Source organism: Camelus bactrianus, chromosome 32 (assembly GCF_048773025.1).
Source record: "Camelus bactrianus isolate YW-2024 breed Bactrian camel chromosome 32, ASM4877302v1, whole genome shotgun sequence".
Taxonomy (NCBI): Eukaryota; Metazoa; Chordata; class Mammalia; order Artiodactyla; family Camelidae; genus Camelus; species Camelus bactrianus.
Window position 1 is genome coordinate 22,416,276 of NC_133570.1, and position 133,602 is coordinate 22,549,877.

At 56.8% G+C, this 133,602-nt stretch overlaps 11 protein-coding genes, 1 long non-coding RNA gene and 1 gene segment (V, D, J or C); 6 read left to right on the plus strand and 7 right to left on the minus strand.

Moving 5' to 3' along the window:
- Positions 1–1,273: 1,273 nt before the first annotated feature.
- On the minus strand, positions 1,274–22,986 carry SLC2A11 (solute carrier family 2 member 11). Of its 18 annotated transcripts, none has more exons than XM_074356244.1 (15): positions 19,252–19,795; positions 18,716–18,773; positions 17,626–17,657; positions 17,407–17,531; positions 15,817–15,915; positions 13,173–13,333; positions 10,587–10,711; positions 9,529–9,658; positions 8,858–9,006; positions 5,969–6,156; positions 5,717–5,827; positions 5,254–5,355; positions 5,100–5,175; positions 4,719–4,846; positions 3,501–4,490 (listed from the first exon to the last, which is right to left on the minus strand). In XM_074356244.1, the coding sequence occupies exons 2-15, from the start codon at positions 18,748–18,750 to the stop codon at positions 4,290–4,292; spliced, it is 1,662 nt and encodes a 553-aa protein (XP_074212345.1). In that variant the 5' UTR covers positions 18,751–18,773; positions 19,252–19,795; the 3' UTR covers positions 3,501–4,289. The 18 variants fall into 18 exon arrangements, with proteins under 18 accessions (XP_074212344.1, XP_074212345.1, XP_074212350.1 ...); XM_074356249.1 differs by having other exon boundaries at positions 17,626–17,740; positions 19,252–19,794; XM_074356247.1 differs by having other exon boundaries at positions 17,626–17,740; positions 18,414–18,773; positions 19,252–19,794.
- On the plus strand, positions 20,061–29,883 carry DERL3 (derlin 3). 13 transcript variants are annotated; one of them, XM_074356260.1, is made up of 9 exons: positions 20,208–20,266; positions 27,247–27,303; positions 27,762–27,859; positions 27,974–28,039; positions 28,118–28,191; positions 28,285–28,378; positions 28,828–29,023; positions 29,313–29,552; positions 29,654–29,883. In XM_074356260.1, exons 1-9 carry the CDS (start codon positions 20,223–20,225, stop codon positions 29,733–29,735), a joined length of 951 nt encoding a protein of 316 aa, XP_074212361.1. In that variant the 5' UTR covers positions 20,208–20,222; the 3' UTR covers positions 29,736–29,883. The 13 variants fall into 13 exon arrangements, with proteins under 13 accessions (XP_074212369.1, XP_074212368.1, XP_074212372.1 ...); XM_074356263.1 differs by having other exon boundaries at positions 29,462–29,552; XM_074356261.1 differs by having other exon boundaries at positions 27,977–28,039.
- Positions 29,884–31,872: 1,989 nt separating this feature from the next.
- On the minus strand, positions 31,873–51,241 carry SMARCB1 (SWI/SNF related BAF chromatin remodeling complex subunit B1). Of its 2 annotated transcripts, none has more exons than XM_074356259.1 (9): positions 50,931–51,241; positions 47,752–47,863; positions 45,960–46,089; positions 42,820–42,957; positions 41,147–41,274; positions 37,322–37,488; positions 36,522–36,712; positions 32,482–32,613; positions 31,873–32,219 (listed from the first exon to the last, which is right to left on the minus strand). In XM_074356259.1, exons 1-9 carry the CDS (start codon positions 51,021–51,023, stop codon positions 32,180–32,182), a joined length of 1,131 nt encoding a protein of 376 aa, XP_074212360.1. In that variant the 5' UTR covers positions 51,024–51,241; the 3' UTR covers positions 31,873–32,179. The 2 variants fall into 2 exon arrangements, with proteins under 2 accessions (XP_074212360.1, XP_074212359.1); XM_074356258.1 differs by having other exon boundaries at positions 47,725–47,863.
- Positions 51,242–52,246: 1,005 nt separating this feature from the next.
- On the minus strand, positions 52,247–61,721 carry MMP11 (matrix metallopeptidase 11). The gene is made up of 8 exons (XM_074356257.1): positions 61,564–61,721; positions 56,871–57,100; positions 55,817–55,960; positions 55,602–55,735; positions 55,218–55,459; positions 54,887–55,103; positions 53,911–54,168; positions 52,247–53,066 (listed from the first exon to the last, which is right to left on the minus strand). Exons 1-8 carry the CDS (start codon positions 61,672–61,674, stop codon positions 52,933–52,935), a joined length of 1,470 nt encoding a protein of 489 aa, XP_074212358.1. The 5' UTR covers positions 61,675–61,721; the 3' UTR covers positions 52,247–52,932.
- A 2,743-nt stretch (positions 61,722–64,464) lies between these two features.
- On the plus strand, positions 64,465–66,368 carry CHCHD10 (coiled-coil-helix-coiled-coil-helix domain containing 10). Its single transcript, XM_074356096.1, has 4 exons — positions 64,465–64,625; positions 64,868–65,099; positions 65,928–66,075; positions 66,175–66,368. The coding sequence occupies exons 1-4, from the start codon at positions 64,585–64,587 to the stop codon at positions 66,192–66,194; spliced, it is 441 nt and encodes a 146-aa protein (XP_074212197.1). The 5' UTR covers positions 64,465–64,584; the 3' UTR covers positions 66,195–66,368.
- Positions 66,369–66,478: 110 nt separating this feature from the next.
- C32H22orf15 (chromosome 32 C22orf15 homolog) lies at positions 66,479–68,917 on the minus strand. Its single transcript, XM_045517048.2, has 5 exons — positions 68,590–68,917; positions 67,917–68,003; positions 67,687–67,824; positions 67,379–67,453; positions 66,479–67,296 (listed from the first exon to the last, which is right to left on the minus strand). The coding sequence occupies exons 1-5, from the start codon at positions 68,612–68,614 to the stop codon at positions 67,013–67,015; spliced, it is 609 nt and encodes a 202-aa protein (XP_045373004.2). The 5' UTR covers positions 68,615–68,917; the 3' UTR covers positions 66,479–67,012.
- A 3,149-nt stretch (positions 68,918–72,066) lies between these two features.
- VPREB3 (V-set pre-B cell surrogate light chain 3) lies at positions 72,067–73,403 on the plus strand. The gene is made up of 2 exons (XM_010955459.3): positions 72,067–72,220; positions 72,957–73,403. The coding sequence occupies exons 1-2, from the start codon at positions 72,172–72,174 to the stop codon at positions 73,271–73,273; spliced, it is 366 nt and encodes a 121-aa protein (XP_010953761.1). The 5' UTR covers positions 72,067–72,171; the 3' UTR covers positions 73,274–73,403.
- A 156-nt stretch (positions 73,404–73,559) lies between these two features.
- On the plus strand, positions 73,560–82,411 carry ZNF70 (zinc finger protein 70). Its single transcript, XM_074356000.1, has 2 exons — positions 73,560–74,684; positions 77,400–82,411. Exon 2 carries the CDS (start codon positions 77,463–77,465, stop codon positions 78,807–78,809), a length of 1,347 nt encoding a protein of 448 aa, XP_074212101.1. The 5' UTR covers positions 73,560–74,684; positions 77,400–77,462; the 3' UTR covers positions 78,810–82,411.
- A 7,895-nt stretch (positions 82,412–90,306) lies between these two features.
- LOC105069363 (immunoglobulin lambda constant 7-like) lies at positions 90,307–94,845 on the minus strand. The segment is given in 3 exon segments: positions 90,307–90,752; positions 92,074–92,096; positions 94,252–94,845. Coding segments are annotated over 3 exon segments (522 nt in total).
- Positions 94,846–99,443: 4,598 nt separating this feature from the next.
- On the minus strand, positions 99,444–100,373 carry LOC123616976 (immunoglobulin iota chain). The gene is made up of 2 exons (XM_045517042.2): positions 100,079–100,373; positions 99,444–99,989 (listed from the first exon to the last, which is right to left on the minus strand). Exons 1-2 carry the CDS (start codon positions 100,122–100,124, stop codon positions 99,586–99,588), a joined length of 450 nt encoding a protein of 149 aa, XP_045372998.2. The 5' UTR covers positions 100,125–100,373; the 3' UTR covers positions 99,444–99,585.
- Positions 100,374–105,485: 5,112 nt separating this feature from the next.
- On the plus strand, positions 105,486–125,740 carry TOP3B (DNA topoisomerase III beta). Of its 3 annotated transcripts, XM_074356304.1 has the most exons (19): positions 105,496–105,640; positions 106,269–106,433; positions 111,979–112,155; positions 112,964–113,095; positions 114,154–114,260; positions 114,738–114,812; positions 115,983–116,179; positions 116,642–116,798; positions 117,696–117,809; positions 119,387–119,477; positions 120,779–120,933; positions 121,022–121,127; positions 121,789–121,935; positions 122,051–122,224; positions 123,121–123,249; positions 123,338–123,487; positions 123,826–123,926; positions 124,485–124,686; positions 125,198–125,740. In XM_074356304.1, the coding sequence occupies exons 3-19, from the start codon at positions 112,086–112,088 to the stop codon at positions 125,674–125,676; spliced, it is 2,586 nt and encodes an 861-aa protein (XP_074212405.1). In that variant the 5' UTR covers positions 105,496–105,640; positions 106,269–106,433; positions 111,979–112,085; the 3' UTR covers positions 125,677–125,740. The 3 variants fall into 3 exon arrangements, with proteins under 3 accessions (XP_074212404.1, XP_074212405.1, XP_074212406.1); XM_074356303.1 differs by lacking the exon at positions 106,269–106,433 and having other exon boundaries at positions 105,486–105,640; XM_074356305.1 differs by lacking the exons at positions 105,496–105,640; positions 106,269–106,433; positions 111,979–112,155; positions 112,964–113,095; positions 114,154–114,260 and adding an exon at positions 115,435–115,517 and having other exon boundaries at positions 114,757–114,812.
- Positions 125,741–127,032: 1,292 nt separating this feature from the next.
- Positions 127,033–127,813, minus strand: LOC141575799 (uncharacterized). Its single transcript, XR_012503650.1, has 2 exons — positions 127,629–127,813; positions 127,033–127,405 (listed from the first exon to the last, which is right to left on the minus strand). It is a non-coding gene; the product is annotated as an uncharacterized LOC141575799 (long non-coding RNA).
- Positions 127,814–127,822: 9 nt separating this feature from the next.
- The window catches only part of PPM1F (protein phosphatase, Mg2+/Mn2+ dependent 1F), a 19,296-nt gene continuing 13,516 nt past the window's right edge, over positions 127,823–133,602 (plus strand). Inside the window, exons 1-2 of one of the 2 annotated variants that reach the window (XM_074356306.1) lie at positions 127,823–127,940; positions 131,560–131,805. In XM_074356306.1, the coding sequence (XP_074212407.1) occupies positions 131,609–131,805 (197 nt within the window). In that variant the 5' untranslated portion in view covers positions 127,823–127,940; positions 131,560–131,608. The remainder of the gene's footprint in view (positions 127,941–131,559; positions 131,806–133,602) is intronic. The other variant, XM_074356307.1, reaches the window with a different exon arrangement.

The following is a 133,602-nucleotide window of genomic DNA, read 5'->3' on the forward strand; positions in this document are numbered from 1 at the left end:
GGCCATCGGTCCCTGGGTGGTCCACCCTCCCACCGGCTCCCGCGGCCCCTCCACCAGCCTCATGTCCCTCAGCATCCCTCCCTGGTCACACACGGTCCATTGCTCCCAGCAAGAACCCAGCCGGCCCTGCACTCCCACTGTCCCTCCCCACCAGTCCCGGGTCCCTGGTTCACTGAACGTGGTAAAGGTTGCAGCAAAGACAACCCCTCCTCACCCATGCCCAGTCACAGCAGAAGATCATCAACCCTGCTGGTGACCCCCCAACCCCACCCATCCAGCTGTACTCGAAGTACTGGAGTTTAAAAGGGGTGTCTGCCAGGAGACCACCGAGCTGCAAAGGCAGGGCTAAGTTTTGGTGAAGAGCTAGCAGTCACGGCCAGCTCTCCCTCACCAGGCGAGACACAGTTCAGACAGGGCGATCTGGGCTGAGTCTCTTAAAGTCTGGGCCTCAGCTGCACAATTTCAAGATAGAGGAATCCCTTTCCCATAGACTTGCATGAAGATTTAATGAGATTAGGGACAAGTCAAAGTGCCTACCGATAGTTGGTGCTCAGTAAATGCTATCCAGTCTTACCTCATTGTCACCAAGTGTCCTGGAGCAGGAAATGGACTACCAGGCCTGACTCTAATGGTGGGCAGTGGACAATGTGGGGGACGATGCTTCCTTCCCCTTTTTGGTGACTAGGTCCCATCCCCCCCATCCCTCCCTGGATCCCACCAAAGCCAAGGCCAGGCTGCGAGGGACCCCCCAGGGTACTGGCTGCACCACCTTCCTACTCTCTGTGTCCACCCTGCCCTTGGCTCTCAGTCTTCCTGTGGGCCAACACGAGCCAGATAAGGCCAAGTGGACACAAAGGTGGCGTCTGCCCCTGGAATGTCACTCCACTTCCAGGGCCACGGGGAGGGGCTCAGCCCCCAGTGTCCTTGTCCCTCTCTGGGTGTTTGGTTCTCCCCAACCTTCAGGGATTCCCTGCTGCCTGCAAGGCAAGTTCTTTATGCTACAACAATGGTCAATTTTTTTTTGACCTAGATGTCAAGGTAACTCAATGGGAAAAAGACGGGCTCTTTGACAAATGGTACCAGACAATTGGACCTCCGTTAAAAATAAGTAAATAAAACTCCACTCTTATCTCCCACCACTCACAATTAACACCAACTGATCATCCACATAAATGTAAAAGCTTCTGGAATGTCTGGAAGGAAATCTTTGCAGTGCTGGGACAGGTAAAGATGTCTTAGGACACAAAATGCATAAAAAATCAAAACAACAAAGTGAGCTTTATCAAATTACAAATTTCTGCTCTTTCCAAGACACTGTTAAGAACATAAAACATACAGATTGTCAGAAAACACTTGAAATACATATATCCGGCATAGTACTGGCCTCCAGAATGTATAAAAAATGCCTATGACTCAAAAAAATAAGACAAATGACCCAATAAAAAATGGTAGACACTAGGAGACAAAACTAGATGGCTATAGATCTGGTGATGACTTTTTAGATTTAACACCAAGGGCAAGATCCATGAAAGAAAGAACTGATAAGTTGAACTTCTTTAAAATCAAAAACGTCTGCTCTGTGGAAGACACAGTCAAGAGAAAGAGAAGACAAGACACAGACTGGGAGAAAACAATTTGCAAAATATGAATCTGATCAAAGATTGTTATCCAAAATATACAAAGAACTCTTAAAACTCAACAATAAGAAAACAGACAACTTGATTTTTAAAATGGGCCAAAGATTTTTAACAGACACGCATCAGAGAAGATACACAGATGGCAAATAAGCATATGAAAAGATGCTCCACATTGTATGTCATCAGGGAAATGCAAGTTAAAACAATGAGATACAACTACACACCTATTAGAATGGCCAAAATCCAAAACACTGACAACATCAAATGCTGGTGAGGATGTGGAGAAACAGGAACTCTCATGATTGCTCGTGGGAATGCAAAATAGTGCAGCCACTTTGGAAGACAGTTCAGCAGTTTCCTACAAAACTAAATGCACTCTTACCTTATGACCCAGTAATCATGCTCCTTGGTATTTATCCAAAGGAGGTGAAAATGTATGTCCTCACAAAACGCATAGCATATTTATTCATAATTGCCAAAACCACCAAGATGTCCTTCAGTAGGTGAATAAATAAACTTTGGTATATCCAGACAATGGAATTTTACTCACTGTAAAAAGAAATGAACTATTAAGTGATGAAAACACATGGAAGAAATGTTAAGTGCATATTACTAAGTAAAAGCAGCCAGCCTGAAAAGGGAACATACTGTATGATTCCAACTATATGATGTTCCAGAAAAAGCAAAATTGTAGGGACAGTAAAAAGTTCAGTGGTCCCAAGGGTTGGGGTTGGGGGGCGAATCAGGAAACAGCTGACCCAGAGAACAGAGAGGATTTTTAGGGCAGGGAAAATACTCAGTGTGATACTATAATGTGGATACATGTCATTGTACTTTTGTCCAAAACCACAGAACATACAACAACAGGAGTGAACCCTGATGTAAACCATGGACTTTGGGTAATAATGACATGTCAATGTAGGGTCATGGATTGTAATGTCCCTACTCTGGTAGGGGTTGTTGATAACAGGGGAGGCTATGCATGGGTGGGGGCAGGGGACACACGGGAAATCTCTGTACTTTCCTCTCAATTTTGCTGTGAAATTAAAACTGCTCTTAGCGGGGAGGGTATTGCTCAAATGGTAGAGTGCATGCTAAGCACTCATGCTACCATGAGGTCCTGTTTTTGTTTTCTTTTATTTGTTTGTTTGTTTAGTAGAGGGACTAGGGACTGAACCCAAGACCTCGTGCATGCTAAGCAGGTGCTCTACCACTGAGCTGTGCCCTCCCTGCATGCATGAGGTCCTGGATTCAATCCCCAGTACTTTCTCTAAGAATAAATAAATAACTAAACCTAATTACCTCCCCCTACAAAAAAAACTGCTCTTAAAAAAAAACCTTTTCAAAAAAATAGTGGACAAAAGCTTCGAACAGATTCTTCACAAAAGAAGATATGTGGATGGTCATATTACCACACGAAAGGATGCTCAACATTATCAGCCATCAGGGAAATACCCCAATTAAAGCAGGAGATGCCACTGCACACTCAGCAATATGTCGAACTTTTTTTGTTTGTTTGTGTTGTCTTATTTTTGTTTGGAGGGGGGAGGTAATTAGGTTTTTTTTTTAATGGAGGTACCAGGGATTGAACCCAGGACTTTATGCATGCTAAGCACGTGCTCTACCACTGAGCTATATCCTTCCTCCGACACTCAGCAAAATGTCCAAATGAAAAAGACTGACAGTGCTGAGTGCTGATGGGGATTTAGAGCATCTGGAACACTCATCCATTGCTAGTGGGAATGTAAAACTTTTCCAAGGTATGATCACTTTGGAAAAGTTTCTTCTAAGTTAAACATCCATTCATTATTAAACTCAGTAATTCATTTACTCAAAAGAAATGAAAGTGTACGTCTACACAACTTGTAGGGGAATGTTCATAGCAGTTTTATTCATAATGGCCAACAATCAGAAGCAGCCCAAATGTCCACCAACAGGGAAATGGGTTAACAAATTATGGTATATCCATATGGCAGAATACTACTCAACCACATAAAGGAACATTTGCTAATACACGCAGCAACATGCATGACTCTCAAAACCTTTATCAGGAGCAAAGCCAGACAGAAATGCACACATATGGTGTGGAATCATATCACATTCTGAACCTACAATGATAGAAAGTAGGTCCACACACGGTTGCCTGGGGCCTGGGGTGGGGTGGGATACTGATTGCAAAGGGGCACAAGGGGACTGTAGGGACAATGTGAATGTTCTACCTTGACTACGGTGATAGCTCCTGGGTATGGACACCTGTCAAACTCATCAAATAAATGTACGGTTGGTTACTCTGGATATATTTTATTATATGTAAACTACACCTCAATCAAGTTGATTTTTAAAAATCAATTCCTCGGAAAATCTTTCCCTGACCACGCCCCTCTCCAACAACCCCTGGTCTATACACTCTTTGCAACCTGTATTTTCTTCCACTGCATATCTCCAAGTTGGCCATGATGTTGTTTATTGGTTTCCTGTCAATGGCCTCTAGACAAGTCCCAGACCCCATCTCTCTAGGTCACCCCGAGGGCTCAGCACCCCGCCTGCACAGAGCAGGTGCTCAGTGAGCACTCAGGAAACAAGGGGATGCCGGAGCTGGTGAGTGGAGGCCAGAGAGAGGAGCAGCTGGTTGGGCCCAGCCACACCCTCGGGCTAGAGCTCTGTGGACTGGACGACCTCCGGGCCCCTCCACATGGGGCTCTGGCTCCACCCGGGGAAGTTGAGTCTGTACAATTCCTCAGAGATCTCCAGGAAGGTCTTGCCTTTGGTCTCCGGGAGGAAGAAGAAAGTATAGACGGCCGCACAGACACAGACACAGAGGAAAGGCACGTAGAGGAAGTGGGACAGGCCCTCCTGTGGGTTCAGAGAGACCCGAGACCTGGTGCGGCCCATTCAGCCCCAGGCAGGTCCGGATGAGGGACCTGACCCTCTCCGTTCAGATAAGCCCCATCCCTTCTGGTCTCAGACTCCCTGGATGGAGCCCCTCCCCTTCCTCCCTCATGGGACCACCCCTCCCACCTCCCCACACCACCCTACCCTTTCTCAAGCTGACAGGGCCAGGGGATGGGAGGGGGCACCTACCATGATGAAGGGGAATCCCAGCCCGACCAGGAAGAGCATGGTCCACATGAGCACTCCGCAAACCATGTAGGCAGCAGGCCTGGCCGTCTGGTCAAAGAGCTCGGTGGCCAGGATCCCGGTCACTCCGGCTGGAAGGAGGAGTGGGGATGGGGACAGAGGCCTGCCAGCTAGGGCTTCCAGGCCTGCCTTCCCACCACCTGGCCCCAGACAGGAAAGTGGGGCCTCTCGGGGGCGCTCCTCCTGCGCCCGTTCTCTCCCCAAAGCCTGTAAAGTTGAGTGGGGCAGGGGCGCAAGCTGGTGCATTCACACCCGCCCAGCCTTCGCCCAGACAGCCTGCGCCTTCCGCAAGGCCCAAAGCCTGGAGCCCTTGGGCCCACTCACCGGGGCCGATGCCAAAGCTGAGGATGAAGGCGAAGATGCAGGACATGGCCAGGTAGGGCATCCAGGGGAAGGAGCTCTGCGGCAGAGGAGGGGCGCTGAGGGGAGATGGGGGGCCGCACACACTGCCGCCCAGCTCACATCCCCGCCCAGGTACCTGCAGGCACAGGGCTGCCGTGAAGACGCTCCCCCAGCAGGTCATCAGGCAGTAGCCCCCCATCAGCAGCACCCGCCGGCCCACTCTCTCGATGACCACACACTGCAAAGGAAAGGAGCCCAACCTGACTGACCTGCACGGGCCACGGTCCCTGGGTCCGGGGACAGGCAGTGGGGAGGGGCCCCAAGAGGAAGCTGGGGTGGGGGTGGGTGGCCAGGAGCAGTTTACTGCTTCAGGGGATTAAGATATGAATTTTCCAGAGGACCTCGGTCACTCAACTTCAGTTTCCCCATCTCAAGATGGTGGTGTGAGTGCCCGGCAAACAGTAGGTGCTTAATACGTGCTCACTAACTCGCGGCATTTTAACGGAGTGAGCTGAAGTGGAAGTGGCTTAGCACCCCGAGGGTCCGCCGCAGGGCTAGGCGGTGGAGGTCGGGGGCGGTCGGCCCGGAGCCAGACTCACGCTGACCAGCGTCGCCAGCAGCTCGCAGCCCCCGGTCCCGATGACCGCGTACTGGACCTTCTCCGGGGGGATTCGTGCCTGGACGAACATCGCCGACGCGTAGGAGTACACCTGCGGGGGCGGGCGAAGGGCGGCTGCGCGCGGGCTCCCCCACCCTTGGCCCACAGCCCGACACCCCCCACCCCACTCCCTGCCCCCTCCTCTATCTCCCCACCCCCACCCCCTACCCCGGCCGGAGCCGGGAGGGCTCACCGCGTCGTTCCCGCACAGCTCCATGGCCCCGCCCAGCACCACCAGGCTCGCCACCTGCCTCCGCAGCGCGCGGTCCCCGAACAGCTCCCACGGGCGCCGCGCGCGCCGGCCCCCGCAGGCGGCGCGCTCCTGCTCCAGCTCCGCCAGCTCTCCGGCCAGGTCCGCGGGGCCCCGAAGCCGCTGCAGCGCTGGGGAAGGGAGCAGGGGCAGCGGAGGCTGAGTTCCCAGCCCCCGGCCCCTGGCCCCTCTGAGCCTCCCACAGTGAGCTCCCCGCGCCCACCTCCTTTCTCCTTCCAGGGACACCCTTGGTTGGATGGGGGTGCTCTTCCTGGCCCTCTCGTCTCCCAGCATCATGGACCAGAGGGGACTTTAGCAACTCGAGGTTCTGAGGGTACACCACTCAGGACACCACAATTGCGACAGACTGCCACTGGCGTCCCGGTTCTCCACCCCTCCCTGCATCCGTATCTCTTGCTATGGGATTTGGCAATTACTGTCACTAAGGGGGCATGTACACACCTGCCCCGTGGCGCCGTGCTCTGCCTCATGACTCTCTCACCAGGCGTCCTGCCTGTTCGAGCCCAAGCCTTCAGAGTCCTGGATCTTTCTACTTGCTCTTCTGTCATTACTGTAAAAACCTGCGGCAGGGCTAGCCCTCTGGTCCCAGGAAGAAGCAGAAATGGCCCAGCTGGGACATTCCTAAGTCAGCCTATGCCCCGCTGACCCACATAAGCAGAGCCTCCAGCCGGACCCACCCTTCATCAGCCACCCTCGAGAACTCGCAGAGGCTTGAGCTAAGTAATGGCTTCCCTGCTCTGCCCCTGAGATGTGATCGTTAGGCAGCAAGAGAAAACTGGTACCCAGAGTAGGTGCCACCTTAACTCGGGCCTGCGATACACGGTGTTGGTTCCCAGACTAGGCAGAGAATGGGGAGGAGGCTGGAAGAATGATGCTCCTGTGTGCAGGGCAGTAACGGGGAAGAGAAAAAACAGACCTAATGAACTTCTGGACCTGGGAAGAGATCCTGAGTGTCAAAAGCATGAGCTGGCTGCTTTTAGCTAAGTAGTCTAAACTGACTGTAATGCAATCCTAAGCTCAAAAAGACCCTCAGAGGAAACACAATTTAATTAAATATAACTTCTTCCAGAACTTTCTAGGTTAGTTAAAGAAAAAAGAAAAAACAAACCTGTTTCTCATCTCTAGCTTCTCCAACTAGCAAGAGTCCTAAATTAAGTTACAGCGTGAGAACCAAGATTAAATCCAGAACACTGCCAGTAAGCCCCGGACTAAGGGTAAAGACTAAACCAAGGGTAGGGCTTAACGCAGCGCCTCACAGACCCTCATGGCTGGAAAGAGGGGCATCACAGAGGCTTAAGAGTCTTGGTCCAGAGCAGCCCAGCATACTCCCAAATTCCAGTAATTAAGAGAGAAGCATGTCTCAAAAAGAATTATGGATGTGGCTCTTGGCACATAAACCAAATGTTCAGAAAATTCACATCATTTTGGAGAAAGCTGTATTGACAAAAAGCTCTGCCAGTTGAAAAGACACTGAGGTGGTTTGAAATGTGAAGACCAGCTTTCTATATGTACATTTTCCAGTGCCCTCTTCAGGGGTCAAGGAAGGTGATGGAAAATGAAGGATGTCTCCAACGGCAGGACCAAGAAGCTGCGGGAACCAGGACCTGGGAAGGGCCTCCCAGGGGGTGGAGCCAGGGCTTAATGGAGGGTAACTCCCCACCCCAAGGCAGTTTGCCCAGGGGCGCTCAGCATTGCTGTGGGCAGAGGACTGCTCTCTACCTCTTTGCCACCCTTTTTTGGAGAAAAAGGTTCATTCTGGTTACACCAGCCCACTCTCACCAGTGTCTGCTAAGTGTGGGAGGGGCAGAAGACTTGGGTTTTTATTTCCTAGGTCTCTGGATCAAGAAAAGGGACATACAGATTTGACATGATCTTAAGATCCTAGATTACAAGCCCGAGGCCATGATTGCTTGAGACTTTGGGGGCGGGGTTGTTTCCAGGATGACATAAGCATGTTCTGCACAGGGAGGGACATGAATAATAGCAATGGTCACCATGGCAAGCTGGGAAGAATACATTAGTGGGCCCTGGTCTTCACCCCTCCCTAAACCTATACCACTTGCCATGCGAGTGGAGATGCCATGGATTTTCCCATCTCTGGACTTCGGGGTCAATGATGTGACTCTGGCCCCTCACGCTCAACAGTGGGCATGAGGGGCCAAAGGTTTGGAAAGTGCTTGTGCGGCTGGGTTTGCCTTCTCACACCTCTGCCACCATCATAACAACATTCCTGCGCTGGTCCAACGGTACCAAGAGTGGGAGGAGGGGCATGTGCAGCAGAGCTGAACTCCTCCAGCCCAGACCAGCTTCAACTGGCCGACTCCTAGCTGACCCCTGGCACCGTAAGCCAGCCCAGCCAAGATGGGCAGGGACGGGCAGCCAGCCCAGGCAGTACATGAGCTGCAGATGCAGGCAGTGATTGCTGTTTTCAGCCAGAGATTTGGGGGTGCTCCTCGGGCATCACCACTGGAACCACAGCTGACAGAGGACCTCAGCCCAGCCAGCACTGCGCCCTTGAGGCCTTGCTTGGTGTTTCACCCTCTCGCACGTCTGGCTTGGGGGGTGCTTTCTCTGCTCCACCCTGGGTTCCCAGATGGCAGACGCTGAGTCTGTTCCAGCCCAGTGCCCTGGCATTTAGGACAGCCCCTTGATAAATAGTTTCGAAGGGGTGCATAGATGATGAAACTAAGGCACAAAAAGAGGGATAGTTTTGTCCTGAATAAATGAAACCTGAGACCTGAGGACCCACATGCTCTGGCCAGATGTACACCATGGCCAAGGGTGGTCTGGGGCCCGAGGTCAGGGACTCACCTGCCAGGCAAGCCTTGGAGTCTCCACGGTCAATGAGGAGGTAGCGCGGGCTCTCGGGGAGCAGGGGAAGGGAGGCCAGCTGGAGGACCCCAGGCACCAGGCAGCTGGCCAGCAGCAGGGGCCAGGCCTGCGGGCCACCCAGGAGCTCCCTGGGGAGACAGAGGAGAGGCTGAGCCAGACGCCTCCTTGCTGGAGTCCTGCTCCCTACTGCCTGCCCCACTGAGGACAGAGGGTCTGTGTTACTCTGTGCCTCCTCCTAACGGCTCTGGGCCTGGACCCCCCCAGGTGGGGACATGAGAGAGGGCAGGGGCGTGGGCCTACCTCATCCCTCGCAGCTACTCTCCCCAGGGCTCTTCCCAGGGCTCCAGGCTCTGCCCTCACCCCTCTTTCCCGGGATGCTCCCTTTAAAAGCCGAAACCTGCACCCTCTCCTCTGTCCAGACCCATTCTTTGCTCCGCGATCTGGAGAGGCTGGAAGAGGCAGATGCACACGAAGTGCGGCTGACCGATAAGTGTTCTGTGTACCAGCCAGAGGCCCGTGGACGGGGCTTCAATGCCTGAGTACAAGGAAGCAACGCCTTAATCTCCTTGGGAGGTGGGAGAAAAATTTAGGCAAGGAAGGGCTTTTCCTGGACCCCTCTAACCTCTCAGTGCCCGGCGAGGGGCACTTACCTGAGTCCGACCACTTGACCCATCACGATTCCCAGGGCGGTGAAGATGGCTGAGGTCATGGCCACAGCTCCTCGGAGCTCCTTGGGAGCACTCTCCCCCAGGTACATGGGCTGGACGTTCATGCTTACACCTGGACGCATGTGCAACAGATGGTCAGCCACAGGCCTGCTTCTCCCGGCACCTCCTCAGTGCCACCTGCCCCTCCCCTATGGGATCCCAGCATGAGTGCTACTCCCTCAGTCCCTACACTTGGAAGGGTTCCTCTCCAGCTGCTGGAGGGCCAGCAGGATGCCAGTCCACCCCCAGGACTTCTGAGAGAGAAGTCCTCAGATCGGCTCCCACCCCACAGTTCCAGCATTTTCTAGCCCCGGTCACGGTCAGTGGAAGGAATGTGGGGGGCTCTGAGGGAGTGGATGCTCCCCAGCTGTCCCGGCTCTCACCTCTCACCTCAACTATCCCTGGAGGGTCCCCCCTCATCCCAGCTTCCCCAGGGAGGCTTCTGGCACCCAGGCAGCCAGTGGGAAAACAGCTGGACAGTACCTCCCACCGCCCACCCCAGATGCTGACACCTAGCAAGAAAGTGGGAGGCCATTGTATTGGGGCGTCTTCCAGCTGGGAACACGGCAGGCGGGGTGTGCGGCTCCATCCCCTCCCTGGCCTGGGGTCCGGAAACAACCCTCAACAAGGTCCTGCCTCTCTCCAAGCACCGGGTGGGGGCAGCCAGGAGGAAGGTGGGTAAGCTGATGGCCCCAGACTCTTGGAGGTACCCCTGTTCTTCCTACAAACACTTAGGGAGGGATCCCTTCTGTGCTCGGACTCCAGGCACAAAGATAAAGTCTGACCCGGTCCCCTTTCCCTGGAGTGTGGGCTGTACCCACTTTAAGTGTCTATTAAAATGCACCATATTTAATCATTCTGCAAAAAAAAAAAAAAAAAAGGTGGGCACGGATGGAAAAGAAATCAATGAACAAAGAGGATAAAGGAAGGAATGAAGGGAGTAGAGGGAACGCATGAAGAAGAGGAACAGGGAGGCAGGAGGAGACACCCCCGCCCAGTACCTGCGCTGACTCCCACCAGCAGCCTTCCCAGCATGACCATCTCAAAGGACCCGGCCCTGCGGCTGAAGCCAAACAGGGTCGCTGCGGCCACCACAAAGATGTTATTCACCAGCAGGGACTTCTTCCTTGGGGAAGCCGAACACAAGGAGAGAGGCTTGGTTCAGTCCCAAGGGGACCCTGGGGATCGGGGGGCCCTGATCAGACCTGTGTGTGCGCAGGGACGGCATCAGTAGTTTAAGCCACATGGACAGAAATGACACTGGCCACTGTACTTAGGGTCACTCGTGGGATGCCCCGAGGGGCATACTCCTTCCTGATGGGACAGATGGCAAATCAAGGAGGGGGCGCAGGGAACAGCAGCTGTGGGCTCCAGACACTGGGCTTGGAGGTGCTGTCCGGCAGGCCACTCAGGAGAGCTCACAGTAGATCATACGGCTGGCTGTAGCCACAGGGAACCGAGCCAGAGCAGGACACGGCCCTGCCCCCATCAACAGATGAGCCAACGCTCAGACCACCTGTGTCTGGAGGACGGCGGATGACAGTTGACCGTAACAAACGCGATCCGGCGGTAACTCCCACGGTGCCTAATAAGCCATATATGGCTTCTTCACTGGTATAAATTAACAAAGGACTTTGATTGTGGCTATTTCTCTGGCGAATGCATTTTGCTGGATTTCAGGACACAGACAACACCAGAAACATGTAGCTTCCACGGGCAAGTCAGTACTGCACCGATACCAACCTCCCTAAGGGGATGCCTGCTCTCCAGCTCAGGGCCACCCCCATCTGCTCCACCAGGAGCCACCCATCCCTCAGGCATCCCTCTGGCCCACTACTTTGATACTTTATGCTGAAAGGACACTCGATGCCTCGGTAACGTGCCACTGGAGGCAGCCTGTTCCACCCTGAGTGTTGTGATCCCACACTTCCACCGGGTGATTTGCAAACCTGGAAGTTTTGATGGAGTATTCTCTAGGGGGTCTAAACCTACTGTGGGATGCTCTGCTCCTCGACCGTCTAGACCTGGGAGACTAAGGTGCTCCAAGTGCCCAGGTGGCTGCCTCCAAGGAGAATTACAGTGCAAGACCAAAGTTTCTGAGCAAAGCCACCACTTCAGCGAGTTACTCTCCTCTTAATCAGAAACAACTCCTGGCTTCTCACTAGGCCCAGGAGGAGAATCCACACCAGAATTGGGTGTTTGGCTGTTGTTTTAGCCAACTGAGTCCTGATTTTCTGTCACTAGAAGTTGAGACATCCTAACAGATACTCCTGTTAAATACACCAGCGTGATACCTGTGCAATTCTGCATCCAACAAAGGAGGTTCCATCAGTGAAAGAGGAAGGACAGGTGCCCATGGAACTCAGTGTTGCGTTAGGAACCCCATCATCCAGAAGCAGATGGCCTCCAGGTGTGACATCAGTCACTGCTCCCACTCAAGCATGAAGACTGGGGTCACCCCAATGGGCAAAGAGCCTCAGTCAGTGGACATGCTGACCCAAGACAAGAGCAGAAAACCAGAGGATGGAAGTCACCAGCGACAGCATGACCAGTCCAACACCAAGGAGCAGCTCCTCTACCTGTGTTTCCATGCTTTGGGTCATATGCTTTAAACAAAAGTCACCGTGAGTTTCCTCTTCCTCGATTAGTTTTTTCCCTACTCTTTCTCCTTTTTCCCTCCTCCCAGGTGTCTTGAGGGCAGTTAAATTTACCATTAAATGTGTAGATTGCAGAATATCAAGAGGTTCGCCGCAGGGCGGGCAGAGTGGTCATCACTCAGAATCCCTGAGCTTGGGAAGAACACGTGTTGTGTTGGCCCTGGCGGCTGTGCCCTGAGTGATCTCAGGAAGAGGGAAATGCACATCCGGCAGGTGGCCGAGTAACATTAGGAGGGGCACGTAGGGAACCAAATACATGGGAGAAAGGTGTCCACACATGCTGGGTAGCCAGCCGAGGGGTGGCCCATGGGAGCCGTTAGTTTTTCCGCCCCGCTTCCCTTCGCCCCTGCTGGGTCACAGCTGCAGGCAAGTGACCCAAGGTGGTTCCAGAGCAACCCGTCTTCCTGGATTCCGAGCTCAGTGAAGATGCTGGCGGCGGGATGTGGTTGGAGTCGATGCCCTGAAGGCGGCCTCCCAGGAGGAAAGGCCATGCTGGGGCAGGCAGTTGGGATCCTCGCAGCACCTTGGACCTGCCCCTCTCAGGCCTGCTTTCCAGTACTTCCTTCCCTCCCGTGAGCAGCCCAGCATCCTTTGCATTACCCCAATTTTTCACACAATTGGTCAGGGTCTGCCTGTCCTGTTTGGGACCCCAGAACTGTGTCAGTTGGCTTCCAACAGGGAAATCGAGGAGGAAACGCTTGTTCCCAGTAAGACCACACGTGTTGGCAGCCATGGATCCAGAAAGCAGGGGTCCTCCCTCCCACACAGCGTGGGACTCTTCCCTCTGCCACCTCCACGAGGAGACATGACACTGCAGGCAGGGCAGGAGGCTGGGTGGGGACCTGCCGGGCACCCTGCCCGCATCCCTCAGCTTGCAGCCTGGGGTGGCATCATTAACGGGCTTTCCAGGGGTACACGGGAGGCACTTACCTTCCAAGTGTGATGGCCAGGGGCCCAGCAAGCAATGCTCCAAGGAGGCCCCCCAGCGGGTACAGAGACACGATGAGGGACCACACCAGCAGGACCAGGTGGTCAGGCAGTGGCCGGCCGGTGCGCATCTGCCACGTCTCATTGGTGAATTCCTGAATGTACTGGGGACAGAGAGGCCAGTCACCCCTGGGTTAGGGGTCCCCATGAAAGGCCTTCTCCCCCCAGGCCCTGCCTCTGTGCAGGAGGCAGTCTCCTGAGCAACCCTACTCCCCATGGTGGGACTGAACTCGCCCGAGCACCTGGCACATGAAAGCACCATGCCCGTGTCTTTCAAACACAGTGTCTCCTGGAGCTTAGCACTGGTCAGTCTCTATTTGCCCCTCTGAGTCCACTCTCAGCCCCATCCCCCTGCTTTTGGCCTGGGCCACATCAGAGGAGGCAGGAGGGCTGTGTGTCCCCAGGGCACCCTTCCTGGGAGGTTGCCTCAGGCCATCTACAAAGCCTGACCAAACATCACTGCTCCACTCAAAGAGGTGAAAACCACATGGCCTTATCCATCTGGTTTCAATGACTGCTCCTTCCATGTGTCCCTTGGGGGGTAGAGGTGGCACACTAAATCTGCATGACCGCACTCCCACTGGCCTGTGTGTCCTCGACATCCCACACATCCTTTGAAAATAGTCCTTTGTGGTATCTAAACCAAGTGACTTTTCTGGAGTGTGCAGCATGTTTCCTGGGTACCCCAATGGTGACAAGCCCTGGGAAGTGTTCTGTTAGATACACGTTCTCTGTTCATTGTTAAGACTGGGAATCAGGCCCACAACTTGCCCTCAGCCACAGGTCAGGGCTGCAGCCACATGGTCTGGACACCCAGAGCCCCATCCCCCAGAGCTGCTGCTCCAGGTCAGTGAACAGAGGCTACGTGGTTAGGGATGGCTGCACTCAGGAAGACCCAGATACCCTTCCCTTGGTCAGAGATGAATGTCAGTGTCAGCCCTCTCCTGCCCGGGCCAGCCCCTCTCCTTCCCAGGCCAACTCCGGGTATTAGCTGTTAGCCTGGTACCCGCCAGGTCCCTCTGGGGGAAGGACCTGTCCGGGGAGCTGGGACCAGAGCCAGCCTCCCCTGACCCTGGCTGCAAATCCTCAAGGGTGACTATTCAAGGGGTTAAAGAGAGCCTGTGAGGCCAAGAAAGTCCCATTTTTAGGGGCTCGTGGTGGTCCAGGGGATTCCGCTGCTGACAGATCCCTCTCAGTTTGCACTGTCAGTGTGCACTGAGGTGGACACTCACACTCTTACTGATTAAACAAATGAACAAATGCAGCGAGCCCAGACCTCCCTTTCTAAACCCTCCATTTCATCCTTTCTTCAAGGGACCGGGCTGCTATAGTTGTTTCTGCCCAGGATGTGCACCCATCCCCAGCTTCCACCATGTGCTAACATACCTCCCTTGGAGGGAGGTTCTTTCCCACTGTCAATCACAGCCCCTATGCAGTTGGTCACCTGACCCAGACCTGGCCAATAGGAGTGCTTCACTTTCCTGACCACGTGATTGGCCAAATGGGCATGTGATCCAAACGAGCCAATCAGAGCCTTCCCCAGCCTTTGTGCTGGAACTACCAGGGAGGACTTTTGTCTGGGGCTTCCCAGTCTAGGACAGTCTGAGTCTGGTGACAGCTGCTATTCTGTCCTGGGTGAAGGATGAGGCCCCACAGGATCAGGTGAGCCCCATTTCTGTCCTGGGGCCTGGTTCCTGCAGCCCCACTTCCTTCCCAGCTGTGTGACAGGACACTTGCCCCTTCTTACTTAGGTGAGTTAGAGGTGGCTTCCATCACTGGGGCTGAGAGAGCCATCCTTCCCACAGGGACTCACTGAACATCGGCACAGGCCAGGCCAGCAACAGGTGCTGGGGAGGGAGTGGGGACTCCAGCTGGGGGTTGCGGAAGAAAGGCTTCAGGAAGGTGATGGCCCCTTGAGGGGCTCCTGCAGGTGGGACAGAGAGGGCTTCCCAGCAGAAGAAGCCTTCAAGAAAGGGCTGGACGTATTTGAGGAACTGCATTTAACCTGCTTTGGTAGCAAAGTTGGGGGAATGAAGGTGGGAGATAGGTGGACAGGTTCTAATCCCAGGAGGCCTTGGACTTCAGGTGGATGAGTCTGTCCTAGTCCTTTAGGCACTGGGGAACCACAGAATGTTTCTGGGTAGGGGAGTGACTTGATCAAACTTGAGAAGATCTGGAAGGGGAGAAGCTGAAGGCAGGGTGGCCAGTGAGGAGCCTGAGCCAGAGATCCAGGCAGGAGAGATGGGGTCTGAACTGGGATCGTGGAAGAGATGAGAGGAGAAATGGCTAGAAGGCAGAAGTAGTTAGGAAGGACTTGGTATCAGAGAGAGGGAGGGCAGAGTCAGGGTGGACCCCCAGTAACTGGGAGATGGTGGAATCATCTGCTGATATCAGGGACCCAGGAGGATGTGTGAGTTTCAGGGGAGGTTGCAGAGTTGGGTTTGAACCCGCAGGACCTGTGGGACATCCCAGTAGAGGTGGATGCGTGGGAGAAAGCGCCACCAAGTGGATGCTGGCCTGAAGATCAGCTGTTGGCCCTTACTCAGCACCCACTGGGATGGTGACGGTGGGCACGGAGGGTACATACCAAGGTCGGGGCATTGATGATGGAGAGGTTGTAGCCAAACTGGAAAGTCCCACCAATGCCAGCTGCACAGATGGTCAAGAGTAGGACCCAGCCCTGAAACTGAGGAGAGAGGAGAGGACACAGAGTGACCAACGACAGCCTCCACCTCCCTCCCGGGGTTGGAACTAACCAATCACAGCATTGCAATCTGTCTGAACCAGGCAGTGATGTCTCCACTTTGCAGATGAAGAAACCGAGGCAGAGGGGAGAGGAGTTGCCTGGATCACACGGCTGGCAGGTGGCAGAGGCACCCCAGCCTTCTGCTCTGAGTCCAGGATCCCGCTGCCCCCTCACCCCGACCCCACCCCTGGCAGCATTGTCCGGAGATGGGCAGCCGTTCCCGGCCCTCCTTGATGGGCTGGCCCCGGGCATGCTTGCTATGGCTTGGGGGACAACGCTCCAAGCTGGAGTCCCAGGGGAGTGAAGCTGTGCCTTTAGCAGGACAGGAGCCCCTGAGCCCCAATAACTCGCTTCAGCGAAACTGTCTCCAACAGAGTGGCTGGGCCTCTGGCTCTGCCCTCCTAGCTTGTTCTGCAGCGAGGCTAAGAAATGGGGCCACACAGAGCTACACATGTGGGGACTTGGGGGCATATGGACGAGCAGAGATCAGCCTGGCTCCTGGGCTTTGTCTTTTTGGAATCACTTTCTCGCTGGCCCTGGGGATGATAATGTCCCTCCAGGCTGGGGGACAGCCAAGGTATGCATGCACCACACACACCTGGTACAAACATGGGCAGCTTTTCATCCCCCTGCGACACCCTTAGAGCTGGAGGGAGAACACCCCAAGGTACACTGCCATGAGGACTCAGCACCCCGATACCCCGTCATTAGGTTGGCATTTTTTTTAGGGATTCACAATCTTATTTCTGGGGAAGGTATAGCTCAAGTGGTAGAGCACATCCTTAGCATGCGTGAGGTCCTGGGTTCAGTCCCCAGTACCTCCATTAAAATAAACAGAAAACAAACTAATGGTCACAATCTTATTTCTATTTTTTCTCTTATACTTTTCTTTAAAAATTCAGTATGTGCTGAAAGCTGAAAGCTCTCCGCTCTCCCAAAGAGCAGTTCCCAGCAATGAACTGCTTCCCTCAGATATTCTCCTAGATAGTCGCCAAGTGGTTAACCATACAAAAATAAAATCGCTGATCTTTCCCCAGTAAATTGATACCACCATTTTCTTGTTCTGGCAAAGGGTCCCCCAAAGATGAAGTCCTGGTTCATGTTTATATTTTTTAAAAAATACTTAAAATACACATTTCATGGCACAAGGATGTTTGGCTAAGGCCTTTCTGAAGAATTTCCAGGACCTCAGAGCTACTTACTGATCCATCAAATACTAAGTGCCCGTCCCAGCCAGGAACTGAGCTGGGGGGTAGACACAGCTGGAAAAGACAGATCTGCTTCCAGAACATAGTGAGAAACTGGACTGGGAGTCGGGGTGGGCAGGGGGGTGGAGGAAGAGGCGTTGAGGGCAGGATCCTGCCAAAGGGTCTGCAGGCTGGTCCATGACTGGCACCCTGGCTGCTCACAGTCCCTACAAGGTCTAAGTACCTTCCTTCCAAGCCTGAAGCCATAGGGGGAAGGCAGGTCAGAATCCAGGAGTCCCTTCTCACTGGAGTCACGTGGACACTCCATGCGGGCTGCGTGGAGGGCAGAGTTCCACTGAGACAGCAGATCTGCAGGAAGCCACAAGTCACGCAGTGCCTGATGTGAACTGAGCCCATGTGGCCAAGGTGCTGGCAGGTCTCCAGGACAGCATAAATCACCTACTTCCGTGAGACTGAGGTTGTCTCCTCCTGTGACTGGTCATGGAAAGTGTTCAGACATAAGCTGTGCTGGTGATTCAGCCTCCCTACCATGGGCAATAAACCTGCAGTTCTAGGTGCTGGGGATAAAGCGATGAACAAAAGATGAAATCCGTGACGTCATGGAACTTCCCTTCCAGTGGGGGAAGATAGGCAGCAGCGAAATGAACAAGGAAGATATATGTCGGGGGGGTGGGGGGCGCGACAGAGACAAAGCAGGGAGAGGTGAGAGGGAGAGTCTGGAGAGGGTGGTCAGGGAGTAAGCACTGAGAAGGGGCCATCGCACGAAGACTTGAAGGAGGTGAGGGAATGCGCCATGCAGGCATCTGAAGGAAATCCGTGCAGGCTGGCGGGAGAACCCAGAGATGGGGAGATGCGCGGGTCTGGGCGAGCTCTTCCGGCTGCCCCACATCCTAGGTGACGCTGGACGTCAGGGAGCCTGGTGAAGGCGATGAAAGTTGGGGAGAGGAGTGAAGGTGGGAAACAGACCCAGGACAGGATGAGGCGGGGAGGACCGCAGTGCCCAAGGGCTGCTGCCCCTGAGGGCGTGCCCAGACCGCACGAGGACCTGAGGGCCCAGGCATCGCGAGGGACGCTAGCCTGGGACGCGGCCGTTCCGCCAGTCCTGCACGCTGATACCCCACGCAACCTTGCACTCGCCCCAGCCCATCCCTGAGCGTGAACCCCTGCTCAAGCTCGTCTGGGCCCGGCACCTAGCTCCATTGTGCAAACAAGCACCAGATACTTCCGTACCCTGGACGCTTTCGTTGAGCCCTCCAGAGTGCACTCAAGCCCGCAATCCCTCATCTGAGAAGCCGGGGCCGGCGGAATTCAAACCTTCGCCAAGCGCGGATCGGAGGGTAAGGGGAGGCGCATGCGCGGTGGGGCGATAGCGAGGCGTAAACCCGTCTCGAGGCGGAGGCGGACGCACGCGCAGTGGGTGTTGAGGGCGGTTTGACGAGATGAAGGTTCGCGCACGGCGCGTGGTGCCCAGAGCGTGCGGCCGAGACGCCTGCGCAGGGTGGGGCGGTGGGGGGGTCCCGCGAGCCCGTCACCTGGGTCCGAGGCTGTAACTGCGGCTCCTGTTCATCCTCCGTCCCTTCCTATCCTCAGCTGTGAAGGTGAAAGGCCACTGACTCCTTACTCGGCCGAGCCTGGGGCCTATTTCTGCAGACCGGGAGTTCTGGCCCCAGGTCACCCCGGCCATCCCCCAGCATCCACACCCGCAGGTCTCGGCCGGTAGCTCTAATCACCGCGCTCCAGCCTTGCCTGAAATCCCGGCCCTGGCCCCTCGTCCCCACGTCCCCTCCCCCGCTGCCGCCTCAGAGTGACTCCCTGCTGGTCCCTCCTGCGCCCCGCCCCTCGAACCCCCTACCAGCCCTTCGGCCCGGCCTCCTCTCCCACTCATCTGGCGCCCTTGCCCGCCACCAGGGCCAAGGAGGCCCCTGTCGCCGGGAGGACCCCGTCCCCGAGCACTCTGAGGGCAGAGCCCTTGATTCTGCACAGACATCCCCACTCTCCTCCAGTCCAGGTGTCTCCACCCTTTCCCTGGAGGAGGAACAGTATTAAGAGAGACGAAAGGCAGACCCACCAGTCCCTGGAGTGCTCTCATCTGTCCGTCCTGGCAGAGCCCGTGACTTGGAAAGCAGACAGGAGAACCGGTCTCGGATTGCAGCCGTGGAATCCGTTGCGCGAGAGGGCGGCCCGGCCTATGTGCCAATATTAATCCGGTCCAGTGGCCCCTGTAAGGTGAGGAACCACAGGGCCCAGTGGGCCAGATTAATCTTTTATTTCTCAGGGCTTCCCAGGTCCTGCGTGGAATCCAGGAGTTGGACTAAGGCCAGATGGAAACCAGACTTGCCAAAGATGTTATTTGTGGTCATAGAAACAGATCTGACAGTGACCCTAGGAAGTCACCTGAGCAAAGACTATGGTAGGAGTACATCAGAATGGATACTGCAGTGTCTCTATTGCTCCTGCTTAGTTTTTGCTTTATTTTTGCTGATCTGAACTTTTCAAAGTTTCTTCAAAACACCATGCACTTTTAAGGGAAAATGCAATAAAATATTAGCAGTTGCTAACTTCATGCTTTTCTGCATCTACTGAGATCATGTGATAATACCCGGCTGCCCCACCCCCACCCCACCTTGGTTCTCCCTGAAATGCCGCCTGAACTCTTCGCTGGAGTCTGACCCCCAGTGTGTGGGCTCCCCGGCCATTAATTATTATCCTGAAACAAGGAAGCTTGAGGTTTCTCCTTGGCAAGCATTAGCTGGGAGCTTAACCTTGAGTATGTGAAAGTTAAGGTCGTGAGGGTTTGTAGCTGCCAAGGGGCTGATGGCTAATCCTCTCAACAAACCACACGTGGGTGGCTTCAGGCTCCTTCGCAGAGGAGTCCCTGAGACTCCACGAGGGGCGGGGGCCTACAGCTCTGGTGGGAGTCTGGCCAGGCTGTCAGATCTCTGAGTCCGGTACAGACCCTGCGGGATGGGGCAGCTTGACCAGTTCGCTCCGCTGGAGTCGAGGTAGCGTGAAAAGAACGCCCCTGACTCCTCCTCCCGGATGGGGCTTCCCGCGTGGATTCACACTCACTCTCGGTTTTCCCGGTGAGAAGGTGGAGGTGAGGGCAGGGGAGGTGGGGTGCCGGCCCCACGCCCACTAGCTCTCAAGACCTCCCAGCTGGTGGCCAATGTGGGCGTGACGCCCCTCCATCGCTGTGGGAGCCACGCCCCGCGCTCGGTCCTACACTCTGGGGGCTCTCTGTAGACCGGGAAACTGAGGCCCAGAAAGGGCGGGGAGCGGAAGGTGGGGGACCAGCCCCTGGTACTCAGCAGGAGGCAGGGAGCAGCTTGGCTCGCACCTAAAGGAATAGATACAGCAAAGCTGGCTGGAGGGCTCCACCGGGTCCACACCCCACCGAGCCGCCGTTGCTCCTAGCCGCAAAGAAGCGGCTGGGCCGCCTGGCCGACCCGGGTCTGCCCCAGAAGATGCCTCTGCCGTTACCCGGGCCCACGGATGCCCCCCTCCAGGGATTTGGCCTCCAGACCCACGGGGGATCCATTCAGGCCGCCCCCGCCAGTTTCCAATGATCCGCCCGCGCCGCCGAGACCGGCTGCGGCCGCGAGGGGGCGACAAAGCCCAGGCCTGCGGGAGTTGGGTTGGCGGTCGCTGGACCTCCCGGGGCTGCGCGGTGGCAGGGAAACAGAGGCCCACGTCAGGGGCCCCGCCAGGTGCCAGGCACCCCTGGGCGCCGAGTCCTGGCTGAGCCCAGGCATCCCCTGTTCCACGCACCCCAAGTAATTTTGCTTCCTTTATCCTGCGCACCCAGCCTGCGCGCGGCCAGTTAGGCCATGGCTTTGGGCGGGAGCTGGGAGGCCTGGCATCCAGCCCCTTGCCTCTGCGTCGCTTTGTGCCTCTCCTCTCTGTTCCATGACGGGTGGGACAGAGGTCTGAGCAGTTGCCTAACCCCTAGAGCCAGGGCTCTCCAACAGGGCTCAGCAGGCCTCCATCACTATGAGTGGTGGGTGGGGCCCCACCGCAGATGATCGGGATTCGTGCCTGCCCGGATCAGAGGGCTAAGCTGCTCTGGCCCCACTGCCTCCTCTCTGAGCTCTCAGTTCCCTCGTCTGTCAGCTGTGGTTTTCAGGAAGGACTGCGGGATTGGGGGCAGCCCCCTCCTCCTTGAGGCCTTCCCTGTTCCTCCCACTTGGACTGGCATCTCTACCCAATGCTGGGAGCCTCCAGAGGGCGCACTGGGTGGAGCTCAGGATGCCAGCTGACCTTGGGCACCAGGCTGCCAGGGTGGGCACTGAGTTACCACCAAGCACAGCAGGTCAGCCACAGGACTGGCTGCAGCTGATGCCAATGGGGTCCCTGCAGTTCCAACAATTACTTTCCATCTCCCAGCCTCCGTCTGCTCACCTGTAGAATGGGGACATCATAACAACTGTCCCTGCACTGGACATCCTGTGGACAGGAACCCAGCCCTCTCTTGATCTCCAGACAGACCTTGCCCATGGGGGCTGAACCTTGGGGTGCTTCAGCCCAGCTGGACAGTCCCAGCCTGGGCAGGGGTATGGAGGGCAAGGCCCAGGAGCAGCTCCTGCAGGCTCTGCGCCAAATCTTCCTTCGCTTCCCTTCTCAGAGCTGGCTCCCACCCCAGTTCTGGGTCATTTCCAACATAATGATTCAAAAGAAAGAAAAAATCCCAAGGAACAACCAGCTAAACTGCCCCTCCTGGCCACCCTTTGATATTTGAGGACTGAACAGTCGGGCTGATTGCAGATAGGGGCTTTGAATCCATCTTAATTAGAAGGAAAGAATGTCCTCGTGGTTGGCTGTTCTAAAAATACAGCTGTGCCCACATCTGGAGGGGAAGGGTGGGAGGCAGGGGGTGGGGATGGCGGTTAGACCAGACTCTGAAGCTCTGACGCCTGCATTTTTTGGTCGGGGGGGAGCCCCCTGCCAGCAGGGCCCATGGAGTGGGGAAGGGGAGCATCACAGTGGCTGGTCCCCTGGGACTGGGCCACCTAGTGCAGGTTTGGGGTGGAGCTGAACAGGCAGCTCACCTCCTCCCCACACCCCAGCCCCAGTTTCCCCAGCAGTGCAGAGCGCCTGGTTAACGCACGCTGGTTCCTTCACCAGCTGCTGCCTGACCTGGGCACAGGGGGCCATTTAACTGCAAGCTTGTGACCAGGGAGGGAATTTTTTTCTGAATTTGATATTGAGGGCTATTTGTTAGTTTTTGTGAACTTGTCACTTGTTTTGTTGGTGTCCTCATTCTAAGCAGAGATTCAGTTTCCTACCTAATCTTGCATTTGTAACTGCGTTTGTTTTCTTAAAGAGGCCCCAATACCTCATGCAAGTCAAGGGCATCTGAGGCTGGGAGACCGGCTAGAGCAAAATGTGGGGGCAGGGCTTGTGGTGGTATCTCCAGGGCAACAAGGGTTCCTGTGGCTGGGTGAGCACCTGGCCTGGGGCTCACCCTTCCGGATGTGTGTGAGCAGGGCCTGGGCTGCTTGGCAGAGGTGTCGGTGGTGCAGGCCAGGTGGGACATGGGTAAACCCTGGGCCTTTCCGAGCCTGTCTGTCTGCCTGCTTGGGGTGCTGAGTCACTACTTCTAACCAAGGGTTCCAGGTCCCCGCCAGGCCACAGACCAGAGCTGCCTGCTGATCTGGCCGGCAGGTGACAAGTAGGAAGACCATAAGACAGTGTGCCTCAGGTCCCACCCCCGACCCAGGACCACACAGACCAGATCCCACGTGCATCCCCAGGCATTCAGACCCGCACGGGGCCGCGTAGTCTCCTCACTGTGTCTCCAGGCTCCTGTCTCCGTGAGCTTGTGTCCCCGGCCCTGCCATTTGGCTGACTTTGTCAATCAGGTAATCTTCCAAACACAGCCGCACAGCCACACTGAGCCCAAAAATAGCTGAGGCAGAGGAGGGGGAGTGCCTGCCAGCTGCTCTGAGGCCCTGGGCGCCAGCTGGAGGTGGCTTTGACGTGCGGGGTAGTGGCCACAGCAGGAAGTGGGATTTGAGGAGCATTTGCTGAGGGTGGGCGGTGACAGCCAGGCGTTGAAGGTCAGGCTGGCCTGGTAGCTGGGGCTGGGGCTGGAGAGGAACCATCTCATCCAGCCACAGAGGGTCAGAGACTGAGAAACCAAGGTCCAGGTGGAGAGCCTTGTGCCCCAGCTGCTCAGCAGGAGAGCACTCAAGGGGCAGAGTCGCATGTCAGAGACATCCCAGGAGCCCAGAGGCAGCAGAGAGGTTTTACCTCCAAACCACAGCTGGAGAAGGGCCACAACGTGCATGTACGTGTATGTACGACAAGGAGCTGGGAGGGCTGGGCTGGGGACGCCAGGAGGACTTCCTGGAGGTGGTTCTGTCCCCACCGCACCCCAAACTCCGCCTGTCCCAAACCAGTGGTGGTCTCCATCCCAAACCTGGGCTTCTCCCACATCTCACCCCTCTGCCAAACGCTAAGGGCTGTGCCTTCCACATCCTTGGTCCTTTCACTCCCTTGCTGTCATGTGCCTGCTGCCATCCTCCACTCTGACCACTGCTTCTATTCCTGGCTCCTCTTCCTCCAAAGAGCTGCCATCTGATCCTAACCTTCCCACCAGGCTGAAAACTCCCGAGGCGCTCCACTGCCCTTGGGACAGAGACCACAGCCTACAGGGCCCTGCTCAGCCAGCGTCACATGGCACATGACTCCTCCCCTTGCCGCTGTCCCTCCATGCTACCTCAGGACCTTTGCATGAGCTGTTCTCCTGCAGGGCCTGGCTTATGCCTACTCATCCTCCCCACTGACTGCCTCCTCCCTCTCCATCCCACCCAGAGACCCACAAATTCCTGGAAAGTCGATTCCAATACCAGGCTCAGAGGGCCAGGCCGAGGTCTCTCCCTGTACCGCCGTGGGGTTGGCCCAACACAGCACACCTGGACAGTTTGTTGTGTGCTCCGGCCATGAGCAGCTGCTGCCCAGTGGGTTCCGGATTCAGTGCTAAAAATACCCAGGACCCAGACAGGAAGGGCCGCTGGGGACACAGCTGCTCCTGGGAAGTGCTGGCTGGAGCTGCAGCGAGGCCCACCCACCACGGCTCGGGGGTCCAGGCTCGGGGGTCCATGTGCCGGGAGGGGTTGGGCATTGAGCTCACAGCCTCTGAGAAAAGGCCCTGTGAGGGGTACCACATGTGGGTCAAAGGAAAACCAGTGCCTCCCGCAGTCACCTTGTTTCTGCTTCTTCCCGCTTGTTACCACAGACATGTGCTGCCTTTGGAATAAAATACATTTAAACACTGAGGGTGTGGGGCCCTGTCAAGAGGTAGATGAGCTCTGGTCCCTTCAGGGAGGGCTTCTTGGAGTAGGGAGCATCTCCACCACCCTCCCTCCCTCTCCTTTGAAAAGAACATCTCAGCCAGGAGGGAGGGAAATAAGTGAATGAAGGAGTCAGAGATGCATGCAGTCCTGGAAGAGAGATGCTGAGGCCTGAATAAGGGGTGGCCGTGGTGGAGGTCTGTTAGAGGGGAGGGAAGGACTGGAGAGTTCTGTGGGGCTGGGGAGAGGCAGGGCAGGGATGGCTTCAGGTTTCAGGGTTGTCACTGGTGGCTCATGAGTGTCTCTCCTGGAGTGTGAGGCCTGTGAGAAGGATGGCCGGCTGAGGGCACACAGGAGTGCCATCCTGCCTGTAGGCACTGGGAGAGACTGGACAGGGGATTCAGGGGTTCTCTGGGTGTCCCCAGACCTGAGGACTCCTGGGTTCATTGCTCTGCAGCAGACAGGGGCCCAAGGCAGTGAGGTGGATTGGAGGGCAGGCCCATCGTCACCTTGCCTGGGGACCATGGGCCCTCCTTCTGCCATAGTCCTCAAGAGAGCCCGAGAGAGAGAAGGCAGCCCAGCCAGGAGGTCTAAATAGCCATCACCAACCAGCACGCTCGCCTGCCTGTGTCACCTAGGCCCCTGGGGACACGTGGAGCCCAGGGCTTCTCTCCATATGTAAGTGTCTGGAGGCGGCTGGGGTCGGAAGAGTGGACCTGGTGCCTCCAGAGTGGCCTGTCCTGGGCCTGACACTGGACAGGAAAGCCAGGACTGGTGATGGAGGTCAGCCCCTGGCCCTGCAGTGTCTCCTGCTGGGCCTCAGCCCCGACCTGAGGATACCCCAGGGCTCTGAGAAGGGAGCTCAGCAGGAGAACTCAGCCCTGCTCCCTGGATGCCCCGCCCAGCTGGCTGCCCCCATCCTGGGCTCCAGCCTCCCAGGAATGTGCTTCTCTTCCTGAAAACCAGGCTCCTGCCTTATCAGCCCCATCAGCCCCATGGAAGGGGAGAGACAGACCCCCCCAGCACAATGACAGCCCCTCCCATTGGCCCCAGCTTGACCCTGAGCAGAGGGCCAGGCAGCGCCAGCTGCTAAGGGCCTGGGGGCAGGAAGGCCTCCCCTTCCCCACCAGACAAGAAACCCAACCCCCCTGGCTGGCTCCTTCCAGCCTGGCAAGGGCCGGCACCCACCGTGGTGTCTGAGGCTCTGGGTCTCCGCCCAGTTGGCTGCCATGCTGCCTCCTGGGTGGGATTCACTCTGCTGGGCTCACCTCACCTCAGACGTGACCTCAGCCTGCTTCACTGGAGAACAGAGGTTGTCCGAGGGGCTTCTCGGCCTGCTCCCAACACCCAGCCTCGCAGCACTTTGGTCCAGCTCCTGCTGTAGCAGGCTGACCTCTCTTCACTCCTGAACCAGGCACATATCCCTCTCAGCACTCCCAGCCTCTCCCTCCCCTCCCTCTCCCCCCGAGTGGGGCTCCTTGAGTCACTCCCCAGGGGAACCCCTAGTCTTCGTGGGATCCACCTGAGGTAAATTTCTCAGCCGGTTCTCCCCACTACAGTCTCCTCTGGGGGCTCAGGACCCTGTCTAGGGCTTCCCTCATCAGCTACACTCACATCCAAGGTTGAGTTCCCATTTGGTAAAGGCAGGTCCATCTGGGCACCTTCCTCTCCTTCATGCCTGCCATTATCCAGGGACCTTTGGTGTGGCTGCACCTCTCAGTCTCTTCCAAGGCCATGTCTCCCCAGGCTTCTCACTGCCTCGCTCCTGAAGCCCTTTCCTGGCTCTGCTGCAGCCCCGCCACCCCTGGCTGCCTAGGCCTGGCCTTGCCCCTTCTCCATCCAGCCTTGCCCCTTGGGCATCTTATGCAGGGCCAAACCTGTAAATGTCATTGGTCTGCTGAGGACTGATACCTACATTGGGACCGCCTGCCTGGCCTTTCCTCCAAAACCACATTTGGATTTTTCCAGGCGGATGTCATACGATACCCCAAACTCAGTGAGGTCAGAACAGGACTCTCCCTCTGCCTGCCTTCCCCTCAAGCATTCTCCAGCTCAGTAGAGGACACCGCCTTTCAATCACCCTGTGGCTCAGGCCTGAAAGTCACCCTTGACTCTTCTCTCAGGGCTCTGCCTAATCTGCTGGCAAACCCACATCCTGTTCCTCCTGGCCCTCCAGGCTCCACCTTGCCCACCCACATCCCTTGCATCCTCCCCCTGCTCACTGATTCCTCTGGCAGTCTACTGTCCTCACAGCAGCTGCAGGGATCTTTATAAAGTGACAGTCAAGCATCACTTCTTCACAGAGGCTTCCCAGATCACCCCATCTAGCATGGGGCCGCTACCCAACCCCCCAGCCTCCACTTGGCTGCTACCTCTGTCAGCGCACTGTTCTGCAAACTCACTCTCATTTTAACACAAACCCATGGCTCCTTTGGCTCCACCAGGAAGGATAGCATCTTTTGTTGGCTACTGTGTTTGAAGCATCCAGAACGGTGCCTAGCCCACAGTCGGTACTCAGTAAATGATTGACTGTTCATTAGAATGACTAAATGGAGTTTCTCTTTTCCACCAAAATAACAAGGCCTTTTCCATCCCGTCCACTTGCGCCAGTCGGCCTTGGCACCCTCGTCCCAGCGGGGCTGTTAAGTCCCAGTCTGGCCCCTCCTCTGGTGGCCATCGTGGGGCTCCCCCGGGGGCAGGTAGGTTCAGCGGGCCTGTTTACGCTCGGGGATTTGGACACGCAGCCGAGCTCCTCCTTTGCTGTAGGTTAGGTGGCACTGCCTCTGGTTCTCGGAGGGAAGGACAGCCCGGGCCGCCAGGCAGCCCAGGTGAGCCAACAGAGCCGTGCGGCCAAAGACCGGTTCCGCCCCGCCCGCAGGGCCCCGCCCATTCAGTCTCCCGGTGCCTCGATCCGGTTTTCTCTTCTAACCAGTAATGCCAGCCCCGCCCCTGTGTTTGCCCCGTGGGTCCTCGCTATTGGTCCTCCCCTGGCTTGCCGCGAAGCGTCTAGTTCCTCATTTGGCCATATGTTCTCCCGCGTGGCTTCCGCGGGCACCACAACAACTGCCACGTGCTCAACCATGGGGCCTGCTCATTGGCCCCGAGTCTCGACCCGCCCACGCCCCCGGCTTCCCGCTTCCTCCTCCTATTGGCTACCTGCCCCAAGACCCCGCCCTCAAGCCCTGGCGGGCTGCACCTCCGACGCGGATTAGCCGAAGGCGGGAAGGCGGGGCTTAGAGGCGGGTTAAAGAGAGCGCGGGCTATCTGGACACGCGTGTTTCACAAGGTTCAATGGCGTGGCGGGGGCTGGCGACCGAGTTCCTGCAGGTGCCAGCGGTGACGCGGACCTACACCGCGGCCTGCGTCCTCACCACCGCCGCCGTGGTGAGTGGACCCGACGGGTGGGGCGTCGCCAGGGATACAGCCCCGGGGGTTGCCGTGGTCTTGGTTGGACCCGCCCCCCGAGGGCCAGCCCCTGACGCGCCCCTGGTTCCGCAGCAGCTGGAGCTCCTCAGCCCCTTCCAACTCTACTTCAACCCGCACCTCGTGTTCCGGAAGTTCCAGGTGAGGCCACCCCGCCCCTTGCACCTGCCTGCCCCGCCCTCCCTGCCCGCCTCGCGCATGACCGCCCGCCCCTCGCAGGTTTGGAGGCTCGTTACCAACTTCCTGTTCTTCGGGCCCCTGGGATTCAGCTTCTTCTTCAACATGCTCTTCGTGTATCCTGCGCGGGCCAGGCCGGGGTGGGGAGGCGGCGGGGAGCCGGGAAACTGAGGCCCCGCCCGGTGGCACTTCCTATACAGACGCTGCAGGTTCCGCTACTGCCGCATGCTGGAGGAGGGCTCCTTCCGCGGCCGCACGGCCGACTTCGTCTTCATGTTTCTCTTCGGGGGCGTCCTTATGACCGTATCCTTCTCGGTCTCTGGAACCTCTGGGCCCGGCCGGTGCTGGCTCTGGGGCCCCTCCTTGAGCGCCGGCCCGAGACGGAGTCCTTCCCTCCAGCTTAGGATGTACTGAGCGTGCAGCGCGTGCTCAGCTGTAGATGCCAGGGCTAGATCTCCAGTGCTGTACACAACACACCTTAGGGTGGTGCGCAGAAAAGAGGGCGATGGGCCTGGGGGCCGAGCCCAGAGAGCCAGTAGCCAGGAGGAGCTGGGGTAGGGACGGGCAGTGGCGCGGGGCTGGGGTGAGGTGGAGAGGCAGGGCAGATCAGGTGGTGCCTGGAGGCCACAATGTGGCCTTGGACTGGGAAGGCCACACGCGGGCCATAGGGGAAGGGAAACCAGCAGGAGGGTTCCAGGGTTTAGAAGTCCCAGGGGCCCTGGGCAGGGCCTGAGGCCTTGACTCTGGCCCAGCTGCTGGGGCTCCTGGGCAGCCTCTTCTTCCTGGGCCAGGCCCTCACGGCCATGCTGGTGTACGTGTGGAGCCGCCGCAGCCCCCGGGTGAGGGTCAACTTCTTCGGCCTCCTCACCTTCCAGGCACCATTCCTGCCTTGGGCGCTCATGGGCTTCTCAATGCTGCTGGGCAACTCCATCCTTGTGGACCTGCTGGGTGAGCCTGCTGTCTACCCTGCCCTCCTCTGGCAGGCTGTCTGGGACCTGAGGGCCTGCTCAGCCAGAGCCCTCCCTCCACTGGCACTGGACCTCTCATCTGTGTCCCCACCCCGTCTCCCCACCCTCATGGCTCCTGTTCTTCCAGCCCCTGGAACTTCCAGCTGGCCTGTACTGTAGGTTTCACTTCTTGAGGCCTGACCTGCTGATGCTTCTGTAGGTCCTTACCTAGGTGGGGACAGGTGGGTCAGGGTTCCTGCTTTGAGGCTCCCACTCCTTCGATTTTTCAGGCCCTCCCCGCCCCTGGTCCTGCCCACTTCCGGGCCAGTCCTGGTCCCACCCTGGGCTGGCCATCTGTGCAGGACATTGGGCACTATGGAGTCCCAGAGCAGGTTCTGGATTGTGGAGGGTGGCCTCGGCAGCTGGTGGATCTCCGCAGGGATCGCTGTGGGCCACATCTACTACTTCCTGGAGGATGTTTTCCCCAACCAGCCAGGAGGCAAGAGGCTGCTGCTGACCCCCGGCTTCCTGTGAGTGCTGGGATGACGCCCTCCCTGCCTGGCCTCAGGTGGCTCCCCCACCTCATGGGGCACCCTGCTGGCTGCAGCTCAGCTTGGGCCCCTCCCGACAGGAAGCTGCTACTGGACACTCCAGAGGAGGACCCCAATTACCTGCCCCTCCCGGAGGAGCAGCCACAACCCCCGCAGCAGTGACCCCTCCCAGGGCCAGGGCCAGCCCCAGGGACCTATTTTCCCAGCCTTGGGCTGGCCTGCAGCCCCTGACCCCAGCTTGCAGCACAGCTACCTGTCATGGAGGCTGAGCCCATACCCAGGTCCCCCCGAATAAACACACTGACCTGCAGCCTCTCTGCCCATAGCACTGGCTCTCCTGCCTCGGCCGGCCACACCCTTCCACACAGGGCAGGTGCTGCTGGCCTCGACCCAGGGCCACCAAGCCTGGCTTGCCCTCTCAGAACAAGTGCAAGGGGCAGGATGAGTCAAGAACCTGCCCAAGGTTGCCCAGCAGAGCTCTGAGCTCACAGGTGGCCGACCCGGGGTTCTCTTCCCCACCCTGCTGCTGCCTCAGTGGAGCCCTGGGCAATCCCACCCACTCTGGCCACTGCTCCCTGCCAGCCAGTGAGGGGCATCAGATCTTGGTGGCGGGGCCAGGACTGGGCTGTCCGGTCACGCCGTCTGCGGGGCTCCTGCCTGTGGTGCCCACAGGCTGACGCCTCCCTGGGCCCCTCCTGCCCTTCCAGCAGCCCACAGGTGGGCCTCTGCCTCATCTGCCTGCCAAGCAGCTAAAGGACTGGGCCAAGGACCCAAGGGCCAGGTCAAAAGAGGGCCAGACCCTTTCTATGACCCCAAAGCCTTAAGTTCCACCCCAGCAGAATCCTCGGCAAATTCTGCCCCTGCCGGTTTTGGCTGCAGACCCAGAGCCTCATCAGGCCCGCAGCTCACTTTTCTCTGTAAAGTGGGCATCAGATGACCAGTCTGCAAGCTGGTTTATTCCTGGGTCGGCAGCAGTGTGAGGGCTCCTCCAACGCTGGGTGTCACATTCACAGATGACACAAATATTCACTGTGGAGTCAGACCTTAACTTCACGGGGAAACCTCTGCAGCAGCAGGTCCACAGCGGGGCAGGCTGGCGGCGTATGAAGGCCCCACTCCAGGCCGCTCCCAGGCAGGTGGCCGGCCGGCCCAGTGGGGTTGAGGCAGGCAGGGGTCACCCCACCCCACCAGCTGTGGGGCTTGGGCTGTCCTGCTTATAGACCGAACACCTCACCTCAGCAGCGGAGCCCACTGGTCTCCAAGGCCAGCTGGGCTTGGACTCTTCCTCTTTGTTCAAGGCCTTCCAGTGAAGCCCAGCTGTCCCCTTGCTGGGGCTCCAGCAAGTTCCACTCCTGGATGGAGGGCAGTGGCTGGAGTACAAACTCCTTGGGAGCTGTCATGTCTCAGGATGTGCTCACGAGAACCCCCAGCCCAGAGGGCCAGGCCCATATCACCCCATATCCTACAACTGAGAACCCTCAGCACTCTGCTCCTGCCCGACGTGGGCCTTGGGCTGGGCTCTGGGTGCTGTGGGGCCCCTGCTATGTCCTGACCCTCAGCCCTGCCAGCACTGAAGGCGGGCCAGCCTGGTGCAGGGTCTTCAGTTAGACAGCAGCTGTGCCCAGTTCACCAGGTGGTGCCTGGCCCAGTGAGGAGGCCCACCCACATGTCACCCTGGCATGTCCCATGTAGAGAGGGACCTTTCCATGTTACAGAAGAGGATGCAGAGCTGGGAGGAGGGTCAGCCCATCACCCTCTGAGCCGGCGTCAGGCTTGGCTTGCTGCTCCAGGCTCTCCGTCACTCCTCACAGCCGGCTGGGAGGGAGGAACTGGCCCGGCCGTGGCACCAGCCGGGGGTGGAGATGGGCCCAGTGTTTCACACACGTGGCTGGGGGCATGGCAAGAGTGGTGCACGCCTGTTAGACCTGAAAGAGCTGGGCACAGGCCCTCGATCCCTGCACAGAACAGGGCCTCTGCAAGGCCCAGGGAAGCAATGCTCCCAGCTAGCAGCGGCCTGGCCAGCTGCACACAGCGGAGCCCCGGGCCCTTGGGAAAACCTGTGGCTGCTCCAAGAGGTGGGGCAAGGCTGTGGGTGACAAGCAGGCGGCTCTGCCCTCTGACAGCAAGAACTTGCCCAGCACCTGTGGGTGGGAAGCTGGCATGGAGGAGGAAGACCTGCTCTGACTCAGGATGTGCAGTGGAGGAGGGCAAGGGGCCTGCCCACCAGCCGTGGCCACACGCCCAGCCACCTGCCTCGTGCCCTCCCCACTTCTTACTTTCATGCCACCACTTCAAGAAATGGAACAGGACCTGTCACCTTTTATTTAAAAACTGTTGCTCGCCCTGCCTGGGGCTCCTGTACAAAAACAAAACACAACCCAAATGAGGCCTCTTCCTGACCAGAGACGGACGGTGGGGACTGGGGCTCAGCAAACGGAATGTGTACCCGGGGGAAGGCAACCCGGGGGAGGGCGGCCCAGAGGCTCCTGCCCCGTGCTCCTCAGGACAGCCAGGCTGCCCTCCTCCTTGTCCCCTCCTTCCAGAAGATGGAGGAGAGTCGGTCCAATCTTCCAGATGCTCCGTGGGAGCCAAACGCCACCAGGTGGTTACCAGGCCGGGGCAGTGTTGGCCAGACGCCTCATCCGCCTGCAGGAGGGGAAAGGTGGTGACCCAAGGCGGCTGCCCTTCACCCAGGGTGCCGTGGGCAGAGACAGGACATGACTGTGGGACCCCAGCCCTCCCTCAGCCTGGACCTAGAAGCTGCCCTCTGTCTTGCCCACCCCTCCCAGGGTCCTGACACCTGAGTTGGTCTGTGGTCAGATCCTGACCCCATGGCTGAAACTTGCTCCCCGCAGGGCTAGGTGGGGACTCATCACCCAGGGGCCTGCCAGGAGAGGCGGGGGGGCACCTTGTGTTCCTGTCCTGATCTCGGATCTTCTTCTCCATCTCGGCGTCCGTCAGGGTCTCCAGCAGTGGGCACCACTGGTCAGCATCGCCTGTGTTCCGGATGGCAATCTCCACCGTGGGCAGGGGGTTCTCACTGTGGAAGACGGGAGGGAGGAGGTGCTGGTTCTCAGGGTAGCAGTGGAGGGGGCCCAAGAAACCACTGTCCACCCTGCCCACCAGTGGATGGGACGCTGGAGCCTGGTCTCTGCCCATCTCCTCAGAGCAGCCTCTGACAGGGCAGGAGGGATGCTCCAGTCACCAGAATCTCACAGCAGAGCCGCCTGGACCTCCCCTCCCTGGCAACAGTGCTGCCCCCATGACCCCGTGAGCTCCTCTTCAAAGCAGATGGTCACCTTGCTGCCACCGCAGCATCTCCAGTTCTGCAGACTGGGGAGGGGTCCACGGAGCGGTGTTATGGGGGCAGCCATTATCACTGGACCCTCTGGCTAAGTGGCCTTAGCGGTGGTGGGGTCAGCCTCCAAGTAGGCTAAGAAGGCTGGGGGGTGCCTGGCCAAGCTGCTGCCTCTGGACCCAGCCAGGCAGGGGAGCCTCAGCACAGGGCCCAAATCTGGGCCTCTCCCACCTGCAGCCGCCACGCTGGCCTCCTGGGCCCTCAGCTCTCCCCTCCGGCCAGGCCACCTGTCCTGTGCCCAAGGCTCGGCCCCCAGAAGGCCCCTCAGGAATCGGCCCCCTGAAGCCCTGCAGAGGCAGCTCTGAGGGAGGGCAGGCGGGGCCCAAGGAGGCATAAGACACCTGGTTCTGACCCCTCATCTGGCAAATGGGAACAATGTCACTGCTGTAAGGAAATTCAGAGAATCACTAAATATCCAACGTACATCCATGAGTTGGGGGGCCAGGGGCCCTCCAATAGCCTCCCCAAGACGGTGCCCAAGGTTGTGGGAACGTCCATCCAGGCCTGACTGCAGAGCCCCGCTCCCCACGACACAGGCAGTGCACACACGGCACCCGGGGCCCAGGCCCATCCCGGCCTTCCTCGTGCTGCTTCTCCGCCCAGAATCTTGGAGGCCGCGAGCACGGGGAGCACAGCCCGGGGTGGCCCCTACTCGCTTGCAGAAGCAGGGTTCACCTCTTGCTTCCGCAGCTTGGCCTATAGGGTCCACGCCCACAAGGCCCAGAGCCCGGGCTTGTGCGGGTGACTCAGAGGCCGGTGGCTGGGCCCCAGCCGCCCCTCCTCTGCTGCTCCCGGCAGCCGCTCTCCCCAGCCAGGCGCGGGCTAGCAATCCAGAAACCACGGAGGCCAGACTCAAACATCGTTCCTCACCTCGAGGGCTCCCAGCCGCCTTCCTCGTGCGGGCAGACAAGAAAGTCGCCAAGCCCACGCCGACGAGAACAAAACATGTTTTCCTCTTAACTTCAACAAGGCCTGGCGTGTAGGTCCTGAAGGCCCCTGTGTTTACCTCCCCGGGGCTCTGGGAAAATTCCACCCAGTGGGTCTGTTCTAAAATAAGAACGGCTCGAGCCAAGCATGGAAGGTCGAGCCTGGCCCCACGTGTGTGTGGGGGGGGACACGCAGGTGGAGAGCCACCCTGCCGACCACCCTCCCAGGGGATGCCACTTCCCTGGCCTCGAGGCCACCTGAGACCCCGACACTCCTACCACGCGCAATGTCCAGGCAGGAGAGGCCCTCCGTGGCTGAGGAGGCAGAGGGACCAGGAGGTTCAACTTGGGTGTGACCCCACTCGGTCTGACGGCCAGCTGAGAAGCACGTTGTCGGTGAGGTCAGAGACGGTGGGGGGAGGTGACCTGCCCCCCAACCAGGTGGAGGGGGACAAAACTCAATGTCACCCCTCGACGTCACCCTCCTGTTTACCATCCAGTGACTTTCGACAAGGGGCCAAGCCCACCCAATGGGAAGAACAGTCTTTCCAACAAATGGTGCTGGGACAAGACCCGGGAGCAGACAGCACTTTCCCAGGCATACACCAAAGGCACAAGCAACAAAAGAAAACAAAGATAAATGGACTTCATCAAAATTTAAAGCTTTCGTGCTTCCAAGGACACGGTCACCAAGGTGAAACACAACCCAGGAAGGGGAGGAAACATATGCACACCATGTACGTGACACCAGCCCCGTATCTAGGACACATAACGAACTCTTACAGCTCAAGAATAAAATAACAACCCAATTATAACACAAATGACTCAAACAGCCTTTTTTGCAAAGAAGATACACACATGGCCAGTAGCACATGAAACGATGTTCAACATCATTAGCCATCCGGGAAATGCAAATCAAAACCATCTGAGATGCCCCTCCACCCCGGCCAGGGTGGCGACCAGGTAACCAAGGCTGGCGAGGATGCAGAGAAAATGGAACCTCCCTCTGCTGGCGGGAACATAAAATGGCACAGCTGCTTTGAGACAAGGGTCCAGCAGTTCCTCAAAGTGCTACAGAGTTAGCACGTGACCTGGCAAGTCCACTCCCAGCTGCACACCCAGGAGAACGGAAAACAGGTGTTCCAGAAAAACCTCTATATGGCTGTTCACAGCAGCACTACTCTTAACAGCCCAGAAGCTCCAACAACCCAAATGGCCATCAACTGATGATTGGATAAATAAAACCCGGTCCATCTATGCCATGGGATGTTATTGAGCCATGAAAAGGAATGAAATTCTGACACAGGCGCCACATGGATGAACCCCCAAAACATGCTAAGCCAGCCACGGAGAACCGTAAGTTATATGATGCTGTTAAGTATCCAGAGCAGGCAGATCTACAGAGAGGGAGATTAGAGGTTGCCCAGGACAACACAACTCTGCGAACCCACAGAAAATCAGAGTCGCATGCTCTAGACATGTGAACAGTATGCTATGTGAATTCCACCTCAGCGAAGCTTTTACAGAAACAAACCAGCCAGCCCTGCCCCCGGATGACGGAGCCTGACCTCACACTCCCCGTCCTGCCCTCGCCAGCTCTCCGAGCACCCAGCCCCGGCACACACAGGCCCACGAGCCACGCGGGCTGGGGAAACACAGCGGTCCTCCTGAGGCCAAAGGAGGTACGCAGACGCCTCCAGACCCCTAGGCAGGCCATGCCCTCCCACCTGGCTGGCTGGGCTACTGAAGAAGGACATGCTCCCCCTGGTCCCCGGGGAGTGTCCCTGCCGTCAATCCCGAGGATTTGAAACCTGCACATTCAGCACGAGTCGTCCCCCTGCACGACTGGAACTGGTTAACTGGCTGCTGAGATGAGGGAGGGCCCATCTATGTCCTGACCTGCCGCCCCGGGGCCCCGCCCTGATTGGAGCTGCATGTCTCTCTGCCAACGGCCCGGAGCCTGACCAGGGCTCCTCTGGGTGGGCAGCTCAGTCCCGGGGAGTCAGAGCAGGAGGGATACTGCTTCGTGTGAGGGCACCCTCCACGTCCCAGTCAGACATGAGTTCTAACTCAGTCGGCATCTGGGGATGAGGTACTTGGGGTTGACGTCACTCCCAGGACCTCAGGGTCAACTCTGGGAAGCGAGGCCACCCCAGGCTGGTCCCAGGCTCATTGGCCTCGGCCCGCGGGTAGTGAGTGGACACACACTGTGGCACCATGAGCAGGCCTCCCTCGGATGTGGGGAGCATGCCAGCCACCACCCCCGACCAGTGCCGAGGCCTCCTCCCTGGGCCTGGATGCCCATCTGTGGACCAGGACCCTGAGTCAGCAGGGCTGCTAGAGGGTCACAGGAGGTGACAGATGTGCCGTCTCAGCCGGGACGCTGGGGACCCATGCCCTGGGGTGTCTGGTCATTCCTCTTCTCTTGCTCAGAGTCACAGGAAGCCTCAAGACAGTAGTCTCCTGGGATTTCTGGGAGAACAGCTGAGACACAACCAGACTCACGCGCTCCTTGAGGGGCGGACTCTGAGTAATGACCTCCACATGTGGATGACAGCTCATGAGCAGAGAAAACACTAACACTCTGCCCTGGTGCAGAGGTGCTTGGTGCCGCCCCTGCCGGCACACCAGAGGGACACAGGAGGAACTTGCCCAAGGTCCCACCTGAAGGCGTAGGTCTTCTGATGCCAGCTCAGCTGCCCCCGGATGCTGTACGCAATGGTGGTGACGAACTCCCCGCCCAGCCCCAGCTCCGAGCACAGCTTCAGGGCGAACTTCTCCGGTGAGTTCTCCTTCTCCGACATGTCCCACTCGAACTGGTCCACCAGCGAGATGTTTCCCACATGGATGTTCAGCTGGGCCAGGAACAGGGACACGAGTTAAGAGCCTGGGCCATGAGGAGGTGGGCTGGCTGCTCGGGAGCCAACAGGTTGGGCTGGCCCTTGAGCCTCTGGCTGCAGCTCCCCACCCACAAAATGAGGCTGAGCCCACAAACCTCCTGGGCAGCCACGAGGGTCTCTGGCTCATGGCCTAGCACAGTCACCCTCTGGGAAGGTCACCACCTGAGTCCCACCTGCCCCTATTCCCACCACCTCTTCCCCTGTGACACAGCACCTTCCCCCAGGACCCTGGCAAGTGAATGAGACAGCATGGGGCATGCAGGGCACAGCCTGCCCACAAGAAGAGTGAGGAGTGAGCCTATCCTACAGTCAGCTGGCTTCATCTCCTCTGCACCACCCGGGCTCCGTTCCGCGCTTGGCAACGCCACGGCAGCACCCCCAGAAAGCGCCCAGAACATGATAGTCAGAGAAGTCAGCCCACACCCCTCCCCAGAGAGCCACATGTGCCTGAAAGAGAGCTCTCCAGAAGCCCAGTCCCACAGCACGGATCCCAGACAGGCCTGTCGAGGCCTCCACGGGCCTTCAGCGTCCCATGACCCCTCCCCAGGCTGAGGAACCACCCACCTTGATAATGACACGCTGGTCTGACTGGTCCTCCAAGATGCTGTCCGTAGGGTAGGACTCAATCTGCTGTCTGATGGCAGAAGCGATGGCTGGGACGAAAGTCAGTGGGTTCAGATCCAGGTCGTCGCAGAGAATTTCTGAAAACATCTCAGGGGTCATCAGCTTCTCTGAAATCAGGAGAGAGACAGGGACTGCCAAAGGACTGCAGGGTCCAACCTCACCGAGCTCGACCCTGACTCAGCAACCCCTTCCTCCTCTGCCAAACCTCCTGGACAAAGCTAAAGAAGTAGACGAGGATGATGGGTCCTCCCAGACAGGGTCAGGATGGGAAGCACTGGACAGGCACCCCCTTTAGGCCCCCATTCCATACACACCTCCTCCCCCCACCCTGGGGGGTGGCCAAGACCCTAAATGTGCCCTCATCCCAGGCTCCCCGGCTCCCCAGCTCCCAGGCTTAGACAGCATAGCTCCATAAGATCTAACCAGAGACATCCAGGGAGAGGGAAACAGATTTCAGAGCTAATGTCCGTGTCCTCCCCTCTTCCGCCCCAGGCAACCAGGGAAGCCCACATGAAGACACAGGGAAGGGGGTAGAGGCAATAGCTCAGTGGTAGAGCACATGCTTAGCACGCATGAGGTTCTGGGTTCAATTCCCCATGCCTCCATTCAAAACAAACAAACAAAAAAGACACAGGGAGGTGGCCTCAGAAGGAACCAACACAACTAACACCTCGATCTCAAGACTTCCAGCCTCCAGAAGTGGGAGGAAATAAAATCTGTTCCTCAGCCCCAGCCTGTGGTGCTGTCACACAGCCTGAACTAACAGGTTCCTCCCAGACAAGCCTCTTTGAGACCAGCGTCACATGGGAGGATGGAGCAGATGCAGGTGCAAGTCCATCCACCACTACCGCACCAGTAGAGAAATCCCTCAGAGGTGACATTAGGCTGCTTGTGGTCTTTTATGGACCTTTGCTCAGTTTCTGACTCTGCACTCGACAAGGTGATAGCGTGGAGGTGTGTGTGGATCCCGGATCCTGGAAGTGTCACCACACCAGGCATGAGCTTCACGGGGACCATCTGCAGCCAGCCAGACTGCAGCAAGGTCCTGTGCGATCGGATGTTTTCTCCCACCTGCCCGTTTCTCCCAACCCAAACCTCAAAGACCATGTGCTGCTCTGGGATGAGCCACAAAGAGAAAGCCAAGAATGAATCCTCTTGTGGGCACACAGCACAATTCTGTCATCAAGAACCAGGTCTGCCGCTATTTCCTCACTAGCCCAGAAGGGCTAGGGACCAGCCCTCCTAACAGCACCACTGGGCCAGACCCAACACCCAGCCGGCCCACGATCAGTAACGCACACAGCCAGCGAGTGTTGTTTATTCTGGAGATGCAGCAGGAAGCTGAGGTGCTCAGGCCCAGCAGCCTATGAGTATATTGTGCAGAGTCTGTTTAAAATTAGCCTTTTTAGTTTGTGACAGCTGTAGATTCACATGCTGTCTTTTTTTTAACTGAAGTATATAGTCAGTTATGATGTGTCAATTTCTGGTGTATAACACAATGTCCCAGTCATGCGTATATATGTGTGTGTGTGTGTGTGTGTATATATATATAATATATATATATATATATATATTATATATATATGTATATAAAAATTCATTTTCATATTTTTTCATTAAAGGTTATTGCAAGATACTATATTCAGTTTCCTGTGCTATACAGAAGAAATGTGCTTTATCTATTTTTATATATAGTGGTTAACATTTGCAAATCTCAAACTCTTAGCATATGCTGTCTTGATCACCGCAGCTATACACCAAGCCCTGAGACTGGGAAGGCATGCCTCCCGCCTCCTTTGTCAGAATTGTTGTAGATGCTCTAGTTCCCTAGCCTTTCCACGTAAGTCTTAGAGTAATTCTTGTCTACATCTACAAAGAGTCTTGCTGGGCTTTGCATAGAAACTGCATTAAACTTGCATATCAATCAGGGAAAGCCAACACCATGGCTCCACAAACAGGGTTGTCTGTCCACTTATTTAGATCTTCTTGAATTACCTCCACCAGCACTTTGTAGTCTTCAGCATACAGATCCTACACATTTGAAAGGTTTACACCTAAATACTCCTTGTTTTAATGGAGTGATTGTAAATAGTAATGTCTTTTCACATTGGACACTTGAGTATCCAAATGCTCACTGACAGTATACAGTACTTAGAAATACAATTGATTTTTGCATGTTTATCTTGTGTCTTATGACTTTGCTGGACTCAGCTGTTAGTTCTAGTAGATTTTTTGGAGTTGAGCTCCTGGGATTGTCTACGTAGACAATCAGGCCATCTACAAACAGGGACAGTTTTATTTCTCTCTTTCTGATCTGTATGTCTTTTATGTCATTTTATTGCCTCATTACACTGGCTAGTACTTCCAGCACCATGCTGAGTAAGAGTGGTGAGAGCAGACTTCCTTGCCTTGCCCTGATCGTGGGGAAAAAGAGTTCAGTCTTTCCCAACTAAATACAATGTTAGCTATAGGATTTTGTGTAGAGGCTCTTTACCAAGCTGAAGAAGTTTCCCTCTACTCCCAATTTTCTGAGTTGAATTTTGTTAAATACTTTTTCTGCATCAGTTGGTATGATCGTGTGATTTTCCTTCTTTAATTTGTTAACATGGGTCACATGGACTGATTTTCAAATACTGAACCAGGCTTGCATTCCTGGAACAATTCTTGGGCCATGATGTGTGATTCTTTTTATATTTTGCTGAATTCTATCTGCTACTATTTTGTGAAGAATTAATATATCCTTAATTATTATCTGCAGTCTACTTTTTTTGTGCTTTAATTTTGGTATCAAGGTCATACTAGCTTTATAAAATGAATTGGGAAGTGTTCCCTCTTCTTTTCTTGTAAGACATTGTATAGAATTGGTGTTAATTCTTCTTTAAATGTTTCATACAGAGAAACTATCGGGGCCTGGAGATTTCTTTCCTGGAAAGTTTTAAATTACTACTCCTACTTCCTTAGTAGCTGTAGGGACATTAAAATTACCTATTCCACATTGGGTGAGTTGTTGTAGCTTGTGTTTTGCAAGGAACTGGTCCAAGATGTTCTGGTTAAGGACACGGGGCAGGTCACTCATGCTGCTCTACCCGTGCCCCCCTCACCTCTAATCACTCTGAAACGAGGGGTCTCATACCCTGTTAGGTTATCTGAAACTTATACTAGTACATTGGGTAACAGTGGTTAAGATTCTGGTGATTCTAAATTTTCATTCATTTAAAAATGATATTTGCTATGTTTTTCCCTGAATATAAATAATATACTTGTTGTAAAAAGCCTGAAAGATTCAGGGGAAAAAAAAAAAACAAGAGAATAAACCCAGGTGTAATCACCCATCCCAGAAGCAGACAAGGACTCTGCGCTCGGGTGGGGTCCAATGGCAGTTTTCTCACCTGCATTTGCAGAGTCTGGACTTTGGGAGGGGGAAGAGTGGGCATCTGACCCAGACTCAGAGGATGAGAAGAGGGAGGGCAGGGGTGGATGGGGCTGAGGAATGGCCAGGTGGCTGACTCCACTGGAGCCACAGCAAGGTCACAATTGAGCACTGTGGACCAGCGGCCTGCAGGCCAGGCCCAAGCCACCACGTTCACTGTGGGAGGAAGGAACCCAAGGCCCATGTGCCCAGCCCACAGGAAACAGGCAGAAGAAGGATCTGAACCCAGGGTCCACACCCTCCAAACCCACACCTCAATGCTCTGAATGTGGCGTTCCGAGCCCAGGACCCCCGACATCTGCACGATAGGATGGCTGGTCCCGGCCACCACATACCGTTCATGTTCCAGGTAAAGGCATCCCGCAGCTTCTGCCCATCAATCTCCATGTCCAGCCGGATGGGGACCAGCACCTCGGGCTGGGACGCGTTCTCGTGGATCACCGCGGGGTCGTGGTCATCGAAGCTAGAGGGAGGTGGCGGCATGTCAGCAGGGGGGCTGGGGTCCCCGCGCCCAGGACCCTACTCTCTGCACTGCTGGCCTCCACAACCTGACAGAGAGGAAGTCCACTCCTCACGGGCCCTGTCCATGCTGGGCTGAGTTGGCAGAGACAGAGCCAACGGGAGTCCTGTGGCCACAGGGGCAGAGCACCAGGCTCACAGACACACGGGGAGGGGGAGCTGCTGACTTTGGCAGCAGGATAAGACAGAGATGTTCTCTTAAGGAAGGGAAGTCTAAGCCCCAGAGCAGGCAAGACTTTCCCAAAACCAGTGGGAAACTCCTTTCCTTTTGGAGGTGTCCCCAAAAGAGGAAGGACGTGAGTAAAGGCCAAGGGTGGGAGGGTCGAGAAGGTGCTGAGGGAGCAGCCAGGCCAGTGAAGGCAGGGTGCAGACTGGGCGGGGCAACAGGTGGGGGGGGCGCTGGGGAGCTACAGGCGTCAAAGTGGCCCAGCTCTTGTCTCCAGCCTCGGCCCTGAGGAGCCCCAGGAGGGCTGTTAGCCAAGCAGCTCCTCGCTCACACGTGCAGTTTAGGAAGAGAGGAAAGAGGCGGAGTGGGGGCGCCATGGGAAACCCAAGGGCGTCTGTGGAAGATAGTGGGCTGCAAGCTGCTCTCAGAGAGCATGGGGCACAGAGGACGAACCAATAAACAAACGAGGAAAACACAGCCCATGGCAGACACGCGCCTGATGGGGAGCTGGCCAAGGGTGGCTGGATTCTGGGGACTTGGAAGGCTGAGCAAGGAGACGTTTGCTGAAACTGGCTTTGTGGTGTGAGAAGGAAGGACTCAGGGACTCTAGCCTAGGTCCCAGGATGGAGAAGCCTGCGGGCAGCATGTGCCGGAGGGGGGGACGCATTCAGGGAGAGCTTGCAAAATGCCCCCCGAGGATATCTACATCCTAAGTCTTGGAACCTGTGCCTGTGACTTTACAGAGCTAAAAAAACAAGGAGAAAGCTTTACAGATGTGATTAAGTAAAGAATCTTGAGAGATTATCCAAGTGGCCCCTAAATTACATCACAAGTGTCCTTATAAGAAAGGGAGGGAGACTTCATACACGCCGAGGAGCCCATGTGACCACAGAGGCAGAGATTACAGCGATGTAGCCATAAGCCAAGGGGTGCGGCAGCGCTGGGAGTTGGAAGAGCCCCCAGAGGGAGCAGGGCCAGGCCAACACCTTGACTCGGGCCCAGGGAAACTCCCGGTCCCCGGAACTGGGAGAGAATACACCCGTGTTATTTCAGGCCACACAGTTTGTGGTGTTCTGTTTCAGCAGCCACAGGTAACTAACACAGGAGTCAAGGGACGGCATAAGAAAGGTGCCAGGACTGCACCCAGGAACTTGACCCGAGGAGCTGGGGAGCAAGAGCCCGGGGCCAGAGGGGGCGAGGCCGGGGCTGGACCACGTCGGAGGCCAGGGAGACCAGCTTCGAGAAGGAGCAGCGTTTCAGGGACACAAGGTAGAAGCAGTGTTCTTCTGGGGAGCAGGAGACCAAAGGCGGAGGCACACTCACCAGAGAGGGAAGGTTCTCTTCTTGTCCCGGCCCATGCGGTTCCTGTTGATGGTCGTGGAGCAGGGCACGGCGTCCAGGTGGTGGGAGCTGTTGGGCAGGGTGGGCACCCACTGGCTGTTCCTCTTGGCTTTCTGTTCCCTGCGAGACACGGGAAATCCCTCTGCTCAGGCCAGGAGCCCAAAACCGCCCACGAGGCCCCAAGTCGAGGTCAGTGGACACCCACTGTGCTCCTGCTGGGACCTCTGTGATCCCAGACTCTGCAGGCGGCTATTCCCTCGGCTCCCACTGGCACCCGCTCAGAGGCATCCAGGTTAGGGGAAGGTGCCAGGGGCCCCATACATGGCAGAGCAGACCCCAGCCCACTGCAGGGGCCAGAAGCAACATCCTACATGCTAGGAATGGGCTCCACGCAACACCGTCCCTTCCACAAGGAAGGGGTACAGGGGTGCTTCCCAGAGGAGCAGCCCTGGAGTGGAGCCTTAAGCACTGAGTCAGAGTTCACTGGGGGGATGGATGGAAGGAGGGCATTTTGGGAGGCAAACAGATAGCAGCAGGGAGGAGGAGCAGGTTGTGGGCTCGGCAAGGGCTGGGGCTGGGGCTGGAGACACAGAGAGGGTCTCAATTACAGGGGCTGGCTGCTCAGCGAGGAACTGGCTGCACTCGGCCGCTGGGTGGGAGTCCCTGGGGGTCTGAGGCAGGGAGGGACTCCATTAGCGTTATCTCACATGGGCAGTCCAGCCTGAGACAGATGAGGCCACGCTGTGGCCTCTGGGCCTTCAGACCGGTACAGGTGAGCAGATGTAATGGTACATACTGTCTAGAAAACAACGTTCAAAGTAATTTAAGGAACCCCCATCAGTGACTGTGTGTAACTCACCTTTCTATCCCAAACCCCTGCACTTTATCTCCAGGGAACCAGACCATTGCCTGGTTTCCTGCTGCTCAGATGGTGCCCTCCCAGGAGGGGCAGGGGACACGGCTGGCAACCCCCTCCCTCCCCACGGGGTGGTGGAAGGCAGAGGCAGCAGCCATGGCCTCTGTTCTAAACCTGGAGCCACTCACACCCGACACTGAGGTCCAGGAGCACCCCTGAGGGTGGGGGCTGGGAGGGATTGAGGGCACCAAATTTGCCCAGGAACCCCCTCACGTTCCCCACACTCAGGTCTGGCTCTGACCTCATGACCTACTTCCACCTTACGCCGGAGACCTGGGAAAACGGGGAACATGGAGAGAATTTAGGTGAGAAGTTGGGGCTACAAGATGGGGTCCCTGCCACAGATGATCTGGCCGGTGGTTTCTAATCCTGGCCCACAGGCTCACTTCGAAAAACGTGAGTGGAAGGTTCCCGAGCCCCATCCAGGTCACGTGATTCCTGTCTCGGGGGAGGGCCTGGAATGTGGATTTTTTACAACTTCCACGGGCGATGCTGGTGCAGAGGGGCCTGTGTCTGGGCACCTTTGATGCAGACCACCCCCCCTTTTCTGACAGCTCTCCTCCTAGTGCTCGCACTGCGGCTTTCACCAGAATCTGGTCTTATCTCTGGAACAGGCTCTCATTTCTAGGCCTCAGCGGCCCCACCATCCCCTCCAGCCAGGGGGTCTCAGGTGGATAATGCTGGTCATCTCACAAGCACAGTGAGGGCGACTACACGGCCATGCACAGAATCCGAGGATCTGAGTCATGTAATTCAACATTCCTGCCACCACAAGGGGGTTTGTCCAGAAGCCCCCACGGGGGCATCCAGCCTCTGCCTGACCTGTCCACTGACCGGACAGGAGGTGCCAGCCCTCCTGGGGGGCTCGCTGGGCAGGTGCTTCCTGAGGGTGGAGCCCACGGAAACGGCTTTCCTTGAACCCCTCCCACCCCCGACCCTGTGGTTCTCACCTCCGGGAACAGGATTCTCCTCCTTCAGCTCTCCCTCATGCGACAGAAAGTACTGACCATCCCATAAAAGATGCCCAGCTGATTGTGATGTGAGAATTCAAAGTCCCATCCATGTGAACATAATTTCCTTTTGCGCCTTCTCTAGGAAAGTCTGACTATTACTGTGTCCTTCCCACAGCCCTTGAGGAAAAAGGAATCCACAGAGCACACATCTAGAACAGCGGCCAGGCTGGATGCATGCCACCTTTTTGGGGGGTTTCGGTGGTGTCATAAAAACAATCCAGCAGTAAAATTGAGAGACGATCTGGAAAATGACTTTGCATAACCACGTCACTTGAAACAATCCCCGGCCTGAGTGCTCCCTGGGGTCTTGTGCATATGAACATGTTTTCTTGAGGGCTGAACTCGGAATGCAGGTATTCTGCGAGTCTCACTCGTGTGAACCATGTTTCGGGTCACTGTGGTCTACTTACCTATGACACATCATCACGTCCCGGTCTACTCGGGTGTCTGCACCTTCCCTCTCCTGGCCTCTCTCTGAGGCGGGGCACTCGGGGCTCCCTACCTCCCACCAGAACTCACACGCCACCGAGAGCATCTCTGTTAGGTGATGGGTTTTGTTGCTGCTGTTGTTCTTTTAAATTGTTTCCCCGGAACCAATTTCCAGGGGTGAAATTAATGGGCCAGAGAATGAAAAAAAACTTGAGGTCACAACAGGAGCCCCGCGCTGTGTGGGTGTGCCTCCTCTACTGCGCCCCCCCCCCCAGTTCTTTATGTTGCTACTTCTTTTTTTACTTTGCAGTTTTCAAGTTACACACAAGAACAAATGTCCCCTGTGTTTGTCTACTCCTGACTTCAGTGTGGGCTACCCTTCACTTATTTACCTACTGGGCTATCCATTTTCTTATAAATCAGAATGAGCAAGCTCTTCCTAAAACGTAGCAGCTTCCCCATTACTTGCCTACTTAACTGCCGCTGTGAAAACATCCAAATCTACTGTTTGTTTCTTTACTGAGTTTATCTAGGCCACTAATTTTTCTGACAGATTAGTCCCACTTTCAAAGCATTCCTAATGATTCTCCGAAATGCAAGACCTGGCTCGTGTTTCTTAGAAATTCCAAAGACGTAGAAAAAACTTGGAAACCCAGCTAAGATGATTTGTAAGCACAGTGGGGAAAGTATTAAAAGGCACTTTGGTTCCAGAATATGGGGAAGACACCCGTGGATGTCGCGAGTGGCCTGCCCGGGTGCAGTACCTGAGGTAGGTGGGGGGCTCTGTGCTGATGGACACTGCCTTGTACTTTTCATCATTCCCATCCAGAATCTCTTCCACCTCGGAGGCTTTTAGCAGAGTCACACTGGTGGCCAGGGTTGTGTATCCATGATCTGCAACCAGAGACACAGCTGCGGTCACCCTGTGAGCAGGCAGCGGGCCGCAGCAGCTAGGAGACGCAGCACTGAGGTCCTCACATGCGGGAGGTGGGAAAAGCGGTGTCAACCTGACTACTGCCGAATGCTGGCCTCTTCCAAAAGGGCAATCTGGACCGAGTGCTTTCTTTGGAGGTTCTACCGGGTTAGCACCCCCTTGGGATGGACAGGGACCAACGAGTCCCAGGAGCACGAGCTCCAGGCAGAGGAAGAGCACGGGGCAGCGGCAGCAGCCACAGCGCAGCTCAGCGAGCAGAGCTCTCGGGGAAAGAAAGGCTCCAGAGCGCTGCCACCAGTGGGAAGAGGTCTGACACCGCCGCAGTCCACAACACGAAGCGAGGTGGAGATGGAATGAAAGATGAGAAATAATTTTCTTTTAAAACAAGAGCCCAGAGAGTGGGAAAGAGCTGCTTCACACGAACAAGAATTCCTGGCTCAGCGCCAGTCAACGCGAGCTGTCTGGGGAGCGGGGCGAGTTCTAGGCAACTCGACCCCCGGCTCTCCTAAGGGACCCCGGCCGAGGGCCCAGAGCCGCCGCCTGGCTCCTCCTGGAGAAACAAATCGGTTACGGGGAAGGCGTCTCCCAAGCACGAGGCGGAAGAGGTGCCGACACCCTCTTCGGGGGAGGCTTGCGGAGGGAAAAGCAGGGCTAGGGCTCACTGCGTTAGCGACTGGCTCCATGGGGGCGGGGGGAGGACAGATGGGGGCTTTTTAAAGCGAGAGAGTGAAATGTTACAGCAGTGGATAAAAAGCAGCTCCGGCTCCTGCATTAAAAGAACGCAACTTCGAGCACAGAGGACGAGACCACAGCAGCGCCCACGGACCACACACCCGGACTGGACTGGCTGCGAAGCACGCGCGCACACAGGGACACAGGCACGCAACACAGGGACACAGGCGCACGTACGGAAGGGCACGGGCACACGCACACACACGCAGGCAGGGCCACAGGCGCACGTACAGAAGGGCACGGGCACACGCACGCACACAGGGCCCGGGCTGCTCTCTACCGAGCGCCTCCGCCAGGTGGGAAGCAGTTCGCCACCCGCCAAGCGCAGCATCAGAGCCCAAAGCCCTGGGGCGCCTCGGTGTCAGCAGAGCATCCTTGCCGCCCTCGGGTGGCAGCGCCCCAGCAGGCCCAGACACCCAGCAGACATGCACACGAGCGCGAGCGGACCGGCGGCCAAAATGACGTGCTACGCGATGGACGTGCTCCGGGAAGCGAAGCGGTGAAAGCCCGGAGGGGAGCGGGGACTGAGGCCGCCCCCCGCCACTGGGCTGCATGAAGGGTGACTGTGGGACACGCCCACGGCAGATGGCAGAGCATCACAGCATTCCTAAAACGTTTTGAGACCAAAGTGTCTTCACGGCACCCACTTGGCCCCGGCCCCGCCCCTCACGCCCACTGGCCCCGCTGAGAACACCTGAGAACCACCACCTGTTCTCCCGGGCGACCCCGCCCTGGGATGCTCCCGCCAAGCCACACTAACTAAGGTAGGGGCTGCAGTGAAGACACTGGAGTGAAAACGTTTTATCTTCATGACATAAGCGAGTGGTTTTGAAACAGGTTTACAAACCCTCGTGAAGACGCACCCTTAGTGTTAGGTTTTGTTTTTTTACCATGTGACGATGCAACTATTTTCTTCCTCTCTTCCACAGTGGCTAGTCGCCTCCAGAGCGAGGGGTATCTCTTGTACAGAGAACCTCGGAACATACGGAGGTAGTTTCCCACCTATGAGTAAAGCAAGAAGGCTCATTATGAGGGACGCATCTCCACCAGGCAGGGGAGCGCAGAGGCCCTGCTGGATGAGAGACAAACAGACCTCGGGTTGGCCCCCAGGCACTGGGCTTTGAGCAGCAATAAAAACACCATGTGCTGACATCCAAGGTTCAGCGGCACTGAGCATCTGGCCCCCATCCGCCCCTCTGGCCAGGGTGGTAACGTCTGTATCCTGATGACAGGATCAAGTTCACAAAGACCTGAACAGACACTCAGGAGGCAGTCTCCAGAGCTCACCAAGAAGCATGTGGCGATTCTGATTTTGGACAAAAGTCTCTGGCACTTTCCAGAAATGTAAGGCCTCTCCGACTTTCTTTTATCTTCAGGCTTGACTTTGATATTTTTACGATGTAATAAAGACGAAAAAGGTCTTTTAATCTTAGACAGATGCAGGATAATTTCCCCCATGGCCCCTGCTGCTTTGTTTAGTAACAAAACTCAAACCAGAAATACCAAAGGAATTTTCCAAAGAGTTTAAAAAGCACTTATCAGCAATCACCAGCTTGCTATATAAATCACTACTGCTCCAAATGTTAGCTTCAGTTTGCCTGTTCCAAATACTCAAAGTGAAGCATGACATGCCTGATGAAAAGAAATCCAGTCCTAAAGTTTTTATAAAGACACTCTCACTCTTTCAATGACTTTTCAGAAACGACCATTTGAGGCACATGGCAGGGGACAGCCAGTGCACTGGGTGCTGGCTCCACCTGTAACCGGGAACCACTTCCCTTTCCTGGGTCTCCCTACTCATCCATCAAATGCTCAACTGTGAAGTTCACCTGAGGAAGGACCACTTCGACTATTTCCCCACTTTCCTACCTCAGGATAGTATATTCGTTTTTTAAAAGTTCTCCCTTTTTCAGGAATCAAAGATTCGCATGATGGACAATCAGGGCACCGAGCAGCACGACAGAAGGCAGTCATAGCGTCACTCGTGCTCCATACTGTAGGCACAGCCCCACGTGCGGTATTTGGCCTGAGTGTTACCACCAAAGGGTAAGCATGAGCAGCACTGCTCACCGTACCACTGCGCATGTTTTCCTAAGCCCCTCTCAGCTGAGTCCATCTGCCTGAAGATGGCGGGAGGACAGTGACACACTCACTGCAACTTTGGATTTCCTCCCAAGGCCGCTGCACCAAAGTGATGTGGGGCTGCTGAGGGTGCTGCTGTGGCTGGTGCTGAATATGGTGCCTGTTTGCCAAGGGGAAGGGGGCAGTGGGCCACCTACCCAATGTTGTGGGGGGAGCTGCTGGGTATCGGTAGGCAGCACTCTGATCCTGAACCTTCCCCAGACCTCCCAAGGTCTGACAATCGATAAGCTAGGCCCCAGAAAGCAAATGGCCTCTTCCTTTTCCCACCTGGTCTGTATAAACTGCATCTCAGGACAAATGTTCTCACTCAACAGGGCTTAACGAAAAGACTGCCGTGAGCTTTCTAGAATCTAAAACATGTTATGGGGAAGAGCTTAGAGACCATCCAGTCTAAGCATCTCCTTAGACACAGGACAAAAGTGACATGGAGGCAGAGCTGGAATCAAGCCTCCTGCCTTCTGCTCCGTCTCAATTTGCTCCACCTTATAAACGCAAACCTGACTTTCAAAAGGACCACTGACTCAGAGTCAAGGCCAAACTGACTGCTCTTCCTGCATTTTTAAACAACCTGGCCATCATCACATATTGAAACTCCTCCCTGCCTTTGTACCCTGCATCTCAGCAAGTAGCTGCCAGCAGGTAAGGACCATTCTGAGCTCTGGCAGACAGACGGGCACTGGCTCCTCTCCCCAGCACAGCTAGCTTCAAAGTGTAGCATTTTTGTGATGAGGTGAAAAATGTACTGCAGCCTGCCTCTTGTGTTTTATAAAAATTGGTGGGAAAAGAAAACACTCAAGTTCTGATGCTCCTGATAACACTGGTCTCATAACTCAGTACAACTCAGACAAGCCAAGAATCACAGGGTGTCCTGAGAGCCTCAGTGTGACTCTCATGAGATTTAATTTAGTCCCACTATGTTCAGTTGTGAAGGAAAAAAAACCAAACACTGGTGAGGGGAATGTAATGTCTCATACTGAAAACTGCCACAAGGAGAGGCAACTGTTGGCATTTGTAATTACTTTAACTCTCCAAGATTTGCACTTACCTCGTTACAGGAGGGAGACATTACTGCTGGGGACTTGCACATCTCTACACTATATCTATCCATAATTTAAAAACATACGTGTGTGTGTACATCCATACACTATCTGGGGACTGACACAAAGGACTAGTTTGAGGCAATCTGGAAAAACTTTTTACACTTGGTACAAACTACCACTGAAGTTGTAGGGTTTTCCTAAAGTTAGTCTTCTAGCTGATTCAACGAAGTGCTGTCACTTTCAGTTAAGAATGAAAGATTTTTAGGATCTTTCCCCTGTACTAACTGAGAGTCCGTCCAAGATATCCAAGTGTCAACTGCTTCCGAACTGCAGATAGATTTAGCTCAGGGACTGGGGCCCTGGCCATGAAAAAGCAAGCATCCTCCTCCCAACCTATTTCCTCACTGGTAATCAAAGGTCAAAACACCCCCTCAGCCCACCTCAAAGTCAACGAACAGTATGGGGGTGAGCCCTCCCTAAGCCCGGAGTTCTGACCCTGCGATTTCAGGATCCCAGCTGCAGCAATGGGGGAGTGGTGCACGAGAGGGGTCCAACATCCCCCAGTACGTGTCTCAGGGGAAAACCGAACACCCCGTTTCTTTTCGTCCGGCTGACATTGTGGAACTCAGCGCGGAACCAGGGGCGCGTCCGGGGCCCCGAGAAACTGCTGGGTAAATCCGGGTGGCCGGAGCGGGGCGGGGCCTGCTCGACCACGCCCAAACCAGACCACGCCTGCCGGCCCCGCCCCACCGGCCGCGCACGCGCGCGCGCGCGCGCCCGCCCCGATGAATGGAGGCGCGCGTTCTCGGCGCGCAGACCCGCCCGAGGTTCCCGCGGGTACCCGGCCGAGGCCGGCGCCCGGAGGACGAAGACATGCCGGGCGCTACCTCAGAGCCAATCATGTAGAACTCGCCGTCATCCTCCAGCTGGAACTTGACGGGCTTCTGCCCGAAAGTCTTGCTCAGCGCCATCATCATCATTGCGGCGGCGGAAGCGGGCGGCCACGGCCGGGCTGCGAGGGTCAGGAAAGCTGAGGCGGGGTCGGGGCGCGCAGAGCCCAGGGGAGCCGAAGCCGGAGGCGAGGGCGGGCCAGGCCAGGTGCTCGCGCCGCCGCCGGGCTCCTCCGCCGCCGCCGGGCTCCTCCGCCGCCGCAGCAGACGACGACCAGGCCTCCCTCAGTGCGCAGGCGCTGGCGTTGACGCTGACGCGCGCGCCGCCGCCAAACAAAAGGCCGTGGCGCGCCCCCGCGGGCCCCTTAAAGGAGCCTCGGCCCGTTTCTCTTCCTCCCAGGCCCCCTCCCAAGTGGAGGTTCCGGGGAAAACTTCTCACGGACAGAAATAGCACGGAGGCCCTGACTCAGGCAGCGGCTTTCCCGGCCTCACAGCTGGGACTGGAACTTGGCCCAGTGGAGGAGGAACGAAGCAAGGCCTAAAGGCAGGGAGGAGGCCTAAAGTGCCGGTGCCTCAGTTTCCCCACCCAGAGAACGCAGGGCAGCTGCAGGAACAGATATCCCAGTTCCAGGCCACAGCTGTTTCTGCGGCTGGAAAGGGCAGAATGACAACACTGGGCGGGGGCTGGCGGGGACGGCTGCTCTGGGCTTGGCAAGATTCCGAGGCCCAGGTGGTGTTCGCGCTGGCTGGCCCATCATGATGGAGGGGGGCTGCTTCTCTTCCTTCCTTAATTCCCAGTTCACTGACACCAGACAGCCCTGCCCTGGGGCGCTTACAGCCGGAATGGGGCCTGACACCCAGGAAGGCAACAAAGCCATGTAACCCGTTGAAGAATGCTGTAGGTCATAAACGGCCCAGGGCTGACAGTTTCCCATGGTCCTGTCTAATAAACTACAGCTGTGATAAGTGCCGCTATGAAGAAGATGCGTGTGGGGCCGGGTGGAGGCTAAGATCCTGTAGAGCTAAGAAGGTTGGGCCATGGTAACAGAGTTTTGTTCTGTGTCCTGAACAGTGGGATACGGGCTGGGGCGTGGCATGATCCGAAAGAGTGACCACCACTTAGTGGAGGATGATCTGAGCAGCCACCAGGGACGTGGGAATAGATTACAAAGCCACTCCAGGCATCCAGCCAGACGAGATGGAGCAGGAGTGGGAGCCAGGACTGCAGGTCCCCAGCCAGGCCTCCCACCTCCCTGGCCCAGCTCTCCCCCTATCCTGCCCTTGCAGTCACAGAGAGACCCCAGGCAGGAAGGTAGAAAATGACCATGTTTAATGACAGTCTTCAGTTAAAAAAAAAAAAAGGCAAAAAAAAGGCTTTATACACACTGTACACATTTACATGGCTTTGGAGGGCCCAGTGTGGGCTGAGGGCTGGAGGGGATCCAGCCCACAATAGGACTGAGGTATGTTGGGGCCTCCAGGACCCGGGGTCTCTGACAAGAAGCACCTCCCTCCCCAGCTGACTGGACCTTTTGGCCTGGATCCTGGAGATTTCTAGAATCACCAACTGGAAGGCAGCCCGTTCCGGAGCCGACTTAGTAAAGGGCTAAAGGCATGGGGCCTCGAGACCCAAGTGCCAGCACCCTGCCGGACCTCACAGTAGGGACAGTGAGGGCTCCAGCTCCCCCAGCCCTGCTGAGGTCCCACCCTGAGGGATGGGACGGAGACCAGGGGCAGTTGGCTTTGACAATGACCTGCACAGGTAGGGCAGAGCCAGCCCAAGGCCACCTGCACCCTTAATGCCCAAGCCTCCCTGCCCAGTCTGAGACTGTCGCTGGCAGTGGCCACGACCCGCGTGGCCCTTCCTGCAGTCCCTCCCTGCCCCCCTGAGGAGATACGGCTCCGAGCTGTGCCTGGTGCCCACAGCCACCAAGATGGCCACAGTCTAGCCATCAGTGGCCTGGCAGGGGTCGGGGCCCTGAGGACATCTAAGCTGTCGTTAGCGGAAAGTGTTGGCAGCCTCAGTACAGCCGAAGAAGTCGGGGCCCACAAGGCGGGGGAAGCCCTCCAGGGCCTTCACCTTCACAGGGTCGAACTTCCAGTAGAGGCGGCCACGCAGGAAGTAGGCATAGCCTGAGGAGAGAGGAGGGTCAGGCTGGGCTAGTGGACACAGGGTTGGGCACAGGGGGAGGTCCCGGTGGGCAGGCCTTGGCCACTGTGGAGTTTCTTGAAACCCTCAGGCCCCAGGGTGTCCCTTCCAGAACCTGGCTTCCTTTGGCTGAGCCCTTCTGCCTGCCCCAGGGTCTGATCTGAGCTACTACCCAGCCTGACAGAGGCCGAGCCTCAGAGGCCCAACTCCTGCCTCTGGGGAAAGCAACTCTCGCTCCCCTCACCAACCCTCCTGCGCCCTGGGTCAAGGTGGGTGACACTGGCAACGTGGGAGCCCCAGAGCCTGGGACCACTGCAGGACAGCTCTCCCAGTGGTCCCGATGTGGAAGAGCACAGAAGCAAAGGGGGGGACATGAGAGAGAGCACTGGACTGGGAGTCCCTGATATAGTCCTTTGAGACCACAGGAGGCTGAGTGGCTCCTGGCTGGGAGCACGGACTGCCTGAGTGGGGTCCTGGCTCCCCACTGTCCACTGGGTGGCCCTAGTTAGGGACCTCATCGCGTGAAACTCTGTTTGCTCTTCTGGCAACTGGGCACATAATTGCATGAGACATGTAGGGAGCTCAGCACTGTGCCAGGAGCCTCATCAGCCCCCAGCGAACAGTGACTACGATTTTCCCAGCTATGACCGAGGGACCTGGGAAGGTCCTTGCACCTCTCTGGCCCTCAAATCTCCTCATGTGCTCATGGTGCAGCACTGCCCTGGCAGCAGGAGAGGGTGTAGAGCAAGGTGCTGTGCACAAAGGACCTGTGATGAGAGCTACTGCCAGCCAGCCCCTACTTCCACAGCCACCCCTCCCCCAGCGCACCATCGGCATCCTGAAAGGCAGCATCAATCTCAGAGGGCACCCCTCGCCAGTCAGTGGCCCGGCGGGGCACAGGGCTGTCCACACGGCGGGTGCTGGGGTGGAAGCGCCAGTAGTCTCCGCCTCGGAAGAAGTAGATCTTGTTCTTCTCGGGGCCCCAGACCAGCGCAGCATGGACCGAGGATCCTGGCAGACCCAGCTCAGAGAGGGCAGCGGGGCCCAGGATTGGCGTCTCCCCATCGTACTCCCAGTACTGAGCACCTGCCAGAGAGGGGAGGCTCACCAGAGCTGCCTAGCTGCCACATCCAGCCACCACCACCACCACTTACTTTCTCAGCCTCAGTGTCTTTGTCCATAAAAGTCAGAGGCCAATAATGTCTGCTTGGCATCCCCTCCACCCACACAAACCATGAGGGATGCTGGGCGATACAGGTGCTGGGAGATCCATGTGGGAAAGGTTATTCTAAGCAACAGAGAAGCCGCCTGGGTTCCCACTCCTTCCCTGCGTGTGGCTGCCCCAGACAAGTGCCTGCTGCCCACCCTGGGCCAGGCCCTGCCAGACCAGGCCCTGGCTGGGCCTTTGTGAAATCCCTGCCACCTGTAATGCCCCAGGCTCTAGTCTCTGCCAGACCTAGGTCACATCCCTGCTCTGCCTTTTCCAAGCTATGCCCTCAGGTAGCTTACTTCACCACCTCCGAGCCCGAGAGCCTCGTCTCTAGACCAGGGGCATAATCACACGTACTCCACAGGGTGCCAATTCGAGGCCCACTGTGCAATACTCTCTATTCTACTCCCACTTGGAGAGCTGCCTTCTCCGGGAAGCCCCCCAGCTGTGCCCAGAGGAGTGAGGTGTGCTCTTCCTTGGCCCTGAGGCTTCAGGGCACCCTCCATCTGCCCACTCTGTCTGTCTGTCCCTACCCTTGGCCATGATGTTCCTAGAAGTCTCCTGGGTGACCCCCCCCAGCCCCTACCCACTCACCTTGAAAGAACCAGATGTGGCCCTGGGCATCTTCGAAGGCTGCGTCCACGGGGCTGGGCAGTCCCCGCCAGTGGCGAGAGGCAAGCGCAGGGTACCCAGGCTGCAACCGGCCCCCGCGCAGCCGCCATACAAAGCCTGCCTGGAAGAAGAAGAGCTCTCCACGGATGGTGGCAACCGCATCAAAGGAAACCTCGCAGGCGTCTGGGGGGGTGTCCGGCTAGGGTAGGAGAGAAGAGTCAGAAAGAGCCCATATTGGAGCCACAGAGGCCATTTTGGTGGGGAGCTGGGAGTAGGGCCTCACTTCCTGCCTTCCCACCCTCCTGGACCTCACCTCCAGTGGCGCAATCTCGTTGGTGTCCACCCCAGCCCCAGGGCCCAGGTCCGGGGGACTGGAGGTGGGGGCTAGCCGATGCCGGCCGTAGAGGTACTGGATGCCCCTGCGGTCATCTGGGCTGAGGCTCAGTGGGTAGCGGAAGGTGTAGAAAGGGGACATGAGGGCCTTAGCCGCCGTCGTGTGCTGCAGCCCAAGCACGTGGCCAAATTCGTGGGCAGCCACCTGCAGGAGGTCTGTGCCTGGAAAAGGGAGATAGCCTAGCAATCCCCGAGCCTCCTGCAGCAAGACACTGTGCTCGGACCCAGCTCAGGGACCCTGGCAAGTCCCTGTTCTCTATGATTTTCAGTGGCCTCATCTGGAAGGTAGGTCCCCAGCCCATACCCTGGTTGTCCCCGATGGTCCAGGTCTCATCATAGTCGAAGTGGACATCCCCTTCTCGGTGGGTCTTGGGGAAAAAGGCATGGGCCAGGATGCCACCAGGGCCATCAAACGGTAGGTTGTCCCCATGCCAGTACCTGCGGGAGGGGCGGGGGCAGAGTCAGTGGCTGCTGACAGGTGGGGCTTGTTTCTGGAGGGGTCCCAGGCCACCGGTTCACCTGGTGAAGTCGATCATGATGTCAGCGTGGCCCTCGTGCACCTCTGTGAAGGTGAGTGGTGTTACGTCGCTCCACACCTGTAGGGCCTCCGCCACTGTCTGCCGCACTTGTTCCCGCACCAGCTGCCATGGGAAGCGGAGGATCCTGGGAGGAGGAGGAGGGGCCTGGGCCTGGCTTGGGGCAGGGTCAGCCCCAATGGCTGTTGGGTCAGGAGTTGCCCTTGAACGCTCAGTGGGGCCGCATGGGTGCAGGACAGGCCAGGTGTGCTCTGGGCCTCTGGTGTTGCACACTGGTCCTTCCACCACATGGGCACATCTTTGTGTGTTTGTGTGTCCTTAGGGGCACACAGGTGTCTGCACCAGGTGGAAAGAACACAGGACCAGGAGCCCCAAGACCCACCTTCTAGACCTGACTGTACCGCTCACCATGGAGAGACCTTGACCCCTGGACCCGCCCCCTCCTAGTTCCCAGCTCCCCACCTAGGGCATTTCTGGGGTCCCCAGAAGTCTCAGCTCCAGTACCAGGGGACACCACACCTGTCTTCACGCCTTGTCTTCCAGGCTGAGCGCCCCCTGCAGGATGCGTAAGTCTTAGCTTCTGTATCACTCCCATGGCCTCAGATCATCTGAGCGGAACCAAGTTGCACCAAGGGATCTGAACCATGGCACGGTTAATGCTTAGCTCCCCAAGAGGATGTGCCGTGTCTGCCTTGTTTACCACAGAGTCCCAGGGCCTGGCCCTTAGTAGGTCCCCATAGAGACTGGCTGGGGGACTGAAGGCCATGCCCCCACGTGTCTATGGGATGCCTACGCGTGTGCTGAGTGTCACAGAGGAGGCACTGCCCCTCTGCTGTGGGAGGGCCTGGATGGGTGGGTACTGTCTGTGGTGCATCTAAGTGTGGGTTTTGGGTGTTGGCCCATGGATGGCTCAGGGGTCAGTGGGCCACGAGGATCTAGCCCCAGCCTGTGTTTCAAGAAGCAGGGGTGAAGGTAGCAGGCTCACACGTGGACACACAGGTAGAGGCTGAGAGCCTGCTGGAGGCCGCTGGCCCTACCTGTAGGTGAGGTCCGTCTTCTCCCAGCGCCCGCCCGACAGCACAAACCGCTTTTGTCGGTTGCGGGCACTCAGCCCCTCGGGTGGGTCAGGCACGCCGCAGCGGGGAGGTCTGGGGCTGCCAGCAGGCCGAGGGGCCTCCTGGGCGGCTGGGGCAGGTGCTGGGCTGCTGGAGGTAGCTTCATGCCTGAGCTGTGGCCCCCTCCTCACTGGGTGGCGGCGGTGGGCATCCTGTGCAGGAGAGAGGATGCGGAGGCCCGGTCAGGCCCTGGGTCCTGGCGGCCCACAGTCAGAGGTGTGGGTTGCTGGTGCGCCCTCACTCAACCCCAGCCCCCTGTGCCCAGGGCCAAGCGGAGGCTGTCACACAGCAAGGCCCTTTGGTACAGGCTGATGGGTGTCCTGATGCTGATTCCAAGGCCTCTTACTGTCTCCTGCCTCCTCCTGGAGGGCCGGGGCTGCAGGTCACCTACTCCAGCCATCTGGGCTGGTGACGACTGGGTGGGGGTACAGTCCTTGACTGTACTCTTTGCACCCACCCAAGAATGGACCCCCCCTAAAGCTTCTGAGGAGAGTCCAGGCAAGCTTCTCTTGCTTCCCCCCCCCCACCGTCAGGAGACACTTTTCCATCTCCCTTTCTTCCTGGGTGTCCCCTGTCCGCACTCTGCCCTCTCCAGTTATGGGACCTGGCCCCTGCGCGGGACACCCATGGCAGCCACTTCCCAGCATGGAGGGGCTGCAGCCCTGCCTCGATTTGCTCACCTGGTAAGTGGGGATGATACCTCCCTATAGTGTTGGTCTTAGAAAGAGCCAAGGCGGTGCCCGCAAAGCACTCAGCATGGGGCCAGGCACCTGGAACTGACATCTAATTTCTGGGGGGCAGTTTGTCTCACATTCTGCCAGGACTGGGTACACTGTGGGGCTCGACGTGGTCTCCTGGCCCCTTCCGTGTGAGGAGAGGGCAGACACCCTACCAGACACCCAGCCCCACCCTGCTAGAGCCCCTAGACCGCAAATGGTGATTCTGACCCGGAATGCCCACCCTCTGCAAGTCCCAGAGTGGAGGTCACTGCCTCATGCAGGGAAAAAGCAGAAGCTCAGAGAGGGTGGGAGACACTGTGAGGTCACCCAGCAAGGGCATCCCAGGCTGGAGGTGAAGGCTTGAGACACTGGAAGGCAGCAGGGAGAGGCATGGAGCAGTTCTCTTTGTCGGGAAACTCAGTGCCTGTCTGGTCTGGGCCTGTCTGGTCAGGGCCGCTGTGGCCTAACCACGGCCATATTTGGGGCAGGAGCCGGGCCATCCAGGCCCCACCCTCGGCCTCTGCCTCTGGCGGCTCTCCCAGGCCCCAGGCACCCTAGAGCTCCAGTTAGCATCCCAACCTCCCAGCTCCCGATTCCAGAGTCACAAGGAAGAGACACTCAGCCCCCAAGGACACCGCATGAGGAAGAGATCTTCTGGACACCTGGAGCTTCTGAACCCTGGGGTCTTTGGAGCTACTTGGGGTGTGAGGGCCTGGACCAGTTTCCCCCCACATTGGCAGAGCTCAGCTGATACTGGGCATACTGTTCATAAGTGCTGGTTGCTGTTGTAGCTCACCTGTGTCTAGGCTAGAACCCTGCTAACAGCTCCACGGACACGCTCTTTCCCCTGACAGGACCTCTCAATATCTCTGCCTTCATCATCCCCATGTCTCAGATGAGGACGCAGAGCCCAGGGAAGTTAAAGAACTTTCCAGGGGAATAGCTGGCTGGTGGCAGGCTGTCTGTGCCCACAGCCCACCCTGACCTGCTACTCTGCGCTGCTTTTCAGGCTGGAGTCTCCCTTCCCCTGGAGGAGGGACCATGGGCAAATCACCCTCCTCTCGTCTGACTGCCCTGTCTCCCATATGGGGATGGTGCCATGGCAAAGGCTGAAGGACCTCTCTCTGTAACGCCCGCTGCAGCATCTGGAGCAGAGCAGAGCCTCTTCCCCAGCCTGGAGTCTTGCCCCAGTGGGCCCTCCCCTCCCACACCCGGGAATCTGCTCCACCAAATCCCCTACGGCTCCCACCACCCACCTGGCGTCCAGCTTCCCAAAAGTCTCTAGATTTTATATCATAAAACAAGAGTCACAGCTGGAAGAGAGCTCTCAGGCTCAGAGAAGAAGAGTGACTTGCACTGGGTCCACCTGCAAGCCACATCGTGTTCACTGGTCTTTAAGGGTGAGTGAGCAGGAGTCACTAGAGTCAGGGCCTCCAGCCGAGGGGGTCTTTTGTTTGGAGCGCATCTTCTAAGGGCTCTTGGCGTCAGTTCACCCATCACTGGGATGGGATACATGCTCCCTGCCCCGCTACCACTCTGTCTTCCCCAGCCTTTCAGGCCTGGGCCCTGGCTTCAAGGCTTGGCATAAAGCAGCCTATTACCTCAGATGGGTACACTGGGCCCCCTGGGACTGCTGGAAGGCAGTGAGGTGGGTGGTGGGCATAGACCACCTGGGGGGCTGGGGACCAGGCATACCTCATTTCCCAGGGGAAGATGCAGAGCCCAGAGAGGTCAAGGTCTCAGCCCAGGGCCACACAGCAAGTCAGGGGAGAACTGGACCTAGACCTGGGGCTCATGCCTCCCCACCCACAGCCCCCTACTCCCAGCTCTGGCTGGCCTCCAAAACCCACATTCCAGAGAAGGGCTCCTCCTCCCAGCATGTCTGCCTCCTCCCTGGCCAGCAGCCTCCCTGGGCCTGCCCTGGGGTGGGTACCCAGCTCGCTCACCCCGCCCTCCTCTGACAGGCACCAAACCACAGCCTCAAACATACTCGAGGAATTTCTCAGGGAACTCAGTTTCCTGGCTAAGATGGAGGCTTGGGGTCAGTTGGGAAAAGAGGAGGTGCCCGGCAAGGGGGAGATGAGGGAAGACCCCAGCCTGGAAACTGCTGGGTAAGGCCAGGCCAGCTGTGCCCCTCTCTGGGCCTGTTTGCTGTTGGCCCAGCAGGATAATTAATCATAGCTACTCCCTCTGCTGTGGGCAGGAGGTGACCCTGAGGGGAGGGCACTTGGCTAGACCATGAGGAAGGCAGGGGAGCATTGCCACACCATTCTGTGCCCCACTGAGGCTCAGAGAGATCAAGCAACCTGCCCAAGTCACACAGCTAGTGGGCAGGGAGGTCCATCTCCCCCTCACCTCCCCTGCTGACTCCAGAAGGGAAGCAGCATCCGTCCCACTGGACTACGGGGCTTTCATCAACCCCGAAGGCTGTGAATCGGGATGGATAAATATTTACAGAGCTTTTCTGGCCCTGCTGACAGCAGCCTGGGGATAAACACGTCAGAGGCGACCCCAAATGCTCCCTGCATATCTGCAGCGTGACAGACAACAGCCCAGCTCAGACCCGGCCCCAACTGACCCCGCACAAGTGGCAAAGTGGCAGCTACAGGTGTCAGAATGTCTCCAGCGTGCCTGGCTGAGCCATCTCCCAGCCTCACTTCATTTACTCCTCAGCCCCACAGTGGGCACTGTTAGCTCCCACCCACCCAGACAAGACTGGAAGGGTGAGGGGCTCACCTAGGCTCTCCAGTTCCCAAACCATGGGGTCAACAGCTACTCAGGGTGATTCCTGACTACCTCAAAATCTAGGGGACCTGGACGGGCTAGGGAAGAGGCAGAGCCCCTGGACCCAGGTACCCCCACCCCTTCTATCCCCTCCTGTTCCCATAGCCAGTGCAGGGCAGGGCAAGACTGGCCACTGTAGAGCTGTCATGGCTGGCAGAGGAGCCCAGCCTGGCCAGAACTCCCTCCTCACCAGACCCATCTGGAGACTCTGCCTGACACCCCTCTAATGCCCCGATCCCTGCCTGAGCCAGCTGGATGCTTAGTTGGGCGTTCAAGTGGGCTGGGCACCCAGTTGCCCAGGCTGTGGCCCCAGGCCCACATGCCACCCCTCTCACTGGTCCCCCAAAACCCCAGCTCCAGGGGAGGTGGCAGCCTTCTGGGAACACACAGGCTGTCATACATGCCGGGGATGTCCCTTCTCTCCTCCTCCCCTCATCACACCTTTGTCTCCCTTCCCTGTCTCACCCAACCGCCTGCTCTCTGAGGGTCTCCACTACCTGCTGTTGGCCCCTTCTTTCTCACCCCCACCTTGCGGTCACACACACTATAGCTCTCACACCCGCGTGGCATCTAGGCTCCACTCCTCCCAAACTCACCACCTGCAGGTGCCCAGGCGGTAGTGCCTCCTCCATGCTCGACCCCACCTCCCCGCCACAGGCTGCCCTGTGCACCAGTTTCTTTAACCCTCCAGCCTGGAGGTGTGCGCACTGAGACCACACACCTGGAGGCTGACACCAGCATGAGACCTACGGGGCTTTGTCCCTGCAATGAAAAAGGAGCCATAGCCACTCCCTCTGTACCTCTCCCAACACACACATCAGGATGGCGGCTGGGGCACCACGCAGCCAGTCCTCTAGCTGCGAGGGGGCATGCATCCAGCGCGGAGTCCCGCCTCACCAGCCTGAGCGATTAGGGGTTAGGCTCCACTTGCACACCTCCAGGGACGGGAAGCTCACTATCTATCAACGCCAGCAGGGACCCAGACAGCGTTTCAGGTAACGGGCTGCGCCGGGCCAATCCGGGCGCCCCCGTGGGTCCAACTCAGCCATTGGGCCCAGCCGCGTGCCGGGCGCCCCTCGGCGAGGGGCGGCCAACCGGCGGCGGGCACTCACCGGCGGCCACGGGGCCTGGGCCAGCAGCGGCGGCGGCGGGAGCAGCAGCAGCAGCAGCGGGAGCAGGAGGGCGCGCGGGGCCGCGCCGCGGAACCGGGCGGCCCGAGCCATCCGCCCCGGGGCTGCTGGGCCTGCTGGGCCGCGCCGGCCGCCGCCCCTTATAGCCTCCGCCCCGCCCCCGCCCGCGCGGCCCCGCCCCCGCGCCTTTTGTTCTGCACTCGCCCCGCGCCGGCGGCCTGGGTGGGGGAGGTGGGCGGGGAGGGCTGGCCCGGCCGGGGCGGCCCGCGGATCCGGTCCTTCCCCGGGACGGGCCGGGCCTGTGGTCTCAGGGGCCTGGTGCTGGGTGACCCTGGCCAGCTCGTGCTGCTCCGGGCCTCAGTTTCCCCTGTGCGATGGGGAGTCTGAGAGGAGTCGGGTTTCACTCCTCCCCTCATCCACCCCTAACTTTGGGAGATGCATCCCTAGCTGGTCTCCTTGGTGAACTGACCTCTGACCTGTTAGCCTGTGGCAGGTGGCGGCAGCCATAGGCTAGTTCCCCCACTCCTCAGAGCCTCAGATCCCTGTGATCACAGCCTGTGGGGAAAGGGATATTAAAATGTGTCTCAGGAAAGGGGAAATTGAGGCCTATGAAGTCCTGGCCAGCCCCCCAGCTTGGAACAAAACAATAGACAGTTTATAGATAAGAAACTGAGACCCCTCCCAAGAGGGAAGGCCCAGATCAGGCTTTTCCAAACCAGCAGGCAGGTGGAGGGGTCAGGAGGCCCTCTCCTTGGTCAGCTGGAGGGAGGGTTCAGTCAGAAGGCCATGGAGGGCAGTGTCTGAGTCGGGTACTGGGGGCTCAGGCTGTCCCTCGGTCAGTGAAAACAGGAGGGGGAGCTGACCACATGCTGGAAGGGATCCTCTGGGCTCATATAATCCTGGTGATGACTGAGGGAAGCCCCACCACCTGGCTCCACCCCATCACAGGCAACACTGCAGAGCCAGATCAGAGACAGTGGCTCCCGTCCGGGTGGACAGGGTTCCGAGCTTCTGCAGGGTGAGGCTGTGAGCACCCAGTCTGGGCCTAAGAAGAAAGGACCATCAGGCTGACTCAACCCTGCCTCCGGGTCCCAGTCCAGGGAGCCTTCACAGCCTCTCCAAGGAGGCTCCACAGAGACGCCTAGAGGCGAGGAGAGGGAAGACAGCAGTGATTTTTAGTACCTGGACTGTTAGCAATCTTTCTTTAAAGTTACTCACTTAAAAATTGAAATACCCTGGGAAGGGTACAGCTCAAGTGGTAGAGCGCATGCTCAGCACCCACGAGGTCTCAGGTTGAATCCCTCTTAACTTCCTCCAAGAGGAAATCAATGAAGAAACCTAATCATCTCCCCCTCAGAAAAATTAAAATACCTCCTTCGGCCCCATTTTAGCAATATTCGTCAAGAAATCATGGATCTGATTAGTTCATTTACATTTTTTCTAATGCACATGAAAATGCATGAAGTAAAAACATTCACTTGTGTCACTACCTTAAGTGGTCTTGAGTGCCTTCCGGAGGGGCATGGTCATGCTTTGGGGAACCACAGTGGTCCACCAGTCCTGGGAGCTCAGGTGACAACTACCCACGCTGTAGGCCGCAGTGCAGAGCCATGGTTACAGCAAGGTGGGCTGGCCACAGAGGGCTTCCTCTAGGAGGAGGACCCTGATGAACCTAGGATGGGCCAGTTTGGCAAACAGGAACAGGTGGGCAGGGACTGCATGGGCAAAAGTTGGACCAGCCCCCGCATGTATGTGAGGAGAGAGTGACCAACCCTTCACATGCTCCCCTCACCTCAGGGTGGGTGGTCACCCCCACTTCAGAAAGGAGAAAACTGAGGCCCAGCCTAGATGGGAGTCAGGGGAGGAAGGGCACTGCTTCGCAGGCTGGCTGTGAGTACTGTGTGTTAGGGACACAGTAGAGACATAACCAAGCCTGCCAGTCACTGCCGTTGCCTTTCTCCCCACCTTCTCTTTCACTCCGCTCCTCACAGAGGGGCTTATTTCCCCACCTGGGAGCCACCCCCATCCTTTTGCTCTGGGCTATTTCATCCTTCCCACAATCCTGAGGCCAGGAGGCCTCCCACAGGCACAAGGGACAGTGATAGCGGTGTTGGTAAAGAAATCAGGGCTCCTCCCCTCCAAGGGTAATGATATGACCACTGAGAAGTCCCTCAGGAAAGACCATGAAAACCTCGAATTCCTAAGGGCTGGGAAGCGTCCTAAATCCAGCCTCTGCCCTGCCCAGGGCCTGGAACCAGGTGGTAAAATTCGAAGCCACAGGATTCCAACCTGCACAGACGCCGCTGTGCACTCAGGTCACCGCCTTTGGGAGGGACATGCTGCTCAAACCCTATCAGGGTCTGGCGCTGCATCCGTGGGACAGGGGTTCGGGCTGGGTGGAGGGCCACGCGGGGGGGCTCATCTCATCTCTGCCGGGGCTGCCTAGGGCGCGGGTCGCGTTTTTGCCGGGAAGGAGTCCGAGACCCGTCCGGACGCCCCCTGGCGGGGGTTCCGGGGACAGTCTGCGTGCCTTCCTCTGGCCAAGTGAGGGGTGGGTGCTTCTATCCCGACCCAGTTCACCCGCGACCCTGATGCCACGCCGTAGCCAGCAAGCGCTGTCCGATAGGGACAGCTCGCTGCGCTCCACGGTGGTCTTTGAAGGACCATGCCCGTCGTCCCTGCGTACGTCCTTGGGGCCCTGCGACACCAGCCAGTGTCTCCAGGGCGCACACAGCCAGGAGCGAGGAGGGCACCGGGAGGGCGCCGTGAGGGAGCAGGGTTACCGACACCAGAGGATGAGGGAAGGGAGAGTCCTGGGGTCCCGCAGGAGAGCAGCGTGGCCCCCCCGGCCGCGCTCCCGCTAGGGGCGTGTCCGCGAGTCCCCGCCTCGGCCCCGCCCCGCTGCACCGGCTGTGCGCAGCGCTACTGTATTAGTCCCCGAGGCAGAACCGCTGCCGCCGTCGCCGTCTCTGACTCTGCTCCGTCGGTCCCCCTGCCCTGACCATGCCCCGGGGGAGTCGCAGCATGGCCGCCAGGCCAGCCAGGTGTGAGCGAGACCGGAGGCCCGCGGGGAGGGGGCCGGGAAGAGCGGTACCCCCAAGGGCGAGCCAGCGTGACCTTGGCGGCTGCAGCGCCATCTTGGTGGGGGAGGGGCGGGGTGCTGCAACCCAGGGTCTAAAACGGTGGTCACCACCCTCTGGGAAGCAAAGAGGGTGCCTCTCCGAAGTTGAGGGCCCTGGGGCCCCCGGCCGCCCCGGATTAACTCTGCTTCCCCCGCACTTTGCAGCCGCACCGCCGCGCCCTCTGCCCACCCGCCAGCGCACCCACCGCCCTCGGCTGCAGCCCCGGCGCCCGCCCCGTCGGGCCAGCCCGGCCTGATGGCGCAGATGGCGACCACGGCCGCCGGAGTGGCAGTGGGCTCGGCTGTGGGACACGTCATGGGCAGCGCTCTGACCGGAGCGTTCAGCGGGGGGAGCTCGGAGCCCGCCCAGCCTGCTGCCCAGCCTGCTGCCCAGCAGGTGAGCAACGGGCTCAGGGGAAACTGAGGCCGCCTTCTCTCAAGGCCGCCTAGCAGAGAGCTCCCTGAATGTCCAGCGAGGAGTGTCCGAGGGTGTCCAGAGCTGCCTCGGCCAAGGACTTTGAGCAGGGAGGGTCCTATTCCTCGCTCTGATTTTGGCCTCTGGTCAGTAATAGCAGGGTCTCCAGCCCCTCCCCTGAGGCCAAGGTCCCTAGACCCCGGTGGAGATGGGAAAGCCGAGGTTCTTAAGGAACTCAGACTGGCCCAAGGTCACCTAACCCTAGTAGAAGGGAGTTGAAGTTCCTGAGTCCCAGCTCTCCCACTCAGGTCTGCCCTGTAACCCCTGCACCCAAGGGAAAAGGGTAGCGAGTGACTCTGGGCCTGTTCCCTGCTGGCCTGTCCCCCACTAGGCACCCCACCAGTCCTAAGCCAAATTCGGGCTTTGTGGCAGGGTCAGGGGCCATGAGGATCAGTGTGGCTGAGCCTGGAAGGTGCTAGAACTTGTTGGGGTGGGGCTCATACTCCAGCAGAACACTGGGCTTTTCTAGAACCTTCTACCTCACTCCACCACCTGCCAACATGCTTGTTATGGTACCAGCGGTAGCATCAGCAGGGTGGTTTTGAGAGAGCTGTGGGCTCACCCTGTTTCATGGATGGAGCAGCTGAGACTGGACAGGGCAGACTGGCCCTGGGTCACTTGGCCTGCCAGGGACCCTTGGGGCACCCGGGCTGGGCGTGTGGGGAGGGGCAGCTGGCCCCCCCAGCTTTGGAGTCCTCTTCTGGCTGCCACTCTCAAGCTGACCTTGCTGCCTCCTGTGCTGTGCCCCAGGCCCCCGCCCGCACTGCCCCCCAGCCCCTGCAGATGGGGCCCTGCGCCTATGAGATCAGGCAGTTCCTGGACTGCTCTACCACTCAGAGTGACCTGTCCCTGTGCGAGGGCTTCAGTGAGGCCCTGAAGCAGTGCAAGTACAACCACGGTGAGTAGGCGGCCCCTGACCCAGGCTGGGGCGGGAGGGGTGGTCCTGCCTCCTGCACCTGCAGGTTCACCTCCAGCCTGTGCACCCCTCCCTCTGCAGGTCTGAGCTCCCTGCCCTGAAGAGACTGCTGCAGATTCAGGGGCCAACCCTGCACCCGCCTTCACTCCTTCACCACCAGCCAGACCATGACATCAGGTTGTGCCCGTGTAGCTGGGACTAGGAGTGAGGAGGGGGTTTCTCAACCCCCAGGTGACCCGAGACGAAAATGTGCAATTAAAAGAGTTTATTTTAGACCCAAGTCTGCTGTGTCCTCTGTCATTGGACTGTCTGCAGGGTGGGGGAAGATGCTTCACTGTGAGCTGGTGTCCTGGGTTGGGAGGGTGACCTTGTAATCCTGTTGTAATCAGTCTCGGGCAGTCCAAATGGGGGTGAGGCATCAGCAGGTGATCTCAAGGGCGTATGACACCTGGGGCTGGAATCCCTGGAGGAGTATGTTGTCTCCTCTCAGGGACCCCGGCCTCTCCACGCCCTTCTCTCTGCCTCTGATCCCTTTCTTAGCTCCCACATCTTAGGGGCGTCTGAGGCAGCTTTGTATTGTCTGTGACCTTCCCCCTCTTGCTGATGCAATTTCCCAGTAATTCCCGATTCTGCAAGAGGAATGCGGCTGGGACTTCAGGCTTGATAACACAAGGTAAAGGTCATGGCCAACCCACTTGGGTCTGAGTCCAGCTTGGCCACTTGGCTGTGGTGTGCCAGGTCACAGGGCCGTCAGAACAGAGGGGCCGGCCCTTCAAACGCCATCACACAGGGATTTTGTTCAACAGCTCTGCAATGAGCGCCTCCCCTGTGCCTCCTGGACCCTGAGGATGCTCCTGTCCTTGGGCTCTTAGACTCTAGCCGGATGGTGGAGACCTGTCTCCCAGTATAGTGTGTTCCATCACGGGGGTATATGTGTGTCCAAGGGAGGCTGGTGTTGGGGTCCACCTCTCAGCACACACATCTTCCCCTGGGAAGGGTTTGCACTTCTGGGTGTGAGCATCCCCTCAGGTATCTCTGTCGTTTCCTTACCTGGCTCCTGGCCCAGCTGGTGGGTCCTGGACAGCAGGGAGCCCACCCTTTGCCTTGAAGGAGGGCCTTGCTCCTGGTGGCCACGCCGAGTGCCTGCGCGCCTCCTCCAGCCATCACCCACGGAGGGCAGGCCTGACAGCCAGCGCAGCTCCTCTGGAAGGCCCAAGAAGCCCTGCCCATGGGGCTGCCCAGAAGATGCACCCCCCCCACTGGGGGGCACTTCTGTGACACTCACCTGCCAGCTCTGGATACCAGTCATCCAGGTTCTCCAGCATGGACTCATAGCGGGTGGGGGCTGCGCCTTCCCCCTCTGCAGAGGGGTGAAGACTGATTTCCTGGCTGGCTCGGTGGTCTCCACCCCCACCTCTCACTCTGAACCCACTTGCTGGCCCAGACTGGGGCCAGGACAAGGCATTGGATGGGAAAGTCAGGGCTAGGTCCTGGCCAAAGCGAGGGTGGGGCAGGGCTTGGGTAGTCTTCAGCTGCTGTCCCCACCCTTACATTCCAACATAGCCGCAGCAGGGAGTCTTGGGCCCCACTTACTGATGACCTGCACCAGGACATATGTGCCACGCTCCTGCAGCAGGGGGCTGCCCACGAAGGGCGTCAGGGAAGTCTCCTCCTCCAGTCCCTCACCCAGGCTCACCAGGTGCCCGTCCTCAGCCAGGAGGGCGATGGTCACTGGGAGGACAGAGAGGGAGGCAGGGCAGGGCAGGCACCCCTGCCTGGGGGCCATCAGCCAGTCCTCCCAGCACCCCTCCCCACCCCCTCACCATCTGGGGGCACCTGCCCCCTCCGCCTCAGGTGGGCAGTGAGGGTCACCAGGCTGCAACAGGGGTTCACCAGCTCCCAGCAGCCAGCTGTAGGGGAAGGGCAGAGGTGAGTGAATGGGACCCTCTATTTTCCCCCAAACTGAGACCCTCTGCCTCCCTCCTGTCTCTTCCCTACAGAGCAGGGAAGGGAGCTACAGAATAGCAATGTCTCCCTTCCATCTCCCAAGATATCAGTGATGGGTGCACAGCTCATGCTTCCTGCATGGGACCTTACACTCCCACTTCAGCCCCACTTCCAGCCCCCCTGCCCCCGACAGCCCCCCTCAACCTGCATTAGCCCTGCCTCCCCCAGACGGTTGAGAATCTGCAGCAGTGACTAGAGCTTCAGGTGCGTCATGCATCCTGGAGCTTGAGGACCGCTGATCAGCTAAGAAATGGAGCAGTTTGAAAACATGCTCCAAGGTAACAGTGGTGGTGAGAGCGGAGTAGGGGCGGGGTAGGGGCCACCCTTGAGGAACCCAAGTGAATTTCCCAGGACCTCAAGGCACTCACTCCAGACACTCCCATCCCCTTCCCACGTGCACCCCCTTCCCCACACTACCTCCCCACCCACCCCCAAGGCAGTGGGACTGAACCTCACCACCCATCTGCCAGGACAGGGGACTCCACTTACCCCCAAACATCACTGTGATAAACATGGCTGCAGAGGAGAGGAGACAGATGTGGGGGCTTTGGTCCTCCAACCCCCAACTTCTGGATAAAGCAAGGATCCAGGGCTCAGATCTACTCTGGGTTGGGCCCTGCAGGAGATGTATGTGTGTGGAGGTGACGGGTGGGTGATAGTTGGGTGGGCCCAGGGGAGCTCCCTGCCTGCCACCCTTGGGGCTGGGTTCCCCCAGCCCAGAGGGGTCCCTGAAGCTACTCCTGGACCCTTGGCCTCCTCTTCCTCCCACTTGCTGGATCAGAGCAGCCAGAGAAGGCTGAGGCCCTCCCAGCTTCCAAGCTGGTCTCCATGGCAGTGGGAACTGCCAAGACGTCAGGCAGGAAATGCCTTCCCCCCAGTGTCTGGGTAACGGGTTCTGGGAAGGGTACAGGCATTCCCTGACACAGGGCTACAATGGGGGCTGGAGCTTCAGGGTCCAGGGATGTCCAGAGACCACATCCTCCGACCAGAAGAGACAGAGCTCCCAGGCTGAAAGTGGGGGAGGTCCTGGGGGTGGGGTGCCTGCCAAGGCTGTGTCAGAAGCAGGGTCCCCATTAACCCTCCAGGCCCCCATCCCTGGGCTCACTCCCAGCCTCCCTCTCTTCTGTCCCTGTTTCTTTCCTTTTTCAGTCCAGTTTCTTGAGGTATGATTTACATACCACAAAATTCACCCTTTTTAGTGTCCTCGAGTTGTGACAAATATCATGCAACCACCAACACGGTCAGGATAAGTAACGTTTTCATCACCCCCGCACCAAATTCCCTTATGCCACTTTGTGGTCACTCCCAGCCCTAGCAAGCACTGCAGTGTTCTTGGCCCCTGCCCTCTCTCTCTGCCTTATAGGGGGAGCCACACAGAGTGTGGAGCCTTTCAAGTCCGGTCACTCACTCAGCTCCACACACCCACGTGAGACTCACCCAGGTGGTCACTGTATCAGTGGCTCCTTCTCATCACCGAGGAGGGCTCCCTGCCTGGAGGTACCACAGTCTGGGGACCCACTCATGTGCTGCTGTTTGGATTGTTTCCAGTTTTTGACGATTATGAATAAAGCCGGTACAAAGACTGGCCTGCAGTTCTCTGGGTGAAGAGACACCTTTCCATTTCCAGTAGATAGCTGTAAATACCGTAAATACTGACCAGTAGAGGGATTGCTTGGTCACGTGGGGAGAGAAATTTAATTTCTTTGCAAGAAACTGCCCATGTTTTCCAGCATGCCACCCCTTTCATATTGCTCCTCTACCCATCTGCTTGTGGCTGGGGCTCCCGGATTCCCAGCGGGTCACGAGCACCTCTTTCTTAGCTGTGCCTCCAACTGGCTCCCTGGGGAGTAGGCTGATCATCCACCCTCTTCAGGCAGAGCTCTGGGCAGGAGGCAGGAGGAGGACCAGCTCCTCCGTGCAGCTCACCAGGGTTGCTCCTGACAAGACTTTCCTCGGTACTAACACCTGTAAAGGGGATGAAAAGCATGCTCACAGCACCACCGTGCAGCAGGTCAGCACAAGGATTAAACGCAGTTCCCTTTAAAGTGCAGCCTCTGGCTGAGCACACAGCAGATGCTCAGAGGCAGTACTGGGGCAACAGGCAGCATGTCCTAAACCTACCTACACGCAGGGCACTTCCTTCCCGGCACGCCACTGTTTCTGGGGACCCATGACCTGCAGAACAAGCGCAAGAGTGGCTGCAGCTAGATTTTGGAAGGGATGGCTGCTCGGGGCCCTGGAACTTCAGCTCCAATGACCACCACCCTGTCGTCCAAAGGGTTTTACTGTAGTGCCGCTGAGGAGGGGTCTTTTGTCTTGAGCGTCACGGAGGTACTCTAAAGAGGTTAGGAACGGAGTAGGACCCACAGTGGGGGGCTTTCATAACCTCCCCTAAGTGAGCCCTCAGGCTGCAACAATAGGGCACTGTTTTCACTTGTTTTCTTAGTATTCAGGTATGGGAAGGCCAACAGATCAGGAGATGACCACCGTTGAGAAGATGATTTGTGACGCACAGTTCCCAAGAGGAGGGGGCACGACACACTGTGGGGGGCCAGGCCACATGGGAAAGCACCAGGGTTGGTCAGGAGGTAGATGGAGGGGAGCTCTGAGCAGGACCCCTTCTTGTGGTTTCTGAGAGAAGGAACCAACCTGCAAGGCAGGATAACTGGTTGGAATAACCTCAGGGCTCTGGGGCACAGGGGCTGTCCCTGGCTGTCTGGTACCTGGCCCTGGGTGACTAGGGCGGGAAGACAGTGGCTCAATGCAAGAGCTCCCTTAGAGAAGGTGGTTGGGAGTGTGGGCTCAGGAGTGGCTGGTTTGCATTTGAAAAGTGTGCTACTGTCTCTAGGAATTGACTGACCCTGGGAGGGTTCCAGATCTCTCCAAGTTCTCTCCAAGGTCAGCAAGGTCCAAGATGTCAAAGCGTCAAGTTTGAATCCCAGCTCACTCAGGTTGAATCCCAATCAGTCAGCTCCCCTCTGTCTGGCAAATTAAAGGGACTGAACGTTGACCCCACGTCTCAGAACTCTCTTACCTACGATGTGCACAACCACATTGGGACCCTGGTGGTATCTACTAATACTAAATGGAAATGTTCCCGACCCCCCGGGGTCCCCAGTCCTGGGTGTCTACTCAGCAGGAACAAGAGCACAGGTGCACCAGAGTCACAGGCAGGAACAGTCACAGCAGTTCTCTTTGTTATGGCCAAAGACGAAAGCACCCAAATGTCTACTAATAGGAGATGGATAAACTAATTGTGGTCCATCCACACAGTGGATGTGAAAATGAATTAAACATGGCTGCACACACAGATGATTCTTCTACTGCTGAACAAAAGAAGCAAGAACTAAAGAGGACACACTAGCATCCCATTTAAGTTGACTTTCTACCCCAAACTGATCTAACCACAGAGTTAGAAAGATGGTTACAGGTGGGGGTGAAGAGGCCGTCACTAACAGGGGCGGCTTATGAGGGAGACTTCGGGGGAGGTGGAAATGTTCTAAATCTTCATCTGGGTAGAGGCTGCAGGGTACATAAAAATCGGGGTTGGGGGAGAATATAGCTCAGTGGTAGAGTGCATGCTTAGCATGCACAATATCCTGGGTTCAATCTCCCGTCCGTCTATTTTAATTAATTAATTTATTGACCTAGTTACCTTCCCCCACCAAAAAAAAAAAAAGAAAAAAATTTAAATAAATAATTACCTCCCCTACCAAAATAAAAGCCTAAAAAAGAATTTAAGTTTCAATTTTATAAAATAAAATAAACATACACTTGAGATGTGTGCACTTTACCATATGAGTTACACCTCAAAGAAAAGGTAGCCACCTGCTATAACTGTACACGTGGATTTCCAGGCTCCTGTTCTCTGAAGGTCCTGTGGGGCCAGGACCCTGCTGTTTGGGAAGACAGGGCCTGGCTGCTGGGCCCCCCAGCGCCACCCCTCCCATGCCCCAGTCAATGGGCTGATTTGCATGCCCTGCCGTGGTCCAGCAGCCTCCCCTGCTGTTCCCTGAAGCACCTGGGTATCGTCCAACAGAACGACTCCCGCCGGCCTCCCTGCCCCTGGCCATGGTCTGCTGTCGTCTGGCTCTCCTCCTAGCTGGGGCCCTCCTGGCAGGTGAGCCCTCCCTGGGCCCGGCTCACCTGGGGGTGGGGTGGGACACAGCATGGGTTCCAGAAAGCCCTTGAATGGAAGCAAATTGCTATGGGCAGTGGGGAGGGTTCTGGAAGGGACATTGAGGTGGGGGAAGATAAACTGCAGATGGCTCTGCCATAGACCTTAGGCAGGTCACTCTTCTGCGTGGGCCTCGGTTTCCCCATTTGTGCATGACCAGATTGCTAGGGTCCCTTTGACACTGACTCTCTGGGGTCTCAGAGACTAGTCACCTTTTGGGTTATACAGAGGGGAAACTGGTGTGATCTGGTCCCGACAGAACCTCAGGACACACTAACACTGAGAAAGTCCCGAAGGGCCAGTGGCCTGAGGCTCAGCTAATGGGTAGTAACAGCCCAAGAGCCTCTCTAGGGGTGGTCAGTCTGTAGCCAGGGTTTGGAAGAGCCAGTGTAACCAAAGTTTTAGGGGTCAGCAGGGTAAGGGATGAGGGAGGGCAGCAGAAGAACACAGAGGCCACCAGTCCCACTCTCTGAACTCTAGGTCCTTAACTGAACATAGATCCTTGTGAACATGGCACTAATGGGGGCTGAGGGGGTGCCAAATCAGTGCTCCACCCAGTGCTGATCCAGTGGCACGGGGCTGTGAGTTTTTGGATTCTCCCAGGAGTCTGACCAAGGCTTTGTAGGGTGGGGCAGGAGGGAAGGGGCCCAGGCCAGGCCTGAGTGTGTCTGTCTCTCAGTCTCCCACCCAGCCCTGACCCAGCCAGAGGCACTGCTGGTCTTCCCAGGCCAAGTGGCCCAACTTTCCTGCATGCTCAGCCCCCGTTACGCCACCGTCGGGGACTACAGTGTGTCTTGGTATCAGCAGCGGGCAGGCAGCGCCCCCCGCTACCTCATCTACTATCGCTCAGAGGAGGACTACCACCGGCCCCCGGACATCCCTGATCGCTTCTCAGCAGCCACAGATAAAGCCCATAACGCCTGCATCCTGACCATCAGCCCCGTGCAGCCAGAGGACGAAGCAGATTATTACTGCTCCGTGGGCTACGGATTCTAGGGGTGGGATGTGGGATGTGGGATGAGTGCCTCCTGTCTGCCTCCTATTTCTGCTCCTGACCTTTCTCTGAGCCTTCATTTCCCTCCTCCGTAAAATGGGTTAGTAATACTCAATATATCAACAATAACTATTCGGAGGGTCATGAAATCCTTGCTGAAAAAGTGACTGTGGTCCATCTGAGAGTATGGGGGCAGGGATTCTGGGGATTGTTGCAGAAGAGGAAGCACCTGAGAACCTTGGGGTGGGGCCCAGCCTCCCCACTGGCTCCCAGGGGGCTCAGACTGGTGGCTCTTGCCTTCCTGTGACCTGAGGAGCCGAAGGGAGAGAAAAAGGAACCAGCCTTTGCTGGTCCCGGCTCTGCATGGCTGGTTGTGGTCCAACGCTCTCGGGGTGACTGCATTTGGTGCCCAGGCTCCTAGCTTGGGGAGGGGCAGCCTCTGCCTACTGCGGATGGGGCAGGAAGGCACGTGGGTGTGTGGGGAGGGTGAGAGCATTCAAAGACACCTGAGGGCCAGGACAGGAGGTGCTTAGGGCAGGTGGGCAGAATAGGAAGCAGCCCTCCTCTCAGGAAAGTGTGTTCTAGAGGTTTCCTGTTATAGGGCTGTGGCCCCCAAGGGAGGTGCAGGATGGACCGGAGCATTGGTGTTGGGGGACTACTGGGTGGAGGGGCAAGTCTTGTCATCAGAAGCCGAATCGAGTTCTGGGGTGGGGGAGCAGGTTTAAGAACACATGCCTCTTCCCTCCCAGTTCCCTTAAGAGGCGCCCTCTGAACGGAGGTCATCCCTCAGATGCAGAGTTGGGGTCTCGAGGGTCCCGCCTATGCTCCCAGCAGTCTCCTGGATGCGCTCCTGGCCCTCCTCATCTATCTCTGCGGGGACGGGGTGGGCAGGCAGGACCACGGCTCCCCACGAAGGGAGGGTGCATCCCCAAAGGACCCGGGGCCTGCGCAGGGTGACGGGCTCCGCAGCCCTAGGCACGCCTCCTGCGGACCCCAGCAGCTCCACGGCCTCGGCTGGCCCCACCCCACGGGCAGGTGCCCTCCCGGCTTCAGTTTCCTCCTCTGCGCTCCCGCCAACGCCCGCCCAGCCGGGACGTGTTGGGGGACGGCCTGGAGCCCTGCGCCAACCAGACGAACTCCCCCGAACCCCTCCCTGCATCCCGGAGCCCGGCGGCCAGACAGCTACCCGCGGCGCGGCAGGACCAGCGAGACGCGGGCCTCCGCGAGGCCTAGAGCAGCCCCGGAAGTGCCGCGGGCGGGGGCGGGGCTCCGGGCGCTCGGGCTGCCGCGGGCTCCGCGTCAGCAGCCGCCGCCGAGGAGGCTGTGGCCCCGCGCTGGAGACGCTCAGGTGCGGCCCCGCCCTGCCCCGCCCTCGGCCCCGCCCCCGCAGGTGAGCGGCCCCGCCCGGCCCAGGTGAGTGGCTCCGCGGCAGCCAGTGTGGCCACTGTCCCTCGGCGGCGTGGGTGTGGGCGGCCCCGGTCGGTGGAGGCAGGTGCGGGCCTCCAGCCCGGAGGTCCTGACGGGCCCGAGGGTCAGCCGAGTGTCCGGGCCCTGGGGCCCCCGGAGGATGGGGTGACCGATGCAGGAGGGGCCTGGGAAAGCCCCGAGTAGGTGGGAAGCATGGGGTTCCAGACCTTTGGATTTTAGGTCCAAAAATTTTGAAAACATCGTAGGGCGCAGATAAAGTATCGGCAACCTTCTCACCGCAGTGCAGACTGCAGCGTGTAGCTGGTACCTGGGAACAGCAGGATTTAACAGACGGGTGCAGGGAGAGTTACAGTCTCCAGATGCTGAGAAAGAGGGATCGGAGGGCATGAAAATTAGAGTGGGAAAAGCAACCTTCTGAAACTGAGGGAGAAACGCAGGATGTGGGAGTAGGGGGTGGGCTGTCAAGCAAGCTCAGAACCTGGAGGCGTCCAGGTAGGTAAGGTGGGTCAGTGGAGGGTGGGCCCATAGTGTTACATCTTCCAGGTTTTCATGAGAAAACCAGCTGAGTTTTAAATATTGGCAGCTAAGTCGAACAAAAAGGAAAAGCTTGCTTCTGAGAGCCAAACAGAACGTGGCTGTGCCAATCTGCAGCCTCTGAAATGGAGGGGTTTGAAAAGGCGGTCCTGGTGAGTACTGCCAGAGAAGGGAGAAAGCGAGGGCCCAGGAGAGAGGATTTGGCTGTAAGGAGGTCGTTGGAGGCTGGAGCTGAAGTCCCAGCCGAAACTGGAAACTTGAAGTTTGTCTTCGTGCCAGACACAGTCATGATTTTCCTTGGCGACATGCAGCATCTTAGGAGGAGCTGGCAGAGGAGGCTGGTGGTTAGTGGCTGGCGGCAGCAGGGCAGGGGAGTGAGGAATGGGACACTAGTCAGAGAGCTGGCTGAAGTGACGCCCATGGTTGGACCCACTAAAGAAAAACTCTGGCTAGATGGAGAGGGCTGGAACTCGGATGGGAGGACCAGGGTGAAGATGGTGGGACGTTAGGCTTGACGGGTCGGGTGAGAGGTCGGGGAGGATTGGAGATCGTGATTACGAAGAGGAGAGAGAAGTGGGGGTGATCATAGGGTTCAGGAGAATACTTCAGTTCTGTGCTCCCCCCCACACCTGGTCTTTTTAAGATTCATTAAAAAAAAGAATCCAAATAGGAATGAGTTCCATCATGATTGTTCTAATTAATTTAGGGTTTTGGTTTTTTTTGAGGCAGTTACCCTCTGAGCTTCAGTGCAAGGGGACTAGTACCTTTGTATGGGGTCATGAGGAGTAAATGAGATATGCTTGTAAAAGTCCTGGTAGTGCCCAGCACACAGTAGGTGCTCAGTAAACTCGAGCTGTCATCACAAAGGTACTTGAGGTGTTCCCCCTGAGCCCACATGGCCACACAGCTGTTTCTGAATGGGGTCCTGCAGGGCTCCCTCAGGGCCTCCACAGTGGGGTGGGGGGCCAAGTGGGATGGTCTGGCCTCCTCCCTCGTCCCTGTGAAACTGTCCCCTCTACCCCCTCTATGGGGCAGCTCTGCTTTATTTATTTATATCTCCCAGGTAATTGACTTACTTGAATAAAGAGTTCTTTGGCCAAAAAAAAAAAAAAGTGGCAATCAATTTGAACACAAAAACAAATGGCTTTTCCTTCATTTGGTCATTTATTTAGTTAACTGATGTGTGTGTGTGTAGATCGTGTGGTTGTGCTGGCATCTGGGGATTCCAGTGTGGGGGGTCCTGTACTCGCCCTTGGGGAGGGTGCAGGCGATGGTGGGGAGAGTCACCCCATATTTGTTTGGCCATCAGGGTGGTGTGTGCTGTGATGGACGTGCACACTGAGCTCCACAGGTCACAGAGGCGGCGCCTGAGATTGTCAGTCTGAGGGTGTGGAGGAGGGGGCACCTTTGGACGGAATCTGGAAGGATGAGCAGGTGACCATCTGAGAAAACAGTGGGACCAGTTGGGAGGCACACAGGAGTTGTCACGCTGGAAGATTAGGGGTGTGTGGGAGGAGAAGCAGCGGGCGTGGAGGGGCTGGGCTGCTGTAAGGCGGGTGACACCATCAGGCCTGTGTTTGGGGCATTTGAACCTGGCGTCCATGCAAAGAACAGACTGGAGGGAGGAGCAGATGCTGGAGATGGGCAGCCAATGGGAGGCGAGTCACACTGAGACCTGAGCTGCGCAGTGGCACCGAGGAAGAGGCAGAGACCCCTCAGGAAATGGATGGGCGAGGTGTGTGGGTGAGAGAGTGAGAAGGACCAGACTGCCTCCCAGGGTTCTGGCTGGGACACAGGGCTAGAGGGTGTGCAGCCAACTGAGTGTGGGAGGGAGGTGGGCCCTCTTTCCCATCAAGACCCCATCCCCAACATCCTCCAGTAGCCAGAGTCTTGCCCCTTTTCCAGAACATGTCCACTTCCTGTCCCCGCCCACTTTTCTGAACATCCTGAGCCTTTCAAGTCTCACAGTGTGGTGTTTTCTGTCTGTCTGTCTGTCTGTCTGTCTTCCTGGCAGTTGTTTCTGGTAAGTCAGACTTGTCTCCGACTCGGTGACGATCACCACAGGGGCAAGATGGCATCCTCTTCTTTGGTTCCATCCACTAAGACTGCAGCACATGCTGAGTGTTTGACTTGCTGACTCGAAAGTGTCCCTTGTTTTCTTTTCAGATTGTGAGAGCAGTCAGTGTGTCCCCCAGAAATCCAGGTGCTGGCGGGGAGCCTGGACTCACAATGGAGATTCCCCCAGCAGCCAAGCTTGCTGAGGCCTTTGTGTTTGAGGACGGGCTGGATGTGCGGCAAGGCCTTTTTCCAGAGGGGGACCTGGGGGACACTTTTCTTCAGGAAAGGAGTTTAGGGCAGATGGCTGTTGTCTACAAGGAGATCCCTCTGGGGGAGCAAGATGAAACACAGGACGATTACTCGGGGAATTTCAGTCTGTGCTCCAGCCCCGTCCAGCATCCAAGCGCCCCCTCAGCGAACAGACCCCAGGACGATGAGCTCTTCAGCCAGACCTTCCTCCAGAGATCGGACCTTAGCCTGTGCCAGATCGTTCACAGCGGAGGAGAATCGGGTAAGCACGAGGGTGAGACGGTGGGCAGGGGGATCTCGGGCCCCGGGGAGCCTCCCAGAACTGCCCAGCCAGCCAAACCCTACACGTGCCGGGAGTGCGGGAAGGCCTTCAGCCAGAGCTCGCACCTGCTCAGGCACCTGGTGATCCACACCGGGGAGAAGCCCTATGAGTGCGGGGAGTGCGGAAAGGCCTTCAGCCAGAGCTCGCACCTGCTCAGGCACCAGATCATCCACACCGGGGAGAAGCCCTACGAGTGCGGGGAGTGCGGGAAGGCCTTCCGCCAGAGCTCGGCCCTGGCCCAGCATCAGAAGACGCACACGGGGAAGAGACCCTACGCGTGCAGGGAGTGCGGGAAGGATTTCAGCCGGAGCTCCAGCCTCAGGAAGCACGAGCGGATCCACACCGGAGAGAAGCCGTACCAGTGTAAGGAGTGCGGCAAGGCCTTCAACCAGAGCTCCGGCCTGAGCCAGCACCGGAAGATCCACACCCTGAGGAAGCCGCATGCGTGTGAGCTCTGCGGCAAGGCCTTCTGCCACCGGTCCCACCTCATCCGGCACCAGCGCGTGCACACAGGCAAGAAGCCGTACGCATGCGAGGAGTGCGGCAAGGCCTTCAGCCAGAGCTCCAACCTCATCGAGCACCGCAAGACCCACACGGGTGAGAAGCCCTATCGCTGCCACAAGTGCGGCAGGGCCTTCAGCCAGAGCTCTTCGCTCATCGAGCACCAGCGCATCCACACCGGGGAGAAGCCCTATGAGTGCGGCCAGTGCGGCAAGGCCTTCTGCCACAGCTCAGCGCTCATCCAGCACCAGCGCATCCACACAGGCAAGAAGCCCTACGCCTGCAACGAGTGCGGCAAGGCCTTCCGGCACCGCTCGGCGCTCATCGAGCACTACAAAACCCACACGCGGGAGAAGCCCTACGAGTGCGGCCAGTGCGGCAAGGCCTTCCGGGGCAGCTCGCACCTCATCCGGCATCAGAAGGTCCACGCCGGGGAGAAGCTGTAGAGGGCGGGCCCGCGCCTCCCCCAGATGGAACTGGCACCCTGTCCTCCGTCCCAGGGACCTGCCCGCCTCCCTGGTACCCAGGCTGCCTAGAAACCCTGAGGCCCAGCAGGTGGACTGGGTGAAGGCAGGGGAGCCTAGGAAGGGCACCAGGACAGAGCTTCAGCTCGTGCTCACGGGTGACTCCCAAGCCAAGAGGGTTTAGTTTTGCCCTCTCTGCTTCTTCCAGAATCTTGAAGAATAAACATGAGGGAGAAAGTGGAGTTAAACCCACGAAAACAGGAGATGAACTCTACCATCAGGCCCTTTTAGCAGTAAGCGAGCTCACAGTCCAAATCCACTAAAGACAGAGAAATCCAAAGTAGAGGCGCAGCAGCTGTCCTCGGGCGTTGGTGGGGTCAGCCAAACCAGGTTACGAATAGTCTGGAAGGATTCTGGATGGGGGGTGAGCTTAGGCCACAGCAGGTCTCAGTCCACCACGGGGGTTGGAGCAAGGGCACTTCTGGCTGCTGGCTGGTCTGGTCCACAGAGGGCAGAGGCTTGGTCCTGGGGGCCAGAGGATGGTTGCCGCCAGGAGTGACCCCCTCCACCGACTACAGCGTGCCTCGGACGTCCGCGGGGCAGCTTCTGGTCTGGCAGCTCTCAGCCTCCTCCCCGCCATCCAGGGCCAGGGGACCAACGGTGGTTCAGACAGAAGGTCTGGGTTCAAGTGCCACTTCTGGCCCCTCCTGCCTCTGTCATCTGGAGGAAGCCCCAAGGCTCTGTCTCCCCTTCTGTGAGGCAGGGACACTGGGACCCCGCCACATCCCGCCAGGGGTTGGCGCCAGGCTCCTGTTCAGAATGGGACCGCACTCAGAGGGCCTTTGTCAACTGGCTACTGAGACTGGAAACTGGAGCGATCCCTGCCCCTCCTGGAGAGGAGACGCACCCCTGTTTGGTTCCCAGCAGGTCAGGCTTGCAGCCAGCCCTCTCCTAACACCAGGCTCTTCCACGCTCCCTCAAGCCTGTACCCTGGGTTGGGGGTGCCCTGGGCTGCAACAGCAGTGTGTCCCATCCTGTACTCCTCTCTGTCCCCCCCACCGGGCTTCCCGCCCAGGCCATTTCAGTCGGGCATCCCCAGAGCTGGGGCCCACATAGTGGTGTTTTAGAAGCTCCCCAGGTGATGGGAAGGTCTCACCGTGTGGCAGGCTAAGAGCACTGTACTGGCTCCCACACAGCCCCAGTGTCTCCCACATGGCAGGCCTGCTCGCCTGGCTACGCAGAGCTTGAAGGTGTTTGCGTCCCCAGCCCCCCGACCCAGGAGTGGGCCTGGGCCATGACATGTCTGGCTGGTTGGTAAGCATTTGTCCCGGGCCTTTGTGTGTCCATGATGGTCTTTAGTACTGGCTCCCCCAGGCTCCTCAGAGCTAGTGTTGGGGGAGGCAGTCTAAGCTCTTTTGAAGATTTCTGAAAGTTAATGGCTAAAATCCCACGAACCCATCATGGTAATGCCGGTGATTTCAGCCAATCCGAAGCTCAGCTTGGCAGCTAAGTATAGTTTTGATGAATAAAAATGGACAAGCCATAATTGTTCCTTCGTAAGTGGGGCTTGGTTGGCCAGAGATGTTAAAATGAGAGGCCTCTTGGGCTGGGAAGATGGCCTTTGGCCAGCTCCTCTCTGCTATGTGAGTATGTGGAGCATTTAACCAGCAGCCCAGGGTCCCCCAGAACCCCCACATGAACGGGTGGACTGGCCTGACTGGGCAGCCCGCACAGAGGAGCTTCCGTCATTGACCCGGAGTGAAGAGAGAACGCTGACACCCTTGCTCGGTGCAGGACAGCGCCCCCCCACCAAGATCTACCTCCTCGCCCCCCACCCCCCCATTCTGCCTCGGCCTTGGCCAGGCCTGTCCCTCTTGGGCAGGGTGAGCATCTGCTTCCTACCTGGACATCCCCCACCCCCCACCCCGCATACTGCACACCAAACTAAATTGTTTTCTTTGCAGCATCACTTTGCACACGTCACCACTCTCCTTAAAACCAGCCTTCAGGGGCTGTTCCACACGTAAACCCCCTTTTCAGGCAATCTGGGGTCCCCTCCCACAAGCCTCCTGGGCTCCTGCCACCCCCAGATGCCCCCACTCCCAGCTTCTCTCAGCTCGTGGTGTGCGGTTCTCACGTTGTTGAATATGCACTTTCTCCTCCCTGCCACATCCTTTCTTCCTTTTGACAATTTATGTGACGTGGGGGTTACGACCCGCTTTCTGAAGTCTCCACCGATTCTCATAACCACGGTGAGGCCAGGCGGGTGCTTTCTGTTCCGGAAGCGTGGGCAGACCTGGTTCCTTCGGTTCAGATTCTTTCATCCTTTTATTATGTATTTTTAAATCCTTTCATTTATTTAGGTTCTTGAACAGTGTGATGTTATAAGAGATCATCCTGGTAATACTTTAATTGTCCTTGAATTTCATTGTGTGTTTTTGTTTATTGTGTTACCTTTTTTCCTTCTTTTCACAGATGTTGTTGGGTGTTGTAAAACACCAGTTCTTGATTGTTTCCTGATGGAATTGTTTTGTCAAAGTACATGTTCTTTCCTTTCCTTTTTTTTTTTTTTTTTTTGAATTAATAGTTTACATTTCTAAGATTAATTATTTAGATACAGTTTATTGTTTTCAATGTTTCTAGTAAATGTGGTACTTTGGCCTATGATTTTTTTTCTTATAGTTAGAGCTTTTTCTGTGCTCCATAAGTTTGATATGCAATATTTTTTGCTATTGTATTAAGACTTTCCCTTTGGCCCAAGTATTATTATTTTTAATATTGCAAAGCGGTGACTTCTGGGGTCATTGCTGTTTCTATTTTACACGGTATGAACATTTCTAAGCGTCCATGGAAGCTCTCTGGGCTGGAGTATGTTACCGGCTTTTATGAAGCCTCTGTGCACTCTCAGGAAATGTGTTTTTACTCCATCAATTCTATTCATTAACTCAATTTTTAAATTATTTTATTCAAATCCATATTTTCACTAACTTTTCTTTACTTCAGAATTCTTAATCTGGGGTCTAACGACTGTCTAGCAGTCCATGAGCGGGCAAGGGTTTTGAGGTTGTGGACCCCTGGGGACTGAACAAAGCCTTGTGGATACGTGGACGAATGAATTATTCTGGGAGGGGGTGGTCTGTAGCATTCACCACATTTTTGATGGGCTCTGTGACCCCAAAGTACTTAAGAATACTCATTCACCTGGTCAAGTCATAGTCAGATCTTGTTTTTCTTCATGTATTTCTGTTTTGCTTTCATTTCTGTTTCTATCTTATGTATGCCGTTACTGTGTTAGTGGTGCAGTTATCTTCTTAAGAAATAGGCAGGGTAAATGATCAGCAAGTAACTATCATATTTGGGGCGTAATAATTTAATAGTGATATTCTGAAAAATTGTGCCTTTGAGTACCCTCTTTGCCTCTTTTAATGCTTCAAGCTTCAACTTCTCTTTTCCAAATATAATTGAAGCCCCTTACTTTTTTTGAATTTTCATATGCATGAGTGTTTATTTAGCTCTGCATTTTATTTTAAAATTTGTGTATATTTTGCTACATATCTGTAACTTATAAACAGCGAATTGTTAGATTTTGTTTGATGGTTCTTTCTGTGATTCTTCTTCTTACATGAGAAGTCCTATCATTAACATTATTGCTTAGAGTTATGCATAATTTATTTTCATCTTAATATTTGATATATATTAACTCATTTAACCCCAAAAGGTCATGCTCACCACCTCATCTCTGTGAATTACTGTCCACATGTGAGCATCACTTCTGGGTGGACTGGAGGTCTGAATATACTATTAGTATTTGGAAATATTTCTTTAAGTTTCTGTTCTTTATTACTCCCAAAGCTTGTTCAACATAACTTAGAACATTCCATAGTGCTTTGCCTTTTAGCAAATACTATGAGATGCAGCAAAGAGTGAGAACCAGGGAACAGTCCACCCTTTCTGAGGGAACCCATGCAGTCATTTGAAAGAGAGGTGGGGACCCTGATCGTGTACCCCTCTCCCCATCACCTGTCTGTCCCAGGCTGGTCCCCTCAACCTAGGATGGGCCAGTTTGGCAAATGGGAAGGACCCCACTGTCCCCAGGATGTAGGAGGAGAACCCTGTCTGAGATCCCAGCGCAGTCCTGAAGTCTAAGTGTGGAGCATGAGCCTGGCCTGTTCGGAGATGGGGTCAGCAGGACCTCCACCCCTGCCCGGTGCTCACCCTCCTGTAGGAGGCCAAGCAGCTACCTCTGCACTGGCTTCTCCCCAGGAGCTGACCCACTGCCTCCTCTTCCTCTTTGCCTTAGATACTCTCAGGCCAGAAGCCAGACCTGCCTGGGATCCCCCTGTGGGCACACCTGACCCAGCTTTTGCCCAGAGAGTGGGTCCAGGAGGGGCTCTGGGGCTCCCTGTGCTCCCTGGGTTGAGGGGGAACACCCCACCCCTTCCCCTCTAACCCAGGCCTGCCCATCTGGTTCCAGGGCTTGCCGCCCCCTCTTTGGCCGCCAGAGGTCGCTGTCCCTTCGCTGAAGTGCAGGGGGACCCAGCGCCCAGACCTGGAGGAGGGGACCCCAGATGGCAGATTCAGGGACCTCCGAATGATGCCCCTTGGACATTGAGGCCTGGAGCCCAGGGTCATCCCAGGCGGTGGCAGAATGGGAACCAGGATGGGGGGACGGGCTTAGTGACCACCCAGTGACGCCCGTGGGCCTCGCTTGGTTCACACTTAACGCCTCAGGGCATGCGCACCGCTGGGGACAAGGTCCAGGGTCCACAATCCAAGGAGGAATGTGGATACGGGACCAGGATCGGCTTGGACCCGGGTCTGTAAGTGAGCCCAGCTGCTCTGCAGAGCTGGCTGAAGGTCGCAGTGACCCCGACATAGACGCCCCCGTGTCCCCACTGTTGCAGGGGGGCATGAGCCGTCCAGTAAGTGCTGACCCACGCACCAGGAATGCCCAGGGCTTCCGGGGCCGTGTTTGTGAAGGAGGGAGAGGAATTGTCCAATGTCTGTCCACACAAATGGCCATTGCGGTCCGGCCAGCACCTGCTGTGTGTCTACATGCTGAACTGTCTGGCTCCCCCTACTTGACTGGTTGGCTCCCAGTCCTAGAGACATACGTGCAAGAGGCTCGAAGGCGCAGGTATGTCGGCATGATGCTGTCCAGGTACATTTGAAAACTTGGACAAATCACAAGGTGCTCAGCCTGCTCTGCAAGGCCCTGAGGGCCCTGCCCCCTTCCTTGGATCCAGCCCCGCTGGCCTCTTTGCTGTTCCCGCACATCTGTGCCCGACAGCCCAGGCTCTGAGACCTCCCGGAGATGCTGGAGCTGGCAACCAAGATGTCTCAGAGTAGGTGAAGGATAAATAAACAGTGTACATCCAGACAATGAAATATTATTCAGCAATAAAGAAAGAAATAAACTATTAAGTCACAAAAAGACCTAGCGGAACATTAAATGTGTGTTCATAAGTGAAACGAGCCAATCTGGAAAGCTACCACTATATGATTCAGACTATTTGGCATTCTGGAAAAGTCAGCAGTATGGAAACAATGAGAAGCTCAGTGGCTGCCAGGAGTTGGGGGTTAGGAGGGGTGAGTAGGTGGAGTACAGAGGATCTTTAGGGCAGTGAAAATTCTCTGCGTGAAGCTACAGTGGTAAACGTGCCATTACACATTTGTCCAAACGTACAGGATGTAAACAGTTCTGGACTGTGTTGTGTCAGTGTAGTTCGGTCAGTTGTAACAAATGCACCACTCTGGTAAGGGAGATTGATGGTAAAGGAGGTGATGCATGTGTGGGGCAGTGGGTATATGGGAAATCTCTGTATCTTCTGCTCAATTTTGCTGTGAACCTAAAACTGCTCTAGAAAATAGTGTTCTTTTTTAATTGGTGGGGTGGGTATAGCTCAGTGGTAGAGCACACACTTAGCCTGCACGAGGTCCTGGGTTCAATCCCCAGTACCTCCGTTAAAATTTTAAAAAATAAAACAATAAAATAAATTAATTGACCATGGATATATATTTTTATTTCTCACTCTCAATGCTGTTGCTTGGATTCATATGTCTATCTTTATGCCAATACCACACTGTTTTGGTTACTTTATCTTTTAGCAAGTTTTGAGACTGGGAACTATGCTTCTAATAATTAGATCTCCCCACCCACCCAACTATCCATCCATCCACTCACATATCTAATTACTAACCTACCCATGAACATACCAATCCACTCACTAATCAAGCCATCGATTAATCATCTACCTCCCTCTCCGTCCATCCATACACCCACCCACCCACCAATCCCTTCCTTCCCTCTTTCAAACTGCTTATTTTTTTTTAATTAAAGAAAAAAAAATTTAATAGAGGTGCTGGGGATTGAACCCAGGCCCTCGCGCAGGCTAAGTGTGTGCTCTACCACTCTACACTCGCCCCTTGCCAAGCTACTTATTGAGAGCCTTGAAGTTACGAGGCACTAGGCTGGGGATCAGATGCGGAGTCGGCAAACCTGGGAAGGGGCTACACCCTTGGCAGCGGCAGCTTTTCCTCTGTCAGTGAGGGTCCTGGCAGAGGGAATTGAGATCCCTTGGGGTCCAGCTCTCCAGGATTCCAGGACCCAGGACGAAGCTTGTAGAGGATGCGGGGAGGCAGCCAGGGAGCTGCACCAGGCCCAGTCCAGGGCTGGGAGGGGGCTCGGTGGGGGGTGGGGAGGGCTCTGCTTCCTTCTGTGAGCTGCAAACATCCGGCTACAGCCCTGAAGCTGCCCCGTCCCCATCCCAGGCCGCACCTGGCCCTGTTTGTCACCCGTCCCACACCCCGCTGACCACAGGCTAGGTTTCTCTTCCCCTTACTTCTCCTCTTTTGTCACCTGGAGTTCTGGTTTAGGTCAAAGGTAGGGTTAGCTTTAGATTGCAGACCCCAGGGGGCTGCCAGCAGGGCCACCAGAGCTGAAGGAGGCGACCAAACCCACTCCATCCCTGTATTACCTGGGGCTTCCCTGCCCCTCCAAAGCCAGAGCCCCAGTACCAACCCCTTCATCCAGGAATCCTAGTTTTCCTACAATTTCTGGCCCTTGGGGCCCCTTACCCAGCTCTCCCTGAGCAGAGGGGAAGGCTGGGGCCCAGGGAAAGGAAGCAACTTGCCCAGGATCACACAGCGTGTCAAAGACAGGCCCAGGCAAGTGCTGGTGGTGGTGACAGCAATGGCTGGGATGGGTGAGGGTCGCTATGGTCCAGGCACGTCACAGGCATTGGCTCCTTTAATCCCCAAGCCCACCCTGTTGGGTGGCTGAAGTTGCTGCTGCTCCCAGACCCCTTCGCTGACCACCCAGGACCCCAGGACCCCCCTCCCCTTGTCTTCCTCCCAGGGGGTCTCATTTGTGCCAAGAGTTCCAGGCTGTGTGTGGACAAGTCTCCCCAGGCACCCAGGGCCACAGCCCCCACCCCCGTTGTGGATGAGCAGCCCTGTTCCAGGACTGACTTTGACCTTCACTGGACCCAACCCACCTTGCCTGGGGCATGAGAAGCCAAGAGCCCACCCTGCCCCAGTCTTCAGGGGCCTGAGGGATGGATGGACGGATGGTCAGATGAGTGAGTGACCAGCTTCTTGAAGGATAGTCATGCTTCTGGGCCCTCATTGTTACCCCAGAGGCAGGGCTCCTAGGGCAGCAATTGTGAGGGTCCCCATTTCTCTCTCCCTCCCCGTACTTGGCCCAATACTCACTCGCAAAGAGTCCCAGATGTGGGGGCAGGAGGTGAGGTGTGACCCACAGTGTCCCATGGCCAGCCCTGGCCAGCCCTGCCCACCTGGGGCTCCCCTGAGCTCCAAGTGTCTGGCTGTGCGGTTGGCTGCAGCTCCGTGCCCAGCATTTAGAAAAGTTCCTGGGGGCTCCAAGGAGAGGGTGCCACAAACTCACAATTCAGGACAGAAAATGCTGCTTCTGACAATTGATTGGTATGATTTCTGCCCTACTCAGGCCTGGATGCTGGGATGCAGCCCCCTTCTCCAGCTGGGCTGGCAGAAGCTTCCAGAACTGGAGCCACCCCTCCCCCCCACCCCAGGTAGAGGGCGGCACATGCTGCCAGGGCCGAGCCAGGCGGGGTTTCCTGGCTATTTTGTCAGTGTCAGGGCCTCTTGGTTTCGCCAGGGCAGCTGCAGGGGGTGAGGGTGTGGGGCACGCGGGGAGCCCAGGGGTGCTGTCCTGAGGCCGGCTGGGGCCAGAATAGGCCAATCCCAACGGCCACAACAGTCACACACAGAGATGAGCCAAACGTCCATTTTCCATCTGACCATCCCTCCTGTCCCTCCAGGGAGTGAGGTTCCCTTATCCCCAACCCAACTGCACAGAGGGGACACGGGTCCCCAGCCACCAACCTGGAGTCAGGGCTCTCCTGGCCCCTGGCTGCCTCCGTGCCAGGCACCCCCCACCCCTGCCCCGCCCCCCCCCACCCCGGGTGGTCTTCCCAGTGCGGGAGCCCATCCTGCACAACACCATCTATCTCACTACCAGCCAGTTCCCTGTCCGCCACCACTGTCTTGAGCCCCCAGCTGGGCTACATTGCCACCACTGAGGTCCCCGCACATGTATGGGCTCAGGAAAGGGCTGCTGGGCGGTGGCTTTGCTCTGGGCCATGTCCACATACACTAGGAACCCTGCCCGACCAGAAAACCTGCGGTGGGCTCAGACTGGCCTGGGGTCCCCCTTCCCCAGCCGCAATGCCCTGCAGCCGAGGCCCAGGACCCTCCGAAGCATCCTCCCTCCTCCCAGGATGCTCAGGAGACCCCGACATCTCCCTGGCAGGCCGGGCCCTGGTTGGGCAGGGATGGTCCATCCTGGTGAGGACCCGAGGGTGTTTCAGGCTGTGGTGCCAGCACAGACCCAGGCACAGGGGACACCAGCCTTGACATCCCATGTCCCCAGGCCGAATGCGAAGGAGCAGGAGGGACCTGGGGTGTTGATGTGGCTACAGGAAGACAGTGTCACCACGAAGTGGGGGCTTGTGGGGAAACACACAAGTGGTGGTGTCCTGGGGTCATGCTGACTGTCAGCTACTCTATCCCCGGAGTGGACACAGGGTGCCTGATGACCCAACTCCTCCCCTGGCCCCTGTCCTGGCTGCCCTGAGACAGTCTCCCCGATTCCTGCCCATTTTCCCTGGGACAAGGCTCCCCAGAGGACTCATCCCTACCTGGTCTCCACCACGCTGTGCCCTGGGGCCACTAGTCCTGCAGGGGCTGCCCCGGCTCTGAGCTGGGCACGCAGGCCCTGTGAGCCCCTCATGGTCAGTGTTCCTCTGTGAAATGGGCAATGGTGGCCCCAACAGGGACTTTGAGGCTCCGTGAGGGGCTGTGATAAGCCTGGAGAGGTGCCCAGTGTCAGCCGCTGGGGGCATCCCCCACATGGGGCCAGGCGGGTGGATGAAATCTTATCCCACGAGTGCAGGAGATGCTCCCTGGGCGGGGAGCTGACCTGGGAGCTCAAGGACACAGTGGGGTCAGCGGTGGGCAGGAAGCTGACCTAGGAATCGAGGATGGGGTAGGGTCAGCCATGAGAGGGGACCTGATCTAAGGGCTTAAGGATGGGGTGGGGTCAGCAGCGGTCTCTGCAGTGTCACCCCACCCCCCGCAGTGAGCAGGTGGTCCTGTCTACTTGCCCCCAGCACTGGCCCACAGTAGTACTTGCTGAGGGTTTGTTGAATGAATAAGTGAGTGAGTGAATGAGTGACCCATCACACAGGGCCAAGGAGCCTTGGAAAGAGCCTGGGGGCAGGTCAGCTTGTGTGCAGCCCTGAGCACCTGCAGGACCAGGGCGGACTGTGTCAGCTCTGAGAACCTCTGTCTCGTCCCTGAGGTCAGGGGTACTAGCACCCATCTCCCAGGTGGTCTGGGGATCACAGGAAGTGAAGCACGAGCCATGGGCAACTCTCGGCCAGGGTCACCGTCCTCAAGGCAGAGAGATGGCACCTGCAACAGAGCTGGGGACAATCAATCCACAACCAGATGGAGCTGGGGACAGTCAGTCCCACGACCAGGCAGAGCTCGGGACAGTCAGTCCCATGAATGGGCAGAGCTGGGGTCAGTCCTGCGGTAAGTTGATCAGGAGTCACGGAGGAGCTGGATGAGGCGGGAGGGTGTAGCTCAAGTGGTAGAGTGCTTGTTTAGTACATACAAGGTCCTGGGTTCAATCTCTAGCACCTCCTCCAAGGGTAAGTAAATAAGTAAGCCAAATTATCTCCCCTCCAAGAAAAATTTTTTTTAATTTAAAAAGGAGCTGGATGACAGCCGCCCAGTACCCAGCTGAGGCACTGAGGGGGTGCAACCGTGGCCAGCAGCTGTGTCCAGGGCCCAGGCACAAGGCCTCATCCCTTCCCTGCCTCCTGCAGCCCTGGGGAGGTGGGAGCGGGTAGGAGAGGCCTGGGAGCAGCTCCTCTAAGCCCAGATCAACTTTGGTTCAAGCGTTGCCCACCTGCAAGGTCAGGGAAGGTCACACGGGAAGAGCGGACGGCAGGGCTTCGGGGAGCTGACTGTCAGGCAGACGGGGACCAGGAATATCCTGCCAGCAAAGGGAACAGCAATAGCAAAAGGGTAGAGGCAGAAGGCAGGTGGCCTTTGGGGATGTAAACTTCCAGCTTAGTCTGGTGGGAGGGGAAGGTGTTGGGGGAAGGAGAGGCAGTGGAGAAGGCTGTGGGGGATGGGAGGGGCAGAAGCCAAAGGGACTTGCATTTGGGGCCTGGTGTTTGAACTTATTGTCAGATGACTCCCAGGGTGGGTTGGGGTGGGGCAGACCACTATCGGGAAGCACCTGCAGAGGCATTCCATGCCGCTGAGGGGCACCTGGGACAACAGGGTCTGCGGGTAGGTGCTCGGAAACAGGACGTGCACTCGTAGGTAAAGATTTACGGGTGGGTAACTAGTGTCATGGGCAGCAGGAATAGGTGACAGAAGGTTTTCGTCATTGTTCGGGGGCTAACAGAGCATAGAGGCTGCCTCGTCCTCATGATTTTTAAACAATCTCTATTAACTACAAGGTCCTGATGAAAGAGAAGTGATTCGCTGCACAGAACAGTCCTGGGGAGGGTCAGCAGAAGGACAGGAGAAACTGTAAGGAACCAAGATAGTGTCAGTCATTCTGCAAAGAAAGGACATGGTGGGATGAAGGAAGGGGTAAAAGGTCCGGACCAGGGCTGGCAGAGAGGGCCTATCTGAAGGTCACCAGCCATGGGCAGCTCCAGCCAGGAAGGTGACAGGGGTGGGCAGGGCCTGGTGCTGGAGGAGGAGTGGGAGGGAGGGGAGGGCGGATGTGTCCTGGAGAGTTTCCTGGGAATTGCTCCCCCCTCCCCCCTTCCCCCCACCTCAGTGAGACCTTGAGCCTCTCCCCTTGGGTTACCTTCCCACTGGGTGCCTAGGAGTCCCCACACTCCACCCCTAGAATCCCAGAGAGGTTGCAAGTTAAATACAAGCAAAAAATGAGCAGAGAGCACGATTTTGGATTGACAATGAGGACAATTTATTGTGAGTTGACTGGGTGCAGGGAGAAGGGCTGGGTGGACCAGGGTGAGAGGGGAGGGTCCTGCTGCTCCAGGCCCCCTGAGGGTGGTGGGGGAGGCTCAGGGACCTAAGGACATTCTGCAGGGACCATTCTCTTCTCCACGGTGCCCGCCTCGTGCGTGACCCGACAGCTGTAGCTGCTGTGAGACTTCCACGTGCTGGGCGACAGGGTCAGGTAGCTGCTGGCCGCGTACTTGTTGTTGCTCTGCTTCAAGAGCTTGGTGGTCTCCACGCCGTGCGTGACGGTGGTGCCATCTTGCTTCCAGGCCACCGTCACGTTGCCCGGGTAGAAGTCACTGATCAGACACACCAGGGTGGCCTTGTTGGCTTTGAGCTCCTCAGAGGATGGCGGGAACAGAGTGACCAAGGGTGCGGACTTGGGCTGACCTGTGTGGACAGAGAAGAGGGTGTGAGATGCAGGTGGGAGTCACAGGGTGGGGCTCCCCTACCCATCACGGCCTCTGTGATGGTGCACTTGGTGGCCCTGTTTTCCTTCTTCGTCCCTTCTCCCACTCAGCCCTCGGAAGCAGACAGCCCCCCAGAAGCCCTTCGATGTTACTCTTCCAGGTGACCCAGCCGAGTCGTCCCACCTGCAGCCTCCATCTCCCCGTGTGTGACCAGGAAGCTCCCCTCCTTCCTCCTGGGCCCTGGAGTCTGAATTTGGAATTGACCTTGACATCCTGAGCCCTCAGCCCAGCATCAGGCCCCCATCTCACTTCATTCTTCCAGAGCCCAGTTGCCTCCGAGTTGAACTAGGTTCCCCACTCAGGCTGCCAGGACGATCCTGAGGTCGTGCGGGGTGGCCCCGAGCCAGAGCCTTGTTCACGGTGGGTCCTAGATCCTCTCCTCCCCGTCAGGCATCAGCTCTGCCCCAGCCAGGCCTCTGCTCTCCCGGCGAGGCCTGGGTCCTCCCCACCAAAGCCCCAGGCCCCTCCGCCCGTCTCCCCATCCCTGCTGCCCTGACTCTACGACCCTGATTTTATGGGGCAGCCGAGCAGCTCCGAGCCCCCCTTCCCTTCCTGTCTGTCATCTCCTGAGTGTACTGCGCCCTTTGAGGCTGGCAGGAGGCCAACCCGTGGGCAGGGGAGACACCTGGGCCCCTGGGGGTCAGGGATCCAGGGACAGAGGAGTCTCTGCCCCACGGATCCCTCTCCTTTCTGGCCACCATCCTGGGAGCGCCAGGCTGCTGGTCACCCCGCCCTGTCTCACTCGTGTCTCTGCGTCCCTGTGTCCTCCTGGCCCAGCAGGGGACCCGAGAGCTTCAGCCCAGAGTGAGCGGGACCCCACTCTCCACCCTCCAAGGGCCTCCCTTGGGCTGCCCCTCTGTGTCCCTGGAGGCTGGGGTCACAGACCCCCAATCCCCAACCTCCTGTGTGGCCCTCCCAGGCTGGGCATCCAGCCCTCAGCCAGACCCCAGGGCTCGGGCACTGTCCCCAAGACCACCCCAGTGCCCCCCATCAGAACCGGCCTCGGTCTCTGGACTGGCCATGTCTGACTGTCAGACTCTGGAGGCAGCTGCCCCTGCTCTTGGGGTTCTTTCTGCTGGTCACCCCAAGCCCAGCCCCCCTCCCCTGGCCCTGTGGAGAAAGATGGGGGTCGATCCTTAAGGGTGGGAAGGCAGAGGGGGAGCAGCCCCAGACATGGAAAAGTGACTTTCCCAAGACAGCAGAGGATGGGACAGGCTGGGAAAGGCATGAGAGCCACTTACCTAGGACGGTGAGATGGGTCCCGCTGCCGAAGACATACCACAGTGACTGAGGCTCAGACCAAAATCTGCCAGGCCAGCACCTGGGGCCTGCCCCCCGGGGACCGGGCTGCAATGGTGACCTGCTGGGCGTGATGGGCACAGGGCTGCAGTGGGGGGGCTGTGTCCTGGGGCTGGGGGAGGGAGCAGCCAGCCCCCTAGAGGCCAGAGCACCCCGGGTGAGCCCATGGCCCAGAGACATCTATGTCCCCAGCCCCCTGTCCTAGGCAGGTGCCTCCCACGCCTTGGAGTCACCCAGTGTGTCCCCCACCCGAGGCTGTCCTGGTCACCCCTGAATCCTCAGTGCTGATGGAGATGCTGAGGGCTGCGTGCCGGCAGGTAGCCATGTGATGCGACAGAGGGAGTCCTGAGCTGGCTCGTACCTGCCCGACCTCTCCTGGCCTCATTTTAGGGCCTCTGAGTGTTCCTGCCCCACAATTTCCCACAGTCCAGCCAGGTGGTTTCCTCGCTGGGCCTGTGGACACCAAGTCATTCCTGACTCCTTGTGCTCCCATGTGGGGATACCCTGTCCGATTGTCTCCACCCACTGAGACATAGTTCAGTTCCACATCTTTTGTGAAGCCTTCTTTGATCTCTCAGAGCACTGTCTTTCTGACTTTCCATCCATCATTCATCATCCATCCATTATCCATCATCCCTCCATCATCCATTCAACATCCATCCATCCATTATCTATCATCCATCCATCCATCATCCATCTATTATCTATCATCCCTCCATCCATCCATCTATCCATCCATTATCCATCCATCCATCCATCCATCCATCCACTCTGCAGCCCTGAGTAGGTGAGAGGACATTCTTGGGAGAGACCACTGCTTCTCTTGGACCATTTTGTTAAAATGCAGGACACAGCGTTCTCTTAATTCCCCAGCAAAAGAGCCAAGGGGACATCCTGGCTCCTCCCTTTCCTGTTCCTCCCACCTCCTGAATCTGTCCACCTCTCTGTCCACTCTGCCTGGGACATCACCTGGCCCCCCACCCCGAGGTCTGTCTAGTTCTGATTTCCCACCCACCCAAGTCTGGTCGCGTTTCCTTGCAAAAGTCCCCCAGAACTCCCCAGGTGAGGTCTGTCCTCCCAGGACATCTCATCCAGGTCTGGGCCTGGCCACCTCTGCTGCCTCCTCTCAGGTCTCCCCCACCACGCAGACCCCCGGGAGCTCCCTGAGCGCTCTGTGCCTGCGCTCCCTCACCCAGGTGGATCTGCACACTTGTACTCCATCCTCACGGAGGCCCCTCTGCCCTGCAGGCATCACATTGCATGTAGTTGTCACCTGGCCACCTCTTCCCATGGACCTTGAGTTGCGACCAGATCTCATTCCCCTGGAACCCCAGCCCCAGCACAAGGTCTGACCCCAATGGGGGAGGTCCATCTCTCCCCATGTCCTCCTGGCCCCCGCCTTTGCTCTGCAGTCCCTGCAGGGCACTGCGATGCCAGCCTGACCTGATGCCCACAGGTGCTGACCCACTCTCCATGGCAGAGAGGAGGAGGCTGGGGTCACAGAGGAAGAGGGGCAGACTGTGGCCCCCACAGACCCTCTCCTGGGCCTTTCCAGGGAGGCATCTGCACCCCGGGTGGACTCTGGCTCCTGGGGGCTATTCCCGGGAGACAGCCCTGCCTGATGGTCCTTGGCTCAGGCTCCAGGGACCTGGGGACACCAAGGAAGTTTCCCCCCACCACACAGTGTGGTGCTCCAGGGACCAGTGCCCGCCCAGTGAGGGGAAGGGCAGGGAGCTGGCCCATCACCTGAGGCTTGGGCACCCTAGGATGACAGCAGCCACCCCCTGCGGATGTCCTGCCCTGCCTCCCTTTTCTGCTCTGCCCCAAGGACCAGGGCGAGGAGGGCGAGGCCCTAGGCTTGGGTGCAAAGTTGAAGAAGTGCCAGAGACCTCAGTAATTAAGATAAATAATATTTTAATACAATAGAAAAAATAAAAATGGATGCAAACAAACCCACACTGGACAAAATGTCATCACTCACATAAAGCTACTGTTTGCCCACCCAGGGGCATCCTCTCCCGCGGCTCCTCCCCTCTCCCCTCACTGCCCCTCTCTGTCCCCACTCACAGTTTGGGCTGCAGGGACCCTCATGTCCCGCCATGACTCACTTGGCCCCTTACCTGTCCCACCTGCTCCAAGGGCTGCTCTCTGCTGAGGCCTCCGTGCGGGGAGCCCTGTTCGGCGGTGCCGCTGTCAAGGGCAGCAGGCCATGGGCACCCACTGCCAGGCCTAGCAGGATTAGAGGCCAGTGCTGCCCCCTGGGGATGTCATGGCCCAGCTGGCCTGTCCTGGGTCCCATTCGCCCTCAGGGTCAAAGGTACCTCTGGCTGACAAGCTGTCGTGGGCTCCCTGGAGGGGGCTGGCAGGTGACCCCAGCCTCTCTAGCTGGCTGTGGCTGTCCCAGCGCGTCCGGCCCGCGTGGCCTCAATCTCCCCCTGGGCCTTCTCACTCCTGGCCCCAGTGCGTGGCCCCCTCCAGGGCCCATGGCCGTTACTTCTGGGGGCCTCTCCCAGCGGGACATCCGCCATCTGCTCTGTTGTGGTTGAGATCCGGGCCTCAACTGCCTTGCACCGCAGCCCCCTACAGCCCCGACCCCTGAGACCCTGGGTGGGGCACACCTGCTCCTGGTCTGGCTCCCTAAGGGCACTCCTGGCTGTGGAGCTTCTCCCTGGGGGCGCAGGGAGGCCGTGGAGGGTGGCTGGGTGCCTGTGGAAAAGGAGTGGCCTGAGTTCAGTGGGCTGGGTTCCTCTTCTGACCAGCCCTGCATGGGGGGCAGGGGGGAAGCTGAGGGGGAGGGAGGAAACAGCTGCAGGTTTAGCAGGAAGCCAGGGTTCCAGTCTGGGAATCGTGATTTAATTATAAAACTGGTGTTTCATGCACCATGTTCAGTGTCTCACAAGTTTCATCTCTATGTCAAACACACCACCCCCATAGGTTTGACCCCCTTTTACTCCCCAAGAGAGGTACGTCACGTCCAGTCATTTCTGCCCTGCTTCCGAGTCAGAGGGAGCCCCCGCCTCCTGCTGGTCAGCCCCTGCCCGCTCTCCATCCCACAGGCCAGCAGGACTCCTCTCTCCCAGGTCATCTCCAGAGCAGACATACAGGTCCGTTGTCCCCAGGTCCCAAGTGTGAATGTTCTAGAAACTTCCAGGGTCTTGGGGTCACTGAACCTACTCTGTGGCTCTATAGCCCTCCTCTGGGGGTGGTCTCTGCTATTGTGGAAGGTGCGAAACATTCTCCAAAGCCTGGAGGTCTAGAGGTTTCATCTGAGGTGGTTTATTTAAGGCCAGTGTGATGGTTAAGTTTATGTATCAGCTTGGCTGTGCCACAGTGCCCAGATATTTGGTCAAATATTAGTCCAGATGTATCTGTGAGGGTGTTTTTGGATAAAGTTAATCAGTGGATTAACATTAAATCAATGCCTTGAGTAAAGAAGATTGCTCTCCCTCAAGTGGGTGGGCCTCACTCAATCAGTTGAAGGGCTGAATAGAACAAAGACAGACCTCCCAGAGCTAAAAGGAATTCTGCAGCAGACAGACTCAAACTGCACCTCTTTTCTGGGTCTCCAGCCTGCTGGCCCTCCCTACAGATTTTGGACTCACACCTCCACACGCATATAAGCAATGCTTTAAAATAAATCTCTCTCTGTTTACACACACACACCCCTTGTTGGTTCTGTTCCTCTGGAGAACCCTGGCTCACACAGCTAACTCCATGGCGTGGTGGTTGTCATCCCCATGTCTCAGACGGGGGCGGTGAGGGCCTTTGCGTAGGTGCAGTGACTTAGCCGAGGCTGCAGAGCGGGGAAAGAGTAGGCCTGTCTTCATCTGGCATGGAGGTGGGGGAAGGGTGGCCACGGACTGAGCGCCAGGCCTGGGCGGGCAGTTTTGTGCCACATGTCCCTCTCTGTCTGTGTCACTGGGAGTCACTGTAAACTGCTTCCACTTTTGTGGTAGGTACTGTGATAGCCTCGTCCTCTGTGCAGACACTGCTGACTGTCAGGTCGTGTTCCCCGAGTGGAGCCAGAGAAGCAGTCAAGGACCCCTGAGAGCCGGCTGCTGTCCTCATGGACGCCCAGCACCAGGGCCTGCCCGGCTTCTGCTGGTACCAAGGTACCTGCTTATCCCTGTTATCTCAGGAGCAGGTCACCTTGGACGTCTGTCCAGGAGCCACTGGACACTTAGGGTGGCTGGGTCAGTCCATAGGAGAGGAGGGGAGAGGGGGCTTGACGATGAAGCGCCCATTCCCAGGGGCACCTGCCCCGAGGCTGAGCTCTGGGTTTGGGGCAGGCCCCATCCAGGGTCCTGTGGGTGCTGAGCCTGTGGGCAGGGCCTGGGCAGAGACTGAGGAGGGGGAGCAGGAAGGGGTCTAGACTATGGAGCCCTGCAGCTGGGCAGGGCTCCCCCAGACCCTCTTCTTGTTGGCTCACACTAATCCGACCCCTCCTGTCTTTGCTGTGGGCTCCAGTGCATCTGAGGGGCTGATCCCACGAGAAGCAGGTGGAGCGGGGCCCTCTCACGAGGCTCTCTGTCCTCTGGAGGGCTTCTTCCTCTGCCCTCCTGCCTCAAGGGTGGTGCATTCTGCTTCTGGGTCTGAGAGGTGGTCAGACCCAGAACTAGCCTCAGGGCTGGGCGGAGCCAGTGCTTCCCAGGAGGGTCAGATTTGGGGGATCCACACACCTCCTCTCGTCAGCACCCCCGCCAGGCATCTCAGAGCCACCAGAGCAGAAGTGGGAGCAGAGCCCAGCTGCTCCCCTGTGATGTCTGCTGCCCTGCTACCTGGCCCCAGTCATACTTCCCTTGGAATCTGCATTTATTGAGGGTCGTTTACATTTCAGGAATTTCCTAGGCCTGGGTCTAAACACACTCACAAAGAACAAGCCAGACCCTTTCACCCAGTGGTCCCTGCAGGAGGCAGTTTGAATCGCTGACAGTGCCATATCCCTGTTTGTCTCCTGGGAAGCGAGGGAGAGAGGCTCTTGGGTCCCGCAGGTTGCGGGTTGAGAAAGTGGAGGGTCAGGGGTGTGGGGTGGGAACTCATCCAGGGAGAGGGCAATGGATGCAGCTGGGAGTGGGGCTCCCAGGAGACTGCAATCTGGGAATCAGGGCTGTGAAGCCACAGCTGAAGGGTGGTCGAAATGGCCAAACAGCAGGGGCTGAGCTGGGGGAGGGGCCCGCAGTTCAGAACCAGATGGAGCCCGAGACCTGCCCCAGGAGGTGAGCACACGCTGTGGGTACCGGGCACGCCTGTTCCATGGCTTTCAGCTTTCAGGTGCTCCTGAAAAGCATCCTTAGCTCTCCAGAGCATCACCTGCTTGACCACGTTCGTGGTTTGAGTGAAAGTGTCTGAACAAGTGAGGTTGAATCCGATGTCGAGGGCGCAGTGAGCGTGCTAAGACTTTCACGTGCATGGAACCGCCAGGGAACTTGTGAAAATGTGGGTTCGGACTCCGCAGGTCTGGGGTGGCCTTGAAACGAGGCATTTTTCAAACGCTCCCAGGTGGGGTGGCCGTGGCCAGCCTGCAGACCACACGTAGAGTCACGGGAGGTCGACCTAACCTTGCATTGCCCCCTGGTGGCCTTGTCCCACAGGTGCTGGAGGCCTCCGTGGCCCTGGGGCCAAAGGAGCGGTTCCCAGGGACAGCTCTGACCTGTGCTGAACTGAAGCTGAGTTTGACCTGGATTGTCAGACAGTGGGACCTCAGGAAGCCGTGTCTCTGGTTCAGGGATGTACTGATGAGACGCAGGAGAGGAGAGGAGGGTTCAGATTTGAAGGACTTTTTGGTGACTTCCCGGTTGGAAGGCCCTCATTGGAAGACAGAGGAGCCAACCTGACTCCCAGTTCTCTGGGTTTCTTGTCGTGGCTTGGAATCCCAGGATCACAAAAGATGAAAGCAAGAGAAGGGCCATTACAGGCCAGAGACAGTTCTTCGGGGACCACCTAGCTGGGCTTTGGAAACATTGTTTTATAGGAGATTCAGGCCACATGTGGAAAGGCTGACATTAATGTGAACCTGCCTCTCTGAGGGGACCCCTAAGGGATTTTTCTGCCAGGATGAGTGGATGGTCTCAGTCACATCTGGAATCACAGGGGAGATGGTTTGCCTGGCTCCTCTCTGAATGAGAGATACGTCCACAGATGGTGTGGACACTGATGTACGGGGTCTCTTGCTACAGGGGACATGTTGACCCACCACCCAGGGGCTCAGGGTGCAGTGCCATGGGCCAGCGTTGCAGGAACCCACCCGTTCCCTCTACCTAACGAGCCTATCGGCGGGGCCACGCCTCTCATGTCCCTCCTGCCCCCGTGTCTTCCCATGGGTCCAGAGCATGAGCACCCCTGGAGTCGTCAGGCAGGAGGAAGTGAGGGCGACCCTGATTACCCAACCAAGTGTGGTTGGGTTGAAACGTGGAGGCAGGAACTGGGTATTTCTCTGGAGCAGGGGTCAGCAAAGTATGGCCCTAGGGCCACATCCAACCCAGCCCTGTGTCTGTAAATAATGTTCAACAGGAAACAGTCCTGCCCACGTGTTTAGGTATTGTCTGCCGTTGTTTTTGAGTTAAGTTGCCATGAAGAACATATGGCCCAGAAAGCCAAAAATATTCACTATCTGGCCCTTTATAGAAAACAGTTTCCAGCTGCCGCCGCCTTCCTGCACAAAAACTAACTTCATTTCTTTCACCTGGACCAGTGTTCTCAGCTGGGGTGATTCTGCCACCTTGGGGACCTCTGGCAATGCCAGGAGACATTTCTCGTTGTTCTAACTAGGGGCAGGAGGGCATCTGGTGGGTAGGGGCCAGAGTTGCTGCTCCAACTCCTATAGTGCACGGGACAGCCCCCCACAACAAAGAACTGTCTGCAAAGTCTCCAGCACCCAGCGGAGGACTAGTCCCACCTATCACTCTGCACCCCTCTCCTCCCCAGAGGCCCAATAAAGGTGTTTTATAAACTGCTTACCCTGTGGAGGAGGGTATAGATGAAGCGGTAGAGCACATGCTTAACATGCACAAGGTCCTGGATTCAATCCCCAGTACCTCCTCTAAAAATAAATCAATAAATAACCCTAATTACCCTGTAACTCTTGTGCACAATCAGGTGACACCAGGGGCTGCTGTCCTCAGCTGGGGTGTCCTCTAAGGTGCTTATGTCAGACCCCTGCCCCCCCAGGACCCACAAGACCAGAGGCCCCAGCCAAGCAGGCCATGATGGCCAGTCTTCTGCGACCTTCACCTAGTTGGCACTTGAGTGCATCACACTGACCGTTCACAGAACATCTGGGCAGAGCACCCATCAGGCCACTCAGCCAAACAACTTCCCAAGACATAAGCAGCTTTAATGCCCTCATCCGACCTCTAAGGGGGTTCACAGAAGCATCTCAACATCCACACAGCCAATGACCGTCCCCCACCTCCGCCTACACCCACCTCCCTGCCAGGACGCACGCCCCTCTTTCTTCAGTTCAAGGTAAGTGTGTCCTGGGGTGCCAGGGGCCCCGGAGCAGCAGGCTCCCTTTCTTCCTTCCTCTCCATCTCCCGCTCCAGGCTCTGGGCCCCCACAGCACAGTAATACACAGCCTCGTCCTCTGGCTGAAGCTCAGAGATGCTCAAATAGCCCGTGTTCTTGACCATGTCTTTGGATCCAGAGAAGCGAGGAGGGACCTTGGGGCCCTGGCTCTTGTCTGAGTGGGAGAAGTATCTCAGCAGGAACCGTGGCGGGTGGCCAGGCGTCTGCTGGTACCAGTAGATGTTGTACATGCCTACATCAAGGTCACCGCTCAGGGTGCAGGCCAGGCGGACGGTGGTTCCGAGGGGCGAGGACACAGATGGTGGCTGATTCAGCACCGGCTGAGGGCCACAACCTGGGGACACAAAAGTACGTGGGCAGCTGAGGCAAAGCAGGGCAAGGGAAGGGCCGGAGTGGGGAGCCGGGAGGTCCGGCGGTTCTCACCTGTGCAGTGGGCCAGGAGCACCAGCAGGACAGGAGCCCAGAACATGATGCAGCCGTGCAGAGCTCTGCCACCTGCGGGCACCACGGCTCCAGGGCCCTCACAGGGCTGGGCCAGCAGCCTCCTCTGCCTCCCAGGGGTGGGGCAATTTCGTACTCAGCTCCTGGGCACCACCATCCCAAACTTTCTTGGGTTTGCATTGTCAGTTAGGGGAACGGCCTCATGGTGGCCTTTGTGGGTCTGATTTGGCCCCGTTTAGGGAGGAAGCACCTGCTGGGAGCTCGCGGGCCAGTGCCCAGGAGGCCAGCCTGCAGGCTCGAGTCCCCAAGGGAGAGTGACCTCAACGTTCCCTGGAGGAAGCCAAACCCACACAATAAGGTTCATGCCCACATTTACATGCCTGGTGAACCGAGAAGAGTGCACAGGTCTTTGGGGTGGAAAACACCTGTTCGGTGCTGCGGAAAATGTAAGGGGACCCTGGGATGAGTGGGATGCTCTGCCCCTCCCATGTGCCTGACACTCCCATCCTCCAAACCCAGCCCCTTTCCCTCCTGGAATGAAGCTGGAGTGACCATCCATCCATCTATCTACCTACCTAGTTCATCTGTCTGTCATCTATCCATCCGTCTGTCCATCTATCCATCTGTCCATCCATCCATCCGTCCATCCATCCATCCATATCTCTGTATGAGAGGACACAGCAAGAAGGCGGCCGTCTATAAGCCAGGAAGAGTGGTCTCACCAGAAACCAACCCCGATGGCACCTTGATTTTGGATCTCTATCCTCCAGACTGTGAGAAATGAATTTTTGTGCTTTAGGGTCCTCAGTCTGTGGTCCTTTGTTGTGGAAGCCCCAACAGGCTAACACAGACCCAACACTCATTCTTTCCTGAAACCGCAGGCCTGTATTTCTCCAAAGACACTTAGGAGGCAATTACAGAGTCTTGGAACTAGAGGAAGCCCACAAACAGGAACCAAGACATTGAGTGAAACAAAATTTCCTCTGCATGAAGTTGAGTGAGCCAAAAAATCTCAAGGGAAATCATCATGCCCCCTTCTGTTCAATAAATATCCACCCTGCTCCTGCTCTGCCAGCATCTCAGAGGCCATGGCAAATGTGAGGGCCAGGTCCCGTGGAGAGACAGGCTGGCGGGCCTGCTGGAGAGGTTGGGGCCTACGACGTCCCCAGTCATCCTGTAAACCACATGTCCTCTTCTGGCCGCCATCTTGGCAGACCGCTGATGGATGTTCCCCTTCCCCCAGGATCCCAACCACTGAGGGAAAAGGAGTTGATTTCTGGGGTTCTCCAGGATAAGGATAGAAAGGAAATATTAACTGGGCTCAAGGAAGAGGTAAGACTGAATCTTTTCGCAGCCATTGGATCAGTTAGCGTTTGCAGGAAATGGGACACACCCATTGGAGGGTGCTATGGGTTGAACTGTGTCCCTTCCCCAAGTTTACATGCTGAAGTCCTAACCCCCCAGTACCCAGAATGCGACCTTATTTTGAGGGAGGATCTTCACAGAAGCAATTAAGTTAAAGTGAGGTCATTAGGGTGGACTCTAACCCAATATGACTGAAGTCCTTACAAGAAGGGGAAATGCAGACACAGAGACAGACACGCGTGGAGGGAAGACCATCTGAAGTGACATAGAGAGAAGACAGCCATCTACAAGCCAAGGAGAGATCCTTTGACTGGATCCCTCCCTCACGGCCCCTAGAAGGAACCAGCCCTGCTCACATCTTGATCTCAGATTTCCAGCCTCCAGAACCATGAGAACATACATTCTTCCTGTTTAAGCCACCCAGTCTGTGGTAACTAAGAGCAGAAGTGACCCACAGCCTATCCCCAAGAGTCTCAGGGTAGAGGAGGCAGGGTAAAAAGGACAGAGGGTTCCTCCCGTGCCACATGGCAGGCAGGGAAGGGACCAGAGGAATGTTCTCTTAGGGTAAAATCATGGAGGGGAGGTGCATGCTCTGGTTCACTTTTTTTTTTTTTTAAGTGCCAACTACCATGCAAAGATCTGGATGAGAGGAAACAGAAGAAGAATAATTTTACAATCAATTTATCAACATTTGGATGGATCTACACTTGTGAGAAGTAATTTTCCACTGTAATTTTAATCAAATGAGATAGTTTATTTCAAATCAGTGAGTAATGAATTATCAAAGTAAAAATAGGTAAACGTTTCCTTTTTAAGATCTATTTTTCCACTTTCATTTTTAAACAATCATCACCATAGATATTTGTGTCTGTTGTACGTTCACACTGTAGATGAATAAACAAATTTTAGTAAATTTCTGGTGGTTAATTTTTTCTTTTTTGCATTGAGCCATATTTACTCATTTACAGCCTCCCCTTAACCTGTGTGGGCATTTGAGTGTGTGAGTCTGGGCACAGGGTGACTTTATTTGCTTTTTTTCAGGGGGAAGGTAATTAGGTTTGCTTATTTATTTAATTCATATTTTTAATGGAGGTACTGGGGATTGAACCCAGGACCTTGTGCATGCTAAGCATACACTCAGCCACTAAGCTATACCCTCCCCCTCTCCAAGCTGAGGATTTTAGGTCCAGCCAGACAACTTTCAAGTGCAAAGGCCACAGCTGAACTGTCATCAACACACCATGGTTAGCCACAAAGGCAGATGTACCTGGAGCCGATAGAAATAAGATGTGAGTCCAAGAAGCACAGACATGCCAGAACTGACTTACAAGCCATCCTGGTGACAAGAAGGAATAAGATTTACCCAGCAGACAAGGTCCCTGGTGTGCTGGAGGAGCCGGGAGGCGTGGGCCTCACTTCTCCTGAGGTCTGGCTCTGAGCCATGCAGGTTCAACTGTGGTGTCATAGAGGGGACAGTAACGACTAGTCTTGTCCTCAGCCCGCAGCCCTGCAATGGCCAGGAAGGCTGGGTTGCCCAACGTGGAGCCAGAGAACACAGCCGGGACCCCTAAGGGCTGACTGTTCCTCTTGTAGGTGAGGACTCTGGGGACCTGGCAGACGCTGCTACCAGTTTGGGACATACCCCAGAAGTTGCTGCTGCTTCTTGTGCGGAATCTGGTGACTGTACATCCCAGGCACCCAGGCACCGAGGCCCGCTGGGTCAGCACAGACTGGACTTGGAGCCGGAAAAGATGGCAGGAGGAGCAAGCAGGAAGAAGCCCTAAGGCCAGCGGGTAAGAACTTAGCTTCTGGAACCAGGCTGTCTAGTTTTGAAACCTGGCTCTGCCTTTTACACCTGTGTGACCTCTTTCCTTATGCGTACAATAAGGATAATACTAATAACATCTAACTCCTAGAATTAGATGCACTGAGAATAGAGACGTGCCTAAAACGGAGTAAGCACTGGGTGGTATTAAGTACCAACAGTATCATGAAGACCGTGGCCGACTCTTTGCCCAACTGGAGAGAAGAGGGACCCAGGAGCTCTCAGCCATCCCATCCACCACAACCCGGAACCTGTGCGTAAGTGAGGAGAAGCTAAGGGTTCCTCTGAACCTGGGTCAATTGTCCACGTAAGGGCCCCCGGGATGGCCAGACCGCAGCTCCCTGGGAGGTCTGTGGGGAGGATGCAGCTGCAGGGCTGCCCAGGCAGAGCACACAGGGCAGCTGTGTTGCGGAAAAATAGAGTGCGAGAGGATGGTCGTGTCCTAGGTCTCAGGCGAGGGTCCTTGGCTTAGTGCAGGAAAGAATTCAAGAGCAAGCCATAGTAGAGTGAAAGCAAGTTGATACAGAGAGATACACACTCCATAGACAGAATGTGGCCTGTCACAGGAGACTGGCCCAGGAGTGTGGGGTGGTTAGTTTTTATGGGCTGGGTACTTTCATATGCTAACAAGTGGGAGGATTATTCCAACCATTTTAGGGAGAAGCAGGGATTACTAGGAATTGGGCCGCACCCCATTTTTGGCCTTTTATGGTCAGCCTGGGAACTGCCATGGTGCCCATGGCCGTGCCATTTAGTAGCTAATGTAATACAATGAGTGTGTAAGGTACAAGATCCACTGGAAGTCGAGTCTTCCGCCATCTGGGGTGTAGTAGGTTCTAACCAGTTTTTGTCATATCCTCAATGGCTGTGTCATTCTTTTAATGGTTGTGCCCTGCCCTCTCCCCTCCTGTCTCAGCTGCAGTTTCTCAGCTCTGATGGAGACCCCCAGGCTTCCAGAGCTGACTGCTCAATGCCCTCTGCGAGGCCAGGCCTCAGGTCCTTCCTCCTGCAGAATGAACCCTGGAGCTGGGTCAATGGCAGAGGGGCTCTGGTTTTGCCTCTCTGCTAACTGGTGGCACCCCAGGACCCAACCTTAGCCCTGGCCACCTTAAGTGGGGGCTGTGTGGAGACAGACTGCAGGGTGGCAGGGTGGGGGCCAGGAGGGAGACAGAGCAGGATGGGGGCAGCCAAGGCAGGGAGGACTGATTGGATCTCTGATGTATTCTATAGACAGTGATGGATATTGGGTGAGAGGAAGAGAGGAATCCAGGGAGCCTGCAGGCACTGGGCTTCAACAACCAGGACGATGGAGTTGCCATCTTGGAGGTGGAGACCCTGCCAAGGAGTGGGTTTGCCAGGAGTTCTGTTTTGAAAGTGCAATTTTCCTGTGACTCTTAATTTTTGGCCTTTCCCAATCTTTTCACCACAGAACTTTCTTTTCCAGAGCATCTCTCAGGGATAGTCTTCCAATAAAGGCAAGTTCTGGGAAATGTCTAAGGGAGAAGAGGAATTGCATGCATGCTATTAGTTAAAACACAATAAAATAAAGTCATGAAAATTATCTTAAACCTTCCATAATCCTGTTGCTCTAACACAAAAAATTACTTTTATTCTCCAATTCATCTTCCAGATATGTTTTGCATAGTTTATTCATTCACTCCACAAATATTTGTAGCATTGAAAGAAGCCTGTTATACATAAACCTGCAGTTTTTAGTTATTTTAATTATCAACAGCATATAGACTTTTTAAGAATAATTTTTTAATTGAAGTATAGTCGATTTACAATGTTGTGTTAATTTCTGGTGAATTACAGCATAGTGATTCATTTTTACGTATGTATATTCCTTTTTATATTCTTTTTCATTATAGGCCTTTACAAGGTATTGAATATAGTTCCCTATGCTATACAGTAGGACCTTGCTGTTTATCTATCTTTTATTTAGTAGTTAATATCTACAAATCTACAAATAATTAATATTTTAATATTAATATTTTAATTATTAACAGCATATATGTTTTCATGCTTATTATCCAGTTTTTATCTTTGTAAATAATTGTCATTATTGCCTTCCCGCGGAGGGGAAGAATGGGGTGAAGGGCTAGAGGACACCCTGAGACTCCAAGAGAGGAGGGGCCAGGGTGGGGTTTGGGGGCCCGTGCGGACCCCCGCCGGCTAGGGCCGACTGGAGGATGTGCCCCGGAACGCGCGAGACTGGGAACCTGCAGACGCGGGCGTGCGGCGCCAGAAGGCAGACGGGGGGACGCCGTCCGCGGCCGGACCCGGAAGCAGGGCCTCCGTCAGCCGCTGTGAGCAGGAGGCGGAGCGGAGCCGGAGCCGGAGCCGGGACGCTGGTGAGCGGGAGCGGCGGGCGGCTCGGGAGGTGGGCCGGGCTGGGCCCTGCGTTCTCGCCACCTCCCCCGGGCTTGCGGCGGATTCGGGGACGCCGTGGGTAGCCCCTCCGCGCCGAGCCCCCGGCAGCGCCTTGAGGCGGGGTCCGTGTCGCAAGCGGGAGCTGAGGCTGTGGAGACCGCGCGGCGGTCCCGGCGGGGTCGGGGTTCCGGCAGGCTCCACCCGCCTTCCCCGGCCCGACTGAGGCGCCGGGGCGTGCTTTTATGAGGGGTCGGTGTAGACGAGGGGCGGCGGGAGGGCACCTCTGTGAACAAATTAGCTGGAATCCGGGGCAGTACTTTCTCACAGAGGCCTCGTCTTGCCTCTTTGTCGCTCGGCCTTTGAGAACAGGACGTGAGAATTCAGCCCCACGTGGGCTTGGTGGCCAGCGAGCCCTGGGGTCCCTAGAACCTTGGCAAAGGTCACCTGGCTCTAGTCTGAATTGCTCTCAACCTTACTTTACTCATTGTTTAAAAAGTTACAGCGCGGCCTTGTAGGGTTCTTGGCGAGATTAAATAAAGGAGCGTTTATAGCTGTAGCATGTCCGCAGAGGAGCTTAAGAAATGGTTGTTTCTTTCTCTGACTCCATAGGTGTTTGATGCGATACTAAGGTGGGAAATCTCAGGGGTCTAAATGCTGTGCGGACCACTGCTAAGCCTTCACGCCCAAGCGCCATCCACTTGTGCGTAAGACACTGACAGGAAAGGACTTTATCTACAGTATCTGCCAAGGACACATGCCATTGTGGTGTCCCTGGTGAGTTGGCAGGGTAATAATAGGCTAACCTCTACTCCCTTTGACTTTCAGCCCTCTTAATTACAGCTCTAATTTGGGGTGTTGGGTGTCGACAGACTCTTAGCACTTGCTCATCTTCCTTTCTGAAATAAGAGGACAGACTTCAGGCTCAGAGCTTTGGCAGACAACGAAATTGAACCTGATAGACCATGTAGGTCACTGGAAGGACTCTAGTTCTCATGATTGATTACAGGCCTTCAGCTCCAAAGAGGCTATAAAAATTTTCCTTTTTTATATATTAAAAAGCAAAAACTTAAAAAAATAATAATGTCGGTAAGGCAAAGGTGTTAAGATGGTATATAAATGAAGTTTGCAAACCATTGCTTTCAGCTTCTGTTCTTGCTGGCTTCCATTTTGAAATTGGAGATATGCCTTAATGGAAAAGTAGGGAGGCTCCAAGATTATCACAAAAAATTAATGTTAAGACTGCAGAATGGGGGAGTGTATAGCTCAGTGGTAGAATGCCTGCTTAGCATGCAAGAGGTCCTGGGTTCAACCCCCAGTACCTCCATTAAATAAATAAATAAACCTAATTGCCTCCCATCCCCAACCAAAATAAATAAATGAATAAATAAAAGACTCCTGAAATCTCTTAAGAGATGGAACCTGGTGCAGTTTAAAAAAAAAAAAAAAGTACCTGGCTTGAAGTAAGGTAGCATGTGTTTCAGCCCCAGCTTGGTAAATTTCCCAGCTTACCTTTGGAAAAATTGCTTTCCTTGGGTCTTAGTTTGTTCTTCCTTGAGATGGTTGTACCAGATTGTCACCAAGACTCCTTTCCCCAGGATTCCATGATTCCGTATCTGTAAAGGATGTGATTTTTTTTCCCTAATAAAGCAGTGGTACTCAGAACGTTACAAAGTACTCGTGCAATACTGGAGTATAAACTGTTAAAACAGAACACGTGTTTCTTTACAGCCAGAGCTGCTGGAGATGGGCCACATAGCAGGTACACAGTCTGACAGGTGGACAGGTGACCTGAAATTGGGACTGACGCTGCTGTACCTTTGTATGACTGACTGCCCAGTTGTACCTCTGGTCCTGGGTAAATGTGATCTCTTTAAAGATGCTAGGGCAAAATGTTTCTCTCTGAAGGGATCTGTACTGAAGAATGTGTTAATTATTTACTGGAGAAGTGTTCAGGATCCTTAGGTATGAAGGGGAGTAGTAGAGACTTGAAACTTTTAGAAACTTTGACCCCACGGAGAAAGGAACATTGAGAAGGGGAAATGTTTGCAATACTCATACTGATTTAAAGTCAGTTTTTAAATTTTGGACATCAGAGGCATGGAGAATACAGCTCAGTGGTAAAGCACATGCTTAGCATGCACGAGGTCCTGGGTTCAATCCAGTACTTCCAATTAAACAAACAAACAAATCTAATTACCTCCCCACCTCAAGAAAAATTTTTTTTCTAAATAACTTTTAGATATTGAAAAAAGTATTTTTATTATTAGTTTGCAAGCAGACTTGGGCTTTTATATAATCAAGAGTCATTCATTCAGGCAGTATCTGTTAATTGCCTATATTACTTGCCACTAGAGTAACATCCCTGTTCCCCTGGAGTTTACCTTCCGGGAACTGTGAGACAAAAACCAGATGAGTCAGTGGAGATGCTCTCCGGTACAGAGAGAAGTGCTGGAGGGATGCTCACAGAGGCCCACAGCATAAATGTGGGTGAGCTCTGGTCTCCCCGATGACCCTCCAGCTCCCGCTCAGGGCAGCTCAACACAGCACGCACACCCGAGGACACTGGCAGGATGCCTCCAGTGTGATGGCTGGCAGCTCTTATGCTGCAGAAGTGAGAAAATCTGAAGGATTTTAGGATTTTAGGGCAAAGGGATGGGAAAGCCCCTGCAAAGCACTCTCCCTTTGCTTCCATGTTCCCCGAGGCCTCTGGCTTCTGTGGGTTTGGGAGGGATGCGGGAGGTCTGTTCTGGGCCTCTGACTATCCCCTGGGACGGAGAGCGGAGGCTGCATAAGACCAGCTGTGGTTGCTCATTCATTCATTCATTCATTCAGCCAACACTTGCCCAGTGAGTGCTGGGTGTCCTAGATGAACTACACTCCATCCATGGAGGGGCACAGCAATGGTGGCAGGAGTGGTTTTTCCTGGGAGGGGCAGGGGGTGGAGGAGGTAGACCGAGGTGAGGCCTGAGGGCAGGAACAAGCAGGACACTCGGGGAGGGGGTACAGGGTGAATTCTACCAAACATTTCCAGGAGAGTTAACACCCATCCTTCTGAGACTATTCCAAAAAATTGCAGAGGAAGGAACACTTCTAAACTCATTGTATGAGGCCACCATCATCCTCATACCAAAACCAGAGGAAGATACCACAAAAAAAGAAAATTATAGGCCAATATCACTTATGAATATGGATTCAAAAACCCTCAACAAAATGCTATCAAATCGACTCCAACAACACATTAAAAGGGTCATACACCATAATCAAGTGAGTTTTATCCAGGGATGCAAGGATTTTTTTTTCAATATGTGATATACCATATTAATAAACTGAAGAATAAAAACCATATGATCATCTCAATAGATACAGAAAAAGCTTTTGATAAAATTTAACATCCATTTATGATAAAAACCCTCCAGAAAGTGGGCACAAAGAGAACAATAACCTCTGCATAATAAAGGCCATATATGAGAAACCCGCAGCTAACATCATACTTTATGGTGAAAAGCTGAAAGCGTTTCCTCTAAGATCAGGAACAAGACAAGGATGCCCATTCTCACCACTTTTATTCAACATAGTTTTGAAAGTCCTAGCCACAGCAATCAGAAAAAAATAAAAATAAAAGGAATCCAAATTGGAAAAGAAGAAATGAAATATCTGCAGATGACATGATACTATACGTAGAAAATCCTAAAGATGCTATCAGAAAACTACTAGAATTCATCAGTGAATTTGGTAAAGTTGCAGAATACAAAATTAGTATACAGAACTCAGTTGCATTTCTATACGTTAACAATGAAATAGCAGAAAAAGAAATTAAGGAAGCTATCCTATTTACCATCATATCAAAAAGAATAAAATACCTAGGAATAACCCTATCTAAGGAGGCAAAAGAGCTGTACTCTGAAAACTGTAAGAAACTGATGAAAGAAATTGAGGACAGCATAAACAGATGGAAAGATACACCATGGTCTTAGATTCGAAGAATCAATATTGTTAAAATGGCCATACTACCCAAGGCAGTATACAGATTCAACGCAATCCTTGTCAAATTACTCATGACACTTTTCACAGAACTGGAACAAAAGAATGTTAAAATTTGTATGGAAACGCAAAAGACCCCAAATAGCCAAAACAGTTTTGAGAAAGAACAGAGCTGGGAGACCTCATGCTCCCCAACTTCAGACTATACTACAAACCTACAGAAATTAAAACAGTATGATACTGGTACAAAAACAGACACATAGATCAATGGAACAGGATTGAAAGTCCAGAAATAAACCTATGTACTTATGGTCAATTAATCTATAACAAAGGAGGCAAGAGTATACAATGGAGAAAAGACTTCAATAAGTGGTGCTGGGAAAACTGGACAGCTATACATAGAAGAATGAAGTTAGAACATTCTCTAACACTATATACAAAAATAAACTTAAAGTGGATTAAAGACCTAAATGTAAGACCGGATACTATAAAACTCCTAGAGGAAAACATAGGCAGAATACTCTTTGACATAAATCATAACAATATTTTTTTAAAATCAGCTCCTAGAGTAATGGAAATATAAGCAAAAATAAACCAATGGGACCTAATTAAACTTAAAAGCTTATGCACAGCTAAGGATACCATCAACAAAATGAAAAGACAACGTACAGAATGGGAGAAAATATTTGCAAATGATGCAACTGACAAGGAACTAATTTCTAAAATATAGAAACAACTCATACAACTTAATATCAGAAAACAAGGAACCCTATCAAAAAAATGGACAGAAGACTTAAATAGACATCTCTCCAAAGAAGATAGACGGATGGCCAACAAACACATGAAAAAATGCTCAGCATCGCTAATTTTAGAGAAATTGCAAATCAAAATTACAATGAGGTGTCACCTCACACCAGTCAGAATGGCCATCATTTAAAAGTCCACGAACAATAAATACTGGAGAGGTTGTGGAGAAAAGGGAACCCTCCTACAATGTGGGTGGGAATGTAGTTTGGTGCATCCATTGTGGAAAACAGTATGGAGATACCTCAAAAGACTGAAAATAGACTTACCGTATGATCCAGCAATCCCACTCCTGGGCATATATCTAGAGGAAACTCTAATTCAAAAAGATACTTGCACCCCAATGTTCATAGCAACACTATTTACAATACCCAAGACATGAAACAACCTAAATGTCCATCAACAGATGACTAGACAAAGAAGTTGTAGTGTATTTATACAATGGAATACTGCTCAGTCATAAAAAATAATAAAATAATGCCATTTGCAGCAACATGGATGGACCTGGAGAGTGTCATTCTAAGTGAAGTAAGCCAGAAAGAGAAAGAAAAATACCATATAATATCACTCATATGTGGAATCTAAAAAGAAGACAAATAAACTTACTTATAAAACAGAAATGACTCACAGACATGGAGAACAAACTTATGGTTACCAGGGGGGAAAAGGGGTGGAGAGGGATGAATTGGGAGGTTGAGATTTGCAAATACTAACTAGTTTATGTAAAGTAGATCAACAAGTTTCTACTGTATAGCACAGGCAACTATGTTCAATATCTTGTACTGACCTGTAATGAAAAAGAATATGAAAACGAAAAAAAGTAGGAAAACAGCAACCCTCTTGAAAAAAAAATGGGCACAAATATGAGCAGGCAGTTCACAGGAAAGAATCCACCTGCCTTCCCTGAGAGGGAGAGCCCTTTAAAGGAGACTTAGCCCTTGAACCAGGCCTTCTGCATCCAGCTGCCTTCGGGCTCCAAGGAGCATTCCAGGCTAGCGGATGTATTTTTCCTTTAGGCGACAGTGTCCAATTTAATTGGCCGGAGGATGGCCTGCAAAATGAGAGGTGGGGCAGGCCAGGCTGAAAGGTGGACCAGACCCTGTCGGGAAGGCCTCATGAGCTCCACTTGGGGGTCAGGAGGAAATGGGTGCCCAGCCTGGGCCTGTGTTAGGTGAAGCACCCAGGGACCCTGATGCGCCACCAAGGTGGAGGTGCCACTCTCGGCCCCTAGGGGACACAGTGGCTCCAAGGGCAGGGGGCTAGGCCCAGAGGCCCTCACGTCTTCGTAGTGTGGATTCGGGGACAAAATCAGCCTGGGGTTGTGGGGCCACCTCAACCTCTCTTGAGTGAAGCCACATTCCCCAGGTCATCCCGGAGGCTCAGTTCCCTCAGGCAGTCATCTGCTGGGTGCCTTCAAGTCTCCCTGAGTTTTCTTTCTTGCCTAGGGTTTGTTTTGTGTAGAGAGGGAGTTGCCCGTTGGTGGTGTGGCTCCTGCAGGAGGCATGGCTATTTCCTGTGTGTCTTTCCTCCTTAGGAGGTGGTGCGGTGGCGGCAGGCAGCTGCATGGGGCAGCGTACGAGCTGGGTCACTGTCGTTGCCCTGAGCGTGCGTGAGGCCGGGGCCCCACAGCACTGACACACGATGAAGACCGTGCTCATGGTGGCAGAGAAGCCATCCTTGGCCCAGTCCATCGCCAAAATCCTCTCTCGAGGTAGGAGGGCAGCCCGGTCCTCTCACCAGCTTTGATCCATAAGCTGGTCGGTTCACTTGCAGGGCATTTCTTTCTTTTCCGAAGGGTGATCCCAGCCCACTGGAGTAGATTGTGTTCAGGCCAGCAGGCATGGACAGAGCTCTCGGCCACTTAGTCACTTGGTCACCATGGGGGGTGATTACTCAGCGTGAGCAGGCCGGGGCTCCCACACGGCAGGGAGGTGCACACAGGCCCCTGGACGAGCCCTGTCCCTGGCAGGGCTGTCGGTCACAGTCAACAGAAACCAGCCCTGCTAACTCATACAGAGAGAGTCTGCTGGAAGGAGGAAGACATGACCAGACCCTGCACGGCCTGATCTAATGAGGCCCTGCTGTGGGCACTGCTGTCCAGGACCCGGCAGCTGCAGCCATGCGCCTCATGTCACTGGAGGGACCCCAGGGTGCCTGCCCTCGCCCCACCCTGGCCCCTGGGTGATTGGGAGGAAGCTGCTTCCCTCCTGCCTCTGAATTCCCTCAGTAGGAAGAGTGTTTGGGTGCTGTGGACCCAGAGGCGTCTGGTGGCTGAGGGCGGAGGACACCCCAGGGCAGCAGGCTGAGAAGTCGTGGTCTGAGGGGGAAGGGAGCCCCCATAAGTGCCTGGTCCCCTGAGGCTGAGAAAGTTCAGCTGAGGGGGAGCCATCAGATCTCTCAGCACCCTCGGTGGCCTAAGGGAGGTCATCATTGACCACTGCAGGGAGGGGGACCCTGGCCTGCCCGGGGCTGTGTGGGGTGCAGCTTGCTGGAGTGGCCATTACCCTGCTTCTCCCCAGGGAGCATGTCCTCACGCAAAGGGCTGAACGGGACATGTTCGGTGCACGAGTACTCAGGGACCTTCGCTGGCCAGCCTGTCCGCTTCAAGATGACATCCGTCTGCGGTCATGTGATGACCCTGGATTTCCTGGGTGAGCCCCCCACCCGCCTGCCTACCTCCATTGCACAGTGCTGCCTGGGGTCCTGGTGGAGCTGGGGGAGGGCCCAGGACAGAGAGATTTGTCCAGAATCCATGAGTCCTGTGGCCAGCGGATTGAAGAGAGCTGACCTGGGGTCCCAGGCCATGTGCCCAGAACCAGGTTTCAGATCAGCACCCATGGGTCCCCGTCCAGTGGTGCCCCTCAGTCACTGTGTGCCCTGTGCCCCTTCCTGTGCAAACTGGAGGCACTGGTGCCCACCTCAGCAGGGGCCTGGCCCATTCAGGTGTTTGGGAGAGAGCTACTGCCCTGCCACACATGGCTTTTGTCCGGTGGGCATTTGGTGGTTGTTATTACAAGGCTGGGGCTAGGTGCAGGGCTGCATTTGCCGAGGGTCCGACATGGGCCATGACCCTAGCTCTGCTGGGGCTGGGCCTCTGTGTGTGTGAAGGGTTGTGAGGACAGTGCCATCACCTCTCAGGATTATTGAGGCCCGGGCGCAGCAGGGAGGTGGCAACGCTTAGCACAGGCCACCCACAGTGAAGCCTCGACAGTTCTTGCTGCTCTGTGACTCCCACCAAGTAGTATGGCCAGGCAGTTGGACCCCAAATTTACCACCAGCAGAAGCAGGTGGGGAGCCAGGACTTGAACTTGGCTATGTCTGACCGGTGAGGCCTGGAAGGAAGCCTCAAGGCTGGGCACGTGAGCCCCAAACCCCACATGGAGAAGTAGGGGGTGCCCCGGACATAGGGCAAAACGGGGCTGATGCTCCCGGGATCTGCTGAGCCCCTGTCGGGTGCCGGCCGACCACCAGGCTGGAAGAGGAGACAGGGTGTGCCCAGAGCCTGCGTGACTCCTGCACATGGCTGAGGTGTGGTGTGGGCTCACAGCTCAGGGCAAGGAAGGGCCTGCTCTGAGCAAGTGGTTCTCTGAGACTCTCTGTCCCCACCGTCCTCCTGGGTCCCAGTCCCTGTGAGGAGGAGGGTGGGGCAGAGGGGGCTGGGAGAAGCCGAGAAGAGTGTGACTCTGACGTCCCCTTGCCGCGTCTGTAGGAAGGTACAACAAGTGGGACAAGGTGGACCCCGCCGAGCTGTTCAGCCAGGCCCCGACCGAGAAGAAGGAGGCCAACCCCAAGCTGAACATGGTGAAGTTCCTGCAGGTGCGTCCTGGCCCCAGCGCCCCACTCGCCCCGACGTGCCCCGGGCCCACTCCTCCCCAACACCGTCAGCCCCCAGAGCAGGGCCTGCTCTTAAAGTAGAGCATTTGGTGGTGGTGGTTTCCTGATTTTAAAACAAATGCATACATGTGATGGAAACTTGGAAAATAGAGATAAGTAGAAAGAAGAAAAAGTTATTTATGGTCACACTACCCCAGGCAGCCACTGTTACGTTTAGTTCTTTCCTCTAAGCCTTTTTTTAATGCAGTTTTGGGGGTTAAGATCATATGGCACTTATAACATTTGTTGTCCAAAAAGCAGCAGTTGTGTACGAAATTCTTTCTTGAGAGCCTAAGGAAGCTGACTGTAGCCGGCTCCTCCGCCCCGCCTGGGCCTGCCCTGGGCTCCAGGCCTCCTGACTGGGCTCAGGGCTCCGGGGCTGGGCCGAGGCAGACGCGAGTCCCCGTGTGCTGTGCGCAGGTGGAGGGCAAAGGCTGTGACTACATTGTGCTGTGGCTGGACTGCGACAAGGAGGGGGAGAACATCTGCTTCGAGGTGAGGCCCGGGGCTGCGTGCCCGCCGCTGCCCTGCCCTCCCTGGGCCCACGCTGCCGCAGAGGCACCAGCCCTGCCGGGGCACCAGAGCCTCTCCCCTCGCTCTGGAGATTCTATAGACAGTTTGAGAGGCACAGGCTCCACTCAGGGTGAAGAGCTTCCCCTCACCTGCTGGTACATTGTGAGGGAGCAAGATTTCCCAGGTGGGGGCTGGAACAGGGCTGTCTCCAGGGGAGGGTGGTGCTGAGCGCAGTGGCCCCCCCTCCCATCTCAAGGCAGCGACCTTCCCACCTTCCACCAGTGCTGGCCGACAGCCTTTCACTCGCCTCCCTCTTCTCACCTCCCACCTGCTCCGTCCTCTTCTACCACCTCTGTCTCTGCCACCCCCAGGCAGCCCTCCCTCAGGAGAAGGTGGAGCTCCCTGCCTGCCTGCACAGGTACCCCAGGCCATGACTCCAGACAGGTCCCCTCCTGCCTCCGTCCCCTACTCTCACCCATGGCTTGGCGCCCTCAGGAAACCCATCAGGCCCTTCCGTCTCCCACAGGGCTGCTCCTCCCCAGGGACCTTTGCGTCTGGGGTGGAGAAGGGTGGCAGCTCACCGGCTTTCTCCCCTTGGAAACAGGCCACTTCCTCCCCGTAAAGAAGCTGCGTGGCCAGGCTCCAGCGGTGACTCCCCTCCCACTGCACGGCCTTCACTAATTCTTAGTGAGTCTGGGCTCCAGGACCCCAGGACCCCACTGTGCTCTAGGCCTGAGCCGCCCCAGCCCCCCGCTCCCGTCCACGGCCTTTCCTTCTTTTTTCTTCTCTGTCTTTCCTCCCATCTCTGAAAAGTCTCAAATCGACCCACCCCTCCTAAACTCCCTCCTCTAGAAGGAGGGGAAGTGGGTCCAAATTGGGGGGACTTGGAGGCTGAGTTCCCTTGCGTTCTTGGCAGAAATGCTTCTGGGTTTGGAGGTTGGTGGGGGTTGGGGGAGCAGCCATAGGGAGAGAGGGGGCAGCAAGAGGAGTGGGACTTGGAACATGTTTGTTGCCCAAAGGAAAGGAGTCCTGCGCGAGACAGACTTCTGGGAGGGGAGGTGATGGAGGCGGGTCTGGCGGGAGTGGGAGGAGCCAGGCGGCGCAGGTTAGGGCGGGGCAGAGCGGAGCCTTACAGCCGGGCGCCTCCCGCAGGTCCTGGACGCTGTGCTGCCGGTCATGAGTCGGGCCCATGGGGGCGAGAAGACGGTGTTCCGGGCCAGGTTCAGCTCCATCACCGACACAGACATCTGCAACGCTATGGCCCGCCTGGGCGAGCCCGACCACAACGAGGCGCTTTCAGTAGATGCGCGGCAGGAGCTGGACCTGCGCATCGGCTGCGCCTTCACCAGGTGCCCCTGCCCCCCGCCGGCCGCTGCCTCGACTGGTCCTAGTCTGTGCCCTGTCTAATCAGCAACGCGAGAGTGTCACCACTTTTAAATCCCTGTGAAAACTCCCTCTGTAGTTGACGCAGACCACAGGCAGAGGCCCCTGCTCCACAAGAAGAGTGGGCGGGTCTAGGGGGTGCTTGGAGTAAAATGGGAGGATCTCCTGCCCCAGTGCTCATAGCCTCTGCTCTCTCCTTCCTGCCCAGCGCTCAGCCTCTGCTCTCTCCTGTGGCTCTGTCAGCGCACACACGACTCCCTCTGGCCCTGTGCCCAGCAGGTCCTCTTACTGGGCCTTCTGAGCCCAGAGCATCTGCCTTGGGCCTCCCGCGCCCGCCAGCCAGCCCCTACCTGCCTCCCACCGGTGGCTCATGATGCTTGACTGAACGCGGGACTGAACCGTCTTCCTCTCTCCCGCTGCCCTGGCAGGTTCCAGACCAAGTACTTCCAGGGGAAATACGGCAACCTGGACAGCTCGCTTATCTCCTTCGGGCCATGCCAGACCCCCACGCTGGGCTTCTGCGTGGAGAGACATGACAGGATCCAGTCCTTCAAGCCCGAGACCTACTGGGTGCTGCAGGCCAAGGTTCGCCCCATTGTGTTCACGCTGGCTCCCTCTGGCTTGGGTGTGGATTCTGGGAGCCCCCATCCTCCTCGTCTTAGTCCCCAGGCCAAGGGCACATGTGTGGACAGCTGGCCCACCAGGCAGTGGTCGCAGGTGCCCAGGGAGGCCCCGGCCTTCATGGAGGCGGCAGGACAAGGCTGGGCCTGGGTGCGTTGAATCTCGATTAGAGGGAGTAATCTCAGCTTTGGCAGTGTGGGGTGCGGTCACGTGTTGGGGCCACAGCTGTGGCAGTCAGGCCCGAGGACTGGACTGAGGGCCCTGAGCCACTGACTTTTAGGGGGGAGGGTTTAGCTGAGTGGTAGAGCATGTGCCTTTTGCTCACAAGGTCCTGAGTTCAATCCCCAGTGCCTCCATCAAAATAAATATCTAATTACCTCCCCCAAAACAAAAAACAATGAAACAAAACAAGCAAACAAAAAGTCTTAGACCCCCTTCTCTGAATGACATGGAAGCTTCTCCTGAGATTTAAAGCATAATTCAGAGCTGCTCTGGTTGATGCGGGTCTGGGACCACACTTGGTGCTGTACTGGCTCAGTGGGTGTGCAGGGATCGCGTGAAAGGTGGGGGCTCCGATGCCCCTGAAGGACACATCAGCCTTGGCTTTGGGCTTGCCTCATGAATCCTGCCGCCTGGCCTCAGCAGGGGTCCTGGTGTCAGAGCAGCCTCCACCTGGAGTGGGGCTGGGTCTCAGCCTGTGTACCTGTGTGCCTGCACACCTGAACAGGTATGGTTGCGAGAGCTTTAGAGCCGGGACCGTTTTGCTCACAAAGACCAGCTCCATCTGTCTCAATTCTCCCCCAGCAGTGGCTCACCTGGACCTTTTCTCTCCCGGGTTGTCCTGTGTCCCTCATCCTGCAGGTGATCACTGATAAGGACAGATCTCTCCTTTTGGACTGGGACCGAGTGCGAGTGTTCGACCGGGAGATCGCCCAGATGTTTCTGAACATGACGAAGCTGGAGAAGGAAGCCCAGGTGGGCCTGCTCCAGCACAGCTGTCCACTTGCCTCTGGGAGGGGCAGCCCTGGGATGCCGCTGCTGACCTAGGCTCACGTGTTTCTGCCGCTTCCTAAAACAGACACCTTTAGAAAGAAGAACAATTACTCATGTGTGTGCTCCTACTGAGATATTTGTGCCTGGGCAGTAGCTTTAGTGCATCGCCTACCTGCTCTGACCAGGAGATGCAACCCGCCGCCAGCTACCCACCAGGCCCCTCCACACTCCCCTTGCCGCCACCCTGTGGGCATTGCTTCCTTGGAGCAGATTCCTCCCACAGGTCCTTTTCCTGCGATGCCTCCAGCTGACAGCCGGAGGGCCCTGTGTGCCTGCAGCTAGTGTGGGCAGCTCTGGGCCTCTGCTTTTGTGGCCTTTATGTGCTGCATTTCTTGCTCAGGGTTTCAAGAGTGGGAAGCCCATGCCGCGCGGCTGTTAGGATGAGGTTGGAGCTGGCGGCGTGGGGCGGGGCAGGTCCGAGACCGCTGCAGCTTACGCCCTGCCATTGTGTTGGCTACTGTGGTCAGTGAGGCACACCTGCCTCCTTCAGCCGCCTTCCCTGTCCTTCTTAAGCAGTCCTGGGTGCCCTGCTGGCCAGCTTGCAGGTGACTCAGGCTCCAGAACTTCTCCTAAAGCTGCCCCATGCTTCTCCCCTCGACGGCCACCATGCTCGAATCCCACCCCTTGTGACCCCAGCCTCCACTGCTGCACAGGCACCACCTGGCTTCCGCGTGAGCCCCACGTTTATCCAGGGTGCAGGGGACGTGGCCCTGGCCAGGTCTGTGTGGGGTTGGCAGGGGTGAGGCGTGGCAGTTGACAGGTTTAGATTGTTTTTGCCACAGACATCTCTTCTGACACCTATTCAGCCCAGAGGTTGAACCACAATTTTACTTAAAGTGCGTGCTGTTTACAAAACTTTCAAAATGGTTACCACATATAAAAGTTATGATATTTCACATGAAAGTTCCAATTTCCAGCTTCTCTTGACAAATTGGAAGGTGTAGCAACACTAGTGGGCGCAGCGAGGCACACGGCTGCCCTGCGAGGGGCCTGCTTCCCTTGGCCTCTGGGCCCTACCATCCCTGCGGCCTAGATGGCACTGGCTGCCGTTGGGCTTTCAGTCTGTGGCCCCTTTTCCTGACCCTTCCCAGTTCTTCCAGGTTTTCTGTTTCCCTAGAAAATTCTCTAGGAAAGAACTTCCTTCCTTTTGCCCTTCATGGGCCTGAACAAATTTCATTCAAGCCTTAAGACCTCTGTGAAGAGTGAATCGAAATAAACAAGTTTATACTGTACAGCACAGGGAAATAAATATATTCAAGATCTCATAGTAGCTCATGGTGAAAAAGAATAGGAAATTAATACATGTATGTTTGTGTATGACTGAAAAATTGTGCTGTACGCTGGAAATTGACACAACATTGTAAACTGAATATAAAGCAATTTTTTAAAAAATGAGTGAATCAGAGAAGCAGGGAAACCAAACAGAAGAGACCAGACCCTTGGCCACACGCCCTGATCCTCTTGTGTTCCTGCCCCTCTGAATCTGTTCTGTTTCCCAGGTGGAGGCCACAAGCAGGAAAGAGAAGGCCAAGCAGAGGCCCCTGGCCCTGAACACCGTGGAGATGCTACGTGTGGCCAGCTCTTCTCTGGGTAAGTGTGGACATCACTCCAAAGCCCCCGGGAGAATTCTTGGGGCAGGTGTGTGGCGACCTTGTTCAGCCCTGGTACCACGCCTGGGAATTCAGGACAGTGCCCACTCTCACCTGTGCTGGCACCCTTCCCACCCCTGCTCACCTGTGCCAGGACCCCCCACCCCTGCTCACCTATGCTGGCACCCCCACTATGCACCATCACCCGAGGCTTAGAGGGAGTCAGAACATCACGTGGATTTTATTTCTCTTAAATTCCAAAGCAGTAACAAGTGACAACAAACAGCAGGGAGGATTCCCTTTCATAGGACTGTTGGTTAACACTCAGCAGCGTATTTGAATTGTGGGGAAAACCAGACCATTTCATGTCACTAAGTGTCTGAGCAGCCACTGGGCCCTCATGTGTCCCTGGCTGGGTGCCACCCACTCCAAGGCGTTAAACAGTGGAGTTCCAGCTCCAGAACGAAAAATTGGTACAAATCCCAGCCAGGCCCCTTGCTTCCTTGTCCTGAAGCTTCAGTTTCCTCGTGAGAAAATGGGCGACCGCAGTCCCCTTCTCTCTAAGCTGTCTTAGGGTTCCCTGGTGTGAAACTGAGCATCCTAACAATAGCAGTTGTGACAAGGTGGCCACCAAGGGGGACAGGCAGCGCTGGCGTCCCTGGTGCAGGGAGAGGCCAGGTGTGGGCAGGGCACTGAGGCCCGTGTCTCCTGCTCAGGACAGTGTAACTGGTGTGACGTGGCCTCTCTGAGCCTCGTTTCCACAGTGGCAAGAAGGTTATGCTGAAAGGTTGGTCTCTCACAGCTGTCGGCCCCCAGGCACCAGTGACCCCTCTGCAGCCTCAGGAAACCGTAGGCAGTGTCCTGTCAGAGCAGCACCTCTGGGGACCTTCATGGGTCAGCGATGACATCGAGTACCTGCTAGCTAGGCCAGACTGTGGCTCAGGGAGGAACAGAGGGATGAGCCTCCATCAGTGGCCCTGGATTTGGAGGACAGAAACCCCTGAGGGCTCAGGACGGAGGGCATGTGCAGATTCCACTGTCTTAGCCAGACATCACAGAGCCCAGGGCTTAGGGTGGCTCCAGGCAGGGCATGAGACAGGTTTTCTGAAGGCCACATTTCAACATCTCGGGTGACACAGGCGTGCCTGTTGGAGGTGGGAAGCTTGGCCTTGGGGAAGGCTGTGTGGGCACAGTCCCCCAGCTGCTCAGAGCCACGCTCGCCTCCCAGGAGCTTGAGTGCCCAGGCCCGGGGCGGGCGTCTGCCATCCTGGCACTGGGGCCACTGGGCCTCTGTCTCCGCAGGCATGGGCCCGCAGCATGCCATGCAGACGGCCGAGCGCCTCTACACGCAGGGCTACATCAGCTACCCGCGGACCGAGACCACCCACTACCCCGAGAACTTCGACCTCAAGGGGCCTCTGCGGCAGCAGGCCAACCACCCCTACTGGGCCGACACGGTGAGGCTGGAGCCCCAGCCCACGGGCCTCGTCCTCGTGGGTGGGCAGCCGCACCTAAACTCAGCTCTGCCTCATGTCCCCCCTGCAGGTGAAGCGGTTGTTGGCGGAAGGCATCAACCGCCCACGGAAAGGCCACGATGCTGGCGACCACCCCCCCATCACCCCCATGAGATCCGCCACAGAGGCCGAATTAGGTATTGCGGCTCCTCCGACGTTCTCACCCTCACACTCCCCACACACATGCTCACGCCCTCACACAGACACATTCCTACACACGCGCACACACACACTCAGGCTTTGAGCTTCCAAGGAGGGTGGGGTGAGGGGCTTCGGGACATGGCACCTCTGGCCCTTATCAGGCCTCCTTGGCAGTGTGGGGTCCCCCTGCCCTGGCTGGGATGAAGGGGCCACCTGAAAGTTGTGCTCTGTCTCCATGGATGGGACAGGAGTGAAGTGGTGCCAGCAGGTGTGTGAAAGCAGGTGTGGGTGCTGCTGCAGGAGGTGGGGTGAGGTGGGTGGGCAGGCAGGTGGCCAGACAGATCGGTTGAGACCGGGCAGGGGACAGGCTCAACCATGGGGTGCCCTCACCTCCCTGCCACAAGGTGATGCTGGTGGCCCGCGTGCCAGGATGAGGCAGGGGAGCGAGGCTGCGGTGGAGACAGAAGCCCCAGTCTGAAGCGAAGGTGGCAGGTGGTTTGTGGGGCAGGCCAGGCCCTGGAGAGCAGATCCCCTGGGAGCAGGGGCAGGAGGTGGGAGCAGGTCCCTCCCGGTCTCAGGCTCTGGAGCAGGCCAGTGCTGGCATGCCGGGCTTCCTGGTGCCCCCGCCCGGCCGCTAACCAGCCGTGCCCGCCACAGGGGGCGAGGCCTGGCGGCTGTACGAGTACATCACCAGGCACTTCATCGCCACGGTCAGCCACGACTGCAGGTACCTGCAGAGCAGCGTCTCCTTCCGCATCGGGCCCGAGCGCTTCACCTGCACGGGCAAGACCGTCATCTCCCCAGGTGGGGTGCGGCCAGGCGGACGCCCCTCCCCGTCCACAGACGCTCGGGCACCTCGGGGGACCCAGGTGGGAAGCCCTGCTCTCAGGCCCTGAGCGGCGGCGCCCTGTCTCTGCAGGCTTCACAGAGATCATGCCCTGGCAGAGCATCCCCCTGGAGGAGAGCCTGCCCACCTGCCAGAGGGGTGACAGCCTCGCCGTGGGCGAGGTCAAGATGCTGGAGAAGCAGACAAGCCCCCCCGACTACCTGACGGAGGCCGAGCTCATCACGCTCATGGAGAAGCACGGCATCGGTGGGTCCAGCAGTGCCAGGGCAGCCAGCCGAGCCGGGGCTGGGGCCTCTGCCTGGGGCCCTGGCCACAGGACCACCACCCACCACCCCCGGGCCGAGTGCTGGCCCAGGGCGCAAGTGATTCACCTGCAAGGAAGACACAAAACTCAGATCAGAACCCACACAGGCGATAGGAAAACCAAGTTCTCACCAGACCATTTCCCTATGGGGGGTGTAGATGTGCCGGACAGGTGAGCTTGTGGGGACACTGATGCAAGCACCTCACAGGCAAGGGGGTCTCGCCCAGGCCCAGGGGCTGTGACCCCCGTCCTCATGCTTAGGGCCGGCCTCGTGCTGGGGCCTTCTCCCCAGGCAGCGCTCACTGTGAGGGGAACTGCTGACCAGGTCCCTCGCGGTGACAGGCTCTAGAGGGCCAGGGGACAACCGGGCCACGGTGCCCGGACCTCGGTGGGCTCCTCGGCCTCAGGAGCAATAAAGGCGTCACCTGGCAGCGCCGGGCAACCTTGACGTCTCTGGGGGAGGTGCACCCTGGAACTGGGATCCTGCCCGGGTTCTGATCACGAGGGACCCAGGAGCCAGAAAGTGGGCAAACCCAGGCGGGTTTCAGAGGGATGATTTGGCAGGGAGGCCCCTCCACGTTCCTGGGGTCTGGGCTCTGGTTCTGGAAGGGGTTTTGCCACAGGATCAAGGCAGGGAGGGCCAAGCAGATCGCATTTACCAGGTGTGAGAGGCAGGCAGACGAGCTCTGTGACCTTGGCCATGTTCCTTAACCTCACAGAGCCTCTGGGAGCATGGACCCTGGGTTCACAAGAAAGGTCTGAGGTGTGGCATCCGGGGCCCCAAAGCAGGTGGGGTGAAGGGGGAGCCCAGGGCAACGGGGCCTTGCTGTGCTCACAGGGACGGACGCCAGCATCCCTGTGCACATCAACAACATCTGCCAGCGCAACTACGTGGTGGTGGAGAGCGGCCGGCGGCTCCGGCCCACCAACCTGGGCATCGTGCTAGTGCACGGCTACTACAAGATCGGTGAGCCCTGCCACCGCCCCTCCCAGGACCTGCCTCAGCAGGGCTGGCCCCTTGGTGTCGGGGCTCAGCGGTGTTCCCCACCCCGCAGATGCAGAGCTGGTGCTCCCCACCATCCGCAGTGCAGTTGAGAAGCAGCTGAACCTGATCGCTCAGGGTAGGGCCGACTACCGCCAGGTCCTGGGCCACACCCTGGACGTCTTCAAGAGGAAGTTCCACTACTTTGTGGACTCCATCGCCGGTAAGGAGGCTGGAGTCAGGGCTACCACCTCTGGCAGTGAGACCAGCTCCCAGATCCGGGCTGTGGGCTCCAGGCGTCCATTGGGAGGACAGGCCAATGCCGGGGTTACAGAGCAGTTGGTAACAGCACATGCAGGGCAAACGGCTCATCTGACAAACGGGGCTGCTGCTCACTGTTCAGTTGCTGATGTGGAAACTCCACCCTCGGGGCCAGAGACCAGTTCACTCTCAGACCCTTGGCCCCATGCCGTGGCTCCCCCAACCCCCCCAGTACCCTGGCCACTGGTGGGGAGGTGGGCGCCCGAGGCTGAGGTGTGACTCTACGCCACTGGCTTTCAGGCATGGATGAGTTGATGGAGGTGTCCTTCTCGCCTCTGGCGGCCACAGGCAAGCCCCTCTCCCGCTGTGGGAAGTGCCACCGGTTCATGAAGTACATCCAGGTAGGTGGGCTGAGGGGCTGTGACACCCAGGGACAGGTGTGTACAGACAGGGCCGCTCTCGTCACCTCTGTAGGCCTCGCCCCAGTTGCATCACACCAAGTGACTGACCAGCTTTGGTGGCCCTGCCAGCAAACTCCCACCATTACCCCCAGATCCCAGCAGCATGTAAGCTGTTGGGCCGCCTTTTTCTGAACAACACAGTCCTTGCTGTCACAGATACTAACACGTGTGCAGGGATTTGAGAACTTTCTGCGTGTGGAGCAAGTGTCCTGAGACTCAGTGGCCAGGGGTCCACACCCGAGAGGCCATGACAGTGCTGGGTATCGCGTGTTCCCTGCTGTGCGTGCCGTGTTACACGCCGCGTGTTATGTGTCATGCACAGGTGTTACACGGTAGATGCTGGCTGCAGCCACCACGTGCTATGTGCTTGTGTCACGGGTCTTGTGGCACGTGTCACATTGTCCTCTGGGGTATGACGTGTCACACGTCACGTCCTGAATCGGGAGAACCATGGTGGGCAGGGTGGGTGGCCCCAGCAGCTGCATGCCCCCCTCACAGGCCAAGCCGAGCCGCCTGCACTGCGCACACTGTGACGAGACCTACAGCCTCCCCCAGAACGGCACCATCAAGCTGTACAAGGAGCTCCGCTGCCCGCTGGATGACTTCGAGCTGGCTCTGTGGTCGTCAGGCTCGCGGGGCAAGAGCTACCCGCTGTGCCCCTATTGCTCCAACCACCCGCCCTTCCGGGACATGAAGAAAGGTGAGCCGGCAGCCTGTCCATCCCCTGAGCTTCTGCGTCACTCTGGGCTCTGAGGCGCCCCTGCCCTCCCCGTGCGCCCTGGGGCAGGGACACCAGGTGTATGTGCTCAAGGGCCCACTGCCCTGGTCACAGTTGGATGGTTGACTGTGGTCGGCTCACTCACGACCTGGGCAGTGGGCGTGCTGGGCCCATCTGGGGCTGGGGTGAGTGCGAGGGTGCCCCACCCAGCCTTCGGTCACCAGCACTCTCAGTGATACCCATCCCTGTCCTCCCGCAGCTTCTAGGGCAACTGATAGCCCCTCGTAGGCCACGGTGAAGCTGGAGGCCGCTAGGAAGGCCTTCTGGAAACGCCATTATAGCCCCCCGGGTAGGGGGACCTCAGAGGTTGAGGAGGTTTTGGAGAAGCAGGGCCCAGGGTCTTGGTGCGCAGGGCAGGTGGGGCACATTCTGCTGGGACGAGGTCGGGGTGGGCAGGCAAGTGTGCATCACAGCTGCCCCCCTCCCCCGCCAGGTACGGGCTGCAATGAGTGCACACACCCCACCTGCCAGCACTCGCTGAGCATGCTGGGCATCGGCCAGTGCGTGGAGTGCGAGAGCGGCGTGCTGGTGCTTGACCCAACCTCTGGCCCCAAGTGGCGGGTGGCCTGCAACAGGTGCAACGTGGTGGCACACTGCTTTGAGAACGCCCACCGCGTGCGCGTGTCCGCCGACACCTGCGGCGCCTGCGAGGCTGCCCTGCTGGACGTGGACTTCAACAAGGCCAAGTCCCCGCTGCCGGGCGACAGCACGCAGCACACGGGCTGCGTCTTCTGCGACCCCATCTTCCAGGAGCTGGTGGAGCTGAAGCACGCAGCCTCCTGCCACCCCATGCACCGTGGGCCTGGGAGGAGGCAGGGCCGGGGCCGGGGCCGGGGCCGGAGGCCGGCGGGAAGGCCCGGTGCCAGGCGGCCCAAGGACAAGATGTCAGCCCTGGCTGCCTACTTCGTGTGATGGCCCAGCCTGGACTCCACACCGTGTCCTTGGAAATCATTAAACATATTCTGTTTTCTCCAGAGCCAGCAGCTCGAGGCCTTTCTGCTGTCAGAGGGTCATGCCCGTCCCTGTTGGCCCTCCAGCCCTTCCCTCGCCTCTCCCTGCATTCTGCACACACCTCCTGAGTGTTCTCCCTGCTGGTGTCCTGCAGAAAAGGCCGGGGAGCTTCTACCTGGACATTGGCCCTCACTCCCACCCCTTGCCCCCCACCTGGCGTCTCTGAGCAGGTCTGACCTCATGGCTCTGGGGCCTGTCCCATTCTTATTGTCAAACAGCCATCCTCTCAGACAGGCGGGTGGGAGCCTCAGGCACCCACGATCTCACTCACGTGCCACACCACCCTGGGGGCCGCTGCCACCTGCCCCTCCCCAGCCTCCTCCCCATGCCTACCTGCCCGAGGGGCACCGCATAGGGCAGCACACATTTACTGCGCTGGGACTCCACCCCTGCCCAGGCTCTGACGAGAGGAAGAAATGCCAGAAACATGTTGCCCACAGGCTCCCCATCTTGGGAGTGGAATCACAGCTGATACTGGAGCCTGGCACTCGGCTGGCTGGGCTGGATGATGTGGGGAGGCTGCTTCCATGAGGGTGGAGCCGGGAGCTGAGACTGGAAGGAATGTAGCAGGAGGGCTTGACAAGACGCTGCAGGGCAGAAGTAATCCTTGGCCCAGCGCCTGCCCACGAGGGGCCAGCTGGCCAAGCAGCAGCGCCTCGCTCCAGTGGCCAGCTCTTGGCTGCCAGCCTTGAATGCAATTGGCACTCCAGAGAGTCTAGTGTGGGCTGCAGTTGAGGGGACTTAAAGTTTATCAGCATTCATGGGCTTTACAGTCCTGCCCTGTGACTGCCTCACCTCACTGTGGTTCTCAGACTTCACCCTCCGCTCCTTCTGATGTAGATGGTCCCAGGCACGCTTTGAGAAACGCTGGGGCAGGGTCTCACAACAGCCCTCGGAACTGGATTGGGTGCTACTGTCCCCATTTTTCGTTAAGGAAACTGGGCACAGGGGAGCTAAGAAACATTTTCAAGGTCACAGTTTCTAAGAAGTGGCCTTAGGTCTTGCTGGGGTCACCACACTTATGGGGTTACAGGATCTAAGAAGGTGTGAGTAGAGTCGGATTAGCCAGCACCCCCTCCGCCCTGCTCTCTCCACCGGGACACCCCCGGCCTTCCAGATCCACCTACCCCAGATGGTGTCCTTTCAAACTGCTCTTTCTTCAAAACCCTCCTGTTAGTGAACCATCCCAGAGACCTTAGTTCTTGGAAGGACACAGGCAGTGTGTGCACCTGGAGGTCAGATGGGCAGGGCCCTTACTCCATTAAAAAAAAAATGGTTTTTTTAATTATAATTTGCAACTGCATTGATATAACAATGAATATATTAATATATCAAGACATTTTTTTTGATCTAAAAGTTCAATTATCTCTTCCGGCATTAAAACATTTTTGTGGGCTTTTGGGGCAGTGACAGAAAGGCCCCAAAGCTGTTCAGGTCCTTGTCCCTGGACCTGTGCAGCTACGTGGCAAAGGGGAGTCAGGGCTGCAGACGGACGTAGGGCTGCTCATCTGACTTAAAATAGGGAGTGTATCCCGGGCCAATTGGGTGGCCCGATGTCATCACAAGGGTCCTCTTGTTCCTGACTTTGAAGGTAGAAGCGGCTTGAGCCAAGGAGCCAGGCTGTTGGAAGCTGAAAAAGGCAGAACAGATTCTACCCAGAGCTCCCAGAAGGAAGACATCCTGCTGACCTTTGAATTTGGCCCATTGAGACCTTGGAGGCTTCTGACCTCCACACTTGTAAATATTAAATGTGTGTACGTTTGTGACAACTGTCCCAGCAATAGGAAGTTAGCCCCTACAAGTATGGAGGACCCCCGCGCAGTGTGGGCTCGCATCCTCGCTCTGCCGCTTACCGTCTGTTGGCTGCGCAAGTTGTCTAATTTCTGGGCGCTGTGCTGTAGGGATTGAGGTCCCCCATCTACCCGGTCACCGCAGGTAGGGACGTGCCGCGCTGGCCGGTGAGCGCCACCGGGATGCGGGACGCGAGACGCGGGCAGCCGGCGGCAGGTGCGCGCGCCCACCAGGAGGGGCCGCCAGGGGGCAGCAGAGGCTGGCCCCGCCCTCCTGGGCCCGACTGCGCCTGCGCGGCGCCTGCGGCGGCCGGACGGGAAGTGGGCGGGGCCGGCCGGCAGCGGCTCGCTGGGCGCGCGGCGGCCGAGTGGCAGGTGAGGCCCGCGGGGACCTGGGGTGCTGCATCCCGGGGCGCGCGTTGGGGGCCACGGCGCCGGGGGAGGCCCCTGCGGGGGAGCTGAGTGGCCAGAGGGGCGGAATAGGGGGCTGGGGCGCCGCGACGGGCTGGGGGCCGAGTGGGGGCTGAAGAGCGGGGGCAGCAGCCGGGACCCGGGAGCCCGAGGCGGGCTCGGGGGCCCGGCGCCGAGGGTGCAGCGTGCAGGGCGACGGGCCCGCGGGGGTGTGGCCGAGCCGGGGCTGTGCACCGAGGGCCATGAAGCAGGATGGGGTGCAGGGGGTGAGGAGTCCCTGCCCTGGCCCCTACCCCGCAGCTCTGCCCCAGCGCCCCCAGCCCGGGCCTGCCCCTACCCTGACCCTACCCCAGTGTGTTAAAGGTGTTTTAGTTAAGGCGAGTGCTTGGGCTGCAGCAGCTTAGCCAGACGTGTGTGAGATTGAACCTCAGGCAGGGAGGCAGGCGATGGGCTCCATCGCTCCAGCTGGTGCCTTCAGGCAAGCCCCTTAACCTCTCTGAGCAGCAGGGAGAAACGGTACCTGGCTGACGGGATTTCAGTGCAGGACCTAACATAGTGGAGCCAGGGCCTGGGCCTGGCGATGGGCCCCTCCCCGCAGCCTCCCACTCAGCGGGACTCTCCCCCTGGGTGACACACGCACTCCCCACATTCCCGAGGCACAGTTCTGTGGGTGAGCTCTGCTCCCACCACTGGAGCTAGACCGCGAGGCTCCCTGCTGCCTTTTGTGCCACATCCGGCCTGTTTTACACTTCCTCCTGCAACGGGCTGGAAGTGACAAAGGCATGGGAAGCCCCCACCTGAGTCCAGCTTGGCCATTTCCTGCCTGTGTGGCCCTGGTCGGGTTGCTGACCGTCCCTGAGCCTGTTCCTTCATCTGTGATGTGTCCTAACGGCTTGTACTTACCAGCATAGTTGTGAGAGGTTAGCAGGACAAATACCACTTCGCCAACCTCCCGCACGTATTCATTCCTGGAATTCCTTTGCGATATCCCCTGCAACCAGCCGTGTCCTTTAGACCTGTGTGCTGCTGGCCCCTGCAGCCACAATGTCTCTCCGCTTCCTCTTTCAAGGGGCCAAGCCTCAGGCTGCACACCCCAGCCACTGGGGGTGTCGGGAGGAAGCTGACACCTTCCCTCTGCCCTTGCATTTGCCAGGTGCCACTGCGCTGCCCAGAGGCTGCATTATACCCGAGACAAGGGGGTGGGGACCTGACCTCAGGGAGCTTCTAATCTTGTGAGAAGTCAAGCCTGTAAAACAACGTGAATGTGCCTAATGCAGCAGAAATGCACACTTCAGAACGGGTAGGACAGTGAATTGTGTGCAAAAAGTACCTTAAGAGGAAAAACATGTATATGTAGGAAAAGATCTGGATGGATTTACACCATACTCTTCCCAGTGGTTATTTATGAAGGAAGAGACACGAGTCTTCACTGGGAACATTTTTAACAATGAATGTGATACTTTTGTAACAATGATGCAGTTTATCGCTTTCTCTCTCTTCACTTCTGTTCCAAAGTCGAACAGGACTCAACAGGTACCTTGTCCGTAGTGCCTAGAAAAACACAGTTGTACAAATATGTATTAACTGAGCTTCTGAATCAAAATGGGGAAACTAGAGCAAAATAAATATTTAAATGGAAAAAAATAGAAAAGTGAACTTTCTGGGGTCAGGTGTAAGCAGAAGTGCTGGGGATGCAGGGATGACAGTGCGTGGCACCCAGAGGTATGCCGATTCAGCGGAGGCAGACCCAAGAAGCCTCAGAGCCAGGCCTTGCCGCAGGCAGTGGGCACAGAAATGGGAGAGGGTCTGTAAGAGCTGCCAGCCTCTGAGGGGTGGGCAGGGTGCCATCCAGTGAGGAGGAGCCAGACTCTGCAGCCCCACCCCAGCCTGACCCCCCAGGGCAAGTGACTTGGCCCTTTTGCTACAGCCCCACCTGTAAGGAGGGGGTAATACCCACAGGGTACTGGGAGGTGAGAGAGGAAACGTGCTCTGTGGCCCTGGGGCTCTGGGCTAGCAGCACCTTTATTCCACCACCGCTGCCCGCTCTTGAGCAGTGCAGGGGGCGTCTTTCTAGGAGAGGGAACACCTGGCCGCAGGCGTGTTTGGCCAAACTGGTCCAGCAGGTGGCAGTGGGGCTGGTGGCCCAGTGTCCTGCCCCACCCCCTAGCCTCTCAGCAGCTCCCTGGTCAGGACTCCCCACCAGATCCAGCCCCACTGCATCCCGGTCCTGCTGCCTGCCTGCTGGCCACCGTTGTTCCAGAGACCGGCTCCTTAGCTGGTCCTTGGAGAGCTCTGAGCCACGGCCCTGCCCCCACCCCTCCTGGCACTCCCAGGGCTGCCTCTAGGCCCCCTTGTGGGTAGGAGTTCCTCCCTCTGGCTGTTGTCCAGGCTCCAGGTTCCTATCAGTGTGGTGGACATCACAGATCCAGGAGTTTGTGGAGAAGAGGATGGGCGAGGCAGGAAATTACTTGTGTCCCTACCCCAGCTGGCCCCAGAGAAGGAAGGCTGTGTCCCAGCTCATTTCCTGGCCCTTTGCTCCTCCGTGGGATGCGGAAACAAGTCTGCTGGATCCTGTGACACCCACCTGTCCGCTTTCCCCCAGAGAAACAAGCAGACACAGGAGAAGGGGCTCCAGGCCTGGGAAGCAGCATCTGAAGGCTGGGAGGCAAAAAGGAGGTTCCTGTGTCCCCCACAATCCCCCAGCCGGCCGTGAGGTCGAAGGCAGGGGTCTTGGAATCTGTACTTTAGGCCATGAGCCCTCACATGCATCCTGGGAGGTCAGTGAGCCTGCTGCCCTCCCGCTGGATCCTCATCACTCATCTAGGGAGCCTGTTCCGAGCTGCCTGGATCTCAGGGCCTACAGAGTATTTATTTCTGGGCCCGGAATTGCAAGGGAGCTGGGCAGCCAGTTGTTTCCCGGGGCGGTTCAGTGTTAACGTTTCTCTCCCGAGCAACAGGCCAGAGCAGTTTGCAGGCCCAAGAGGCAGCTTGGCCTCTCTCTGCCCAGGGGCATCTGAGCTTGCTGGGAGATTTGCGCCATCTTCCTGTTGTTTGTCATTGGCTCAGGCCGGCTTGGCCTGGTCCCCGGTCACACAGCCTCCCTCGCGGTTACAGTGTGGGTGTCAGTCCTGCCCTCACCTGATTGCTCTTTTTATTGAGCACCTTTCATCTGTTTTCCCTGTTTGCTCTTTGCAGCCTGGGGCTGAATTGTGTTCCCTTGTGAGGACATGGGAGGGTGACAAGGTGTGTGAGCCTGTCTCCAGAACCTTCCATCACACACGCCCCTTCTTTCTGAGTTATTTGCACGTGTCTACATCAAGAAATTAACTTTCAATTCCTGTCTCTGACAGAAGAGAGAGGTTTAGTGTTTTTTTTTTTTCTCCCTGTACCCTGTGCCTTTTGCCTTCCCAGTCCGCTTTCCCTCTCCCCATCCCCCGGGCCTGCCCTTCTGAGCCCGGTCCTTATTCCTCCAGGAGACCTGTGTGCTCTGGACAAGGACACCCCACCCCGCCTGGGTGGTGAGTCCCCGAGTCTGCGGGCATCCCCAGCCTGGGTTCTTGCTGAGCCTCTTGTCCCTGCACAGAGTGAAGACTGACAGGGGCCCGGCAGCAGCCCCCGGGGATGCCCTGGGCATGGCCTCTGCAGCCCTGCAGCCCAGCAGTCAGACGGCAGAGGAGACCCCTGGCTTCGTGGACGCGTTCCTCCATGAATTCCCAGCCCCACTGAGCCCGGAGAGTCCTCTGCCATGGAGGGTCCCAGGGACAGTCTTCAGCCAGGAGGAGGTGGAGGGCGAGCTGGCTGACCTGGTGATGGGCTTCCTGGGCAGCAGGTGGGCCAGGGCGCAGGGAGGGAGTGGGCCGGGAGGGGAGCACGGCTGCTGACCTGACCCTGCACCTCTGCTCAGTGTCCAAGGGCTTTGCCAGGGCGGCCATGACAAAACACCACAGACCAGGTGGGTTAGAACAACAGAAACACCCCATCTCACAGCCCGTGTTGGTCCGTGGGGTTCTCAGGTTGAAAATGGAATCTGGCATGAGCTGTCCCGAGGTCAGATCACCAAGTTCAGGGCCGTGGTGATTTACATCCCGTTCCTGCCCACCCCTCATTGTCAGTGATCATGTCTCAGGTCCCCAGGCAGCATGTCCCTGATGCTGTAACCACTGATGTATATTTTCACTTTCTGCTGCTGGACTGTACGCTCCTTGGAAACCCCAAGGAGGGCCGCACAAGAGCATGTCTCGGGTTCCTAGTCACTGGCGTCTTTAGGAGCCTCAGGGTGCTGGATGGGACCCCTGGATGAGGCGAGAGGGGTGCCAGGGAGCCAGGCCATGGCCCACAGCCAGGCATTGTCTGGTCCCATGGCTGGAAGCTGCCCTGCCCCCAGCAGGCTTGTCTGGCCTGCAGGAAGCTGCTGGGCTGCGTCCCTTACCCTCACCGGGAGCAGGAGAACCCAGTGGAGTAAGGGAAGCCCAGCGGCTGGCAGGAAATGCCCGCGCCACAGAGGAACTCACTTCTCCCATCTTGGCTGGTGGTTTTGCAGAAGCAGTTCCGGGGGGGAGGGTAGAGCTCAAGTGGCAGGGCTCATGCTTAGCTTGCACGAGGTCCTGGGTTCAATCCCCAGTCCCTCCATTGAAAAACCAAATAAATAAATAAACCGAATTACCTCCCCCCTGCAAAAAATAATTTTATATATATAAAAAAGAGCAGTTCCAGAGGCCTCATCCCTGAGTCACTCTCATTTTAAAAAATTAGTCATCCCACTAGGTCCCTGAGCCCATCTGTAGATACACCATGGATGCCCAGAGGGACGTGACCACCTGCCCAGCTATCAGGAGGTCCTTGCTCTCAGGGAAAGCCAGTGTCAGCCTGGCACAGTCATGGCCACCCTGGGCGGGGCCCGGCCCTCAGGGACAGGCTCACGGTGTGTCCTGGAGGCTGTAGGGGCACCACCTATGCCCTGGGAGCCAGTCTCTGTACCCCCAGACTTCCCAGGAGCCTCCAGCATCCCTTTGCTCCTGCCTGGAGTCTCCCCTTCCCCACCGTTTGCTTTCCCACACCCGCCTGTGCTGACCCCAGCTCTGTTCTGGGTAGCCTGAATGTCACTTTTGAAGCAGCCAACCATGTCTCGCTCCCCAGACATGGCCCCAGGCGGCGCTCCTGGAGTCACCCCATTTCTCTGGTGCTCTCCGCCCCATTCATCCACCCAGACCACATGCCCCCTGGCCTCAGGGCCCTTGACCTCACTGGGCCCGGAGACTCACTGCAGACCTGGCCGGTCCCCTCCCATCCACTGCCAGACCCAGTGCTTGCCCCTCAGTCCACCCTCCGAGGCAAGGCCAGGGAGGTCTGGAAAAGCCCAGTCAGATCACGCCACGTCCCTCTTCAAGCCATGCCAAGGTCATGGCTTCCGTTGCTCTGACAGTGGCCCCCCCACCAAGGGACCCCTTCACCAACAGCCCCGAATGGCCCACCTTGCCCAAGGATCCCTGGGCTGCACACAGCCTGGCCTTCCAGACACATCCCGTGGATCCCGTGCTCCCTGGAGTCCTCTCCTGGGGCGGCTGTGACCAGACACCACAGGCTGGGCAGCCTGAGCAGCAGGAACATGTTGTCTGGGGGTCCTGGA

What these genes read in the sequence shown, in the direction of transcription:
- SLC2A11 (XM_074356242.1), bottom strand. Translation starts at nt 18,867, where the DNA reads ATGGCCGGGGTGACCTGGGGCCAGAACTCCCGGTCTGCAGAAATAGGC. An exon ending in GCTGGTGGGAGTCAGCGCAG is followed by an intron (nt 9,659 to 10,586) that starts GTACTGGGCGGG and finishes ACATGCGTCCAG; the next exon opens with GTGTAAGCATGAACGTCCAG. An exon ending in CGGCAGCCCTGTGCCTGCAG is followed by an intron (nt 5,176 to 5,253) that starts GTACCTGGGCGG and finishes CCTCTGCCGCAG; the next exon opens with AGCTCCTTCCCCTGGATGCC.
- DERL3 (XM_074356260.1), top strand. Translation starts at nt 20,223, where the DNA reads ATGGGGCTTCCCGCGTGGATTCACACTCACTCTCGGTTTTCCCG. An exon ending in TCCTCACCACCGCCGCCGTG is followed by an intron (nt 27,860 to 27,973) that starts GTGAGTGGACCC and finishes CTGGTTCCGCAG; the next exon opens with CAGCTGGAGCTCCTCAGCCC. An exon ending in TCGGGGGCGTCCTTATGACC is followed by an intron (nt 28,379 to 28,827) that starts GTATCCTTCTCG and finishes ACTCTGGCCCAG; the next exon opens with CTGCTGGGGCTCCTGGGCAG.
- SMARCB1 (XM_074356258.1), bottom strand. Translation starts at nt 51,023, where the DNA reads ATGATGATGATGGCGCTGAGCAAGACTTTCGGGCAGAAGCCCGTCAAG. An exon ending in TCTACATGATTGGCTCTGAG is followed by an intron (nt 47,864 to 50,930) that starts GTAGCGCCCGGC and finishes CTTTACTCATAG; the next exon opens with GTGGGAAACTACCTCCGTAT. An exon ending in CTTTACCTGGAACATGAACG is followed by an intron (nt 37,489 to 41,146) that starts GTATGTGGTGGC and finishes TCCTGATTTCAG; the next exon opens with AGAAGCTGATGACCCCTGAG.
- MMP11 (XM_074356257.1), bottom strand. Translation starts at nt 61,674, where the DNA reads ATGGCTCGGGCCGCCCGGTTCCGCGGCGCGGCCCCGCGCGCCCTCCTG. An exon ending in CCACATCTGGTTCTTTCAAG is followed by an intron (nt 54,169 to 54,886) that starts GTGAGTGGGTAG and finishes CCTCTCTGGCAG; the next exon opens with GTGCTCAGTACTGGGAGTAC. An exon ending in TGCCTTTCAGGATGCCGATG is followed by an intron (nt 53,067 to 53,910) that starts GTGCGCTGGGGG and finishes CTCTCTCCTCAG; the next exon opens with GCTATGCCTACTTCCTGCGT.
- CHCHD10 (XM_074356096.1), top strand. Translation starts at nt 64,585, where the DNA reads ATGCCCCGGGGGAGTCGCAGCATGGCCGCCAGGCCAGCCAG. An exon ending in ATGGCCGCCAGGCCAGCCAG is followed by an intron (nt 64,626 to 64,867) that starts GTGTGAGCGAGA and finishes CGCACTTTGCAG; the next exon opens with CCGCACCGCCGCGCCCTCTG. An exon ending in GCAGTGCAAGTACAACCACG is followed by an intron (nt 66,076 to 66,174) that starts GTGAGTAGGCGG and finishes CTCCCTCTGCAG; the next exon opens with GTCTGAGCTCCCTGCCCTGA.
- C32H22orf15 (XM_045517048.2), bottom strand. Translation starts at nt 68,614, where the DNA reads ATGTTTATCACAGTGATGTTTGGGG. An exon ending in TGTCCTGGTGCAGGTCATCA is followed by an intron (nt 67,454 to 67,686) that starts GTAAGTGGGGCC and finishes ACCCCTCTGCAG; the next exon opens with AGGGGGAAGGCGCAGCCCCC. An exon ending in CTGGTATCCAGAGCTGGCAG is followed by an intron (nt 67,297 to 67,378) that starts GTGAGTGTCACA and finishes TGGGCCTTCCAG; the next exon opens with AGGAGCTGCGCTGGCTGTCA.
- VPREB3 (XM_010955459.3), top strand. Translation starts at nt 72,172, where the DNA reads ATGGTCTGCTGTCGTCTGGCTCTCCTCCTAGCTGGGGCCCTCCTGGCA. An exon ending in AGCTGGGGCCCTCCTGGCAG is followed by an intron (nt 72,221 to 72,956) that starts GTGAGCCCTCCC and finishes TCTGTCTCTCAG; the next exon opens with TCTCCCACCCAGCCCTGACC.
- ZNF70 (XM_074356000.1), top strand. Translation starts at nt 77,463, where the DNA reads ATGGAGATTCCCCCAGCAGCCAAGCTTGCTGAGGCCTTTGTGTTTGAG.
- LOC123616976 (XM_045517042.2), bottom strand. Translation starts at nt 100,124, where the DNA reads ATGTTCTGGGCTCCTGTCCTGCTGGTGCTCCTGGCCCACTGCACAG. An exon ending in GCTCCTGGCCCACTGCACAG is followed by an intron (nt 99,990 to 100,078) that starts GTGAGAACCGCC and finishes TTGTGTCCCCAG; the next exon opens with GTTGTGGCCCTCAGCCGGTG.
- TOP3B (XM_074356303.1), top strand. Translation starts at nt 112,086, where the DNA reads ATGAAGACCGTGCTCATGGTGGCAGAGAAGCCATCCTTGGCCCAGTCC. An exon ending in AGCTGGAGAAGGAAGCCCAG is followed by an intron (nt 117,810 to 119,386) that starts GTGGGCCTGCTC and finishes TCTGTTTCCCAG; the next exon opens with GTGGAGGCCACAAGCAGGAA. An exon ending in GGTTCATGAAGTACATCCAG is followed by an intron (nt 123,927 to 124,484) that starts GTAGGTGGGCTG and finishes CCCCCCTCACAG; the next exon opens with GCCAAGCCGAGCCGCCTGCA.